The 144,179-nt window shown below is 43.9% G+C and overlaps 2 protein-coding genes across 5 annotated transcripts; both read left to right on the top strand.

Annotated features, from left to right (window-relative positions):
* The first annotated feature begins 25,043 nt into the window (after positions 1-25,043).
* LOC139583755 (kinesin-1 heavy chain-like) lies at positions 25,044-55,943 on the top strand. The gene is made up of 25 exons (XM_071415192.1): positions 25,044-25,485; positions 32,880-32,967; positions 33,092-33,165; positions 33,430-33,534; positions 33,741-33,789; positions 38,117-38,172; positions 38,600-38,687; positions 39,035-39,159; positions 43,135-43,239; positions 43,610-43,755; positions 44,399-44,547; positions 45,417-45,607; positions 45,800-45,868; positions 46,900-47,106; positions 47,246-47,389; positions 47,737-47,925; positions 48,169-48,286; positions 50,642-50,697; positions 50,886-50,995; positions 51,118-51,219; positions 51,398-51,530; positions 52,470-52,574; positions 52,989-53,205; positions 53,455-53,584; positions 53,825-55,943. The coding sequence occupies exons 1-24, from the start codon at positions 25,360-25,362 to the stop codon at positions 53,571-53,573; spliced, it is 2,871 nt and encodes a 956-aa protein (XP_071271293.1). The 5' UTR covers positions 25,044-25,359; the 3' UTR covers positions 53,574-53,584; positions 53,825-55,943.
* A 1,532-nt stretch (positions 55,944-57,475) lies between these two features.
* Positions 57,476-141,188, top strand: LOC139583753 (rho GTPase-activating protein 12-like). 4 transcript variants are annotated; one of them, XM_071415188.1, is made up of 18 exons: positions 57,488-57,762; positions 64,125-64,982; positions 118,343-118,615; positions 120,909-121,052; positions 121,349-121,429; positions 124,428-124,553; positions 125,101-125,178; positions 131,839-131,900; positions 134,357-134,438; positions 134,801-134,929; positions 135,753-135,956; positions 136,254-136,356; positions 136,475-136,594; positions 136,730-136,828; positions 137,019-137,096; positions 137,305-137,439; positions 140,385-140,490; positions 140,828-141,188. In XM_071415188.1, exons 2-18 carry the CDS (start codon positions 64,170-64,172, stop codon positions 141,000-141,002), a joined length of 2,808 nt encoding a protein of 935 aa, XP_071271289.1. In that variant the 5' UTR covers positions 57,488-57,762; positions 64,125-64,169; the 3' UTR covers positions 141,003-141,188. The 4 variants fall into 4 exon arrangements, with proteins under 4 accessions (XP_071271292.1, XP_071271289.1, XP_071271290.1 ...); XM_071415189.1 differs by lacking the exon at positions 125,101-125,178; XM_071415190.1 differs by lacking the exon at positions 134,801-134,929.
* The last annotated feature ends 2,991 nt before the right edge of the window (positions 141,189-144,179 follow it).

Below are 144,179 nucleotides of genomic sequence, written 5' to 3'. Positions count from 1 at the left end.
TTTGTTTTTTTACTGTATTATTTCTTACATTGTTAGCCCAGAAAATCTCAAGTGGTTTTACATACAGCCGGGAAGAACTATTGGATATAAAAGCGACGTCAACTTACCATCATTACAACCAGGAATACGTCTTTCCTGAAGCGGATCCTTTGTTCGGACCTCCACCCTGGACATGGGATCTTATCCCAGAGGCCGACCCTAAACAACGCGGTCGCCGCAGGAGAGGCAAACGGAGCGGCGACTGGTCAGACTCAGAAGGCGAGCACACCATCCACCGCTTCCGAGCATATTACTCGCCAATGTCCAATCTCTAGACAACAAGGTGGACAAAATTAAATTAAGGCACGAGTTGCCTTCCAGAGAGACATCAGAGATTGTAACATTCTCTGTTTCACGGAAACATGGCTCACTTGGGATATGTTGTCAGAGTCGGTACAGCCACCCGGTTTCTTCAGACACAGAAACAAACATCTCTCTGATAAAAAGGAGGGTGGATGTGTGTATGCCTTGGTGTAATTACAACAACATACAGGAACTCAAGTCCTTATGTTCACCTGACCTAGAATTCACTGGACTCTATGTAACCTGGAAACCATACATCCTGAGGCTGCATTTATTGTAGCTGGGATTTTAACAAAGCTAACCTAAGAACCATACTTCCAAAATTCTATCAGCATATCAAATGCACAACAAGAGCTGGTAGCATTCTGGATCATTGCTACTCGAACTTCTGCGATGCATACAAAGCCCTCGCCTGCCCTGCCTTCGGCAAATCTGAGCATGACTCAATTATTTTGCTCCCAGCCTATAAACAGAAATTAAAACAGGAAACGCCGTGCTCAGGTCAATACAACGTTGGTCTGACCAATCGGATTCCACGCTTCAAGATTGCTTTGATCACGTGGACTGGGATATGTTTACATTTACATTACATTTAAGTCATTTAGCTGACGCTCTTATCCAGAGCGACTTACAAATTGGTGCATTCACCTTATGATATCCAGTGGAACAACCACTTTACAATAGTGCATCTAACTCTTTTAAGGGGGGGGGGTTAGAAGGATTACTTTATCCTATCCTAGGTATTCCTTAGAGGTGGGGTTTCAGGTGTCTCCGGAAGGTGGTGATTGACTCCGCTGACCTGGCGTCGTGAGGGAGTTTGTTCCACCATTGGGGTGCCAGAGCAGCGAACAGTTTTGACTGGGCTGAGCGGGAACTGTACTTCCTCAGAGGTAGGGAGGCGAGCAGGCCAGAGGTGGATGAACGCAGTGCCCTTGTTTGGGTGTAGGGCCTGATCAGAGCCTGAAGGTACGGAGGTGCCGTTCCCCTCACAGCTCCGTAGGCAAGCACCATGGTCTTGTAGCGGATGCGAGCTTCAACTGGAAGCCAGTGGAGAGAGCGGAGGAGCGGGGTGACGTGAGAGAACTTGGGAAAGTTGAACACCAGACGGGCTGCGGCGTTCTGGATGAGTTGTAGGGGTTTAATGGCACAGGCAGGGAGCCCAGCCAACAGCGAGTTGCAGTAATCCAGACGGGAGATGACAAGTGCCTGGATTAGGACCTGCGCCGCTTCCTGCGTGAGGCAGGGTCGTACTCTGCGAATGTTGTAGAGCATGAACCTACAGGAACGGGTCACCGCCTTGATGTTAGTTGAGAACGACAGGGTGTTGTCCAGGATCACGCCAAGGTTCTTAGCACTCTGGGAGGAGGACACAATGGAGTTGTCAACCGTGATGGCGAGATCATGGAACGGGCAGTCCTTCCCCGGGAGGAAGAGCAGCTCCGTCTTGCCGAGGTTAAGCTTGAGGTGGTGATCCGTCATCCACACTGATATGTCTGCCAGACATGCAGAGATGCGATTCACCACCTGGTTATCAGAGGGGGGAAAGGAGAAGATTAATTGTGTGTCGTCTATATGTTCCACATAGCCTCAGACAATAACATTGACGTATACGCTGACTCGGTGAGCGAGTTTATTAGCAAGTGCATCGGAGATGTCGTTCCCTCTGTGACCATTAAAACCTTCCCTAACTAGAAACCATGGATTGATGGCAGCATTCGCGTGAAACTGAAAGCGCGAACCACCGCTTTTAATCATGGCAAGGCGACCGGAAACACGACCGAATACAAACAGTGCAACTATTCACTCCGCAAGACAATCAAACAAACAAAGCGTCAGTAAAGAGACAAAGTAGAGTCACAATTCAATGGCTCAAACACGAGACGTATGTGACAGGGTCTACAGTCAATCACGGATTAGAAAAAGGAAACCAGCCCCGTCGCGGACACCGACGTCTTGCTCCCGGACAAATTAAACAACTTCTTTGCTCGCTTTGAGGACAATACAGTGCCACTTACACGGCCCGCTACCAAAGCCTGTGGGCTCTCCTTCTCCGTGGCCAATGTGAGTAAAACATTTAAACGTGTTAACCCTCGCAATGCTGCCGGCCCAGACTGCATTCCTAGCCACGTCCTCAGAGCATGCGCAGACCAGCTGGCTGGTGTGTTTACGGACATATTCAACCAATCCCTATCCCAGTCTGTTGTCCCCACATGCTTCAAGATGGCCACCATTGTTCCTGTTCCCAAGAAAGCTAAGGTAACTGAGCTAAATGACTATCGCACTGTAGCACTTACTTCTGACATCATGAAGTGCTTTGAGAGACTTGTCAAGGATCATATCACCTCCACCCTACCTGACACCCTTGACCAACTCCATTTTGCTTACCGCCCCAATATGTCCACTGACAATGCAATCGCCATCACCCTGCACACTGCCCTATCCCATCTGGACAAGAGGAATACCTATGTAAGAATGCTGTTCATTGACTACAGCTCAGCATTTAACACCATAGTACCCTCCAAACTCGTCATTAAGCTCGAGACCCTGATTCTCGACCCACCCTGTGCAACTAGGTCCTGAACTTTCTGACGGGCCGCCCCCAGGTGGTGAAGGTAGGGAACAACATCTCCACCCCGCTGATCCTCAACACTGGGGCCCCACCAGGGTGCGTTCTCAGCCCTCTCCTGTATTCCCTGTTCACCCATGACTGCGTGGCCATGCGCTACTCCAACTCAATCATCAAGTTTGCAGACGATACTACAGTGGTAGGCCTGATTACCAACAACAACGAGACACCCTACAGGGAGGAGGTGAGGGCCCTCGGAGTGTGGTGTCAGGAAAATAACCTCTAACTCAACGTCAGCAAAACAAAGGAGATGATCGTGGACTTCAGGAAACAGCAGAGGGAGCACCCCCCCCCCCCCCCCCATCCACATTGACGGGACAGTAGCGGAGAAGGTGGAAAGTTTTAAGTTCCTCGGCGTACACAACACAGACAAACTGAAATGGTCCACACACAAAGACAGCGTGGTGAAGAAGGTGCAACAGCGCCTCTTCAACCTCTGGAGGCTGAAGAAATTTGGCTTGTTATCTAAAACACTCACAAACTTTTACAGATGCACAATCGAGAGCATCCTGTTGGGCTGTATCACCACCTGGTACGACAATTGCACCGCCCTCAACCGCAAGGCTCTCCAGAGGGTAGTGCGGTCTGCACAACGCATCACCGAGGGCAAACTACCTGCCCTCCAAGACACCTACAGCACCCGATGTCACAGGAAGGCCAAAAAGATCAAGGACAACAACCACCCGAGCCACTGCCTGTTCACCCCGCTATCATCCAGACGGCGAGGTCAGTACAGGTGCATCAAAGCTGGGACCGAGAAACTGAAAAACAGCTTCTATTTCAAGGCCATCAGACTGTTAAACAGCCATCCCTAACATAGAGAGGCTGCTGCCAACATACAGACTCAAATCTCTGGCCACTTAAATAAACAGACTTAATAAAGGAATCACCAGTCACTTTAAATAACGCCACTTTAATCATGTTTACATATCCTACATTACTCATTTCATATGTATATACTGTATTCTACACCATCTACTGCATCTTGCTTATGCCGCACGCCATCGCTCATCCATATATTTATATGTACATATTCTTAGTCATCCCTTTACATTTGTGTGTATTTGTGTGTATAAGGTAGTTGTTGTGAATTTGTTAGATTACTTGTTAGATTTTACTGCATAGTCATAACTAGAAGCACAAGCATTTCGCTCCACTCGCATTAACATCTGCTAACCGTGTGTATGTGACCAATTTGATTTGATTTGATTTGATAGCACAGTTATGTAAAAACAAAAGTTTTTATTTTGAGTCCATTTTTCCTTTTCCCCGTGCACAAAAAGGGAACAAAAAGAAGAGTGAGATGTGGGAAGGATGTGAGTCTCACTTTAAAACATATCACTTTCCTGCTAGCTACTACCATTGCTTTAGGGCAATTTGGTGGGGAGCATGTCGTAGGAAGCAGAGATTAAATGACCATCCTCAATGAATGGGAGTAATACAGGCACAACACATGTCACATTTATTTCGTGCCAATTCAATTCATGTTTTATCCTGCTTTAGTATATTCCTTCCTTTCTGGTTGCCTTGGATCATTTTTTTTACAACTTTCAAATTGCCTCTTGAATCAATGTGATTGAATGGTTTGTGTGGTTGAGGACTGAGTTCATTCATACTCTCTCTTTCTCTCTAACTCTCCATTCACAAGGACTGTATGAGCACTGGAGTGTGGCCCTCTGTAACCCTTTGACCCTCATCTCTTTGTATCCTATCCATCGTTCTGAGAGTGAATGTGTGTGTGATTTCCAGCCCTGTGTGTAACCATCGCCAAGGAAAGAAGTCAGTGTAATGTCAATGCTCATTAGTGGATACAGTCTCAACATCACCCTGGGTGCTGCGGCGCGACGTGTATGTGGCTCAGAGACTGTGATTAAGGATGGAGAAGAGAAGAGGGTTCAGCGGGTTGGTCGGCTCTGTGCTGGACCAGAAACCACATGCACGCACACAAACATACACAGAAAATCCCCATTTTCTCCATCAAAATGCACACCAAAGGGTCTCACTTTTGTTGCTGCATCGCTTCATCCAGACTGCCTTAGCTCAGAAATGATAGTGTGACAGTATGGCACAGACGTATCAGTAGCCTATTTGTTATTATTGGCCTTTGCAGTTCTTTTGGTTTGCTGTCTCTTTCCTGTTCTTGTTAATTGTATCATTGTAGTTCCCTCCTCCTTGTTGGTCACCATGGCAACCATCACACCTGGGAGCTGCCACACCTGAGCCTGATGAGCTTAACGAGCCTTTGCACCATATAAAAAGGAGCTCCCAGCTCATTTCTGTCTCTCTGGCTTCTAGAGAAGCAACATTGAAAGGAGAGGGGGAACTTGGGGCTGGAGTACGTTAAAAAATGGCGTCCCACGAGAGGGAATGAGATCTATGTCAGGAGACATAGACAATATAGGAGACAATATTATCATAAGGAGACATATACTTGGAATACGGAGGAGGAATGGAGGGTAAAAAGATAGGTGGAGGAGGTCAAAGAGAGTGAGGGAGGTAGACGGTGAGCTTGAATCGGTTCAAGGTGGTAGGGAAAAAGGGAGATGGTTTGTCGAAGAAGAATGGTGGAAAGTGTGAACAGAGTGAGCCGTACGCCCGATCTGGAGGTGAAATGGAAGTGGATGAGGGTGAATTATCTGAGATGGCAGGTGTGGTGAAGTTCTCGGAGTCCGAAGCTAGCACCGATGGTCAGGATAAAGATGAGTCTGTGACAGGGAGTGACACTTTGGGAGAAAGTGGACCCCTGCCTTTTAGCTAATCCATATATGATTTCAGGGTTGGTTAAAACGCCGTTGGGTGCTGTGGGATAGGTGAAGATAAACTGAAGTGGTCTTGTGATAATTGTTTGTTTTTTCTGGTCAGAGGGAGCAGGCGCTCCGCTCCAAAATAATGGAGACAAGGGCTGTGAAGTGTTTTGTTCTCAAGAAAAGGGCGGCATTGAAAAGGAGTGATTACTGGGGTAGCGGAAAATGTGAAAGTGGACCAACTGAATGGGAAGATTCCCTGTGTTTTTGATGCTTGTCGTTTGGTGTGACTCAGACCGGTTGCGTGAGTAGTGAAACAGAAGTCGCTGTCTGTTCTTTTGAGTTTTGATGTTGAGTCTTTGCCCAACAAAGTGACGTTAAGATATTTCAGTTATCCAGTACGAGCTTCTGTGCCACATCCATTGTTACAGGTGTCAAGCTTATGGTCATGTGTGCAGAAGGGCATGAGACAAAGGAATGTGTAGTATTGGGGACAGAAGCGGTATGTGTTAATTGTGGGGGTGCCCATGGGGCTGGGGATCAGAAGTGTCCGGTGCGAGAGGCAGGTTGAGATCACCAGGGTTAGAGTAGTACAGAGGGTGTTGTCTGGTGAGGCAGTGAAGAAAGTAGAGGAAGATGGGTCAGGGGGGAAGGATCCTGAGAGGATTCATGTGAGTAGTAGGTCTGTGCCAGGACAGAGGGACAGGCCAACGAGTGATATATGCTTCAGTGAGATTGGCTTTTTAGCGTTCATAGCAATGGTTATTAACTGTACCGCAGGGATGGAATATAAGTCGCAGAAAATAAAGGTTGTGGTGACAGCTGCAGAGAAGTATTTGGGTGTGCGAGAGTTGACGGCAGAAGAGTTACATGGTGTGTTGAGAGGTGGTGTCCCGTCTTCCCAGGCTGTGAGTGGCAGGGTATTTTTATTTGTTTTCAAGAAAAGTATAAGGGATTTATACCCCGGTCTAGTTGATGGCGCTAATGTAACATTTATTGGATCACAACCGCAATTAAACCTCATCGAAGAAGACACTGCTGCTGGTGAGAACATCGACCACAACTTGGTGTGAGGTCGCCATGCTATCGTCGCCGACTCTGCAACCAAACCATGCTGCCGCCTGGAGGGGGATGGAGGACAGGGCCGAACGATGAGTGCTACGATGCACAACACCTGCTATTGACCAGATAAGAGACGGACAATTTCCTGGACTGAGAGACTGCGTGTTTCTGAGATTGCGCCCCCCTGACCCCTGATGTTCTTTCCCCCGGTGACAGTGGCGAGGCAGCATGTGCCGACGGTGACCCAAAAAGCAGCCGGATGGGCAACCTACTGGCGGCAGCCATCTTCACCTCACCAGCACCTGGGACTTAATCTTGGGACTGAGTTGTATGTTTGGATTTTTTTCGTGTTTGTAACTTGCCCAAGTCTTACAAGTAAAAATGGTTGCCTTTCAAAAACTCTCTGTGGTGGCCTGGGATCCGTAGAACCTGTTGTGACATAAAACAGTTCTAAATTGGCTGGTAATTACTGTAGACCCAGGCAGAGCAGGTGGGTTAAAGAATGAGATGGCTCTAGTCAGAGGTAAAACATTTCAGCCAAATTGACTTTTTAAAGGTTTGGCAGAAGACATTTTCTCAGAACCTGATTTCAAGGCATGAGAATGAGTCATAGTTCCACTGATAATATTGTTTCTAGACTTCAATGATAAATTCAGTGTAAATCAATAGAAAGAGCTTGCTTGTTCACAAAAAACACAAATGGTACAATTGTACCTGCTACTAATTGAGATTCTACATAATACTGTAGGGTCTGGGTCAAACATTGTTAACCTTACAGAAAGGGTTACACAGAATTGTAAGCCTACCCAGCATCCTCAGACTAGAGCTCCATCTGCCATCTAGTGGCCAAAAGGAATACGTTGTACTATTCAAGAAGGGATGATTAAAAAATGAATACTTTTCTGACACAATGTTTGCCGCTGCCTATGCTTAATACTCAGTCAGTCTTTTATTTCAGATGTCTCCAATCATAATATTCTTTGACTGACATTTTGATTTGTATTTTAACATCCATTGATTGAAAAGCATTAACTAAGCAAATGCTAATTATTTGAGAGGTGAAAAGATTGCAATGTGTTCTTCACGATTCCAATTGACACCAGGCAGTCCCAGACTGACAAGTGTAGTGGCATAGTGGCTGTCAGTCGTGCTGCTGTGTGTCTGATGATACCCTTTAGGTCAAGTAATTAACCTACAACAAATTGGAAGCAACAGTAGAATTCCAAGAACACCACAGCCACCATTACCACAGAAACTTTAGATGAATTCAATGGCTTCTGATGCTGTATGGTACGTGGTGCCCACATATTCACGTTTTCTGCATGTGTGGGTGGTGGGTTGTTCCTTGCGAATGTACAAAACTAAAAATACATTAGGCATACACAAGTCTCAAGTAAATTCCACTGTACATATAGAATATTATGCAATAAAGTACAACACAATTCAGGTGACAAACTCCCTCTTGTAGACAATCATCTTGTAGTTAGCTGGAAGCTCGTAGAGTGGTGGGGATGGATTCTGTGAGAACTCGAAGTGAACCGTTAAAAATGACAGTGACCAGCAGAGCCTACCCCATCGTTCGGGTTCTGAGATGTACAGTATGTTCTCTGAACCTGTAAAACCAGAATGACTCATCTCTCAGACAGATACCCTTTTAGTTCTCTAACCGTGATGACAAGCCTCTTTAGATGAAAGTCTAGAACATTCTCAATGCCATCTTTTACTTTATGAATAGCTCATATGAATAGCAAGGTGACTGTCTACCATACCTCTTTGAATCATCCATTTCAATCATCAGCACATTCTGTTTTCATCCTTTGAAATATTGTGAATTAAAGAATAAGAATCTGCTCTGTTTAACAGCAATTGTGTATAACATGTTGTTTAGCATTGTATACATGCACAGTGACGATGAATGAATAGAGAATGTGTTTGTGTGCAGCCAGTGTAATGACAGCGTGGTTTGTGTTGTAGTCATTATCAGTGTAGTTTGTATAATTAAGACCATTGGGACTGCTACACTAATTGGCTGCCGCAGAGGCCCCCCATAATTAAGAGGCTGTTCTGCTAGGAGACGGACAGGACGGCATTCTCACAGACAGGGAGTGTGTGTGTTTTGGAAGAAGCTGGGCTGAAGCGCATTTGGGTATGTTTTCAATCTAGTGTGTGTGTGTGTGTGTGTGTGTGTGTGTGTGTGTGTGTGTGTGTGTGTGTGTGTGTGTGTAAGTTAAACAATCAACATAAGAATGTCATAATTTCATACCAGGTTTAGGTTTCAACTGGGTAGCCGGGGTGGCCCTCGATCTCATTACCATACCTCAGTGAAGGACTGATCCTAACCACAAGGAGGCAGTGTTTGATAGTCCTGGTTTGTGTGTTGACAATATATTTTCCATGGGGTTTACCTGGATTCTATATCAGTTCATCTCCAGAACAGACAGTCTAAAAACCCATTTCACCTTCCCAAAGTGATGCCAAAAAATCTCCTATAATCCCCATGTAACCCTCTCCATTGCAGCAGGAAGCAGCTCTCTCCAAGAAAGCCATGGGATGCATCCCAAATGGCACCCTATTACCTACATAGTGCCCTACTTTCACCCAGATCCCATAGGATTTATATAGGGAATAGGATGCCATTTAGGACAGAAACATGGTTGACATGAGTATCTATCTGGGGATGGGGACCACCTGTTCAGTTGGGCTGGTGCCCAAACCCCTGTCAACATAGGGCTGGGCACACACTTCAGAGGTGTCAGATGAGAGGGATGCTAATCTAGCTCTCAGATAACAACTGGCTCCATTGATCTTTTCTTAGACTCTCGTTTGTTACCTAAACATTAACATGCACCTCGGGAGGTTGTCTTTGGACAGCCGCACTGTGTGTGTAAAGGTGTACTGGACAAATCTGGGGTGTACAGAGACAGTGTACAGCACATGGCTTGATGTGTAGAATGTCTTTTGGCAGTACATTCTTCCATTACCTTCAAAGAGCCGGCCCAGGGCCAGGTTTGTATGTCAGTCCTCTCTGTCTAAGGTACTGTGTACAACTCAATCTCTGCAGAAAGAACCAAACGAGAGGCTACAGTGTAGGTAACATGCCTATGCTTTTATATCACCAAGTAAAGCTACTGGAATGGATATTTTAGATGTGTAGCTGGTATATTACTTGAGAAATAGACACACAAACACAGGCACAAATGCATTTACTGTCACTTCCTGACCATAGAGAGGGTGTGACTGGGGGGTTAGTCTAGTTTATATTTTCTATGTGGGGTTCTAGTTTTGTTTTCTATGTTGGTGTTTGGTATGATTCCCAATTAGAGGCAGCTGGCTATCGTTGTCTCTAATTGGGGATCATATTTAAGTAGCATTTTTCCACCTGTGTTTTGTGGGATATTGTTTATGCGTAGTTGAATGTCAGCACGCCATTGTCGTCACGTTTCGTTATTGTTTTGTGGTTCACTTACTTTAAATAAATGAATAAAGATGTGGAACCCAGATCACGCTGCAGCTTGGTCCGATATTTATTCCAGCAAACCTGACATTTACACACGCATCAAGCGCACACATCACATACACACAGGCGTGCTCACACTCACAACACAAGCATGCCCGCGCATTAGGCAGAATTAGGCAGGCAGATTGACGAGGGCTGTAGTTTCTGAGCTGAATTGACCAAGACGCACCAACAGCAAACTTCACATAATCCTGCCCCAAAATAATGGCAATTTCTCTCAACCAGTGGCATGTGGGCTTTCTAGATGAGCGCTGATGCCACCCTGTGATATTAAACCTTTATTTAACTAGGCAAGTCAGTTAAGAACAAATTCTTATTTACAATGACGGTTTACCCCGGCCAAACCCGGACGACACTGGGCCAATTGTGCGCCGCCCTGTGGGACTGCCAATCACGGCCGGATGTGAAACAGCCTGATAAGCAGTGCCCACTTTGTCAAAGGCAGGGAAGGGTGCTGTTGGAGAGACGCATCTCTGCAGCGCTCCAACAATGTTCCGTGTAACAAAAAAAATCACCTAACATAAATCATGTAGCAGATATAAGATATGGTAGAAAGAATTTGTGGCATTTTCTGTAGCCTTCAGGCTGGGGATCAAATGTATGACAATGTAATGAGAAGGACACTTTTTACATCATGCAGGTTTCTCCGATCAAATAGTCTAATCCAATACAAAATGCGCTGTCATGTTAACAACAACATATCCTAAAATCTTGACAGGTCAAAGTAAAATGGACAATATGGAATGGACAATCACAGCTGTTGTCCAGGAGTTTCATCCCATTGTCATGATCAGTGGTTTCAAGTTTGTATCCTCAATATTTGACAAGCTGATCATGGCGAAACATATAACACTAGTGCATTTCCTGCTGTGTAAACACATTGCAAATAGGCTCACGATAACTCCTGATCAAGTTGGGTAGCTGATGTAGAGAGCTTAAATAGCAAAATTGATTAGTCAGGAATCAGGACAAATAAAGCCAATGCAATGGCCTATTTTACAAATGGTGGGCCTACCACATGGATGGGCATTCATAAAATTCCATTGCAGGCCACATGGTAGGCTACACCCCAGTAAGCACGAGCCAACGTCTTTTGGGCGTCTTTTTTGGTCCTGGACATGACGTCTTTTTTTGTGTTTTACAAACGGTAGGCTTACCACATAGTTGGGCATTCATAAAATTCAATTTCAGGCAACACAGTAGGCTACACCTCAGTAAGCACGGACCAACATCGACGCCTTTTGGACGTTCTGGACCGGCCTTGATTTCCACATCCACAGACATTGGTTTTTGGTCTGGTCCAGACCAAATCTAAACCAATCATAGACGTCTATGTTTGGTTCAGATTTTGTCCGGTCTGGATCAGCCTTGATTTGGCCCAAACATAGACATCTGTAAATTACTTATTTTCAACTTTCATTCAGAACCAAAAACGAGCCTGATTTCAACATCTGGAAAATATATATTTTGAAGGTCTGGAAAATACGCATTTTAAACATCGGGGAAAAAAGTATTATCAATTTTTATTCAGAACTGAAAATTAACCTGATTTCAATGTCCAGAAAATACAGAAAAAGTTTGGACACAACTACTCATTCAAGGGTTTTTCTTAATTTTTTTTACTATTTTCTACATTGTGGAATAGTGAAGACATCAAAACTGTGAAATAGCACATATGTAATCATGTAGTAACCAAAAAAGTGTTAAAAAAAACACACAATATATTTGATATTTGAGATTCTTCAAAGTAGCCAACCTTTGCCTTGATGACATCTTTGCAGACTCTTGGCATTCTCTCAACCAGCTTCACCTGGAATGCTTTTCCAACAGTCTTGGAGGAGTTCCCACATATGCTGAGCACTTGTTGGCTGCTTTTCCTTCCCTCTGTGGTCCAACTCATCCCAAACCATCTCAATTGGGTTGAGGTCGGATGATTGTGGAGGCCAGGTCATCTGATGCAGCACTCCATCACTCTCCTTCTTGGTCAAATAGCCCTTACACATGCTGGAGGTGTGTTGGGTCATTGTCCTGTTGAAAAACAAATGATAGTCCCACTAAGTGCAAACCAGATGGGATGGCGTATTGCTGCAGAATGCTGTGGTAGCCACGCTGGTTAAGTGTGCCTTGAATGCTAAATGAATCACTGACAGTGTCACCAGCAAAGCACCATCACACCTCCTCCTCCATGCTTCACAGTGGGAACCACACATGCGGAGATCCGTTCACCTGCTCTGTGTCTCACAAAGACAGCGGTTGGAACCAAAAATCTCACATTTGGACTCAAAGGACAGATTTCCACTGGTCTAATGTCCATTGCTTGTGTTTCTTGGCCCAAGCAAGTCTCTTCTTCTTATTGGTGTCATTTAGTAGTTGTTTCTTTGCAGCAATTTGACCATGAAGGCCTGATTCACGCAGTCTCCTCTGAACAGTTGATGTTTGTATTTGAATTTATTATGGATCCCCATTAACTGTGGCCAAGACAGCAGCTACTCTTTCTGAGATGTGTCTGTTACTTGAACTCTGTGAAGCATTTATTTGGGCTGCAATCTGAGGTGCAGTTAACTCTAATGAACTTATCCTCTGCAGCAGAGGTAACTCTGGGTCTTCCTTTCCTGTGGCGGTCCTCATGAGAGCCAGTTTCATCTTTGCACTTGATGGTTTTTGCGACTGCACTTGAAGAAACGCTCAAAGTTCTTGAAATGTTCCGCATTGACTGACCTTCAGTTCTTAAAGTAATGATGGACTGTCATTTCTCCTTGTTTATTTGAGCTGTTCTTGCCATTATGTGGACTTGGTCTTTTACCAAATAGGGATATCTTTTGTATACCACCCATACCTTGTCACAACACAACTGATTGGCTCAAATGCATTAAGAAGGAAAGAAATACCACAAATTAACTTTTAACAAGGCACATGTGTTAATTGAAATGCATTCCAGGTGACTACCTCATGAAGCTGGTTGAGGATGCCAAGAGTGTACAAAGCTGGCATAGCAGTCAGACGTCCTTTTGTCCTCGTCTTTTCGTGTCCCATATATATACAGTGGGGAGAACAAGTATTTGATACACTGATGATTTTGCAGGTTTTCCTACTTACAAAGCATGTAGAGGTCTGTAATTTTTATCATAGGTACACTTCAACTGTGAGAGACGGAATCTAAAACAAAAATCCAGAAAATCACATTGTATGATTTTTAAGTAATTAATTAGCATTTTATTGCATGACATAAGTATTTGATACATCAGAAAAGCAGAACTTAATATTTGGTACAGAATCCTTTGTTTGCAATTACAGAGATCATACGTTTCCTGTAGTTCTTGACCAGGTTTGCACACACTGCAGCAGGGATTTTGGCCCACTCCTCCATACAGACCTTCTCCAGATCCTTCAGGTTTCGGGGCTGTCGCTGGGCAATACGGACTTTCGGCTCCCTCCAAAGATTTTCTATTGGGTTCAGGTCTGGAGACTGGCTAGGCCACTCCAGGACCTTGAGATGCTTCTTACGGAGCCACTCCTTAGTTGCCCTGGCTGTGTGTTTCGGGTCGTTGTCATGCTGGAAGACCCAGCCACGACCCATCTTCAATGCTCTTACTGAGGGAAGGAGGTTGTTGGTGTAGATCTCGCGATACATGGCCCCATCCATCCTCCCCTCAATACGGTGCAGTCGTCCTGTCCCCTTTGCAGAAAAGCATCCCCAAAGAATGATGTTTCCACCTCCATGCTTCACGGTTGGGATGGTGTTCTTGGGGTTGTACTCATCCTTCTATTCCTCCAAACACGGCGAGTGGAGTTTAGAGCAAAAAGCTCTATTTTTGTCTCATCAGACCACATGACCTTCTCCCATTCTTCCTCTGGATCATCCAGATGGTCATTGGCAAACTTCAGACGGGCCTGGACATGCGCTGGCTTGAGCAGGGGGACCTTGCGTGCGCTGCAGGATTTTAATCCATGACGGCGTAGTGTGTTACGAATGGTTTTCTTTGAGACTGTGGTCCCAGCTCTCTTCAGGTCATTGACCAGGTCCTGCCGTGTAGTTCTGGGCTGATCCCTCACCTTCCTCATGATCATTGATGCCCCACGAGGTGAGATCTTGCATGGAGCCCCAGACCGAGGGTGATTGACCGTCATCTTGAACTTCTTCCATTTTCTAATAATTGTGCCAACAGTTGTTGCCTTCTCATCAAGCTGCTTGCCTATTGTCCTGTAGCCCATCCCAGCCTTGTACAGGTCTACAATTTATCCCTGATGTCCTTACACAGCTCTCTGGTCTTGGCCATTGTGGAGAGGTTGGAGTCTGTTTGATTGAGTGTGTGGACAGGTGTCTTTTATACAGGTAACGAGTTCAAACAGGTGCAGTTAATACAGGTAATGAGTGGAGAACAGGAGGGCTTCTTAAAGAAAAACTAACAGGTCTGTGAGAGCCGGAATTCTTACTGGTTGGTAGGTGATCAAATACTTATGTCATGCAATAAAATGCAAATTAATTACTTAAAAATCATACAATGTGATTTTCTGGACTTTTGTTTTAGATTCCGTCTCTCACAGTTGAAGTGTACCTATGATAAAAATGACAGACCTCTACATGCTTTGTAAGTAGGAAAACCTGCAAAATCGGCAGTGTATCAAATACTTGTTCTCCCCACTGTATATATATACAGTGGGGAGAACAAGTATTTGATACACTGCCGATTTTGCAGGTTTTCCTACTTACAAAGCATGTAGAGGTCTGTCATTTTTATCATAGGTACACTTCAACTGTGAGAGACGGAATCTAAAACAAAAATCCAGAAAATCACATTGTATGATTTTTAAGTAATTAATTTGCATTTTATTGCATGACATAAGTATTTGATCACCTACCAACCAGTAAGAATTCCGGCTCTCACAGACCTGTTAGTTTTTCTTTAAGAAGCCCTCCTGTTCTCCACTCATTACCTGTATTAACTGCACCTGTTTGAACTCGTTACCTGTATAAAAGACACCTGTCCACACACTCAATCAAACAGACTCCAACCTCTCCACAATGGCCAAGACCAGAGAGCTGTGTAAGGACATCAGGGATAAATTGTAGACCTGTACAAGGCTGGGATGGGCTACAGGACAATAGGCAAGCAGCTTGGTGAGAAGGCAACAACTGTTGGCACAATTATTAGAAAATGGAAGAAGTTCAAGATGACGGTCAATCACCCTCGGTCTGGGGCTCCATGCAAGATCTCACCTCGTGGGGCATCAATGATCATGAGGAATGTGAGGGATCAGCCCAGAACTACACGGCAGGACCTGGTCAATGACCTGAAGAGAGCTGGGACCACAGTCTCAAAGAAAACCATTAGTAACACACTACGACGTCATGGATTAAAATCCTGCAGCGCACGCAAGGTCCCCCTGCTCAAGCCAGCGCATGTCCAGGCCCGTCTGAAGTTTGCCAATGACCATCTGGATGATCCAGAGGAGGAATGGGAGAAGGTCATGTGGTCTGATGAGACAAAAATAGAGCTTTTTGCTCTAAACTCCACTCGCCGTGTTTGGAGGAAGAAGAAGGATGAGTACAACCCCAAGAACACCATCCCAACCGTGAAGCATGGAGGTGGAAACATCATTCTTTGGAGATGCTTTTCTGCAAAGGGGACAGGACGACTGCACCGTATTGAGGGGAGGATGGATGGGGCCATGTATCGCGAGATCTTGGCCAACAACCTCCTTCCCTCAGTAAGAGCATTGAAGATGGGTCGTGGCTGGGTCTTCCAGCATGACAACGACACGAAGCACACAGCCATGGCAACTAAGGAGTGGCTCCGTAAGAAGCATCTCAAGGTCCTGGAGTGGCCTAGCCAGTCTCCAGACCTGAACCCAATAGAAAATCTTTGGAGGGAGCTGAAAGTCCGTATTGCCCAGCGACAGCCCCGAAACCTGAAGGATCTGGAGAAGATCTGTAGGGAGGAGTGGGCCAAAATCCCTGCTGCAGTGTGTGCAAACCTAGTCAAGAACTACAGGAAACGTATGATCTCTGTAATTGCAAACAAAGGTTTCTGTACCAAATATTAAGTTCTGCTTTTCTGATGTATCAAATACTTATGTCATGCAATAAAATGCAAATTAATTACTTAAAAATCATACAATGTGATTTTCTGGATTTTTGTTTTAGATTCCGTCTCTCATAGTTGAAGTGTACCTATGATAAAAATTACAGACCTCTACATGCTTTGTAAGTAGGAAAACCTGCAAAATCGTCAGTGTATCAAATACTTGTTCTCCCCACTGTATATATATATATATTTACCTTTATTTTCATATTTTTTATATATTTTATTTTCCAAAAACTCAACTTCAAAACGCAACCCGCCTCACCAATTAGAAAAAAAGTATTAATTACCTCAAATCTGAAAATCCACAATCGAAGCTAGCCAGAAGCTAACCAGAAGCTAACCTGAAGCTAGCCAGAAGCTAACCTGAAGCTAGCCAGAAGCTAACCTGAAGCTAGCCAGTTTACTGGCTAACGTTAGTATTTCAGCTAACCACGGTTTGTGGTCATCAGCTATTCCTTTAGCTCGTTAATCTATCGCCACTTTTTGTACAACGCGACTCAGACCAGAACATACCGGACCTATTTTTCTCCATATCCCCGGATTTCAACCTGCAATATCTGGACATTTACACCTTGATTTCGCAGCTAGATAGCTGCTACCCGTGTGTCTATTTCCTGCTACCCGTGTGTCTATTGTCGATCTCGGAGAAAACATAAATTATTCCGGAGCTAGCCAGCTGAAGAGTTCCATCAGCCACTCCTGGAATACAATCACCTATCCGGACCCGTTTTACTGCCAATGCGGAGCCCCACCGGGCCTTCATGACTGACTACCGACGTTATCTGCCCAAGGGAGTTATCCAACTGGCACCTCCGTCGCGACGTTACCTGAACGCTCATCTGGGGCCCGCTAATCGTTAGCTGTCTTATCGGCTGCTATCTGAATAAGTCTATCGGACAATTTTTTCTTGGGTCACTATAACTATATCTATTTTGCCAATTGGATTGATCCCCTCTACCACACGGAACCCCACTAATCTACCGACGGAAACGCACGAGGCGGCTAAAAACAGACCTCCATCCGATGCTAGTTTGCTACCGATAGCCCGGCTAGCTGTCTGAATCGCCGTGACCCCAACCAACCTCTACTCACTGGACCCTTACGATCACTCTGTAACGGCAGATTTCCTCCTCTTCGTCTGAAGAGGAGGTGTAGCAGGGATCGGACCAAAGCGCAGCATGGTTTGTGTTCATCATGTTTAATAACGACGAAAACCGTGAACACTACAAAATACAAAAACAACAAATGTGAAAAAAAACGAAACAGTCCTATCTGGTGCATAGACACAAAGACAGAAGACAACCACCCACAAAACAGGCTACCTAAATATCGTTCCTAATCAGAGACAATGACAAACACCTGCCTCTGATTGAGAACCATATCAGGCCAAACAACAAACCCAACATAGAAACACAACACATAGATAACCCACCCAAATCACGCCCTGACCACACTAAAACACAGAAAATACAAAAGAACTATGGTCAGAACGTGACACACTCGACTAAACATGCCTCTCCTTAATGTCAATATGCCTTGTCCATTGCTGTTCTGGTTAGTGTTTATTGGCTTATTTCACTGTAGAGTCTCTAGCCCTGCTCACTATACCTTATCCAACCTTTCAGTTCCACCACCCACATATGCGATGACATCACCTGGTTTCAATGATGTTTCTAGAGACAATATCTCTCTCATCATCACTCAATACCTAGGGTTACCTCCACTGTATTCACATCCTACCATACCTTTGTCTGTACATTATTCCTTGAACCTATTTTATCGCCCCTAGAAACTTCCTTTTACTCTCTGTTCTAAATGTTCTAGACAACCAATTCCTATAGCTTTTAGCCGTACCCTTATCCTACTCCTCCTCTGTTCCTCTGGTGATGTAGAGGTGAATCCAGGCCCTGCAGTGCCTAGCTCCACTCCTATTCCCCAGGCGCTCTCTTTTGATGACTTCTGTAACCATAATAGCCTTGGTTTCATGCATGTTAACATTAGAAGCCTACTCCCTAAGTTTGTTTTACTCACTGCTTTAGCACACTCTGCCAACCTGGATGTCCTAGCCGTGTCTGAATCCTGGCTTAGGAAGACCACCAAAAATTCTGACATTTTCATCCCTAACTACAACATTTTCAGACAAGATAGAACGGCCAAAGGGGGCGGTGTTGCAATCTACTGCAGAGATAGCCTGCAGAGTGCTGTCCTACTATCCAGGGCTGTTCCCAAATTATTTGAACTTCTACTTTTAAAAATCCACCTCTCTAAGAACAAGTCTCTCACCGTTGCCGCCTGCTATAGACCACCCTCTGCCCCCAGCTGTGCTCTGGACACCATATGTGAACTGATTGCCCCCCATCTATCTTCAGAGCTCGTGCTGCTAGGCGACCTAAACTGGAACATGCTTAACACCCCAGCCATCCTACAATCTAAGCTTGATGCCCTCAATTTCACACAAATTATCAATGAACCTACCAGGTACCACCCCAAAGCCGTAAACACGGGCACCCTCATAGATATCATCCTAACCAACTTGCCCTCTAAATACACCTCTGCGTTTTTCAACCAAGATCTCAGCGATCACTGCCTCATTGCCTGCACCCGTAATGGGTCAGCGGTCAAACGACCTCCACTCATCACTGTCAGACGCTCCCTGAAACACTTCAGCGAGCAGGCCTTTCTAATCGACCTGGCCGGGGTATCCTGGAAGGATATTGATCTCATCCCGTCAGTAGAGGATGCCTGGTTATTTTTTTTAAATGCCTTCCTCACCATCTTAAATAAGCATGCCCCATTCAAGAAATTTAGAACCAGGAACAGATATAGCCCTTGGTTCTCTCCAGACCTGACTGCCCTTAACCAACACAAAAACATCCTATGGCGTTCTGCATTAGCATCGAACAGCCCCCGTGATATGCAACTTTTCAGGGAAGCTAGAAACCAATATACACAGGCAGTTAGAAAAGCCAAGGCTAGCTTTTTCAAGCAGAAATTTGCTTCCTGCAACACATACCCCAAAAAGTTCTGGGACACTGTAAAGTCCATGGAGAATAAGAACATCTCCTCCCAGCTGCCCACTGCACTGAAGATAGGAAACACTGTCACCACCGACAAATCCACTATAATTGAGAATTTCAATAAGCATTTTTCTACGGCTGGCCATGCTTTCCACCTGGCTACCCCTACCCCGGTCAACAGCACTGCACCCCCCACAGCTACTCGCCCAAGCCTTCCCCATTTCTCCTTCTCCCAAATCCAGTCAGCTGATGTTCTGAAAGAGCTGCAAAATCTGGACCCTTACAAATCAGCCGGGCTAGATAATCTGGACCCTTTCTTTCTAAAATGATCTGCTGAAATTGTTGCCACCCCTATTACTAGCCTGTTCAACCTCTCTTTCGTGTCGTCTGAGATTCCCAAAGATAGGAAAGCAGCTGCGGTCATCCCCCTCTTCAAAGGGGGGGGACACTCTTGACCCAAACTGCTACAGACCTATATCTATCCTACCCTGCCTTTCTAAGGTCTTCGAAAGCCAAGTCAACAAACAGATTACCGACCATTTCGAATCCCACCATACCTTCTCCGCTATGCAATCTGGTTTCAGAGCTGGTCATGGGTGCACCTCAGCCACGCTCAAGGTCCTAAACGATATCTTAACCGCCATCGATAAGAAACAATACTGTGCAGCCGTATTCATTGACGTGGCCAAGGCTCTGTCAATCACCACATCCTCATCGGCAGACTCGACAGCCTTGGTTTCTCAAATGATTGCAACGCCTGGTTCACCAACTACTTCTCTGATAGAGTTCCTGTAGGTTCATGCTGCATGCATAATTCATGTCTGAGACCCGTTCCTGTAGGTTCATGCTCTACAACATTCGCAGAGTACGACCCTGCCTCACGCAGGAAGCGGCGCAGGTCCTAATCCAGGCACTTGTCATCTCCCGTCTGGATTACTGCAACTCGCTGTTGGCTGGGCTCCCTGCCTGTGCCATTAAACCCCTACAACTCATCCAGAACGCCGCAGCCCGTCTGGTGTTCAACTTTCCCAAGTTCTCTCACGTCACCCCGCTCCTCCGCTCTCTCCACTGGCTTCCAGTTGAAGCTCGCATCCGCTACAAGACCATGGTGCTTGCCTACGGAGCTGTGAGGGGAACGGCACCTCCGTACCTTCAGGCTCTGATCAGGCCCTACACCCAAACAAGGGCACTGCGTTCATCCACCTCTGGCCTGCTCGCCTCCCTACCTCTGAGGAAGTACAGTTCCCGCTCAGCCCAGTCAAAACTGTTCGCTGCTCTGGCACCCCAATGGTGGAACAAACTCCCTCACGACGCCAGGTCAGCGGAGTCAATCACCACCTTCCGGAGACACCTGAAACCCCACCTCTTTAAGGAATACCTAGGATAGGATAAAGTAATCCTTCTAACCCCCCCCCTTAAAAGAGTTAGATGCACTATTGTAAAGTGGTTGTTCCACTGGATATCATAAGGTGAATGCACCAATTTGTAAGTCGCTTTGGATAAGAGCGTCTGCTAAATGACTTAAATGTAAATGTAATGTAAATGTAGTTCAGTGTGTCAAATCGGAGGGTCTGTTGTCCGGGCCTCTGGCAGTCTCTATGGGGGTGCCACAGGGTTCAATTCTTGGACCAACTCTCTTCTCTGTATACATCAATGATGTCGCTCTTGCTGTTGGTGAGTCTCTGATCCACCTCTACGCAGACGACACCATTCTGTATACTTCTGGCCCTTCTTTGGACACTGTGTTAACTAACCTCCAGACGAGCTTCAATGCCATACAACTCTCCTTCCGTGGCCTCCAATTGCTCTTAAATACAAGTAAAACTAAATGCATGCTCTTCAACCGATCGCTGCTTGCACCTGCCCGCCTGTCCAACATCACTACTCTGGACGGCTCTGACTTAGAATATGTGGACAACTACAAATACCTAGGTGTCTGGTTAGACTGTAAACTCTCCTTCCAGACTCACATCAAACATCTCCAATCCAAAGTTAAATCTAGAATTGGCTTCCTATTCCGCAACAAAGCATCCTTCACTCATGCTGCCAAACATACCCTTGTAAAACTGACCATCCTACCAATCCTCGACTTCGGTGATGTCATTTACAAAATAGCCTCCAATACCCTACTCAATAAATTGGATGCAGTCTATCACAGTGCCATCCGTTTTGTCACCAAAGCCCCATATACTACCCACCACTGCGACCTGTACACTCTCGTTGGCTGGCCCTCGCTTCATACTCGTCGCCAAGCCCACTGGCTCCAGGTCATCTACAAGACCCTGCTAGGACAAGACCCTTATCTCAGCTCGCTGGTCACCATAGCAGCACCCACCTGTAGCACGCGCTCCAGCAGGTATATCTCTCTGGTCACCCCCAAAACCAATTCTTCCTTTGGCCGCCTCTCCTTCCAGTTCTCTGCTGCCAATGACTGGAACGAACTACAAAAATCTCTGAAACTGGAAACACTTATCTCCCTCACTAGCTTTAAGCACCAGCTGTCAGAGCAGCTCATAGATTACTGCACCTGTACATAGCCCATCTATAATTTAGCCCAAACAACTACCTCTTTCCCTACTGTATTTATTTATTTATTTTGCTCCTTTGCACCCCATTATATCTATCTCTACTTTGCACATTCTTCCACTGCAAATCAACCATTCCAATGTTTTACTTGCTATATTGTATTTACTTTGCCACCATGGCCTTTTTTTGCCTTTACCTCCCTTATCTCACCTCACTTGCTCACATTGTATATAGACTTATTTTTCTACTGTATTATTGACAGTATGTTTGTTTTACTCCATGTGTAACTCTGTGTTGTTGTATGTGTCGAACTGCTTTGCTTTATCTTGGCCAGGTCGCAATTGTAAATGAGAACATGTTCTCAACTTGCCTACCTGGTTAAATAAAGGTGAAATAAATAAAATAAATAAATAAATAAAAGGCAAAGGGTAGCTACTTTGAAGAATCTCAAATCTCAATTTGTTTAACACTTTTTGATTGCTAAATGATTCCATATGTGTTATTTAATAGTTTTGATGTCGTCACTATTACTCTACAATGTAGAAAATAGTAGGTGTGTTCAAACTTTTGAATGGTACGGTATTTTTCAACGCCATTTTATTTATGAGGACTATTCTGCCTAGGGCAGTATAACTAACCTTGTGGGGACACACAATTCAGTCGCATTCAAAATCCTATTTTCCCTAACACTAACACTAACCCTTGCCCTAACCCTAAATATAACCCCAGAAAACTGACCTTAACCCTAACCCTAGGTCCTAACCCTAGCTTCTAACCCTGAACCTAATTCTAACCCCAACACTAATTCTAACCTTAACCGTAAACCTCCTAGAAATAGCATTTGAACTTGTGGGGACTAACAAAATGTCCCCAGTTTGTCAAATTTTTGTTTATTTACTTTTCTTGTGGGTACTTCTGGTGCCCACAAGTAGTTAAACACGTCCACACACACCTAGTGAGTAATACAGGTTTTTGGTTTCATTAGTCCTAGAGATGTTTGCTTTTCTCTGTGCTTTGTCAAGGGCCACACTGATAATCAGTGGTGTAAAAAGTACTCAATTGCCATACTTGAGTAAAAGTAAAGATACCTTAATATAAAATGACTCAAGTAAAAGTGGCAGTCACCCAGTAAAATACTACTTGAGTAAAAGTCTAAAAGTATTTGTTTTTAAATATACTTAAGTATCAAAAGTAAATGGAATTGCTCAAATGTAAAAAGTAAAAGTATAAACCATTTCAAATTCCTTGTATTAAGCAAACCAGAAAGCACAATTTTCTTGTATTTTTTTTATTGATAGATAGCCAGGGGCACACTGCAATACTCCTTTACAAACAAAGCATTTGTGTTTGGTGAGTCTGCCAGATCAGACGCAGTAGGGATGACCAGGGATGTTTTCTTGATAAGTACTTTTGGTTGTCAGGGAAAACGTATGGAGTAAAAAGTACATAATTTTCTTTAGGAATGTATTGAAGTAAAAGTTGGCAAAAATATAAATAGTAAAGATACCCCCAAAAACGAGTGAATTAGTACTTTAAAGTACTTTAATTTAAGTACTTTACACCACTGCTGATAATTAGGACATCCCAGAAAAAGAAGGGTGTATTCTCAGCAGGTAGGTAGCCTAGTGGTTAGAGCATTTGGCTAGTAATTGAAAGGTTGCTAGATTGAATCCCGGAGTTGACAAGTTAAAAATATGTTGTTCTGCTCCTGAACAAGGCAGTTAAACCACTGTTCCTAGGCTGTCATTGTAAATAATAATTTGTTCTTAACTGACTTGCCTAGTTAAATGAAGGTTAAATAAAAAAAGGTAATTCTCAAATTAAAATATAGTAGTTTTTTGTGTGTGATGTCATATGAATTAGTATTTGCACACCACTTAGGCAAATCCCATTGAAATTTGATTATATATCCTACCCTAGTGGATTGGAGTTAGGCCCCTCTGAAGTTTGGCCTGCCTAAAGCACATGCAACAGTTGTGATAAGCATTCCTACATCATGAAATATGTTCAGTGTGACCACTTGTCTGAGTGTGGTAGTAGCCTACAGTCTAATAGAACACGAATAGATTGCATGTGAAGAAAATAATCCAGTATAGTCAGTGACACTGTCCAGATTAGTAATGTCAATTAATTAAAGGTGGCGTGTTCTACAAACTGATCCTGACAAAACCCATTGGTTGTAGTTTGTTAATAATTTATGCCTTGTTCATGTGCTATTCGGAACTAGGAAAATAGGAAATTCCGACTTGCTAAATGTAGTTCTACAGTGTTGCGTTCAATAAAGCAGAAAGTCGGAAATATCCGAGCATGTGAACGCGGCAGTAGGCTTTAATGCCACGTTCAAGTGCTAGTCGGAACAAGGAATCTCGTAAATGTCCCACTTGCTAACTGTTTGAAGTTACACACGTGCCGCATTCAACGAATCAGCAAATTGGACATTCCAGAGTTTCCTAGTTCCGACTAGTATATCAACTCCGCATAACTGCAGAGGTGACGTCACCGGGTTATTCAGACCACAGGTAATCCGTTACATTGACCAGATACTCTAGCGGCCGCTCTAACAAGGAAAATAAATGTATCCAAAAATGAAATGCAGTCTGGAGGAGACAAGATCAGGTGGGACCATTTTAGCCAATGAGAGTGTAGATACGTGAACAACAGGCACAACAGTTTCCAGTCAAAATTGGTTATATTGTAATAATTACAAACACTTGCTTGTTGGTTTTATTTAGGCGTAAGGTTAGCAGTGTGGTTAGGGGTAGGTTTAAAATCACACTTTAAGAAGATACATTTAGAAATAGGCGGGGTTTATAACTGTGGCTGAGGTAATAATGACGACCAGGCATTACTCCGATATAAAGTGTTTTTTCTCAAAGTTTCCGGGATGTCACGTGTCCTACTTATATTAGTACACTGGTAATAACCGAATCCTTACGAAACTGCTATTCGATCAAATAAGATACACGTAGCAAATAAGCAATTTATGTTTTTGTTAACCAAATTAGACACTCTCTCGTTGACCTCCACGCAAAAACTCATCGCTTGGTGAGCGAAAAAAACGCCATCTGCTGGTTAAGACATATTTGGGTCTAGTTATACCTCTCGCTTCGCTTCTTCCTCTCTGTTCAGACCCGCATACACAGAGGGGTCCCTCCTGACTCGAAGAGCAAGTCAGAGTACAGTACTTTACAGCCGGGTCGTCAACATGACTTCCATCTTTTGAATGGATGTCCTTTTAAAATAATATGTCTGATGAATAGTCGACTTGCTACATTTTACGAGGAGGGAAGAGATTGACCAAACTAAACAAGCATTCACTGGGTGCGGCATCTCTTTGCCTCCCAAAGGGGTGATCGATCGGGCGCTTCTTCTGTGGTAGCAGGTAGCAGCCGCAGGAGCTTGTCTGGTGTGACTCCATTCATTCACAGCGGCGGCGAAGATGGTGGACCCGGCGGAATGCACCATCAAAGTGATGTGCCGTTTCAGACCATTGAACAAGTCAGAGGTGGAGAGAGGGGATAAATACATACCCAAGTTTACAGGGGAGGATCAAGTGTCTATCTCGGTAAGTTGGCGTTCAAACACGGCAAACATTGGCCTACGAAAACAGTCCCCCGGCCTTTGTAATGCTAGCTAGGCTAACGTTAGCTAGCTAAGCACTAACTAGCTAGCTAACGTTAGCCTGCAAAGCCACACCAGCCAAGGGCACTTTGTTTACCCCTTCTCATAATACCTAGCCATATTGATGTATTACTGTATCACATTCAAATAGCTACAATTTCGCATGAATCTCGAATCGATTCAGAACACATGACGCCCGCAACACCCTTGCGCGCCAGCTAACGTTAACTCCGCTAGCTAGCTATCTACTGTTTGTTTTGCTGTCTAATTTGAACTAGCAGCTAACTAGTTAGCTAAAGTAAGTTATTTCCGCGGCCTACTTTTATTCATTGACTAGAATTTAAAGAAGTGTAATTATCTTGGGAGGGGATGGCCGTACAACTGATTTGGCTATCAATCCTGTATCTTAACTCTCAGCCCTATTTTCGAAGTTGGCTACCTACTTATGATCGCAGAAATGTGGCTAGGTATCTAACTATCCGTCCCTTGTGCGGTATTGAAATAGTAGCTTGTTACTAACGTTAGCTACCTCGGGATAGCCACGTCGCAGATGCCATCGTCTCATTGACAGCTGTCATTTTTTGGGCGTATTGAATGGGGAATGGTTTAACTAACTAGGCCCGACAATTTACTGCAATTAAAATTTTCCCATAACGGACTTCAGATACGGTGGTATAGAGCCGGTGCTTTGTTCTGGAATAACAATTTGGGGTGCAATACTAGGATAGAAAACTTGCAGTCAGGTGATCTCACCTGCTCAGTACACTACCCCACCCCTTCCATTGCCTTGTAAAAAGGAAAATGACAACGACCATAACTGCTGGGACAAAATGTATGGACTTCTAAGTTACAAGAACTTACCACAATAAAAGCACAAACACTTCCCTCAATTCTGTAGCCTAATGATGTTCATTTCATGAATGAAAAACAGTTTTTTAACAATTCCCAAAGAGATGTGGGTGAATAGAGGTTGAAAACTGGAGAAAGAAGTCCCAACAACAGTGTCAACTGTACTGTAGAAGCCAAGGGTGTGGCATCTGGTCATAGTGACTGAATACACGTTTGTTATGTCATGTGCTTAGGAACAAAACTTTTGGCCCCAAGCATAACATATGATCCACAGCAGCTTAACTTTCTTCATCTTTGAAAGATAAATTGTCAGGCTTATTTATACTAAACTAAGAAATAATATTTTCCTTGTCTTTCCTATCTCTCTGGAGCGGAAACCATGTGTCCTAATGACACCCTATTCCCTATATAGTGCACTACTTTTGACTGGGGCCATACCCAATATAGAGCATGGGGTGCTGGGTGCAGTGTGTCCCACAACATTCCTCCATATGAGAGAGACAGAAAGAGACTTATGTTGTCATTGGCACATTCTATTTTACAATGTAACTGGGAACAGTTGAATGGATGGATGAGGGGTGTGGTGTTTTTATGGGGGAGGGATGTCATGTCATTTGAGTAGGCAGTGACTACTGGAAACATTTCTTTGTCCAGATTTCTTTTAATAGAAGCTCACTATGCTTAGTCTACTTCCTAGTACGTCCACCCAGACCTCAGGGTATGAGGCCCAAATGGCGCACTCTTCCCTACTTTTGACTGGGGCTCTGGTCAATAGTAGGGTTGGACTCACTAGTAGTATTAGCAAGGGTGGGCATCCCTGGGAAGGATACATATTTTGTTGGTGTTGACCAGTCTCTGCCTTTGCATTCATTTGAATAACGTTGACCTTTGGTGAGATGTCCAGCTACTGCCACAGGGTAACCTATAATCCCATTGGCAACCCTAGTGTTACCCATGGCAAGACTACCCAAATACTGTACATCAGTCATGGCCCAGAGACTGACCCTGATGTGCTGGAAGATTGGGGTGTGTGTGTGGGGCTTGCCTAAAACCTGACATTCCAGCTGTTTCTACCAGTCAGCATCATGCTCATTCTAGTTCAACAACCCTACTCTTCTCTGCTAGGAGCGATGGATTGTGCTTTTCAGAGAAGCAGGCACACAGAGACAAATTGGCCAGTTTATAGTCCAGTAATGGAGGACAGCAGGGAGACTGTGGTATAGTATTAGATCCACAATCTAAGAGGTTGGCTGGCTGCAGGCACTGGCAGGAATCAAAACGGTGGAATAATCTGTGTCACAAATGGCTCCGTATTCCCTACATAGTGCACTACTTATGACCAGAGCCCGGGGGATAGGGTGCCATTTTTGTCGCAGTATTGAACTACTTATGACCAGAGCAAGAGGAATAGGGTGCCATTTGGGACACTGACATATAAAAGCCTGAGTCAGTCTGATGATGAAGTCATTTCCTTTATGGGTGGTTCCATCTCATTTCAGCAAGCCATGACACTCACCATCTCAGATTATTCTAAAATAATGTTTTGTAGTTAGAAATGGATAAGATTAGCATTCCTGCAACATTATTTTGTTCAGTTAGCTTGGTTTCTCAGAGATCAAATTGTAACTGATTGCATCCAAATTGCCCGTTTTCATGTATAGGATTCATCTAATATTACCTAACAGCTGATTTGGACCACACTTTTTTTCTTTCTAACAAAGAGTAAGACATGAGGAATCCAAAGAAATGGTCAAAAGCCATGTCCCATCCTACATCCTGTTAGTTCCATGTTCTGACCGCTAGATGGTGCTGTTCCTGCTATTAGGTGAACTTTTTTAAAGAATACCCCACCCTCAATGTTATTAAAGGGGTAGATCACCCAAATTACAAAATTACATTTGTTTCCTTAACCTCTAAGCAGTTTATGGACAAAGTATGACAGCAACCCATGATTTGGTTTTGTTTACCCGGCACTGTTTTACAAATCCAATGTGTGGTATCTATATTAGCATTTTCGTGCTTCATATCCACATCCTCTAAGTAATATCATTGAGTTACACAATACATATTTACATACTTTGGATAATTTGGACATGAAGTGTCAAAATGCTAATATAGATACCATTGACTTGCATTGGATTTGTGCCACAAATGCAAAAAAGTTAACATTTGAAATGGTGGACAACAAAACCAAAGCATGGATTGCTGTCATAAGGAAACCAACATGTAATTTGGGTGAACTATCCTTTTGACATGGGGGGGCAAAAAAAAGTACCCAATTATCATACTACTTAATTAAAGATAACTTAATAGAAAACGACCCCAAAAATTGTCAGACTCCAGTCACCCAAGTCATAGACAAGCAGTACCGGAGCGCCAAGTCTAGGACCAAAAGGCTCCTTAACAGCTTCTACCCCCAAGCCATAAGACTACTGAGCAATTAATCAAATGGCCACCCAGACTATTTACATTGACCCCCCCCCCCCCACTGTAGCTCTGCCTGAAGCTCAGTATAATTGATATGCTTTTTGTTCTACTTTAGAAGTAGAAGTACTTCTTCCCCTTTTAGAATGGTTCTGTTTGGTGCCAGCCCAGGAGAATCAAGTCAGTGTCCCAAATGGCATCCTATTCCTTATGTAGTGCACTATGGGCCCTGGTCAAAGTAACACACTACATACAGACTATGCAACATCCGGCGCCGAAACGAGATGGCCGCCTCGCTTCGCGTTCCTTGGAAAATATGCAGTATTTTGTTTTTTTATGTGTTATTTCTTACATCGGTACCCCAGGTAATCTTAGGTTTCATTACATACAGTCGGGAGGAACTACTGAATATACGATTAACGTCAACTCATCATCGTTCCTACCAGGAATATGACTTTCCCGAAACGGATCCAGTGTTTTGCCTTCCACCCAATACAATGGATCTGATCCCAGCCGGCGACCCTGTGCGACGCCGTAAAAGGGGCAAACGAGGCGGTCTCCTGGCCAGGCTTCGGAGACGGGCACATCGCGCTCCACTCCCTAGCATACTACTCGCCAATGTCCAGTCTCTTGACAATAAGGTTGATGAAATCCGAGCACGGGTAGCATTCCAGAGAGACATCAGGGATTGCAACGTGCTCTGCTTCACGGAAACATGGCTAACTCAAGAGACGCTAACGGAGTCGGTGCAGCCAGCTGGTTTCTTCATGCATCGCGCCGACAGAAACAAACATCTTTCTGGTAAGAAGAGGGGCGGGGGGGTATGCCTTATGATTAACGAGACGTGGTGTGATCATCATAACAACACACAGGAACTCAAGTCATTCTGTTCACCTGATCTAGAACTCCTCACAATAAAATGTCGACCGCATTATCTACCAAGGGAATTCTCTTCAATCATAATCACAGCCGTATATATTCCCCCCCAAGCAGACACATCGATGGCCCTGAACGAACTTTATCTGACTCTTTGTAAACTGGAAACCACACACCCTGAGGCTGCATTCATCGTAGCTGGGGATTTTAACAAGGCTAATCTAAAAACAAAACTCCCTAAATTCTATCAGCATATCGATTGTGCTACCAGGGCTGGAAAAACCCTAGATCATTGTTATACTAATTTCCGCGACGCATATAAGGCCCTCCCCCGCCCCCCTTTCGGAAAAGCTGACCACGACTCCATTTTGTTGATTCCAGCCTACAAACAGCCTACGGCCTACAGGGAGGAGGTGAGGGCCCTCGGAGTGTGGTGTCAGGAAAATAACCTCACACTCAACGTCAACAAAACAAAGGAGATGATTGTGGACTTCAGGAAACAGCAGAGGGAGCACCCCCCTATCCACATCGACGGGTCAGTAGTGGAGAAGGTGGAAAGTTTTAAGTTCCTCGGCGTACACATCACGGACAAACTGAATTGGTCCACCCACACAGACAGCGTCGTGAAGAAGGCGCAGCAGCGCCTCTTCAACCTCAGGAGGCTGAAGAAATTCGGCTTGTCACCAAAAGCACTCACAAACTTCTACAGATGCACAATCGAGAGCATCCTGTCGGGCTGTATCACCGCCTGGTACGGCAACTGCTCCGCCCACAACCGTAAGGCTCTCCAGAGGGTAGTGAGGTCTGCAGAACGCATCACCGGGGGCAAACTACCTGCCCTCCAGGACACCTACACCACCCGATGTCACAGGAAGGCCATAAAGATCATCAAGGACAACAACCACCCAAGCCACTGCCTGTTCACCCCGCTATCATCCAGAAGGCGAGGTCAGTACAGGTGCATCAAAGCAGGGACCGAGAGACTGAAAAACAGCTTCTATCTCAAGGCCATCAGACTGTTAAACAGCCACCACTAACATTTAGCGGCCGCTGCCAACATACTGACTCAACTCCAGCCACTTTAAAAATGGGAATTGATGGAAATTATGTAAAAATGTACCACTAGCCACTTTAAACAATGCCACTTAATATAATGTTTACATACCCTACATTACCCATCTCATATGTATATACTGTACTCTATATCATCTACTGCATCTTGCCATCTTTATGTAATACATGTACCACTAGCCACTTTAAACTATGCCACTTTATGTTTACATACCCTACAGTACTCATCTCATATGTATATACCGTACTCTATACCATCTACTGCATCTTGCCTATGCCGTTCTGTACCACCACTCATTCATATATCTTTATGTACATATTATTTATCCCTTTACACTTGTGTGTGTATAAGGTAGTAGTTGTGGAATTGTTAGGTTAGATTACTTGTTGGTTATTACTGCATTGTCGGAACTAGAAGCACAAGCATTTCGCTACACTCGCATTAACATCTGCTAACCATGTGTATGTGACTAATAAAATTTGATTTGATTTGATTTGACTAGACGTAACATAGTAAATGTAAGTCCGGGTCACTCAAATTAGGATGATATGTTACGTTTGGTATGGTTACATAAGACAGAAGGTTACTTAAGGCAAAAACAAAAGTACGGTTGCTGGTTCGGGGTGGGCATATAATGTGAACGTCTAGCAACCCAAAGGTTGCGTGTACGAATCTCATCACATACAACTTTAGCCTTTTATGCTACTTTGCAACTACTTAGCATTTTATTTAACCCTTTAACCTAACGGCTAACCTTAACACCTAGAGCTAGCTAGCGTTAGCCACCTAGCCAATGTTAGCAACAACAAATTGGAATTTGTAACGTATCATACAGTTTGCAAATTTGTGACATTGTACATTTGAGCAAATTCGTAACATATTGTACAAATTGCCATTTGTAACATATGAGCTGGAGTGTCTCGGATTTATACAGAATAATAGGAAATGCTCGGAGACCACGTTGCTGCTCTAACACCATCACTCACACAGAGCGATACAGTATGAATGTCAGCAGCACACAACTTTTCATCAAAATAACCATACAGGTTGTTTCCATTTATGCTGGCAGATAGCCTATGAACATAATGTTACCCACAAGGAAAGCTTCTGTAGCTTTTAATTCCCAAACTGTTTTAGCTACTGCACTGTAGTTTGAGTATTCCATTTTATTTCCCCATACTTTTTAATGACATTCATTTGGCCAAGGAAAGTAGACATTTTCTCTTTCAATGCACCGTTTTTAAAGTAGGCTAACTCAATAAAAACAATTGTTCTCAAAACAAGGTAAAGTATGCTTCTAGAAATCCCGCCTCTACAATGATGGAGGGAACACTGTGTCATCCTAAAGAACTCCCTCTGATGTAAGCTGTAATGATTGATGTTGGCTGCTGCTGTCAAATGAATAGCCTGAAGTGCCCTGCTGATCAGTTGCCAGTCAGTAAAGCCTTTGCATCTTCCAGAGACACAGAGGGAGGATGCTGATGTTTCTGAGCTGTCTCTGGCCCTTAGTCACACTGAGAAGGGAAAGGCCAGGGCTACATCCCAAATGGCACCTTATTCCCTATATAGTGCACTACTTTAGACCAGGTCCCATCAATTGCACTGTATATGGAAGAGGGTGCCATTTGGGACTCAGCCTTGGTCTAGTGTGCAGTGGATCTCTTTACAAAGGAGTCCATTAGTGGACACAAACCTAATGTTGAAAAGGCTGTGTTTGGACTGAGTTGGTCTGGTGGTGAATACCGTATACTGTAGTGTTTCTCATTGACCTGCTGGACGGCTAATGTAATCTCTCTTGTGCCTGTTTTGAATACCTGTCTACCGGTATTTCAATTGTTGGTTGATTTGTTCATTATAGAATAATGGTCATTGGTAAAGTATTAAAATGGAGGTCAAGTGTCTAATATATATATATATATATATGTAGGCCTATACAATATACACACCTTGTATAATGGGTAAGGCTATATCAGTCAACCTATGCTACCACAGAAAATAGGCCTCAAGTAAATGTCAACATTAGAACAAGTTTCTGTTTCACTTTTCTTGTCATTCCTGCTATTCTTGTACTCTAGGTATCCTTTGTTGCTGATTCACTTTTACCTATTGTCCTACAGGGTAAACCGTTCATGTTTGACCGAGTGTTCGGGTCCAATACGACACAGGAGCAGATGTACAAAGCCTCTGCTCAAAAGATTGTTAAAGGTAAGGAAGGATGGATACAGCGTGCCCAGGTAGCTAGCTCTGGTGCTGTGCTAGCAGTGTGAACCTTTTGGCAGTTTAAAATGATGCTTTAATAAGTTCTCCATGTATTTTCCTCTGTACACAGATGTGCTTGATGGCTACAATGGGACTATATTTGCCTTTGGGCAGACATCGTCTGGAAAAACGCACACCATGGAGGTGAGCGAAGGGCCTATACAATACATGCTTAATGTGTTTGGTCAAATGCTTTCAACCAGCGTTTGGGTCAATTCCATTTCAATTCAGTCATATCAGGAAGATAACACATTCCAGTTCCACATTTTTCTCATAGGAAGGCATTAAGTAATATTGGAATTGGAATTTAAGTTTACTTCCTGATATGGCGGAATTGAAACGGAATTGACTCCAACCCTGCTTTCAACTGTTCTATGATTGACGGGAACCTGTCTCTGTCCTGTAAAGGGTAGCCTCCATGACCCGGATGGTATGGGGATCATCCCCAGAATAGTCCAGGACATCTTCAACTACATCTACTCCATGGATGAGAACCTAGAGTTCCATATCAAGGTATGGAGCACTTCAACCACACAGCTGGCCTCAAGTGCTTCTATTGCGAATTGGACATTTTTAATAAACTTATGACCGAGTACATTCTGCCCGTCCGTCCCTCACTGGGCGCTGATCAGCTAGTTATTCCATATCGGCTACATAATACTAATTTAAAAAACACTGCACAGCAGGATTGTTTCTAATCAGAGGTATCTCTGTTGCAGGTTTCATATTTTGAGATTTACCTGGACAGGATCAAGGACCTACTGGATGGTATGTACTGTTTGTTGTGGCACAGCAGGCATCCTCATTTGACCATTCTGGAGATATACAGTGCCTTCAGAAAGTATTCATACCCCTTTGACTTATTCCACATGTTGTTGTCTTACAGCCTGAATTCTAAATGGATTTAAATCGAATTTGAAATACAGAAATGTATTCACACCCATAAGTCAATACTTGTTTATCAGCTTTGCACATCTGGATTTGGGGATTTTCTCCCATTTTTCTTTGCAGATTTCCTGAAGCTCTGTTAAGTTATATGGGAAGCGGTGGTGAATAGAAATCTTCAAGTCTTTCCAACAGATTTTCAATGCGATTCAAGTCTGGGCTTTGGCTGGGCCGTTCAACGACTATCACATTTTTGTTCTGAAGCCGTTTCAGCGTTGCTTTGGTTGTATGCTTGGGGTCATTGTCCTGTTGGAACTTAAATATTCACCCCCAGTCTAAGGTCGTTTGCACTCAGAAGCAGGTTCCCATTAGGGATTTGCCTGTATTTGGCACCGTTCATTGTTTGCTTTATCCTTTACCATTCTTCCCGTCCCTGCCGCTGAAAAGCATCCCCATAGCGTGATGCTGCCATCGCTATGCTTCACGGTAGGAATTGTGTTAGAATGGTGATGAGCTGTGCCTGGATTTCTCATTGGGGCCGAAAAGTAATCGTTTTTCTCATTAGACCACAGAATCCTTTGCCTTATGCTCTCTCACATGCCTTTTTGCAAGCCCCAGACGTGCTGTCTTGCCTTTTTCTCAGGAGTGGCTTCCGTCTGGCCACTCTCCCATAAAGCCCAGATTGGTGAACAGACTCCCATCCAGAGCGACACACAGAAGCAACCAGGGTCAACGCCCTGCTCAAGGGCACGTTGACAGATCCTCCCACAAGGTCAAAAACGGGGACCCGAACCAGCGATCTATCAGACACCGGCCCACGCTTCCAACTGCCAGACCACCAGCCCTCCAGGACCCCCCCCCCCCCCCCCCCCCCCACAGTTCCCGAGAAAAATCTAATATTTCCATTCCCCAAGCCCCTGTCCCCAATGCACTAACAAAATGAACAAAATGAGAGAGACACAGGAAAACAGAAAACAACAATGCAAAAGACATCAAGGACAACAAAAATCATAACACCAAGGCCAACTGAATATGTTTGAGCATGTATGGCACTATTTACGTGTGTGTGTATGTGTGCATTTGAATGAGAGTGTGTGTGTGTACAAACACCTGCACGGCATCAGCCTCAGACATACCAGAATGAAATGTAACGTCACTGCCCCTCGGTGTCATTTAAACTTACTTTTGATGTTTTATTTGTATTTTATTTGTATTTTTTAGAAACTTTAATCTTTGACCGTCATTCTATCCCCCCGCCCAGCAACTCCACTCCCACTTGTCTCCAATTCCACATCCCAACCCTCAGCTTCCCTCAGCCCATCCCAACTATCTCTGCTGGGCACCCTCTTTGGATTTCTATGCACCATATATCTTTCAACTATGCTGCGATGTTTAACATACAATTTCAATCTATCTAATTGAATAGAATCCACAGATTGCGAGTTGAATATAAATACTTTTACTAAGAGTATTAGTAATTGACTGACCCGGTCTCTCCAGATCTCCCAACAGTACTATTTTTTTTTTTTCTTCACCCCCTTTTTTCCCCAATTTGTATCCAATTGGTCTTGTCTCATCGCTGCAACTCCTGTACGGACTTGGGAGAGGCGAAGTTCGAGAGCCGTGTGTCCTCCGAAACCCAACCAAGCCGCACTGCTTCTTGACACAGCACCCATCCAACCCGGAAGCGTAGGAAACACTGTACACCTGGCGACCATGTCGGCGTGCACTGTGCCCGGCCCGCCACAGGAGGCGCTAGTGCGCGATGGGACAAGGACATCCCTGCCGGCCAAACCCTCCCCTAACCATGCTGGGCCAATTGTGCGCCGCCCCGTGGGTCACTGCGACAGAGCTTGGACTCGAACCCAGAATCTCTATTGGCACAGCTAGCACTCCGATGCAGTGCCTTAGACCACTGCACCACTCGCGAGGCCTCAGGTTAGGCAACAGTACTATTTCTAGGGTCAATTTTAGATTGATTTTCTTTTTCTTTTTTTCTTTTTACCCCCTTTTTCTCCCCAATTTCGTGGTATCCAATTGTTAGTAGTTACTGTCTTGTCTCATCGCTACAACTCCCGCACGGACTCGGGAGAGGCGAAGGTCGAGAGCCATGCGTCCTCAAACACAACCCAACCAAGCCGCACTGCTTTTTAACACAGCACCCATCCAACCCGGAAGCCAGCCACACAAGTTTCGGAGGAAACACCGTACACCTAGCCTAGTACCTGGTCAGCGTGCACTGCGCCCGGCCCGCCACAGGAGTCGCTAGTGCGCGATGAGACAAGGATATCCCTGCCGGCCAAACCCATCCTAACCCGGACGACGCTAGGCCAATTGTGCACCATGCCCCATGGGCCTCCCGGTCGCGGCCGGCTGCGTCAGAGCCTGGGCTCAAACCCAGAATCTCTGGTGGCACAGCTAACACTGCGATGCAGTGCCTTAGACCACTGCTCCACATGGGAGGCTGATGTTAAGCATTTTCAGTCATTCCTGAACCTGACACCAGAAACAGGCTACCTGAGGGCAATACCAATATAAATGGTCTATTGATTCTGTATCCTCACAACAAAATCTGCAGAGCTGCGATGATTGTATGCCCCAAATATTCAAAATGTTGTTGTTGGCAAGAATTCTATATAATAATTTTAGCTGAAAAGCATGAATTTTGCGTCATTTTATATATCAACTCATACCATGGAATCGGTACATCAAAAATCTCTTCACAACTATTTTGCAATCGGTATGGCACAGCTGTCAACATCCTGGCCCTCAAATTTAACTGCTACAATTTCCTATTTTTATTCCTCCGCCAGTTTTGATCCTTTTATATTGGGCAGACAGACCAGTTCGCTACCTCCTCCCGCTGCCACCTGCTGCCTCCATTTGTGTGGTAATGCAGTAATCAATTGGTTGTAATTTTTGATTGAGCAGACCTTCCCATACAATTCTGATAACTCCATAAAAGACAAAATACCTATTTCAAACATCTTTCCCATAAATACAGGTATATTATCAACCAGCACATTTGAGGTCAGCCATAATATTTGTTGTAATATAAGTTCCATCTTTTCAGGGAGATGAAATTGAAATGTTAGGCTATTGATGATTTGATAGTCCCTCTGTTCCTTGCCTGAGGCTGCACAGAATGGCCCTGCACAGAATGGGCCATTATTAAATGTGCAGGGGGAAAAAGACATATCTGTATCCACTCTATTAGCAAATAGAGGCGGCACGCAGGTAACCTAGGTTTTAAAGCGTTGGGCCAGTAACCGGAAGGTTGCTGGATCGAATCCCCGAGCTGACAATGTAAAAATCTGTCGTTCTGCCCCCTGAGCAAGGCAGTTCCCCGGGTGTCGAAGACATGTCGATTTAAGGCAGCCCCCCGCACCTCTCTGATTCAGAGGGGTTGGGTTAAATGTGGAAGACACATTTCTGTTGAATACATTCAGTTGGACAACTGACTAGGTATCCCCTTTTCCGCTGGAAAACCGTTATTTCACTCCACACACAAACCACTGTTTGAGGAGCATGCCTACGCTGTGTGACCGGTGATATTCTGCCCAAACTCTTTATGCCCATTATCTACTCCCCCAGAGCCAGATGAACTCGTGGATACCGTTTGTGTGTCTCTGTGTCCAATATGGGGGATGTTAGGTTGTTTTGCGAGCCAATGCTAACTAGCATTAGTACAATAATGGACGTTTATGCTAGGAGATACCCATAGACTTCGTCATTGCGCTAGCTAGCAATTGCTAGCAATTAGTTAGCAACTTCCTCCAAACTGCACGCAGAGACATACAAATGGTATCCATGAGTTCATCGGACTCTGCAGAAGTAGATTTTTTTTTTTTTTTAATTGAACCTTTATTTAACTAAAGTCGGTTAAGAACAAATTCATATTTTACAATGACGGTCTACCACGGCCAAACCTTCCCCTAACACGGACGACACTGGGCCAATGTGCACCGCCCTATGGGACTCCCGATCACGGCCGTTGTGATACAGCCCGGGATCGAACCAGGGTCTGTAGTGATGCCTCTAGCACTGAGATGCAGTGCCTTAGACCGCTGCGCCTTTCGGGAGCAAGTAGATAAAGGGCCTCCGATGCCAAGTATCCCTTTAAATGCAGGCGCTTGCCTGGTGATGATTCCTTGTTACAACGTTGGTCAACAACCTGGAATAACTTTTTTGTTTGTTCCCCTCTCTGCAGTAACAAAGAACAACCTGTCTGTACATGAGGATAAGAACAGGGTGCCCTATGTCAAGGTGAGGCACAGGTTTATTTATGGTCAAGTGAGCCAAACATCTATAATGGTACCATAGATAGATTCATGAACGTTTGGTCAGGGGGATGAATCGATAATACAGTTCAGTAGATGAAGAGAATGATGGATTGCCTATAGATCAATTGGAAGAATGGTTGTGAGTCACATGGCACCCAATTCCCTTCGTAGTGCACTACTTTTGATATATGGTCGCTGGTCAGAAGTAGTGCACTATAGGGAATAGGGTGCTATTTCGGATGAGTTGTTTGGAGAAAGTTAAAGGACTTAAAATACCGATCTAACTTCCGGATTGTCCTCGACTTTAATGCCAATGTTAACAAAAAATGTATCCATAATCGCCTCTTTGTCTATGAACGTCTACTGTGTCAAATGAAATTGTTGTTCCTTGGTTCTCTGTGTGTCCCTAGGGGTGTACCGAGCGCTTTGTGTGCAGCCCCGACGAGGTCATGGATACTATTGACGAGGGCAAATCCAACCGGCACGTTGCCGTCACAAGTGAGTCAGTACAACACAGTCCCTGCTGCTTCTCATGGGTTCATCATCCTCCTCAATGGATCTCCTGATCAACCAAGACAATCTCACACAGCGGTGCCAGGCTACGTCCTAAATGGCACCCTATTCCATTGATTGTGACTACTTTTGACCATGGCCCATAAGGGGATAGGGTACCATTTGGGATGCAAAATATAGGGTGCCATTTGGGATGCAATTACACATCCATTACATAATTATTACCGGGAGTTTTTCTGACCAGGAACCAGGAAAAACTGTAGACCGTAGTTATGAATAAATGTTGCTGTTGGCATTAGATTTGTGTGTTAACGCTTGTGTGTGTGTTCCAGACATGAACGAGCACAGCTCCAGAAGTCATAGTATCTTCCAGATCAACGTGAAGCAGGAAAACACTGCTACAGAGCAGAAACTCAGCGGCAAGCTCTACCTCGTCGATTTGGCCGGGAGCGAAAAAGTACGTCTCCATCTAATTTTTCTCTCTGTGCCTTCCTTCCTCTGTGCCTGTGTTCCGGTCATTCACCCTTTTTCAGAAGTGTTTTTTTTGCATGGATTTTACAATGGCTGTAACTCATTACAGTCTGTGCTTACGTCAGTCCTATGCTTTTAAAATGCATGACGGTGAGATTGCATGGTCACACTTGTGGAAAATCAGGACGTAGCATAAGCCAGGGATCATCAACTATATTCGGCCTTGGGCATTTTTTCTTTTTTTTTTGATGGTTAGGGTTCCGGAACATAATTACAAATTTGTGTACTAAAAATTGACAGCAAGAAGCCCAAACAGATATAGTACTTGACTGAAACATAATCATTTCAAACCTTGCTTACATTTCATATACAGTCTATCTCTTATGTGTGGGAATACTTTGGAACAGATTTCCAAAATTAAAATCACTTGGCTGATTTGCAGGTGTTTATACAGTCCTATGTCCAACAATAAAAATGAAATAGAACTTTTTTACTTGTGGGGCCAACTAAAATCGCCCCGCGGGCTTCCAGTTGGGGAACCCTGGCCATAAACATTTCTTTCTCTCAGTCTACTTTTCCTCTGTTTCCTCCCTTTTCTTATCTCCAATCTTAGTGTTCAAGTTCATCACATTCACTTTTGCACAATGCCTGCTTTCTCCTACTGGCACTGTACTGTACATTTAGCCTAACACGCTGCTATTGATTTGAACATTTGGTCACAATTAACTAACTAGCCTAGAGGTCGACCGATTTATGATTTTTCAACGCCGATACCGATTATTGGAGGACCAAAAAAGCCGATACCGATTAATCGGCCGATTTTATAAAAAAAATATATATATATGTATTTATTTGTAATAATGACAATTACAACAATACTGAATGAACACTTATTTTAACTTAATATAATACTTCAATAAAATAAATTTAGCCTCAAGTAAATAATGAAACATGTTCAATTTGGTTTAAATAATGCAAAAACAAAGTGTTGGAGAAGAAAATAAAAGTGCAATATGTGCTATGTAAGAAAGCTAACGTTTCAGTTCCTAGCTCAGAACATGAGAACATATGAAAGCTGGTGGTTCCTTTTAACATGAGTCTTCAATATTCCCAGGTAAGAAGTTTTAGGTTGTAGTTATTATAGGAATAATAGGACTATTTCCCTCTATACCATTTGTATTTCATTAACCTTTGACTATTGGATGTTCTTATAGGCACTTTAGTATTGCAAGTGTAACCGTATAGCTTCCTCCCTCTCCTCGCTCCTCCCTGGGCTCGAACCAGCAACACAACGACAACAGCCACCATCGAAGCAGCGTTACCCATGCAGAGCAAGGGGAACAACTACTAGAAGGCTCAGAGCGAGTGACGTTTGAAATGCTATTAGCGCACGCTAACTAGCTAGCCATTTCACTTCGGTTACACCAGCCTCATCTCGGGAGTTGATAGGCTTGAAGTCATAAACAGCGCAATGCTTGACGCACAACGAAGAGCTGCTGGCAAAACGCACTAAAGTGCTTTTTGAATGAATGTTTACGCGCCTGCTTCTGCCTACCACCGCTCAGTCAGATACTTAGATGCTTGTATGCTCAGTCAGATTGTATGCAACGCAGGACACGCTAGATAATAAGTAGTAATATCATCAACCATGTGTAGTTAACTAGTGGTTATGATTGATTGTTTTTTATAAGATAAGTTTAATGCTGGCTAGCAACTTACCTTGGCTTACTGCATTCGCGTAACAGGCAGTCTCCTTGTGGAGTGCAACGAGAGAGAGGCAGGTCGTTATTGCGTTGGACTAGTTAACTATAAGGTTGCAAGATTGGATCCCCCGAGCTGACAGGGTAAAAATCTGTCGTTCTGCCCCTGAACAAGGCAGTTAACCCACCGTTCCTAGGCCGTCATTGAAAATAAGAATGTTTTCTTAACTGACTTGCCTAGTTAAATAAAGGTATTAAAAATATTTTAAAAATCGGCAAATCGGCGCCCAAAAATTCAGATTGTTATGAAAACTTGATATCGGCCCTAATTAATCGGCCATTCCGATTAATCGGTCAACCTCTAAACTAGCCTACCACATCGACGGCCATGGATTAGCATCCTGTCCATGGGGTGTACTTGTACGTCAAGCTGCGTCACGCTACAGAAATAGGTGATAGGCTTCTGCCCTATAGGCTGTTCTGGCTTGGACAAGGCCACGTACTTGTACCACCACATCTTGGATCGCCTCGAGTGTTCAGCACATTTGTTACTCATCACTCACACGACAACCGCAGTAATCTGTGTATTATTAATCTGATGATAATCCACAGGATGGCATTAAGATCAAGCAAAGCCATTAACATGCTTTGTGGCCCTCTTTCATAATCAGTTTTTGTTACATCTATGTTTGTTGTGGTCTTCTGTGGTCTCCTGTATCTTCTTTGTTAAGACTAGTGTGTTTTGGCAGCATTATCTGCCTTAATCAGATATGGGCTGCGAACCAAAATGTCACCGTATCCCCTACATAGTGCACATAGCACCCTCAGTGTTTCCCCTAGGATTCGCGGGTTACCTTTTTTAGAAGGACTGTGAGAAGGTCACTTCTGGGGACTTTTTAAAAGCACATTCTACTCAAATGCTTGAAAATGTAATTATGTTGACACCATCTGAAATGTAATTGATGGTCGCTGCTGCACTGTAGGGAGATGAGGAGGAAGTGGTGGCTGTACGCTCGTGGCTCTTATTTGCGCCACTGCTCACTCATTTTGCAACAAATATACTTTTTAATTTGTCACTCTGACCTTAAAGGGATAGTGTGAGATTTTGGCAGTTAAGCCCTTTTTCTGCTTACCCAGAGTCAGATGAACTCATGGATACCATTTATTTTAGGTGGCAGGTAGCGTTGGGCCAGTAAAGGTCGCTGGTTCGAATCCCTGAGACAACTAGTTAAACTCTTGTCTGTGTCCTTGAGCAAGGCACTCATCCCTAATTTGTCCATTAAGTCGCACTGGGTAAGAGCATCTGTTAAATGACTGAAATGCAAATGTCAAAATGTTATGTCTGCATGCAGTTTGAAGGTAGTTTCGGAAGCCATTCATTGCACTTCCGCTAGTTAACAATTGTCCTAACGCTAAGTAGCAACTTTATTCAAACTGCATGCAGACTTACAATTTGTATCCATGAGTTAATCTGACTCGGGTAGAAAAGGGGTTTAATTGCAAAAATCGTGCACTGAAAGCACATCTGGAAGAAATATTTAAAGGGGCCGTGCAGTTAAACCTGACTTCCCGTTTAAAAATAAATACATTTAAATTATGATATTTCCACACAGGTCGAAGTAACACTGAAAATGATAATGCCCTTTTTTGTGTAAAAGCTGTTTGAAAAGAAATACTGGAATTTCAGCTTGTTCAGGTTGAATAAACCTTTTTGGCCCACCTCATGACGTCACAATGTGAACGGATTTATGATACCCAGACGAACAGTCGTTGGTCTAAGGTGGTGGCTCTACACATCCTATTAGCCAATCAGGGCTGTGTATGTAAATATCTTCAAACTTGTTTCCTAACACCCACACGATCAAACGGAGCATTTCAAGGGCCAAAGGAGGCTCAGGGAAATAAATTGTGAAAAATATATTTTGGATTTATTTTCATTAAATAAAAAGTGATTTGTTAGACATAGTGATTTAAACATACAATTATGATGACTGCATGGGGGATTTAATATTTTTATTTATTTTGAGTGACGGCAGGCGCTGCTGCTAAATGAATACAGGGGAAACACTGGCACCCTTTTCCCTATTAATTATATATATATATATATCGTGTACCACTAAATCGGGAATAGGATGCCATTTAGGACGCAGCCATGTTTATCTTAGAATTTTCTGATCTAATATGATCTCAAGTGATACACTCTTGTGCTAGTGTTGTCATGAGGGTGGATTGTGATCTCCTACATTTGTGTGTGTGTGTAGGTGGGTAAAACTGGAGCGGAGGGTGCGGTGCTGGAAGAAGCTAAAAACATCAACAAGTCCCTGTCTGCACTGGGCAACGTCATCTCTGCTCTGGCTGAAGGCTCGGTGAGATGACCGTAACGCTTCACTTGGCTCCCTTGCAACGCAGATGTCAACAAATAGCTGTTTTAGCAGTAGGGGAGGAGATGGAGTACATATTGGATGAGGACATTTTGGAATTATGAATAGGGTGGTGGGGGGGTATGGGTGGTGGGGTAAATATGCATGTGTCTAGCACAAAAGCACCATACCAATCTTACCGTGAGTCAAAGCTGTGGCACTTATAAAATGTATGTTTTTAGTACATGAGACAATGAGTTGGCTAGATGGCACTCACAGATCTGGGACCAGGCTTTAATGTATTACCCTCCAGGACAAAGCGATTAGTATTGAAGAATGACAGGGAAGCTAATGTTGCTCTCCCCCCTCTCTCCAGACCTATGTCCCATACAGAGACAGTAAGATGACCCGTATCCTGCAGGACTCTCTGGGTGGTAACTGTAGGACCACCATGGTCATCTGTGCCTCACCTTCTGCCTACAACGAGGCTGAGACCAAGTCCACACTGATGTTCGGACAGAGGTACGCTCTCAGCCCCTGGACTGTATATTTTTTTGGGTTACTGTACCCCCAATAACATTTTAATCTGCCCGGACTACCCCCTCTATACAACTGATCATTAGGCCTATGTTTTTCGGTCATGGCTAGAAGGCATCCAGCTTTTGTCAAATTAACCCATTACACCTCTTAGTTTAGGATAATTAATGTAGCAGGTTTGGAGAATTAGGTTAGGGTTAGCTAAAATGCAAAAAAATATATATGTTTTACGTTAATATGACAAAAGCTGGATACCATCTTGCCATGACCATGTTCTTCTGAGTCTTCCCAAGCACCCTGGTGTGGATTGGGTAGGTACCCCCATGTCTACTAGTAACTGAGTTGAGAAACAATGCTGTAAATGACTCAGAACCAATAGTGTTAAAGTCAGTCAGTGGACGGAAGTGTTATAAATGTCAATTGAATGAAGGTACCACAGAATTAAATAGAACGGGTGAATTATTGGTTCTCTATGCTTAGTAGGATGTTAGCAATGGCATGAATGCACTGCAGTCAAGTCTATATGCTTTGAGTGGTCGGAAGTGGTTGACTTGTCAAACGCACTCCCACTCTGAAAGGTAACCGTTGTTGTAACTGTTTTGTTGTTGTTGCTGTTGTGTTACCTCAGAGCAAAGACCATTAAGAACACAGTGTCTCTGAACGTGGAGCTGACGGCAGAACAGTGGAAGAAGAAGTATGAAAGAGAAAAGGCGAAGAACACGACCTTGAGGAGCACCGTGACCTGGCTGGAGAACGAACTCAACCGCTGGAGAAACGGTGAGAGAAAAAAATAAGTAGATATTCAGTTGGTGTTCTAGGATAATTGATTATATCATGAATAACGCTTGTGTCCTATTAGGATTGAACAGGGTTGTGTTCATTAGTGCCCTGCACACCGTAGCTAAACGTTTTGCAACGGAAATCACGTTTAGAGTAAACCGTTTCCGTTGCAATAATACATAGGACACAGAAAATGGTCTGCCTGTTGAGTAGATACTACAGAAGCTGTCTTCTCTAACCAGGGCCTACAATGTACTTTAAGGTCCACCAGCCACTGTGGCAAGTAGATTTAAAAAAAAATCTACCAGCCACTCAGATTCTTTTAACAGCCAAAATATTTTCTTGCCATAATTACATAAAAACAAAAATACAATTAAAATAAACAGATGACTATGCTCTGTAATGTTTCTAAAACATGACATGTATTTTTAAGAAGTAATGTGGTATATTGCTACATTTTATTACCTTTTTCGGAACCTAAGGCTTTTAACCAAAATATCAGATGAGAGAAAATGTTCAACTGCCCCTTTAAGGGGGGGGGGGTTACTGTGGTAACAGGGCCACTTGAGTCCTAAAGTTGAAAAACAACTGAACTTGTGAACAAAACGATTCGCACATGTGCTCATTATTAACTTTGTACTTTTTACTTGCGAATGTAATGCTTGTATTGTAGAGTACTGCAAATTCACCACCCGCGAACATGGCTGGTAAAATAGATATTCTTACGCACCAATACCTAAATCTACCCGCATTTGGCGGGTGTTAATTTTACGCCATGTCTCTAACCCTGTGTTGTCTCCCTCTCCATGGCTGCATCCCTCCCCCCCTCCCTTCATCCCTCCATCCCTCTGTGCTGCGTCCTGTAGGTGAGAGTGTGCCGGTGGAGGAGCAGTTTGACAAGGAGAAGGCTAATGCTGAGGTCCAGGCTCTAGACAACGTGGTGAATAATGAAAAGATGACCCCCTCGCCCAGCATCCCAGGGGTTAAGCTGACTGACGCAGAGAAAGAGAAGTGCGAGGCTGAGCTGTCTAAACTCTACAAGCAGCTGGATGATAAGGTAAGGGAGCAGAGCAGAGCATCACACTGCAACCCTAGTGTGCCATACAGATTTCAATCACGTAGTCATTTAAAATATGTTTTACTGACGATATAGGTTTCCTTGACAACACTGGTCTCAAAAACACCCTTACTATCTCTCTCTCTCCCCCCTCCTTTCTCTCTCCCTCTTCTCTCTCTCTCCCTCCAACAGGATGATGAGATCAACCAGCAGAGCCAGCTGGCAGAGAAACTGAAGCAGCAGATGCTGGACCAGGAGGAGGTGAACCCCCCACCCCCCCTATTTTGCACCCCCCCTGCCGTGCATCTACTGCCCCCCTGCCGGGCCATTCTGTTAACTATGCCATCAATCTGCCTGTATAGGCTCATCGGGGCCCAGAGAGGGGGTCAAGCTGTTAGCTGACTGTTAACCCAGACACAGCTAAGTTAAAGAGGCACATCTCAGCCTGCTGCTCAGCCTGGGGAGAATCTGACATCCTAAAGCATGAAACATAATGAGAATCTCACTACCGATAGACTGCCGATATGTACTAATCACAGTGGGAGGCCCTCCCTTCTCTTGCTAGAACAGAAGTGGTACCTGCTGCATGCTGACCCGGTAGCGATGAACCTACCGATTCTACTTGTAGAACCGCAATGCTTGTCAGTTGCCAACATCTTGTCTTTGACCAAATCAAAGAGCACAAACCCCCATATAGCAAAGTACACAGATGCAATGCACAAAACACTAAATACTTCCTCCAAACTAGCTAACCACTGTAGCTAGTATTGACATAATTAAATCACAATGGATTAGCTAGTTTCCATGAAACAGCTGCCTGTTAGTGCAGTGTCCTTAGCTAGCTAGCTTTGTACAAAGTAGCAACATTAGCGCAGATAGCTTGGAATCCAGACCAATGTGCACGGATAACGCTACTGCCACCTTCTGGTTTGGAGTATTTTAACAAGGCTGAGTGGCTGACGACTTCCAAGGTCTTTGCGGTGTGAACACAAAAGAGGTTGACTTCCGACACTCAAACGTTTGACAATCCTACGATGTAGCTGAGCTTTAACACTCTCAACTCAGCCTTCAGTACACTGGATTTTAATTACAGATGAATGTTCAGGGTCTTATTAATGGTTACTCCCAGGCCTGGGTTGTGTTCAGTAGGGCACATAGTATAATGTTCTGCAACAGAAAGCATACATCCATCTTATTGGCCAAGTTAATACGTATTGGACAAGGTAATACCTCCCACCTACCTGTTTCAAAACGTTTTCTCCCTACTGAACAAAACTCTGTTCCTTCTCCAGCTGCTGGCCTCGTCACGTCGCGACCACGACAACCTGCAGGTGGAGCTGAACCGTCTGCAGTCTGAGAATGAGGCGTCCAAGGAGGAGGTGAAGGAGGTGCTTCAGGCCCTGGAGGAGCTGGCTGTTAACTATGACCAGAAGAGTCAGGAGGTGGAAAACAAGACCAAGGAGTTTGAGGCTCTCAGTGAGGAGCTCAACCAGAAATCGGTTGGTTTTATTTTAAGTTACATGTTACACAATGTTACATGTTGGGAATTTGATAACTTTTATTTAAAAAAGGAGAAAGAACAACGTCATTCACAAATATAACTCACCTTTGTTGATCACTATGTGCCAACTATCGCAGAGTATCCTGGTGTCCATTGACTCTGAGCTGCAGAAGCTGAAGGAGATGACCAACCATCAGAAGAAGAGGGTAACTGAGATGATGTCATCGCTGCTCAAAGACCTGGTAGAGATAGGCATCGCCGTGGGCAGCAACGACATCAAGGTACACCTCATTCAGTGCCACACCAGCCAGTCATGGAAGGGAAGCCCAGGATTGGGATACTTTTGTGGAATTCCAGGGAAGAGGGGGAGCCTGTGTGGCTCTTATATGTACCATTTAACCTCATCCCAAACCATACCTCACCTCATCCCAAACCATACCTCACCTCACCTCATCCCAAACCATACCTCACCTCATCCCAAATATACGTAACCTCCTCCTAAACCTTGCATTAGTTAAACTGTCTGATGCATTAGTTAAACTGTCTGGTGTATGTCTTTTGCACGGTGACATTTGAGTCTAACATTTGTGCCTTTACCTCGTCTCCTCCCCCTTTCTCCCCCTCCCAGCAACACGAGGGCAGTGGTCTGATAGACGAGGAGTTTACGGTGGCTCGTCTGTACATCAGTAAGATGAAGTCGGAGGTGAAGACCATGGTGAAACGCAGCAAACAGCTGGAGAGCACCCAGGCCGAGAGCAACCAGAAGATGGACGAGAACGAGAAGGAGCTGGCCGCCTGTCAGCTACGCATCTCCCAGGTAACCATCGTTGACGTCACCTGGAACAGAGGGCTCGGGGAGGGTGTCACAGGGTGGCTGTCACTCAAATTAAATTCTAATCACGTCTATTTCAATTAATTGAATGAAAAGCAATGAGGAAAATTTGGATTGGGAATGTGATTACAGTTTACCTCCTGAATTCACTGAATTAAATGGAATGGATTCAATCCTGGTTCCATTTATTGCACCCTTTTCACTTTCTCTCGCTGTCTCCTCCTCAAGCACGAGGCTAAGATCAAGTCCCTGACAGAGTACCTTCAGAATGTGGAGCAGAAGAAGAGACAGCTGGAGGAGAACGTAGACTCTCTGAATGAGGAGCTGGTCAAGATCAGCACTCAGGGTGACTACAACTTTACATTTTTTTAAATAATTTATTCGTCCTTTATTCAAATAGGAAGATCCCTCTTAACCGAGGAAGACCTGTCCCCAAGATGGCACATCACACATTCGTTATTGAAATGTGTATTTTTAAATATTATTTTTACAAACCGGACACATTTGGCTACAGGTTGACACCCAGCTTTTCAACAGCAGGGCTTGACATTCAGGTAAATTTGCTAGTGGCACACCGGGTCAGTGCCAACTGAAAGCTACTGGCCCGATAAAAAAAATAAAAAATAATAATAATACCGGGTCAAGATCTGACAGGAAAGCGAATGATGTGTTCATAATTTCAATAGCAGGTGATTTTATCTTTCATTTGTGGGCTGAGCAAGGAGCCTATACAGGGTTCATACAGACATTAAGTCAAATTCAAGGACTTCATTGTAATTTTCAACGACCTACATTTTATTTGTTATTGTTGTAATAGCCTATAGAAAAAAAGAAAATGATGCAGAAAAAAGTATGCGTTACCACTAAGAATAATACTTTCTTTAATAGGCCTATCCAATGGCATTATGTATTGAGATTCACATTATTTTTACATGCTAAAATATGTCAATGTGGGCATTGCCTTACTAAATAGACAGCATGCTCCCGACACAAACGTTCTAATGAAGCCTGTCCATGTGGTAGCTAGTCACTCGCCATTTGAGATGTTATTGCATCATGTTTTAAAATGAAGCGACCAAAAAAGGTGTTCCTTTGTAATAGAACGCTTTGTATGGAAAACCAAGTCGAATGTTGGCTTCAAAGTCATATTGCTCATAATAAGCGCAACAGGTCAGCGCAACACCCTTCAATAGAAATGACAGGAAACAAAGTAAAGCTGCTACATCTTGCTGTTTCGAGCCCTGAAATGAAATTACAGAATAATTATACTGAACAAAAATATAAACGCAACATGCAACAATTTCAACGGTTTTCCTGAGTTACAGTTAATTTAAGGAAATCAGTACATGTAAAAAAAAAAAAAAAAAAAAAAAAATGTTTTTTATTAGTCCCTAATCTATGGTTTCACATGACTGGGCAGAGGCACAGCCATGGGTGGGCCTGGGAGCGCGTAGGCACAAACACTGGGGAGCCAGGCCCGGCCAATCAGAATAGTTTTTTTCCCCACAAAAGGGATTTATTACAGACACAACTACTCCTCAGTTTCATCAACTATCAAGGTGGCTGGTCTCAGCTGATCCCGCAGGTGAAGAAGCCGGCCGTGGAAGTCCTGGCCTGGCGTAGGTACACGTGGTCTGTGGTTTCGAGGCCGGTTGGATGTACTGCCAAATTCTCTAAAACAATGTTGGAGGCGGCTTATGGTAGAGAAATTAACATTTTAAATGATCTGGCAACAGTTCTGTTGGATATTTCTGCAGTCAGCATGCCAATTGCACGCTCCGTCAACACTTGAGGCATCTGTGGCATTGTGCTGTGACAACTGCACATTTTAAAGTGGCCTTTTATTGTCCCCAGTACAAGGTGGACCTGTGTAATGATCATGCTGTTTAATCGTCTTATTGATATGCCACACCTGTCAGGTGGATGGATTACCTTGGCAAAAGAGAAATGCTCGCTAACAGGGATGTAAACAAATTTGAGCACAATTTAAGACAAATAAGCTTTCTGTGCATTTGGAACATTTCTGGGGTCTTTTTTATTTTGGCTCATGAAATATGGGACCAACACTTTACATGTTGCTTTTATATTTTTGTTTAGTATATATTGGAGCTGTAGAACTTCAAAATCGGCTACCATAACTTTTCAATGTCTTTTTCAAGGACCAAATAGCCTAGAGAAAATGTCAAATTTTCAAGGTAGGCTATTCCAAGATGACTAAATTGCGCATCGCAAATATTCAACCAATATTTTGAACTTTTTAAATACCTGGTTTGCGTTCTTGCCTTAGCATTTACTGGTATATATCATAACTTTGAACATCTTTCCTGCCCCTACTGCTGTCGGTCTTCGGTGAGCTGCTCCACACAACAACCAGCTGTTTGAGAGCTGCACACTCTCTGCCCGACAGATTATAGGCTATATGTGTGCAGTGCCCGTGTGATAAATAATCGGAATAACAAACAGCTTCGGGAATCCATCTGTTTTTGAATACATTTTATAGCTTAGATTATAGATGGTATTATTTCAATATTTTTTTCCACTAGCCTGAGCGGACCACGGACAGGGATGATCAACTGGCCCGGGGGGTTTCCCCAAACCTTCCCGGGCCAGCGGGCTGCCCTGTATGTCAAGCCCTGAACAGTATATCACTGTCTAGTGGTGAAATGATTGCTGACACACACCTACTTTTCTCCCCTCACAGAGAAAGTCCAGGCTATGGAGAAGGAGAACGAGGTCCAAACTGCCACTGAAGTAAAGGTATGACCAACAGTGGATTTTTCCTGACAGGCTATTCTTTCCTCACTTGATAACTGGTCATTCAGATTATTCTAACTTTTTGTGTTTGTAATCAGTTGCATTTGTCTACAAGATTCTCCATGATTGTATAATTGATTCCTGTATGGGATATATATACTAAATATATACCAAATGTCTGTTGTTCCTAGGAGGCGGTTGAGCATCAGATCCAGTCTCACCGTGAGGCCCATCAGAAACAGATCAGCAGCCTGAGAGACGAGCTGGACAGCAAGGAGAAACTCATCACTGAGCTGCAGGAGTAAGAGAACACGCGCGCACAATAAATCCTTGAGGCCCATCGGACGCAACGACGACACATGGAACAGCTGTTATTTTGTAGTTAGATTCTGTCTCACTATGTCTGTATCTGTCTCTCTCCAGTCTGAACCAAGAGATCGTGCTGGAGCAGAAGCGTCTGAGGGTGGAACACGAGAAGCTCAAGTCCACCGACCAGGAGAAGAGCCGCAAGCTGCACGAGCTCACGTGCGTAAACACCGATCCAGTTGCCATCGTACACACACAATCAGTATTCACACACTATCATTTGTCCTTAGCTGATTTCTCTGCATAAATGAGAAGAAATAAATGACTGTCTGCAGCCATATGAACAGCGGTGACGTGGCAATGGGGAATCACCGATCTGGTTGTGTGTGTGTTACAGGGTGATGCAGGACAGGAGAGAGCAGGCCAGACAAGACTTGAAGGGACTGGAGGAGACTGTGGCTAAGGAGCTCCAGACCCTACACAACCTCAGAAAGCTGTTTGTTCAGGACCTGGCTACCAGAGTCAAGAAGGTAAAGCACACTGTGTTAGCTTTTTACAAGCGAGAGATGCACCCCCCCCCATATTAGCATTTTAGAAAGACCTAGAAGGAACCATATGAATCAGTTACTTTATCAGCCCTATGTAATGAACAATGTTCACATAATATTGCCCTTACATTGCACAGTACCATCATCACCTGGACAGTGCGGGATCCACGTTCAAATCCAATTTGATGTTGCATGCGCCGAATAGAACAGGTGTAGACTTTTCCGTTAAATAAAACTGTTCCCTTCCAATTCTGGCCTGTTACCCTGTTGAATGTTTAATGAACCTCCGCACCAGACAAAAGAGGGAGGCTTTGGTAACTAGGTCAGCCTGTAGTTCTCTTCTTCAAAGGTAAAGATTTAAATAAGATGCTGTCTGTGTCCCAAATGGCACCCTATTCTCTTTTATAGTGGACTGCTTTTGACCAGGGCTGATAGGCTCCAAGGTAGTGCACTATATAGGGAATAGGGTGCCATTTAGGACGGAGACGCTATGCTGCTGTGATTCAGAGACTATTATGAGGTTCTTCACCAACCCTCGGGCTTCAGGCTCTAGCTGGCTCACATAGATAAGATGGAGAGGAGAGAACGCGTGACCCTGGATCACTTCAATAAGTTAGATTAAAAGTCCTATTTATCAGCTCTGAGTCACAAATGTGATATTTGTGGTATTTTATATTTGTGATGAGCTGGTGGTACCAACATTCTGACCTTGAAAGTCTATGGGTCAGTGAAAGGCATATTAATGTGGTATATTAATTTACTGCTTCCCAGTGCTCATTTCAAACTCTGAACTTGTGGCTTTAATGGTGCCTTTCACAGAAAATGGAGAAGCGTGTGTCTCATAAATGATAAATGGATGGCGAGTGAATGATACATGTGCTGTTAAACGAAATGTTCTGCAATAATGTATGTTTTCTGCAGAGTGCTGAGATGGACTCTGATGATACAGGGGGCAGTGCTGCTCAGAAACAGAAGATCTCCTTTCTGGAGAACAACCTGGAACAGCTTACAAAGGTCCACAAACAGGTAAACAAACGCATACATCTGATGTTATGAGTTCTTCCATGGCAGAGAAGTATCCTGCTATGATCGAATGGTATGGTTCACTGAAGTCAGTAAGCAGGTACAGACCACATAATTAGAATGAGCAGAATGCACGTTCCCATTCATTTCAATGATGCCGTAATGGGCTCTATGCCTGTTCGTTCTGTGGCACAGATCAGAGCCCTTTATTGTAATGGAAGGCTCTGTTACAGACATGCCAAATTACTCCCAAGATACAAGTACTCTTCTGTCAACACAAATGTTCGTCACACATCGAAAAGATACCAAGGACAACTGCAATGTGACTGAAAGAAAGAACAAATTAATTAGTGAGTGAATCCTGTATGATTGGCCTCTGTCCATTTCGCTCGCTCACTATACACCCCCCCCCCCTAGCTGGTGCGTGATAATGCCGACCTGCGCTGTGAGCTTCCTAAACTGGAGAAGCGCCTGCGTGCTACAGCTGAGCGGGTCAAGGCCCTGGAGTCTGCCCTGAAGGAGGCCAAAGAGAACGCTGCACGCGACCGCAAACGTTACCAGCTGGAGGTGGACCGCATCAAGGAGGCCGTCAGGGCTAAGAACATGGCCAGGAGGGGCCACTCTGCTCAGATCGGTGAGGAGCATAAACACGTGTATTCATACACACACAGTCATTCATATTCACACACACTGATTTTAAAAGTTTAACGCTCGTTTTTCCCCCCTGAGAGATCTGTCCTTTGTTCTGCCTGACATCATGTTTTGGTCTATAATACTATAAATACACTTACATTACAGTTTGGTCTTTTCAGACGCTAAATAGTGATGCCATTAGTGTTCCTTTGATGGTATGTAAACTTTGCTGTGCCTCTGTCCTCCCCAGCCAAACCTATCCGGCCTGGCCAGCCCCCTGTGGCATCCCCCACCCACCCCAACGTCAACCGGTCTGGGCTCTTCAACAACCAGCCCACCGCCATCAGAGGAGGAGGGGCCACGCAATGAAGGAGCAAGAAGTAAGTCGAGGCCTCTCAGAAGACTTTACTGAGCCAGTCGGATGTTCGGTTGGGTAGGAAATGTTTTGAAACCGAGAGGCACTACCTGAATTTGTCCAATAAGAACACAGATACTCTTTTTCCGTTGCAAACAGATTTACTACTGAACACGACCCTGTTTTTTTTATAGACCAGCCAAAGCTTAAACAAGTCTTGCTTTACCTCCACTCATTTTGTCTTCTGTCTCTCTTTGTCCTTCAGTTGCTGAAGAAGATAAACATATTCACAGTCAGACTAAGATGCAAAGATCACCCACAGGAGCTGGCATTCCACTACACAGAACTTGTCACATGACATGGGACGATTCATCCAGTATCAACGTTTATAATCTATATATATGTGTAAGAAATAGACACAGGCTGTACAGTTCTTTTTCCTGATCCTTTTTGTTTGAATGAAATTGATTTCCTTACAAGACAAAAGACAAAAATCAAACAATCGAATAAAAGTGCGATCTTGGCGCCTGGCGAAATGAACAACATGTAACTAATAACGCGTACTCGTAGCTCTTCCATTTGATCTGTCGCACAGCAGTTTGTCCATTTAATGTCCTAAAAGGTTTTAGTCTGCACTTTGCCATGTTGAATGTATGCTGTCGCAGGTTCTCCCCAAAAAATATTATAATAATAAAAAATAAAATAAAAAGACAAAGTTTGGAAAATCTGCTGAGAAGCATCCTAGCCTGATTATCCATGTACAGTATATCATCAAATTAACCCTCCTGTCTAGATTAAAATAAGCTTTATCAAAGGTATACAAATACACTACTGTCCTCTATTGTACAATTAGATTGAGCACTGACATTTTTACTTTCTCTTTGACGTTTGTTTCTTACGGGACTAAAATGCTGTAGTAGAACACATCTTCAGGACCATGCACTTGTGATTGACAGAACATGACTCCCAAATGGCATCCTATTCTCTTTCTAACGCACTACAAGAGCTTGGTCAAAAGTAGTGCACTAAATAGGGAGCAATTTGAGATGAATCCTGTTGGATAGGACAACTGTGAGGAGAATGGCAAAAAGTGAGATTTTGTCTCATTAGAAAATGAAGCTGCTTCAGTGTCACGCCTATCTAAGTCCAAGCTATTCACTCCATGTTAATGTACTGTATGATGACATTTTATAATGGTTGAACTGCAATGTTCCCGAATCAATGTATATCAATACCAGCATATGCAAGCGCTGCGTATCCCCTTTGGTAAAATGTAAGAAATGCAACACATCTTGTCCTACTGATGTCAATGTTATCACTGAAGAGAAAAGTAGTTCTCGGACCACAAAAAGATTGTTCTAGATGCTTGACTGTCCTGATGAATTTGTCAAGTTCATGATGTGTCACTATGCCAGCTTATCCCTCTACTCCGCCTATCATAAGGACATGTTAGACAATGCTCTATATAGAAGATGACGTTTAAACAAATGTTCTCCGACAAAATTGTAGAAATGGGTTTTTATTTCACTTTTTTTTAATTTTATTTCCCATTGGTTAGTGTGTAGTAGTTTGTTTGAGAACTCGTATGAGCCCCTCACTTTAGACCAATCATGAGTTTCATAGTGTCTTGTTTCTGTGCCTACTGCCTGTGTAGTTGTGTGGTTTGGGCATACATTTTGAGTGATTCTGTTTTTCTCTCTGTATTCAACTTTTTTTCATCGGTGTCTGAATCTGTCATCAAAATTCTTCAGCGGCCCAACTTTTTCATTTTATGACTCTGCACACCTGTCTCTTGTATGTAGGCTAACGAGGCAGGGGTTTGCTTGGGGGAGTGGTGAACTGGGATCTGCGTCTACAGTCGCATGTCCAAACTAGCCAATGCATTGCTTCATTCTAAGTAACCTTGTCTGCTTCTAATAGTGTCTAGTGAACAAGATTACATTCTAAGTGGGATGCTAATGTGGATGTAGGAACGGCGCCTGTCTTGTCCACGCAGTCACCAGTCTTCATAACACCATCCTCCCCTAGCTACAGTCGATAGATGGCATCTGAGTTATTTATTGGTGTGTAGGCAGGATGAAAGCTTTAGACGCAGCCATTTTTTTAACTACCTAAATTGTTTTTTTGGTTTACCGTTATTGATTTGACTATTTGTGTCCATCTCTCAGAAAATGAAATGATCCAAAACATTGTCCTTCCTTCCCCATACTGTGTGTAAAACTGAAGCATCTGCAAAGACTGTCTGGTATAGCCCAGTGCTGTACAGACCTGACTATAGTGAGTGCAATATGGATCAGTTATTGTGAAGAAGATTTAACTACACAAGGTTTAAGTGAGGGAGTGGGACCTGCATTAAAAAAAAAAGTAAAACAAACTCAAACTAACGAATCAGTCTCCTGACTTTTGGTTTGTCATGTGTGATATTTGAAGTTGAAATGTAGCCTGAAGCACTTTTTGCAATGTATCCTGGATTACAACTGTAAGTGTCGTAACTGTACCTGCCATAAAGGACCGCTCAAATACCGATTCTGCTCCTTTTCTGCAAAAGGAAAAACACAAACAAGCGAAGCATAACCGGAGTTGTTCGGTCTTTGGGTTGTAAACTAATAATAAAAAGATTGTCTGGGAACTCGGTCTGGCCAGGTTACGATGGTCTGCACTGTCTGTGTATGATGCAAATTGTGTGTATATTTTATATATAACCCTAGGGAGATCATTGCAGTGTTCTGCACATCGTTATCCCCAAGTGCTTTCTGTAGCCTTGGTTCCCAAGATTTTACCCTAGAGTTGAAACCAATAAAGTCTCAAAGAGAGAAGTCCGTGCACTGCTTACTCATTTATCGTGGTCAACTTTTTTCATCGGGAATGGGAAGGAAACGCTCTCCAACCTTGCTTTCCAAGGTCAATGAATTGAGAAGCGAAGTGGAGAGGAAATTCAGCAACTCGGAGGCGAGTGGAAGTTGATAAACCTGCTTCTTTGTTAAAAGTGAATGTTGCCTCTTGGTTGGAGTTTTTACTCACAATCATATCCATTCTGTATCACATGGAAAGGATGGGGTCCATATATCATACTGAGTCAAGACTGCTTCTACACCTGCATTGCTTGCTGTTTGGGGTTTTAGGCTGGGTTTCTGTACAGCACTTCGAGATATTAGCTGATGTACGAAGGGCTATATAAAATAAACTTGATTTGATTTGAAGACTACACCCTTATCTGATAGAATAGTACATGTAGTTTAAAAATGCTTGTTTCTCATGGCAACGATTGCCCAGCCCTACCAGTAGATTACCTGCATTCTGTAGCAGGTAATGGGCCGTTGGATGCACTGGCCCATTCATACCAGCAGAGCACGCTATGGTACTGTAACACACGATCAAATAACGGAATCTAATGAGTGAAAAACAATCTATTGTACATTTTGGTGATATGGTTTCAGTAATTGTTTTACTTAGCTTTGCCAGGACTGGCTTTTAGAAAGACTGACTTTTCTTAGAAAGAATACTGATTTATTTTTGGTGCAGATAATTTGGACAAAACCAAATCCTAATTTGGCAACTCCAAATCCCCCGTAATCTATTATTAAATAATTAGATAATTGTGGGGCAGTCTTGAAACGTCTGTCACAGATTTGGCTTGAGATGGTAACCGATGGTGACTCAAGAAACCGAGACGGTAAATTAGGAGCTCTTTCTTTATGGAGCTGTCTTGATGATTGTATTTGAATTGTCAGATCATTGCAACTAAAAGATACCCATATCAACCCCATCACGTTACATATGTGGCATGGGAAATAGTAGCCTATAGGCTAAACCAATAAACCACATTTGTTCAAATTAAACTCTAATTTTGAACAAATAACCTATTTTCAAAATGAAGACTGGTAGAATAGCTTTCAAGGAAAGCCAGTGGTAGCCTATTACCACTAGGTGAGACTATTGACCACCAGATGGCATGCCAGGAGTAGCCTATCGTCCATCAAAGTTGGCTGGCAGGCAGGGTGAGAGAACCGACCAACCCAGCGCTCACAAACGATAGCACCACGGCAGAGTGAAAACGAGGCGGGGGATTGGGAATACAGAGCTAGCGAACTCGAGTCGCATACTGGAGCAGCTAAGATCACTGATATACCTGGAGGAAAAGTTCCGCATAAAACAACCGCATTTGGCCAGTTCTTTGAAGAGAAAGAAGATACCGTTAAAAAGGTGTGTAGGCTTACGTTACATCATTCATCGCAAGACCGCAGATAGTTATTGGTTACTTCCAGAGTTACCTTGTTGTAATGCATAGTTGCAAAACGACTGGCTACTTTTGTTTCTTCGACCTCGAATTCCTTCACAGAGGGGTGCATTGGAACCTACTGTTGTGGTGCAGTAACATAACTATATTTATAAACGTGAGCTCTGTTTTGATATTTAGGCTATAACGCACACAATCATGGCGGGGGTTGTTTTGTCGTTGGGTGATATTGGGGTGCCTGTATTGTTTTGGTTGTACGGGGTTTTTCACGTGACACACTGGCTACATTTTTGTACAACGCATTGCTTTCTTAGCATAGGTGGCCTACAATTGGTAAGCAAATTATTCCTAACAGGTCTAATAGTTTGATATTAATCACATCTGTGTCAAATGTTTCTTAAAGGGATCATTTTTCCTCAGCTTTGTCTGCACCACAACTAACGTTAGTGGCTATTAGTGGCACTAGCCAGACTTTCCTGGTTTGGGAATGAGCGTTTCTGTCTAGTCGGGGTCTTTTGTTGAAATTTAATATGGATTAAACTCCTTTTGTTGTATTTCAATGGTGCTTTTCCATCTAGACTTACCACCACACCAGCGTGTCGCCAGTGTTTTATGTTAATGTTAGCTCTAGTGTTATTGTGTTTCCATCGGAGTTATGGAATAAAAGACTGGCGAGCAGAATCAACAACCTCCATCATTCAAGACTGTTGCTTTGTGAAACGGTGTTAAAGTTCACAGTTAGCCATTGTTGTGTAAATGAAAGCTGAAAAGTACCCAAGACCTTGCCTTGGCTCCAAGTCAGAGCAGGTCTGCTAGAGCCTAGTTACATGCTTTTTGGTGTCCATTACTGGGCGTTACAGGAAAGCCCCATAGAAACCACCGCCATAGATTTATAAACTAACCATTTTTTCTTGGCGATACTTACTTCGTTTTTGATTCGGTTAAATGTCCGTTTCCAGTTGCAGGTGGTTCTACAAAAACACAACCAAAACTCAAAGATATTAAATCCATGTTTTTGCTTTGACAAGTTGTTGAATGCAATGCTTCTTTGCACCATTTACTTATCCCCATCCACACACCAATTTACAACTACAATTGGAAAACATTTGAACAGCAGTAGGCCTATATGCACATGTTGTTGGCTACCGCACAGCCTTGGTGACATCTGTTATTCTGTTTCCAATAGAACCACTGGGATAAAGGCATGTAGAATCTAAGTGTTGTGGTTCTTGTGTGGCCAGCGATGCGCAGATGTGTGAAAATGAAAACATAGTTAATGTTCCTTACAGAATGATAATCAATCCATCATCCTCAGACCGTAGGACAGGTCCCCCAGTTTGACCGATCCATTTAGTGTGTGGCTGTGGATGGATGGAGAGATCGTCACAATAAGCAGATGCTTAAGATCAGGGGTGTCAAACAGATTTTGCCCCTCGGGCCGCATTCAGTCGTCAATGAGTTCCCGGAGGGCTGCACTGATCACGGGTTATATTTCATCCCCTTCAACGTTTGGAAAAAATGGTCTTCTAGCCATCGTTTTTCGATTTTTTTGATGTTCCCTGACTGTCTAGCTTTCATTTCGGTGATTATTAGCGAGCTCTGGACACAGTCAAGAAACTGTATGAATGTATGCCCCATTGGCCATATGTTTGACACCCCTGCTTTAGATCGTATCATGTGGCGCTTATAGATCTTATTGGTGCATAGCCTACAGGTGAACTGAACATCAAGACAAGCATGAATAATACCCTATTATGTGCGGTATAAAAGAGGGTAATCAACAAGTAGCCTAGTATTTTGGAGCTCATTCAATAGGGTGAGACCTCCCAAAGGTGAGCCATTGCCATTTTGAACTGCATTTTTACTTGTCTGCCGTTTTGATGTTAATCAATAACAGAGCAACTAGTTGGCTTATATTGCTTAAGGACTGACTGTATTTTGTTCTTCTTAGAGCAGAGAATTTATCTGAGATGGATTGCAATTCCCTGTTTCCTGTTTCACAGCCTGCCACAGAAATTAACGACACATCAGTCGGATTTTGCGTCCCAAATAGCACCCTATTCCCTGTATACTGGACTACTTTTGACCAGGGCCCATAGGGGAAATAGGGTTCTATTTGGGATGCAGACAGAGAGACGGGGAGTCAGCCTTCAAAAACACTGTTACTCAAGCTGTCAGTTTCATTGTTTCCCAGAAGTCAGCTGTATTTACAGTTAGCTGTAGTTTAGACTGGGTTGATTTATGTGTCGGAAGTAATGCTTCGGCTCCATCACCGTTTGTGTGGAGCCGAAGCAGTTTTCTTATCTGGGTTTTGAGGTTTGTTGTGGGTTTGATTGACACCTCTTCCATAAAAGTCATCCATTGGTTCAATTAAGTTGCCATGGAAATCTCAGACCAGGAATATTACGGAGAACAACATTTTTGCAACTTTTTGTTAGAACTATGGATTAGTTCTAAGCATAATATTAACAGTCATAAGGTCTTTAGATATAATGACACTGCCTCCTTGGGGAAAAGGAGCCTAATGTATAACTCGTACAAACATAATGCCTTGTCCCATTCTCTGTCTACTTTAGCCAACACTTACTGTATATCACTAATGTATATCATGCAATACATTACAAGGAACAATATACCATTTGGTTACAATGTGTACAGTATGGGATGAGGCTACAGAGTGCCCAAACAAAATGAATCATCCATCTTAGGAGATGGTGGCATGAGGAAAGGGTGGCATGAGGAAAGGGTATGTGAGCCTGTTAGGGAGTGATTGCTGTGGGTATGCAGCACCACTCGTGTTGCAGTTATCGGTATTAATGGCAGTCGCCAGTCTCCAGTCCCACCTCTTTACACCATGTGTGTCTGTCAGTAAGTAAGTCAGTCTCCCCTCTTCACACCCCTAGATGTGCTGGGGAGTGTAAGCTGAAGAGAGAGAGCTCTGGTTCCTGTGTGTGACACGAGAGGACGTGTGACAGAAGTACACATAAGGCGTCCACATGCTTCCCAGGCGGAACAGTTTGGACGTTTTGGACTTCGGGCACACAATTGTTTTCTCTGGGCCAACTGATGTTTGGGAGCAAAAGTCTACACCCCTTCTTCCATGATAAGGCAACTGTAGGGATTCTTCAATAAAGTATTTTTGTTGTCATTCAACGAGAGCTTGTTTTCATGCACATTTTTTCATTGAGAAATACTGCACCAAACATGTTAGTTAGATGTAAAATTGCGCGTCGAAGATATACTCTGCAAAAACCTCAAAATGAATAACCAATTTTTGATTCCGGGATGCTGGCCTTCATAGCAGAGTTCCTGTGTCTGTGTTCTTTTGCCCATCTTAATCTTTTATCTTTATTGGCCAGTCTGAGATATGGCTTTTTCTTTGCAACTCTGCCTAGAAGGCCAGCATCCCGGAGTCGCCTTTTTACTGTTGACGTTGAGACTGGTGTTTTGCGGGTGCTATTTAATGAAGCTGCCAGTTGAGGACTTGTGAGGTGTCTGTTTCTCAAACTAGACACTAATGTACTTGTCCTCTTGCTCAGTTGTGCACCGGGGCCTCCCACTCCTCTTCTTATTCTGGTTAGAGCCAGTTTGCGCTGTTCTGTGAAGGGACTAGTACACAGCGTTGTACCAGATCTTCAGTTTCTTGGCAATTTCTCACATGGAATAGCCTTCATTTCTCAGAACAAGAATAGACTGATGAGTTTCAGAAGAAAGTTCTTTGTTTCTGGCCATTTTGAGCCTGTAATCGAACCCACAAATGCTGATGCTTCAGATACTCAGCTAGTCTAAAGAAGGCCAGTTTTATTGCTTCTTTAATCAGGACAACAGTTTTCAGCTGTGCTAACATAATTGCAAAATGTTTTTCTAATGATCAATTATCCTTTTAAAATGATAAACTTGGATTAGCTAACACAACGTGCCATTGGAACACAGGAGTGATGGTTGCTGATAATGGGCCTCTGTACGCCTATGTAGATATTCCATACAAAATCAGCCGTTTCCAGCTACAATATTCATTTACAACATTAACAATGTTTACACTGTATTTCTGATCAATTTGATGTGATTTTAATGTGCAAAAAAATGTGCTTTTCTTTCAAAACAAGGACAATTCTAAGTGACCCCAAACTTTTGAACGATAGTGTATACACACTGTCAGAAGTTTACATACACTTAGGTTGGAGTCATTAAAACTCGTTTTTCAACCACTCCACAAATTTCTTGTTAACAAACTATTGTTTTGGCAAGTCGGTTAGGACATCTACTTTGTGCATGACACAAGTAATTTTTCCCACAGTTGTTTACAGACAGATTATTTCACTTATAATTCACTGTATCACAATTCCAGTGGGTCAGAAGTTTACATACACTAAGTTGACTGTGCATTTAAACAGCTTGGAAATTTCCCAAAAATTATGTCATGGCTTTAGAAGCTTCTGATAGGCTAATTGACATCATTTGAGTCAATTGGAGGTGTACCTGTGGATGTATTTCAAGGCCTACCTTCAAACTCAGTGCCTCTTTGCTTGACATCGTGGGAAAATCAAAAGAAATCATCCAAGACCCCCATTTGGCTAAGGTGTATGTAAACATCCGACTTCAACTGTACATGGCCATTAAGGCCAGATCATTCTTCAAGATGTTCAAACGTTCATAGATGACCAGCAGGGTCAAATAATAATCACAGTGGTTGTTGAGGGTGCAAAAGGTCAGCACCTCAGGAGTACATGTCAGTTGGCTTTTCATAGCCGAGCATTCAGAGGTCAAAACAACAGGTGCGGTAGAGAGAGGCTGGAAAACAGCAGGTCCGGGACAAGATATCACGTCTGGAGAATAGGTCAGGGTTCCATAGCCGCAGCCTGTTGCTCAGGTGGCTGAGGTCCTGTGCATAGTTATATGGATTGTTAAACTTAGAAATCAATGGTTTTTGTTTGGCATGCATTTTAAAGTGAAAAAATACTTCTGTTAAGTTTTTCCGTTAATGTGGAATTGCTCTGTAGTAGATCATCCTGATTGGTGTACAGTCGCCGCTCTGTGATAGCCTATTCTCTGTCACTCACACTCTTTCCCAGACCACTGTAACTACCAGATATCTATTCCTGGTGGGAGGCTGTTGTGTGTGTCCTCTGCCACCGTGGCTAAATGTGTGCGTTCATATCCCTTTACATACGAGGGACCATCCTCTATATAGATACAGCATAGACTCACGCCTCAGAAAAGCACCTGCTTTTTCCTGCCTCTTCGGGATGTCAGACAGACTGCAGCGGATGCTATTTAAGGGAGCATAAAGATAATCTGACACGAGGGAGTTATGGATGGAAGCTACTCTGGCAGGGGAGCCCCTGAACCGTGCGTTGATGTTGATGGGTATTTCTAGGTGATATGTCAGGGGATTTTCAATGTCAGATACTGTAGATCACTGACAGTGCTTCCAAACCAGAGGAAGACCCAGTTCCCAGTCAAAAAAACAAGGGGAGGAGGGTCTTGGCTGTCACTAGATGCAGTAAAATGTGAATGAAGTAAGGGATTTTGTGTCATCTGAGAAACCGAAGGAAATAGCTAGCTCCAGTCAGAGCCTTAAATATTCCAAATAAGGCTGTGGTGCCAGCAGGCTACTGTTTTTGCTATATTTATAGTAGACTTATATTAGTAATACTATATGCAACTCTGGCCATTTTAGGCTTTATTTAGGACAAGTGTTTCTCTCTGCCATTGTCATCTGATCACAAGAAGGCTCTGTATGTCTGTGGGTTCAGGTGATTGGGGTCAGGCTGGCCTCACCTGTGTTCCTTTGAGGTTAGTTGAGGTTTCCACTGTGGATTTCCTATCCAGTCATATCTGTAACCGCAACCATCTCTTTCTGTTTCTGATCCTGTGGGTTTAAAGCTGGTTTTGAAAATGAGTGAATTGGCACCTGTATGATCTTCACTTACTGAAAATAGCTTGTGACATCATGCTAGTGTTGTCTGAGAGAGACTTGTGGGAAGCTGTCCGTAATAAAGTAGGATTTAAAGGCGATTGTTGTTGTGGTGAGTAGTAGTGTCTGTTTGTGATGGATTGCATTAAAGGTTAAATCCCATTCAGACAGAGGGCTGTAAAGTACCGTCTTTATGCAGGGTCAGGGTGATCGGTAGGGGGTAGAAATGAAGTCCTTAGCCTGTGATGAAAGAAGGTACCAACCTTGGGGAACAATAAGTCTTTGGCAGGTTCAAGTTTTAACTTGATTTTTCCCAGAGGTCAATTGGCTTTGGTTTAGCATAAAACCGCTAAATAATGCCGTCAAAAATGAAACCTAAACTGAAACATTCCTATTTTCTTCTCCCTGCAGTCTAGCTGATCCCCAGTGAGAGATGTGGATCCCCCCAGTCCTCCAATGCTGAGCACCAATAGAGGTCAAAGGTCGACAAGGTTAGAAGGGGTCAACACCACCATGGCTGACAGAGATGGGCATGGCGGCGGGGTGGATGTGCCCACCATCGCACCAGGCCAGGTGTACGTGGAGGTGGAGTACGACTATGAGTACACGGCCAAGGACAAGCTGATCTCCATCAGGCAGGGGGAGTGCTACATGCTGGTCAGGAAGACCAACGAGGACTGGTGGCAGGTGAGGAAGGAGGAGGGGATGAAAGCCTTCTATGTCCCAGCACAGTACGTCAGGGAAGTGCGCCGGGCGCTCATGCCCCCTCAGAAGCCTCTCGTGTCGTGCGGGATTGGTGGGATGAGTGGGGCGGTCCGTGTGAAGCCTACAGTTCTGGATATATGCAGAGCGTCCAATGAGAACCTCAACAACAGGCCGCCTCAGGAGATGTCTAGTTTTGGGCGTCCGTCGCCCTCCTCCACGCCGTCGCTCTTTCCGGTGCACGTCACCCCGCCCGCTCTGCCCAAGGACGCCAACCAGAACCCGGGTAGCCCGCGCCACAGCAAGCCCCCTGGTGTAGCCGAGCTGGTGCTCCTACACAACAACAATAACCATCACCACAGCAACAACTCGACATTACCACGGATGCGGGCAGACTCTCCGCCCCCCAGGGCCCCTTACAACGACCATAAAAACCACCAGGGAAGTGATGATACAGACCAGACCCCCTCCTCTTCTGGCGACTCCCCGGGGGAGGGGTCGGAGACGCTCCGGAACGACTCGGAGTCTGGAGACGACCTAAGTAGCAGCTCTGCTGAACACATGCAGGTAAGAGACAGTATGATGAACATGCTGTTGTTAAATGGGAACCGACACACCCATGATTATTACAGCCCTTCCAGCATCCTCTTTTCTCCCTTGCTCTCTTTTTCATCCATGCCCCTGGCTAGCTTGCTCCTCTCTCCTCTCTCTCTCAGATTTTGATTGATTGAGGGTCTCTCCTCCACTGTCTCCTGCGGAGCTGCCTTCATTCATCATCCCCCATGGACAATGCTGTTTTATTCCACCCCATTGCCTTGAATACTCTTGGCCTCCTTTGCCAGATCTGACAAGAGCAGCAACAGTTGCTGCAGGTGCTTATTAATAAAGGTGGAGGGTAGATGCTCCTCTGTACGTGTTGGGCCATTTAAAGACTAAATGGGGTGTTCACAGCACCACTGTTAAATCTGAAGGTCCTGTAATTGAGTGTGGTTGTCGGACCTACACGGGACACACACTGGAGTGATATGCTGAACCATGAAGCAGGTGTCTGGTTTTGGATGTAGTTGCTGATGAGGGCAACTTCAACAGTGGAATATAGTGCTGATGAGTTTGGAGCCGAAACTTTCCTTTGTACCAACAGGTCTCTCTCAGCAAGAGGGTAGAATGGCTCTGGGAGCCTCCAAGTCTAGAGCAGAGGGCCATGGGAGTCTCAGTTGAGTGTCCACCTCAGCAACAGCATGTGTATAACTCACAGACCTCACCAAGGTTGATCATGTAGGACTCCTCCTCCCACCTCCATTATGACTCATTATCATCATCAGACGTCATCAGGAGAGGCCCGGATCATCCGGTCTGTCTCTGTCTGAGGTGTAAATTAATGAACCTGTGAATAAAATGACAAGAGGAGTCCCTCCTGTGAAGGAGGTGGTGGTCTATAGAAGGAGCAGATGGATTTGGGAGCATTTGGTGGGTTCTTTATAAATTCAGGCTGTGGGTAGATTATGTGAAGGTTCTTTGTCGAGGAGGAGGCAGAAGGCGGCTGAGGAACAAAGAGAGGGTCTGGGCTTGAATAGAAACTAGGTCATATCAGCTGAGGATCAGTCTTCTCTGCTCTGTCGCCCCACTGTGTGTGTGTGTGTGTGCGAAAAGAGTGAAAGCCATGTGCTAGGGGTTAGAGGAGAGAGAATGGAACCAATGGTTTGCAGACCATGACAACAAGATTTGAATGTTTTTTGTTGTTGTAAAACAATGATGAAATCCCAACCAGCTGCATGCAAAATTATGTTCTGTCTAATTCACCAGAATTAATTTCATGCTTGTCAAATTGGTGACCATAATCATACACATTTTCCCCGGTCATTTACATGTTACTTGTGCATCAAGGGGTTTTTGTCATAATTCTTTTGACAGCTTGTAGTGGGTAGTGGCAACTGAGCGTATGCCTAGCCCATGGCAAATTGGCTCTGCCAGTGAACCGCAGACCTCGCTCACTGTCTGGTCAGGTGAAACCCGCTCCATGTCATTTCGTGGCCAGTTGCCATGCAGGTAATTGGCCCTGCAGTGCAACCAACCAACACTTTCAATTCCTGTGTCATTGCAGGGTTACAGCAAAGAAGTGTGTATGCGAAGCAAAGCACTTTGAGCTGAGACATTTACTAGAAGCCTCTTTTCCTGTTTTCCTCTTTTTCTATCCACCCCTTCCTTCCCTCTAGTCCCTTGCCAGTATCCCCTCTTTCCCGCTCCTCTCCTCCCTTGCCTGTATCCCCTCCTTCCCTCTCCTCCCTTGCCTGTATCCCCTCCTTCCCTCTCCTCCCTTGCCTGTATCCCTTCCTTCCCTCTACCCCCCTTGCCTTTATCCTTCTCCCTCCATAGGACAGAGAATCAGGGAATGTGTGTGAGGATTTGTCAGTGACAAGCTAGCCTGAGCCTGTGTTAGTGCCAGCTCGTCTCCCTAGCCTAAATTGATTTGATCAGATCAGTGAAGGATAGTAAACCTCTGTGTGTTACCATATTCTCCCTACCCTAATTCCCTTCTCTGTAGGGCTCTGTTAGGCCAGTAGTAGCTATAGGATCAGGTGGCCCACATTTCTCTGGTTGATACACAGCTTTGGTCCGATGGGTTCGTTGGCAATGTCACCCCTGAATCCCATTTAGATTCCGCAAACAACCCCCCCCCCCCCCCCACCCCTTCCTTGCTCTTCTAAAAGCACAGCTCCTATGCTCTTAAAGGATTGTCAAAATAAACCTCTTTCCTTACTGCTCAAGACCCTGACTGGCATCCGTAAGGAGTGGTATTTCAGTTCTTTAAAGGACATGATGTGGGCCACCCTGTACTGCGGCCAAGCTGTACCATTTTTAAAGCTTGTTATTATTCACTTGTCCATACTAGGTTATTTTTGTAGCACATTGTGTGTCATGTGTATCATATACGAGACCCAATAAACATCATATATCACTATCTGTAGACAGCCTAGTGGTTAAGAGCGTTGGGCCAGTAACGAAAGATCGCTGGTTCAAATTCCCGAGCCGGCAAAACTGCCTTTCTGCCCTTGAGTAAGGCAGTTGGCAGAGGGGTTGGTGTTGGTTCAGAGGGGTTGGTGTTGGTTCAGAGGGGTTGGGGTTGGTTCAGAGGGGTTGAGTTAAATGTTAAATTAGGTTGAAAGCATTTAGTTGTGCAACTGACTAGATATCTCCTTTCTGTTCTCTCTAGGTATGTGAGGGTTGTCATTCTCGCTCTTCCTTCCCCTCCCCCCCAATGTGTCATTGAGTAGAGAGAGAATGAGGTAGACATTGCTTCATGGCGCTGTTGTTTGTCTGTGGCTTTGCCTTCTGGTGCCAGCCAGGCAGTGGAACTTGTTGGCTGCTTGCCTTGCTCTGCCTGAGACAACCCCCACGCTTTTCTGCCCGTCAGACAAAACAATCTCTGAGAGGTGTAAGCGTATGTACGCCGTACGATGGCGAAATGTGACCCTTATTTTACTCTGTAGCCCAGCATTCTTGATTGGAATATTCTGCAAGATGCTCTTTGGTTCCCAAATTTGTGATTGTATAAATCTAATTATAACAACGCATAACTCTGCGATGCTTTAGGTTACAAACAAGTGGTCAAATGCCAGAGGAAGACTCGACTCTGCACATGGGGATATCTTTGACCTTCTAATGTCGAGGAGTCTTAACTTTTTTTTTTTACTGTAATAAAAAAAGGGGTGGGTGTGAATGGGAAAAGGGGGGCCCTGGGAATTGTTTTTGGGGCACCATCACTTTGTTGTCTATCGTATATCCTCGACATCCAGGCTTTGCTCAGCAACACAAATGGTGTATATGACATAACTTGAATGAAACTGTATACAGGAGTAAGTCTGTGGAAAAGGAACAACTGGTCTGAGTTGTCCCAAGGTCAGATCTATGAATTTCCACCTGCCTTTTACGTATGCTGTGTTAATCTGCTAGCGGCACTCTCATCTGATCTGGGTGCTTCCCAAGTGGCACACCATTCCCAGGGATCCCAGGGATGCACCCAGATCAGATCAGATGAACACAGCATATATACTGTATGTAGTGCACTGCGTTTGACCAGAACACTATGTGTGCACTACATAGGGAATAGGGTGCATTTCTGAGACCGAAGGCCAGACAGACATGGTTGTTTCAAGTAATCAATATCAGTAGTACTATAAAAAACGAAATGTAGAACAAAAACACACAAATTAGAAATAAGAACAACACGAGATTGTAATTTAGCTATATACAGTGCGTTTGGAAAGTATTCAGACCCCTCGACTTTTTCCACATTTTGTTATGTTACAGCCTTATTCTAAAATGTATAAAATATTTTTTCCCCCTCATCAATCTACACACAATACCTCATAATGACAAAGCGAAGACAGGATTTTATACATTTTTGTAAATTTATTGCAATAAAAACTGAAATACCTTTTATTTACATAAGTATTCAGTCCTTTTTCTATGAGACTTGAAATTGAGGTCAGGTGCATCCGGTTTCCATTGACCATCCTTGAGAGAATGACAAGAGTGTGCAAAGCCGTCAAGGCAAAGGGTAACTACTTTGAAGAATCTGAAATATAAAATATATTTTGTTTTAGCACTTTTTTTGGTTACTACATGATTCCGTATGTGTTATTTCATAGTTTTGATGTCTTCACTATTATTCTACAATGTAGAAAATAGTAAAACATAAAGAAAAACCCTTGAATGAGTAGGTGTGTCCAAACTTTTGACTGGTACTGTATATATCATTATTTTTTGAGGGGACGCACAAAACAATTTAGGCAACTGGGATCTTGATCCAGGAGGGGATTGAATGTCTCTGCTGTAACCCAGAAGCTTGATGTTGACATATAGCCACTTAGCTAGCAAGTTAGCAAACCAAATGCATAGCTGGAGACCTGAGCTGGATATCATTTATTGGACACATCTTAGATTTCTTATAGTTATACTTAACTTCTAGTTATAAGCAGTGGCATAGCACGCACCCAGGCAGCCCCAACAAGGTATTGAAAATAATTTTGAAATACCCCGGTATACGGCATAAACGGTGTCTCGTCCAAGCCTTGTCTTAGTGGTCTGGGATGATGGAGTTGTGTGCCATAACCAGCCTTTCAAAGCACTTCATGATTTACAGATGTGAGTCCTACAGGGTGGTAGTCATTGTGGCAGGTAGCCTTCGAGTTCTTGTGAACAAGTATGATGGTGGTCAGCTTGAGACATGTGGGGAATACAGACTGGGAGAGAAAATGACCGTGAATATACCTGCCAGCTGTTCTGCCCATTCTCTGAGAACTCGCCCTTGAATACCGTCTGGCCCTGTGGCCTTGCGAGTGTTGACCTGATTTAAAAACCTTACTCACGTCAACCTCGGAGAGCGAGATCACCCAGTCCCCTGGGTCGGCGGGAGTCCTCATGCATGACTCTGTTGTTTTTGTCGAACTGTGCATAAAATGCATTGAGTTCGTACTTCTTGTACTTGTTTGTAGCCGTAGCATCGGGGTTGGCTGCGATATCCCTGTGTGCTGTAGCCCTGTCCTTTAGTTTAGTGCCAACATTGGTGTTAATCCAGGGCTTTTGATTGGGGAAGCAGCAAACCTTCACTAATGACGCCGGTGACGGAGGTGGTTAGCTCGACGACGCTATCGACGGAGTCCCAAAACACATTCCAGTTGTCTCTAGCAAAGCAGTCCTGTAGCATAGCCTACGGAGGACGCTAGAGCTCGCACACCATTTGCTGTACCACTCTCTCGATTTACCTGAATTCAATGTCCTGTCCGCTCGGTGAATGGAGACTCCATAGAGTTAGATAGCCATGTGGAGTATCTTGTCCGAAAGCCATGTTTCAGAAAGGCAGGGAATATTGAAATTACGAGAGTCCCATTGATAGCAATTATCAAGTGACTTTACCTTCAATAAACGAACATTGGCCAATAGAATGAAGGGAAGAGATGGCTGGTTTTCCCTTCGACATTCATCTTGCAAGGACTCCCCTTCTCCTGCCACTTTTTCGCTGGTGTTTCCTCTTGGGGACCCTGAAACTTGGGTCGGAATTAACTTTGGTCAACTCGGCATAACCGCTCATACAAAAGGGACTCACCTTTCAGCCAGGTAAATGTCTATGGCAACGAATTTTTCAGAACTAACCTACTACGGGGCAAGCTAACTCACGGTTAACTCCACTTACCCTGAATGAAATTACTCAGCCGTGAGTTGAGGACCAATGAAATCAGATTCCCTCCCTCTCGCAAAGATTACATCATTATCCCCTTCATTTGAGGAAGACGACTGATTCAGTATTTCATTGTATTAATCAAATCAAAATGTTTATGTTAAAATGTGTCACATTACACATTTAGTAATGAAAGAATGCATTTTAAACTTTACGCAATAAGACAATTCTGTATGAATAATATCAACAGGAGTGAGAGAAAAAGGTGCCTGTGCATTGATAAACACATCAAAGCATACCAAAGATGGCATTAACGATAAGTAATAAAATAAAGATGGCACTTCTAAAAGCCTATTTCACTTCATAGCCTGCTTTCATTATGATTTTAAATCTAATTGTATTGGTCATGTACACATATTTTGCAGATGTTATCGTGGGTGTAGCGAAATGCATATGTTTCTATCTCCAACAGTGCAGTAATACCTAACTATACAAAACAATACACACAAATCCCCCCCAAAAAAGGAATTAAGAAATATATACATTTTAGAATGAGCAATGTCACCCGAGTCCGGAATATATATGTATATGATGATGTGTATAGACATTATGGACAGTATAGAAAAGGTGTGTACAGTAGTAGTTATATAGGATGAGCCTTTACTAGAATACAGTATATACACTGAGTTTACAAAACATTTGGAACACCTTCCTAATATTGAGTTGTACCCCCCTTTGCCCTCAGAATGGACTACAAGGTGTCAAAAGCGTTCCACAGGGATGCCGGCCCATGTTGACTTCAATGCTTCCAACAGTTGTGTCAAGTTGGCTGGAAGTCCTTTGGGTGGTGGACCATTCTTGATACACATGGGAAACTTTTGAGTATGTGAAACCCAGCAGCGTTGCAGTTCTTGACACACTCAAACTGGTGCGCCTGGAACCTACTACCATACCCCGTTCAATGGCACTTAAATCTTTTGTCTTGCCCGTTCACCCTCTGAATGGCACACATACACAATCCATGTCTCAATTGTCTTGAGGCTTTAAAAATCCTCCCTGTCATCTACACTGATTTGAAATGGATTTAACAGGTGACATCAATAAGGGATCATAGACTGACCAGGTGAATCCAGGGAAAAGATATGTCATGGAAAGAGCAGTTCTTCCTAATGTTTCGTACACTCGGAGTACATCTGATCTGGGTAAAACAGTATGTACATAGGGCAGGAGTCTTGAAGGTGCAGGGTTGAGTACCGGATGAAACTGGCTAGTAACTGTGATAAAGTTCAGAGCAGGGTACAGGGCTTAAGCCAGTTAGTGGTGACTATTTAACAGTCTGATGGTCTGGAAGAAGCTGTTTTTCAGTCTCTCGGTCCCTACTTTGATGCACCTGTACTGTGTCCGCCTTCTAGATGGGAACGGGGTGAACAGGCCATGGATCGGGTAGCTGAGGTCCTTGATGATCTTTACATTTACATTTAGCAGACGCTCTTATCCAGAGCGACTTACAAATTGGTGCATTCACCTTATGATATCCAGTGGAACAACCACTTTACAACAGTGCATCTAACTCTTTTAAGGGGGGGGGGGGGGGTTAGAAGGATTACTTTATCCTATCCTAGGTATTCCTTAAAGAGGTGGGGTTTCAGGTGTCTCCGGAAGGTGGTGATTGACTCCGCCGACCTGGCGTCGTGAGGGAGTCTGTTCCACCATTGGGGTGCCAGAGCAGCGAACAGCCTTGACTGGGCTGAGCGGGAACTGTACTTCCTCAGAGGTAGGGAGGCGAGCAGGCCAGAGGTGGATGAACGCAGTGCCCTTGTTTGGGTGTAGGGCCTGATCAGAGCCTGAAGGTACGGAGGTGCCGTTCCCCTCACAGCTCCGTAGGCAAGCACCATGGTCTTGTAGCGGATGCGAGCTTCAACTGGAAGCCAGTGGAGAGAGCGGAGGAGCGGGGTGACGTGAGAGAACTTGGGAAAGTTGAACACCAGACGGGCTGCGGCGTTCTGGATGAGTTGTAGGGGTTTAATGGCACAGGCAGGGAGCCCAGCCAACAGCGAGTTGCAGTAATCCAGACGGGAGATGACAAGTGCCTGGATTAGGACCTGCGCCGCTTCCTGCGTGAGGCAGGGTCGTACTCTGCGAATGTTGTAGAGCATGAACCTACAGGAACGGGTCACCGCCTTGATGTTAGTTGAGAACGACAGGGTGTTGTCCAGGATCACGCCAAGGTTCTTAGCACTCTGGGAGGAGGACACAATGGAGTTGTCAACCGTGATGGCGAGATCATGGAACGGGCAGTCCTTCCCCGGGAGGAAGAGCAGCTCCGTCTTGCCGAGGTTCAGCTTGAGGTGGTGATCCGTCATCCACACTGATATGTCTGCCAGACATGCAGAGATGCGATTCACCACCTGGTTATCAGAGGGGGGAAAGGAGAAGATTAATTGTGTGTCGTCTGCATAGCAATGATAGGAGAGACCATGTGAGGATATGACAGAGCCAAGTGACTTGGTGTATAGCGAGAATAGGAGAGGGCCTAGAACAGAGCCCTGGGGGACACCAGTGGTGAGAGCACGTGGTGCGGAGACAGATTCTCGCCACGCCACCTGGTAGGCGCGACCTGTCAGGTAGGACGCAATCCAAGCGTGGGCCGCGCCGGAGATGCCCAGCTCGGAGAGGGTGGAGAGGAGGATCTGATGGTTCACAGTATCAAAGGCAGCCGATAGGTCTAGAAGGATGAGAGCAGAGGAGAGAGAGTTAGCTTTAGCAGTGCGGAGCGCCTCCGTGACACAGAGAAGAGCAGTCTCAGTTGAATGACTAGTCTTGAAACCTGACTGATTTGGATCAAGAAGGTCATTCTGAGAGAGATAGCAGGAGAGCTGGCCAAGGACGGCACGTTCAAGAGTTTTGGAGAGAAAAGAAAGAAGGGATACTGGTCTGTAGTTGTTGACATCGGAGGGATCGAGTGTAGGTTTTTTCAGAAGGGGTGCAACTCTCGCTCTCTTGAAGACGGAAGGGACGTAGCCAGCGGTCAAGGATGAGTTGATGAGCGAGGTGAGGTAAGGGAGAAGGTCTCCGGAAATGGTCTGGAGAAGAGAGGAGGGGATAGGGTCAAGCGGGCAGGTTGTTGGGCGGCCGGCCGTCACAAGACGCGAGATTTCATCTGGAGAGAGAGGGGAGAAAGAGGTCAAAGCACAGGGTAGGGCAGTGTGAGCAGAACCAGCGGTGTCGTTTGACTTAGCAAACGAGGATCGGATGTCGTCGACCTTCTTTTCAAAATGGTTGACGAAGTCATCAGCAGAGAGGGAGGAGGGGGGAGGAGGGGGAGGAGGATTCAGGAGGGAGGAGAAGGTGGCAAAGAGCTTCCTAGGGTTAGAGGCAGATGCTTGGAATTTAGAGTGGTAGAAATTGGCTTTAGCAGCAGAGACAGAAGAGGAGAATGTAGAGAGGAGGGAGTGAAAGGATGCCAGGTCCGCAGGGAGGCGAGTTTTCCTCCATTTCCGCTCGGCTGCCCGGAGCCCTGTTCTGTGAGCTCGCAATGAGTCGTCGAGCCACGGAGCAGGAGGGGATGACCGAGCCGGCCTGGAGGATAGGGGACATAGAGAGTCAAAGGATGCAGAAAGGGAGGAGAGGAGGGTTGAGGAGGCAGAATCAGGAGATAGGTTGGAGAAGGTTTGAGCAGAGGGAAGAGATGATAGGATGGAAGAGGAGAGAGTAGCGGGGGAGAGAGAGCGAAGGTTGGGACGGCGCGATACCATCCGAGTAGGGGCAGTGTGGGAAGTGTTGGATGAGAGCGAGAGGGAAAAGGATACAAGGTAGTGGTCGGAGACTTGGAGGGGAGTTGCAATGAGATTAGTGGAAGAACAGCATCTAGTAAAGATGAGGTCAAGCGTATTGCCTGCCTTATGAGTAGGGGGGGAAGGTGAGAGGGTGAGGTCAAAAGAGGAGAGGAGTGGAAAGAAGGAGGCAGAGAGGAATGAGTCAAAGGTAGACGTGGGGAGGTTAAAGTCACCCAGAACTGTGAGAGGTGAGCCATCCTCAGGAAAGGAACTTATCAGGGCGTCAAGCTCATTGATGAACTCTCCAAGGGAACCTGGAGGGCGATAAATGATAAGGATGTTAAGCTTGAAAGGGCTGGTAACTGTGACAGCATGGAATTCAAAGGAGGCGATAGACAGATGGGTCAGGGGAGAAAGAGAGAATGTCCACTTGGGAGAGATGAGGATCCCAGTGCCACCACCCCGCTGACCAGAAGCTCTCGGGGTGTGCGAGAACACGTGGGCAGACGAGGAGAGAGCAGTAGGAGTAGCAGTGTTATCAGTGGTAATCCATGTTTCCGTCAGTGCCAAGAAGTCGAGGGACTGGAGGGAAGCATAGGCTGAGATGAACTCTGCCTTGTTGGCCGCAGATCGGCAGTTCCAGAGGCTGCCTGAGACCTGGAACTCCACGTGGGTCGTGCGCGCTGGGACCACCAGGTCCAAATCTTCTTTGCCTCCCTCTGACAACAGGTGCTGTAGATGTCCTGGAGGTTAGATAGTGTTCCCCCGTTGATGCGTTTGGCTGACCACACCACCCTCTGTAGAGCCCTGCGGTTGCGGACGGTGCACAACAGGCCTACTGTTGTGTCTTCTGCAAACCATATGATTGAGTTAGAGACCTGCATGGCCACGCAGTCATGGGTGAACAGGGAGTACAGGCGGGGGCTGAGCACGCGCCCTTGTGGGGCCCCCGTGTTGAGGATCAGCATAGCAGAGGTGCTGTTGCCTACCTTGACCACCTGGGGTCGGCCCGTCAGGAAGTCCAAGACCCAGTTGCACAGGGCAGGTTCAGACCAAGGGCCCCAAGCTTGGAGGGCACATTGGTGTTCAAGGCTGAGCTGTAGTTGATGTACAGCATTCTTACATAGGTATTCCTCTAGTCCAGATGGGATAGGGCAGTGTGCAGTGCGATGGCAATTGTGAATCCTTGAATGACTGGATAGAGAAACGTTACAACAATGTCATGTCATTAAAGGTGCAGAAGAAGCATCTTGTGAGGGGATGGAAGTCTGCTAGCTAGTGTTGTGCTGTCTCTCTCTCTGTGTCTCCTCTTTTTCTCACGTGACTTATTTGGGTTTACACATTTGGGTTTACACATTTATCTCAGTTAGGCGCTTGTTTACAAACTTGTGCAAGGGGAGGCAGGAGAGCAAAGGTTGTGAATGTGTAACAGGTTACTGACTGACAGCTCACAATGTTGTGTGTGGCTATGGGTAACAGACAGTTCTTCATATTTCACCTTTGAAAAAATATAACCTCAAAAATATGAATTGCTGTTGTGATAAAGTTTCTGGATACTTCTAGAAACCAGGTTGATTTGTCTGTTAAAATTTGCCCACTGTTCTGTTTGAGCTGGGCTGCCTGTCTTAGCTACTTCCCAGGCGCTGGCTGAAAAGGAGGCCCTTGCTTGTTTTCTAGTGCATACTTGTCATTCCTGCCCCCCCCCCCCCCCACACACACACACACTTGTAACCTACTGTACAGACCTGGCTGTGGGTCTAGTGCATGAGTAGTGCCCTCTCTCCCTCTGGTTCTCTTTGTCTCTCCTTCTGGGTCTCTTTGTCGCTCCTCTCTCTGTGGTTCTCTCTCTTCTATTTCTCTCTCTTTCTCCATCTCTTTCAATATATATTTTTTACATTTTCTCCCATCTCTCTCTCTCGTGATGATGATGAGTGCTGTTGATAGGTTGTCAGAGGTACTATATGTGAAGGACATGATGCTACTCATAGTAACTGAAAACACCTCCGGCTCCAGGCAGCCTTTACGGTAGGTAGCTAACCTGTTTGAACTTTACTTCATCCTCTCCCAGAGATTTGTGGTTCTGTGCTGAGACGACGGGATTATAGTCTACAGCGTCCTGGGGAGGTTGAGCATCTCCTCTCCTTTTGCATGTGTGCGCCTCCTAGAAGTGGAGCTAATGTATAGATCCCCTGGTTAGCAAGAATCCTGTCTGTTTCGTAACCTGGGATTTCTGGTAATCCTTCGATAAGGTAGGGGAAAGGTTGGAGAGGAGGAGAAACGCTCACTGTGGGACATTTCTTCACCTTTGAACGATTGCAGCGATGAATCTCTTCTACTCATTCTCTCTCTCCTACACTCCCTCACTTTCTCTTATTCGGTTATTCACTCCCCTGTCATTCACTCCCTCTGACTCCCTTTGCTTGCTCTCTCTCTCTGTCTCTCTGTCTGTCTCTCTGTGTGTGTGGGGAGCTGTGCTGGACTGACTGGGACAGCATGTACCCAGAGGACAAGGTAAGTGCCAGAAGGATTGAATGAGTGAACAAGAGTCATTCCTGATTATTATTTTTTTATTTTTTATTTTTTTATAAATATTTTTTTATTTTTAATGCTTTTTCCTCACCTCTTTCCTTCCCGCCTTCCTCCCCACCTTGCCTTCCATCCCACCTTCCCTTCCTCTGTTTCAGCCACACACCTGATTTTAAACTAGCTTAGACTAGTGTGTCAACTAGCTAGCGTTCCAAAATCAACGCACTGCCTTGCCTTGGTACCACTGCTGAAATCCTGCTTGCTACTAGCGTTGTTATTTTGGTTGTTGTGTTGTTAGGAAGACTAGAGTGTCCCTCATCTGTGCAGATTGACAGCCACCAGTGCCTTTGAGTGTGTGTTTACTGTTTAGTGATGGTGTAAGAAACTGACCCGTGCTTTGGCAACTGATAGGAGCGGAGGGTAGCCTGTGTGTAACCGAGCTGTGTTGAAGAGGATGCTTCAGACTCGTCTCGTCTCTCAGGACCCTGTTATATAACCTAGACTGTGTCTGGAACAGCTGGTAGTAGATTCTCGGAGGCCCACCGTACTGGATCAGTGGACAGGATACAGGTTGATTCAAGATGCTGCCTGGAGGAGGCTCTACGTTAAAGGGATAGTGGTCCCAACAAATATGACACATTTCTGTTGCGATAGACAGTATAGCTAGTTGTATGTACAATTGAAGTCGGAAGTTTACGTACACCTTAGCCAAATACATTTAAACTCAGTTTTTCTCAATTCCTGACATTTAATCCTAGTACAAATTCTCTCTCTTAGGTCAGTTAGGATCACCACTTTATTTTAAGAAATTGAAATGTCAGAATAATAGAGTGATTTATTTCAGGTTTATTTCTTTCATCACATTCCCAGTGGGTCAGAAGTTTACATACACTCAATTAGTATTTGGTAGCATTTCCTTTAAATTGTTTAACTTGGGTCAAACATTTCGGTAGGCTTCCACAAGCTTCCCACAATAAGTTGGGTGAATTTTGGCCCATTCCTCCCTACAGAGCTGGTGTAACTGAGTCAGGTTTGTAGGCCTCCTTGCTTGCACATGTTTTGTCAGTTCTGCCCATAAATTTTCTATAGGATTGAGGTCAGGGCTTTGTGATGGCCACTCTAATACCTTGACTTTGTTGTCCTTAATCCATTTTGCCACAACTTTGGAAGTATGCTTGGGGTCATTGTCCATTTGGAAGACCCATTTGCGACCAAGCTTTAACTTCCTGACTGATGTCTTGAGACATGTCTTGCTTCAAATATATCCACATAATTTCCCCTCCTTCATGATGCCATCTATTTTGTGAAGAGCACCAGTCCCTCCTGCAGCAAAGCATCCCCACAACATGATGCTACCACCCCCGTGCTTCACGGTTGGGATGGTGTTCTTCGGCTTGCAAGCCTCCTCCTTTTTCCTCCAAACATAACGATGGTCATTATGGCCAAACAGTTCTATTTTTGTTTCATCAGACCAGAGGACATTTCTCCAAAATGTACGATCTTTGTCCCCATGTGCAGTTGCAAACCGTAGTCTGGCTTTTTTATGGAGGTTTTGGAGCAGTGGCTTCTTCCTTGCTGAGTGACCTTTCAGGTTATGTTGATATAGGACTCGTTTTACTGTGGATATAAATACTTTTGTACCTGTTTCCTCCAGCATCTTCACAGGGTCCTTTGCTGTTGTTCTGGGAATGATTTGCACTTTTTGCACCAAAGTACGTTCATCTCTAGGAGACAGAACCCATCTCCTTCCTGAGCGGTATGATGGCTGTGGGGTGCCATAGTGTTAATACTGGTGTACTATTGCTTGTACAGATGAACGTGGTACCTTCAGGCGTTTGGAAATTGCTCCCAAGGATGAACCAGACTTGTGGAGGTCTACATTTTTTTCTGAGATCTTGGCAGATTATTATAATTTTTTCTTCCATGATGTCAAGCAAATAGGCACTGAGTTTGAAGGTAGGCCTTGAAATACATCCACAGGTACACCTCCAATTGACTCAAATGATGTCAATTAGCCTATCAGAAGCTTCTAAAGCCATGACATCATTTTCTGGAATTTTCCAAGCTGTTTAAAGGCGCAGTCAACTTATGTAAACTTGTATGTAAACTTCTGACCCACTGGAATTGTGATAGTGAAATAATCTGTCTGTAAACAATTGTTGGGAAAATTACTTGTGTCATGCACAAAGTAGATGTCCTAACCAACTTGCCAAAACAATAGTTTATTAACAAGACATTTGTGGAGTGGTTGAAAAACAAGTTTTAATGACGCCAACCTAAGTGTATGTAAACTTCCGACTTCAACTGTATGTATTATTTTTATGGGGTGCACCAGATATTATCTCGATGTAAGGATTCAGGAGACTCCTGTCCGGGCAGAGTTAAAAAGGTCTTTTGGCTCAGCCATAGTGTGGCAAGCGAACGGTGCTGTGGTATCGTAGCTACGTCTTCTGATTCCTCACATTACAGCTGATTTGTACCTGGATGAAGCAGAGCGTTCAACAGGAACACTGTCTGTCACTCCTCACAGATACAGTCTTTGTGTTTCTCTCAATGATATCACAACTCCAGGTTTCAGAATGGGTGAAGGTTTCCCCCACGAATTATCTTCTTGCCTGACACAATATCTGGCACTAAAATCTTGGACTGCCTATCCCATCATTTTTAATTAATCTCAGCCCAGGGCATGAATAATATCTGGTGATTTTACTATAGATGTGTCTCAAATGGCAACCTATTCCCAATGAGCCCTACATAGGGAATATAGTGCCATTTGGGACACGACCTATATTACATGCAAAGTCATGTTCCTTCCTAATCTGCCTTGTTCGTCCTCTGTCTCAGGAGTCAGTCTCCTGTGGGTGGAACTATTTGTCATTTTGTTTTTTATGTCTGAGCTCTGTTCAGTCCAGGGGTGGATGCTGTTTAAAAAAGAAGAGTATAGTTCGGGTGTCCAACCATGTTTTATGATGAGTGTTTTTAATTTCTTATATGAACACACAGTGGTGTGTGTCAGTGTTTTATCTTTTTTGATAGGGTTGTTTTAGCCAGATTGCTCTTGTGTAGGCAACATTTAAACATTCAATAGAATTGACACTTCATTGCCAATCAACAACAACATACATTTTCCCTGAGCAACACAACACGGTGTAACAGTACTGTTAGGCCCTGAGGTATCCATGCTTTAGGCTGCCTGCCAATATTGTAGATATGTGCGTGGGCACTGGAGTGTGGGCGTCTAGCGTCAAGGGCACATTGTCACTGTCATATGCCAGCTCTAATGCTTATTACTGAACATGGCTGCCAAGGAGACGCCTCATCATCAACCTATCACACAGCAGAGAGAGCAGGGAGCCAGCCAGAGGGTAAAATTGCTATTTTGTTCTGTATGTGGATGGAAATGAGTTGGTGTTGGATTTGTTCTGGCATTGAGATGGCTGTTGATTTTAATGCCCTGAACTTGAAATGTATTGTGTTACTATACAGTAAAAAAATAAATAACAGAAATGGATGTATAGATGTATAGATGTGTTTTCCAAAAGAGACTGATAATTCAGGAGGTGTATCAAGGTCTTTCATGTACAAACACACACAGACATGTTATGAGGTTAGCCAACTCTTCTACCATGCCATACATGTATGCATATCCAGTGTGGGACCAGGCTATATGTTAGGAGGTGTGGATCAGCTGCTCAGCGGTTCTGTGGTCCGGCTGGTCCCGTGACAGACCAGGCAGCATTATGCTCTGCTGGTCAATCAATGGACTTTCCAGAGAGACTCAGCTCTTTGTCCTTAGAACTTTCCACAACAAGCCACTGTTACTGTTGCTGAAGAGAGAGAGACATGTTGCATGGCATGGACACAATGTTCAGAGAGGGTCACTGTCGAATGTTCCAGCACCTTCTGCTAGTTTTAGTTGCTCTGTGTCTAAACAAACTTTCAAACCGCACCTAGCTACAACAATCCACATTTAGGTTAACACAACAGTACAGTGCCTAAATAATTGTTACCCGAGTGAGGCTGGCTTCCTGCGCAGCAGGGGGTCCCAACACAAACTTGCACAGACTACCCTCACATACACCTCTGTGCCTTCTGGGAATGCCCTGTCAATAAACCTTGGGGAGGCTTCAGAGTAACTCCAAGAATAACTTGTCAGCACAGGGGAAGGAAGGTGGAAGCTGGGGTGGTTTTCTGTCCAAAGTGTGTCCCAAATGGCACCCTATTCCATATGTAGTGGACTTCTTTTGACCATGGCCCATAGTACACTATATAGGGACTAGGGTGCCATTTGGGGAGCAGCCCAGCTTTCCCCCTGGCAGCAGAGAGGAGTAAAGCAAGGCCAAAGGCTGCAAGTGTCCTTGCCTCTTGATTGGAGAAGAGCCATTAACTAGTGTCCATTCACGAAATGGATGTTCCCGTGGTAACAGATGTCTCGATGTTCTGTTCATGCACCGCTGGGCCCTGGAACGCCATTGGCTGTTTGATCACCTTGTTGCTGCAGTGATTGACGTGTTGTTGACTACCTCTGTCAGACTGATTTAGAGTTTCCATCTTAATGGCTAGACCATCGGCCTTCTACACGTGCACTTCTAGTAGTAGCATCCTTCTTCTTATGCACTACTCGTAATATTAGGAGCATCCTTATGCACTACTAGCACTGTTACTATAGTATGTTGATGAAACCATTATGGATGGATGTCCTCGGTGTCTCTAAAAGACAATTTATGCTTGATCCTAAAATGTGGTCGAGGGCTCCGTATGGAGGGTGTGACGCAATTGCCGAGCCCCCGGAGGCATGCAGGGGCCAAATTGAGATCGGTCCCGCATCGCCGTGCGCCGCCCAATTTCTTTAACAATGTGGAGGGCTCCGTATAGCTTCTCATTGACACGATTGGTTGAAGGTATGTGGGGGTGGGAGGTCCCGTATAAACACAAACTCACTTCCTTGACAACTTTCTTCACAACAGCTCTACCCAACAGCGTGGAGCTGCTCCACGAAGCTCAAAAAGTATGAATGCCCTGACTTCTTCAGAGGCCGTATCACCGTAAATGCTGCACGGCCAATGCTGACGTCGGATTGACCATGCAGCGTCTTTAACACAAACAGATAGCGGACATGCTCCAGAGAAAGTCATACGCAGAGTAAAGTTGAATGGTGTTTTCTTTATCTTAATTTGCTTGAACCGTCTGACTGAGTTGTGGGGTTTGGCAAGACTTCGGTCTTGTGAGTGGAGACGTGACCCTTAATGACCCAAGCTCCACCCTGTCTCTTAGCTGGCTGCTCCATTTCTGATGGAACTGTGTGAGCTGATGGGAGGGTGTAGCTTGGGTCATTCCTCGTGCGTGTGTCTTTGCAGATGAAGTCAGTGAAAAATGTAAACGATGGAAAGGCGACCTTGTGGTGTTCTTTGTACTGGGAGCCCTGTGCCAGCCACTTCTCCTGCAGACTTTAGGGCAGTTTCTCACCGATGGGTCAGACACCTCTCTCGGGTATCCAAGTAGCCGAGTCCAGGCAGGTAGCCCTCTTTCTTTGCAGACTCTCGTTCACCTGCTGGTGTGGGCCTCCCAGGTGGCTGTGCCTTCTGGTCTTCTTCGCACATTGTGTGTGAAGCTTTTGTATCAGGGGATTGCTCTTGACCAGTGGAAGAGCTGGGATGTTGCGGCCTATCAGGTGTGGGATCTCTGTCGAGATTGCAGAGAGGCTATAGAGGTGGTGTGTAAGACTCGAGACCTGAAGGTGACTGAGTGCTGTTGGGATTGATGTTCTAAACTCAGCAAAAAAAGAAACGTCCTCTCACTGTCAACTGCGTTTATTTTCAGCGAACTTAACATGTGTAAATATTTGTATGAACATAAGATTCAACAACTGAGATATAAACTGAACAAGTCCCACAGACATCTCCTCCTCATGGACTGCGCCAGATTCGCCAGTTCTTGCTGTGAGATGTTACCCCACTCTTCCACCAAGGCACCTGGTGGCATCTTACTGGCAGCAATATCCTTGCCTGTGAAGCACTTTTTGTGCAAAGCAATGATGACGGCACGTGTTTCCTTGCAGGTAACCATGATTGACAGAGGAAGAACAATGATTTCAAGCACCACCCTCCTTTTGAAGCTTCCAGTCTGTTATTCGAACTCAATCAGCATGACAGAGTGATCTCCAGCCTTGTCCTCGTCAACACTCACACCTGTGTTAATAAGAGAATCACTGACATGATGTCAGCTGGTCCTTTTGTGGTAGGGCTGAAATGCAGTGGATATGGTTTTTGGGGATTCAGTTCATTTGTATGGCAAAGAGGGACTTTGCAATTCATTGGAATTCGTTTGCTCACTCTTCATAACATTCTGGAGTATATGCAAATTGCCATCATACAAACTGAGGCAGCAGACTTTGTGAAAAATAATATTTGTGTCATTCTCAAAACTTTTGGCCACGACTGTAGATAGCCAGTGTGAATTTACGAATGCACCTTTAGTTTGAGATTCGAGTCTAGCAACTTTTGATAGACTGGTTTAGTCTGGACAAACAAAATGGTTGCTTAGCAACCGGATACCAAACGTTTAAAAAAAGTGAGTAATCGTTGTGATTGGAGGATGGCTGTGAGGGTTATCGAATCAGGATCAGCTCTTGTGTTCTCACTCATTAATGATATAATATTCCTATTTGAAGATTTCAGAAAGGCTAGTCTCTTTGGTAATGACAAGGAATGGAATGTTAGCTAAAGAGACTGGTACTCAGGCTATAATGTGTCTGCTGTAACCCAGAAGCTTGATGTTGACATATAGCCACTTAGCTAGCAAGTTAGCAAACCAAATGCATAGCTGGAGCCCTGAGCTGGATATCATTTATTGGACACATCTTAGATTTCTTAGTTATACTACTAGTTATAAGCAGTGGCGTAGCATGCAGCCGCCAACGGTATTTTGAAATACCTCGGTATACTGCCTAATGAGCAGTAAACAATCCAAGATCTTTCCTTTAGGCACTTTCTTTTGCGTGGGTCTTGCACAAGGCCAATATTGGGCAGGTCAGCTTGGTCTGTGCTGAAGTACAGAGGAAACATATGGGGCACACTGTGTGTGGGTGCGTGCACATATTGTTGTGTGTGTGCGCTTCCTCTAGCCATGACCTGACTGGCACTAAAATGCTTATTAGAAAAGTAAACTTCTCACAACCATTGAAGTCCAAGGGATGAATAGTTTACCGTCCTTTCAACCGTTCGCTGCCTGCACCCGCACGCCCGACTAGCATCACCACCCTGGACGGTTCCGACCTAGAATATGTGGACATCTATAAGTACCTAGGTGTCTGGCTAGACTGCAAACTCTCCTTCCAGACTCATATCAAACATCTCCAATCCAAAATCAAAGCAAGAATCGGCTTTCTATTCCGCAACAAAGCCTCCTTCACTCACGCCGCCAAACTTACCCTGGTAAAACTGACTATCCTACCGATCCTCGACTTCGGCGATGTCATCTACAAAATAGCTTCCAATACTCTACTCAGCAAACTGGATGCAGTTTATCACAGTGCCATTCGTTTTGTTACTAAAGCACCTTATACGACCCACCACTGCGACCTGTATGCCCTAGTCGGCTGGCCCTCGCTACATGTTCGTCGTCAGACCCACTGGCTCCAGGTCATCTACAAGGCTATGCTAGGTAAAGTGCCGCCTTATCTCAGTTCACTGGTCACGATGGCTACACCCACCCGCAACACGCGCTCCAGCAGGTGTATCTCACTGATCATCCCTAAAGCCAAAACCTCATTTGGACGCCTTTCCTTCCAGTTCTCTGCTGCCTGCGACTGGAACGAATTGCAAAAATCTCTGAAGTTGGAGACTTTTATCTCCCTCAACAACTTTAAAAATCTGCTATCCGAGCAGCTAACCGATCGCTGCAGCTGTACATAGTCCATCTGTAAACTACCCACCCAATTTACCTACCTCACCCCCCATACTGCTTTTATTTATTTACTTTTCTGCTCTTTTGCACACCAGTATCTCTTCTTGCACATGATCATCTGATGATTTATCACTCCAGTGTTAATCTGCTAAATTGTAATTATTCGATTTATTGCCTACCTCATGCCTTTTGCACACATTGTATATAGATTCTCTTTTTTTCTACCATGTTATTGACTTGTTTATTGTTTACTCCATGTGTAACTCTGTGTTGTCTGTTCACACTGCTATGCTTTATCTTGGCCAGGTCGCAGTTGCAAATGAGAACTTGTTCTCAACTAGCCTACCTGGTTAAATAAAGGTGAAATAAAAATAAAAAACATTCTACAACAGTAGGGTTATGATTTATGAAGAAGAGTGGTTAGCTGCTGGAAATATGAATGTGTCCCAAATGGAACCCTAATATAGTACACCACTTTTTACATGGGCCCTGGTCAAAACAAAGGTAGTGCTATAAAGGGAATAGGGTGACATTTAGAACCCGTAATAGATGGAGCATGGTTATCCACCAGACACAGCCTTTACAATCACATATAGACTTGATAAACTGGCCAGGTTCGGCCTAACACATGTAGCAGTCTTAAACGGATCATTGCTACTGTCACTGACCGGCTACAGGGAAGGGGGGGATAACTAGTTAGTTGCACAACTGAATGCATTCAACCGAAATGTGTTTTCCGCATTTAACCCAACCCCTCTTTATCAGAGAGGTCATGTCGTGTGTATTGGTGTGATAACAGAATCAGAGCTACGATGGAGTGTCAGGCAGTGTATGGCACGAATGCTGTGATTGCTTTGTGTGTGTGTGTGTGTAGTGAGACGTGTGTGTGTGTGTGTGATGTTGACAGGCACCCAACTGTCGCATTGATAGTCACCCCACTAGCAGAGCCACCGTCTATACACCCAGCGGTGACAAGATTTGAAGGTTGGGTTACACAAAAAATTGTCCATATCTATTTTCAATATGCAGTATATGCTCCAGCTAATGTTGTAGAAATTAGACAATATGGTAGTTATAGTAGGATAATGTTTTAGGAAAGGGATGTGATTCCCCAAATTAATTTGACCTAATTAATTAATGGCATGATTAAAACATAATTGCCTCAGTCTGTCACTGTTCCCGTAGGCTGTTGCTCGTCTCTCTCTCGCTCTCTCTCTCTCTCTCTCTCTGATTTCTTTGGTAATGTCGTTTTTCTCATCACAAGCAATACATATTTGAAGGAAAGTGGGGTTTGTTTTTTGGGGTCTGATCTCAATATTGCAGGAGCCTACATTTTTTAGGGATTACACCCTCCTCACTGTTCACTGTTTGACTTGATTGATTCTAGGAGCTCTTTTTAAGAGCAGTTATCTCTGTGTGTGTGTGTTACTGGTTGGGGACTTTGTTTGTGTTCATTAGGGCTGGTAAGAATAGGGAGGGAGTGGTCTAATCTACTGGGTGGTGAGGTTCAGGGTAAGCCACTCTGGCGGTCAGTCAGTGTAGGACAGGGGCTTACAGGTCTGCTGCTATGTGCTGGGGGCTAGCTCAGACACCCCAACCCCCACACCCCTCTCTGCCCCTTGCACTCTGGATCCAATCTTCTTACATCGCTGACAGTGGGTACATAGATAAACCAGAACTGGATTAATGGTTAGGGCTGTGTAGCTCCCTGCCCCCCCCAAATCCCACCCCCCACCTCTCTTTGTCTCCTCCAGCCCATTCCCTTTGAGTTTGTTGTTTTACTATTCTTCATCTCATAAGACAATAGCTGTGTTCGAAAGTCATACTATCCGCACTAACCGTACTATTTGAGACGTACAGTTGAAGTCGGAAGTTTACATACACTTAGGTTGGAGTCATTAAAACTCCTTTTTCAACCACTCCACATACTTCTTGTTAGCAAAGTATAGTTTTTCCAAGTCGGTTAGGACATCTACTTTGTGCATGACACAAGTCATTTTTCCAAAGATTGTTTACAGACAGATTATTTCACTTATAATTCACTGTATCACAATTCCAGTGGGTCAGAAGTTTACATACATATGTACCTGTGGATGTATTTCAAAGCCTACCTTTCAGCTCAGTGCCTCTTTGCTTGACATCATGGGAAAATCAAAAGAAATCACCCCAGACCTCAGAAAACAATTTGTAGACCTCCACAAGTCTGGTTCATCCTTGGGAGCAATTTCCAAACGCCTGAAGGTACCACGTTCATCTGTACAAACAATAGTACGCAAGTATAAACATCATGGGACCACGCAGCCGTCATACCGCTCAGGAAGGAGACGCGTTCTGTCTCCTAGAGATGAACGTACTTTGGTGCAAAAAGTGCAAATCAATCCCAGAACAACAGCAAAGGCCCTTGTGAAGATGCTGGAGGAAACATGTACAAAAGTATCTACAGTGGGGAGAACAAGTATTTGATACACTGCCGATTTTGCAGGTTTTCCTACTTACAAAGCATGTAGAGGTCTGTCATTTTTATCATAGGTACACTTCAACTGTGAGAGACGGAATCTAAAACAAAAATCCAGAAAATCACATTGTATGATTTTTAAGTAATTAATTTGCATTTTATTGCATGACATAAGTATTTGATCACCTACCAACCAGTAAGAATTCCGGCTCTCACAGACCTGTTAGTTTTTCTTTAAGAAGCCCTCCTGTTCTCCACTCATTACCTGTATTAACTGCACCTGTTTGAACTCGTTACCTGTATAAAAGACACCTGTCCACACACTCAATCAAACAGACTCCAACCTCTCCACAATGGCCAAGACCAGAGAGCTGTGTAAGGACATCAGGGATAAATTGTAGACCTGTACAAGGCTGGGATGGGCTACAGGACAATAGCCAAGCAGCTTGGTGAGAAGGCAACAACTGTTGGCACAATTATTAGAAAATGGAAGAAGTTCAAGATGACGGTCAATCACCCTCGGTCTGGGGCTCCATGCAAGATCTCACCTCGTGGGGCATCAATGATCATGAGGAATGTGAGGGATCAGCCCAGAACTACACGGCAGGACCTGGTCAATGACCTGAAGAGAGCTGGGACCACAGTCTCAAAGAAAACCATTAGTAACACACTACGCCGTCATGGATTAAAATCCTGCAGCGCACGCAAGGTCCCCCTGCTCAAGCCAGCGCATGTCCAGGCCCGTCTGAAGTTTGCCAATGACCATCTGGATGATCCAGAGGAGGAATGGGAGAAGGTCATGTGGTCTGATGAGACAAAAATAGAGCTTTTTGCTCTAAACTCCACTCGCCGTGTTTGGAGGAATAGAAGGATGAGTACAACCCCAAGAACACCATCCCAACCGTGAAGCATGGAGGTGGAAACATCATTCTTTGGGGATGCTTTTCTGCAAAGGGGACAGGACGACTGCACCGTATTGAGGGGAGGATGGATGGGGCCATGTATCGCGAGATCTTGACCAACAACCTCCTTCCCTCAGTAAGAGCATTGAAGATGGGTCGTGGCTGGGTCTTCCAGCATGACAACGACCCGAAACACACAGCCAGGGCAACTAAGGAGTGGCTCCGTAAGAAGCATCTCAAGGTCCTGGAGTGGCCTAGCCAGTCTCCAGACCTGAACCCAATAGAAAATCTTTGGAGGGAGCCGAAAGTCCGTATTGCCCAGCGACAGCCCCGAAACCTGAAGGATCTGGAGAAGGTCTGTATAGAGGAGTGGGCCAAAATCCCTGCTGCAGTGTGTGCAAACCTGGTCAAGAACTACAGGAAACGTATGATCTCTGTAATTGCAAACTAAGGTTTCTGTACCAAATATTCAGTTCTGCTTTTCTGATGTATCAAATACTTATGTCATGCAATAAAATGCAAATTAATTACTTAAAAATCATACAATGTGATTTTCTGGATTTTTGTTTTAGATTCCGTCTCTCACAGTTGAAGTGTACCTATGATAAAAATTACAGACCTCTACATGCTTTGTAAGTAGGAAAACCTGCAAAATTGTCAGTGTATCAAATACTTGTTCTCCCCACTGTATATCCACAGTAAAACGAGTCCTATATCGACTCAACTTGAAATGCCGCTCAGCAAGGAAGAAGCCACTGCTCCAAAACCGCAATAAAAAGCTAGACTACGGTCTGCAACAGCACATGGGGACACAGATCGTACCTTTTGGAGAAATGTTCTCTGGTCTGATGAAAAAAAATATATATAACTGTTTGGCCATAATGACCATCGTTATGTTTGGAGGAAAAAGGGGGAGGCTTGCAAGCCGAAGAACACCATCCCACCGTGAAGCACGGGGGGGGGGGCAGCATCATGTTGTGGGGGTGCTTTGCTGCAGGAGGGACTGGTGCACTTCACAAAATAGATGGCATCATGAGCCAGGACAATTATGTGGATATGTTGAAGCAACATCTCAAGACATCAGTCAGGAAGTTAAAAATTGGTCGCAAATGGGTCTTCCAAATGGACAATGACCCCAAGCATACTTCCAAAGTTGTGGCAAAATGGTTTTAGGACAACCAAGTCAAGGTATTGGAGTGGCCATCACAAGCCCTGACCTCAATCCTATAGAACATTTGTGGGCAGAACTGAAAAAGCGTGTGTGAGCAAGGAGGCCTACAAACCTGACTCAGTTACACCAGCTCTGTCAGGAGGAATGGGCCAAAATTCACCCAACTTATTGTGGGAAGCTAGTGGAAGGCTACACAAAACGTTTGACCCAAGTTCAACAATTTAAAGGCAATGCTACCTAATACGAATTGAGTGTATGTGAACTTCTGACCCACTGGGAATGTGATGAAAGAAATAATAGCTGAAATAAATCATTCTCTCTACTATTATTCTGACATTTCAATTTTTAAAAATAAGTGGTGATCCTAACTGATCTAAGACGGGGAATTTTTAGTCAGATTACATGTCAGGAATTGTGAGAAACTTTGTTTAAATGTATTTGGCTAAGGTGTATGTAAACTTCCTACTTCAACTGTAAATTGAGTATGTAGTATGCTTTTTGGTCATAGTATGGATATAGTTAGTATGCCAAAAGTTCCCGGATGTCGTACTAAATTCGACAAATTACGAATTATACAAGCAGTGGACACTATTTCTGTGCTTTTAGGACCCATAATGCAATTCTTCAGAAAATGTACTTGGGTTCACAACATTTTCAGATTTTAAGAAAATAGCAGAATATATGAAGCCTAAGTATACTTAAGCCTAAGTAATAAAGTGATGACTTCTCAAATATGTTACATTACACGTTATGTTGGTTGACAATTTGTAGTTTGTAGTCAATTTGTAGTTCTTATTAACCTCATAGAATTACAGCAGTATGTACCGGTATGTTGGCTACTGATACATCGAACTTGCCAGGCAGTATATTAACTATAATCGAACAAACCACCCAATGTTTATTGACTTGATTAGTCATGTAATTTTTAGCTTAGTGATATAGTTGTTGTGCGTTCCTAATGGACATTGTTAAATCTACTCCGATTTCAGAGCACTCTCATCTGTGTGCCAGAGCCAGAATAACTGAGGAATTTACGAATGCTCAACGCCTGTTGAATATATGGCCGGTGTCAATAAAAGTTGCAAAACAACGCGTAATTAAATTGTTGCCAGCAGCACAGTTAGTCACCAATGCTCAGGATAACATGAAAACAGCCTAACCAGCTCTGCTAGGGCGAATACATGGCCAGAGTGAGGTGTTCTCTCATTTGTGTCTGGAAATAGCTAGCAAGCTAGCCAACGTTAGCTTGAGTGTTTGACTGCTGTTGTGAGGTCAGAACACAGGATCAATCCTACTTCTCGGCCAAAACGTCCAGTGACGCGCTCCGGGAGCGTAACGCTCTGAATTTACGAATGGACAATCTGAAAACGCTCTGGATTTACGAAGCCCAGAGCGCGCTCTGGCACTCACATTGAATTTACGAACACCAGTACTCGTAAAATGTCTAGCTAGTCATTTGTTATGCTAACAAGCTAGCAAGTGGTTGCATAGCAACAGCATCAACTTCCGGTAGACAAGCGAAGCGCTAGTACACTCAAAAGAAAGGATTCCTTTCGTTTACAGTATACTAAAATTAACTAATACTATGTAGTAAACTCAGCAAAAAAAGAAACGTCCCCTCACTGTCAACTGCGTTTTTTTTTTCTGTTTTATTTTGTAAATATTTGTAAGAACATAAGATTCAACAACTGAGAGACAAACTGAACAAGTTCCACAGACATGTGATTAACAGAAATTGAAAAATATGTCCCTGAACAAAGGGGGGGTCAAAATCAAAAGTAACAGTAACAGTCAGTATCTGGTGTGGCCACCAGCTGCATTAAAACTACTTCGGGATTGGTGTCCCTTCCACTGGACGGTTGAGCTAACGTAGTCTAATGCGATTAGCATGAGGTTGTAAGTAGCAAGAAAATTTCCCAGGACATAGACATATCTGATATGGGCAGAAAGCTTAAAGTCTTGTTCATCTAACTGCACTGTCCAATTTACAGTAGCTATTACAGTGAAAGAATACCATGCTATTGTTTGAGTATAGTGCACCATTTTGAGAGAATAGCACTTTTTGCCAGTCCTGTCTGTTCCAGCGACGTTGGGTTTGTGCCCATAGGCAAAGTTGTTGCCGGAGATGTCTGGTGAGGACCTGCGTTACAACAGGCCTACAAGCCCTCAGTCCAGCTACTCTCAGCCACTTACCAGTCTGTAAATGTTTATTTTAGTCAGAGTGCAAGAGGGCATTGGAGGTGTTCTGGCTGCATATCAGTCTTCCTGTCTTCATTGAATTACTGCACTCACAGCACCCTTTTTTTCATTCTCTTCCCTCCTTCCTCTCCTTCCTCTCTTGTGTCTCTTCACTCAAACCCCTTACGGTAATTGAAAGGGGGATAATCTTTATCTCGGCTGGCAGGGCCAGAACCCCTCATGATGGCCATTGGAAGAGCTTGTTGTTGGCCAGGACCCCTCCTGGTTGCAAATAGGGAAGCTTGTAGTTGTAGCCGGCCAGTGAATCCCCAGGGTCTTATTGATGGGAATGCGGGAAGCAGAACCATGACAGCGAGTGTGTTTAACCACCATTTCTCTCTGTAGAGGCAACATAACCAACTGAAATCAGCTACCTACAGTTGATAACAGTGGAACTCCAACAAACTTTGGCTGGTGGCATTCCACCCACCCAGCATGCCCTTGTCCTTTGCCATCCCCTCCCTACAGTGGATATGCAGTAGAACCCAAACTGCTGCTAATGCTACCTAGCAAAAAAAATAAAACATTCCCCCCCCCCCCCCCCCCAAATCAATACGTGGAATCAAAGTATCGATACTATATAGTCCAAAAATGATATTGCGATATGCAACGTTATTGATCCCCCATCACGAGTGCTTGGCCCAAAAATGTGGATATGTCTATACATGCCGCTGTGTTGGGCCGTTCAGGACAAAGGTCTAGCTGATGTGGCAGGACGTCCCCACCTGGCCGGTGGAAATGGAATTGTTTCGTACAGAAAGGCTGCCTGTGTCGATCAGTTATCTACCCAGGACTGCTCACACGCAGGTCACTTAAAGGACGGGGGAGGGAGAGAGAGAGAGTAGAGAAGGGTGCAAGGGAAAAGTGTGTTTGGGAGTTGGATAATGTGTGGGTACTGTATGTCATATAGTTGGAGAATGATGTGTGTTTTGTGTATCTAACTGTTTAGAAAACGGCAAAGAAATAGCCTTGTATCTTTTTTATATGGTCCTGGCTATCCTTCTACAGCTAAATGTTTTGATGTCCAAAATGTTATATCACTGGATTGGTCTGAGCTTGAGCTTTGTGTCAAACAGTACAGCGTCTTATCAAGGCTACGGGGTTCAGCTTGTGGTCATGTTATTGTGTGTTTTCTGTGTGACAGGCATGGCAGCTGTGTGTGTGTGTGGCAGGCAGGCAGGCAGGCATGCCTTAAAGCTGGTTATGTCGTTCCCTTTTGAACAAGCCTCCCATGCGAATGCAGCAGCACAGTATGGATGACAGGACAACACTGCTCTGGCCCTAGACTGGGACTGGACACAGCAGAACAATGACCTTTTCTCTCTCTGTTCTCGCTTTCTCTCTGTTCTGCGTGGAGGGATGGATGGAGGGAGTGCTGGTGGCGGCTGGGCCATGGGACGACTGGATGACCTATGGCCCAGATGAGCAGGACACTGTGCCTTCCTCCATCAGCACAATGCACCTCTGTCACACACACACCCTGAGTCATGCTAGGGGGTAACGTTGTAGCTGCCAAGGACAGACTGAAGTAGGCGGAGACAGGACAGGGGGTCCATTCTTCCTCAAGAAGGCTTTATCTTGTCGGATGCCTAGAACTATAAGCTACAATGTTTCATAAGGCATCATGTTTCAGTTGAGAATCCATTATTAAGGAACATCCATCAGTTTTGAGATAGAAGATCTAATATACATCATGTCGTGTTAGAGCGCAAGGCACTACAGTGGGTAGTGCGAATGGCTCAGTACATCACTGGGGCCAAGCTTCCTGCCATCCAGGACCACTGGGCCAAGCTTCCTGCCATCCAGGACCTCTATACCAGGCGGTGTCAGAGGAAGGCCCTAAAAATTGTCAAAGACTCCAGCCACCCTAGTCATAGACTGTTCTCTCTGCTACCGCACGGCAAGCGGTACCGGAGCGCCAAGTCTAGGACCAAGAGGCTTCTAAACAGCTTCTACCGCCAAGCCGTAAGACTCCTGAACATCTAGTCAAATGGCTAACCAGACTATTTGCATTTCCCCCCTACTCTCTCCACACCATTGCCACTCTCTGTTGTCATCTATTCATAGTCACTTTAATTAACTCTACCTACATGAACATACTACCTCAACTAACCGGTGTCCCTGCACATTGACTCTGTACCGGCAAACCCCTGTATATATTGTTATTTTTTACTGCTGCTCTTTTATTACTTGTTACTTTTATCTCTTATTCTTATCCGTATTTTTTTAAACTGCACTGTTGGTTAGGGGCTCGTAAGTAAGCATTTCACTGTAAGGTCTACATCTGTTGTATTCGGCCCATGTGACTAATAAAATTGGATTTGATTTGAGTAGGCAATTTTAACTCTCCCATTATACCAATTTGACAAAATATGGCAAGATGGAATTGGGTTGTATTGTACAAGGTTGAAAATCAAATTTCCCCAGCATGTCCTAAACCGTGTGTCCTGGATTCACACTGGCTCCCTCCCTCTGTCCATCCCTCCACCGTGATAATAAAATGTTCTGTCTGTAAAGGGCAGAGCTGAATGTGTGTGTTGGCTCTGCGACGGGTCTCTGCTATCTGCCTGCGCCAAAAACAGATGTTGCTTTGGTCTTCAGTCTACTACTATACTATCTGTCTCTGTTCTATACCAACCCATGCTTTGTCTATCCATCTTCTCCTCCATTCTCATTCCCTCCTCTCTGCCTCAGGCCTCCTACATCTATCTCTCCATCCTTTCCCAGTCACAGACGGCCGTGACATCTAGTCTAAATGGCATTGCCCAAGCTTGGGAATGTTCAAAGAAAACCTTTTATGGCAGTTGTTATCCAAATTTTCCTGATTAGCTTTTTAATAGTATGTTCATGTCAAGGTTGAACTGTTAAAGCGAAAGGACAGAGCTTTTTAACATCCTATTGATTAGTCTTTTTTTTTTATCATTTCAAACATCACTTATCAGAATAAGGTTGCTTTTGCCATTCCTCTTGAAACCCTTCCTGTTTTGCTTGCTGAAGGCTGTCTTCTGTTTTTCCTATACTACTAGTGTCTACTAAATATGCTAAGTAACCAATGCAACAGGAAATCGCTGCAACCAGTCTCTCGCCCCGCCTCTACTCAAGACATCAGATGCTGTACTGACATCAGATCATGATACTGATGTACTGATGCTGTACTGATGCTGACATCAGATCACGTCCTTTCTGTGCTAAAAATGACTGCCACAGTGGCAGTTTGGGGTTTAGTCTTGCCAGATGTTGCCATTTCCCTTTGGGGTGTCTCTCTCATGTTCAAAGTAGCCCAGACCTAGCCTAGTCCCAATACTGTCAGCAAAACAATGAGAGAAGAGATAGTTACAACAGATAGCGTATGGAACCGGGCTAACCCAGGTCTTACTGGCCACCTTATGTGCCCACCATCTCCGTTGTCTGTCAACGTATGAGCCTCAGGGAAATCATTGGCTCAGTCAGGTTTTCCAGGTATGAAACCTCTGTGTGGCCGACCCCTCACTTTAGTGGGGAAGTACTCAGAGAGGGTTAATACCAACCAGAGAGCTGTGAATAATTCAGTCAGTTTGGAGGAGCTGTTGCCACACATACCCTTACTGAGGGATCCTATAGCACTATGCAAAGGGTGAAGAGGGCCTCTCTCTGTTTGTGTGTGTGTGAAAAATGTGCCACTTCAACCTCACACAGGCACCAGGGTGGCAGGTATCTGGGTCACACTGGAAGAGGATCATTAAAATGTCTCTTCAGAATCCACACACATAATTCACTCAATCTGTGGCGTGCCATCCTCTCAGGTATTTCCTGCCTGTGCTTAAAACAGAAATTAAATTGTAAGAGATGAAAGCACAATTTTCTCAGTGTTTGTGTTTGCGGCCGCTCCTAGGCTCTTCTGAGGTAATGACTTGTGTGTTTCTATGCTGCGGAGAGGGAGAGACTGTTAGTTAGTACTGCATTTGTCTCTGGCATTGAGGACATTATGAAAGATTTAACTGGTTGAATGTAGGCCTACTCTCTCCTACTCCAACACTTTGCTTAATGTTGACCAGTATTGAGAGATCCTCAGCCCAAGGCTCCCTACGACTGGGTAAACATAGAGTTGAGGTGTGCTAGTACTGACAGAAAGACACCCTCCCTAGCCGGTAAGGAGAGCAGGAGAACAACCATTTTGTGGCTAAAGCCTTGTCCTGCCCCGTTCAACAGAGAGGTGGTGAGGTCAGCATCGATCTGGACTGCATTCCACACATCTACTGAGGGGAGAGACGTCTTTTAATAGGACCTCTCCCTATCTGAATCAGACAGAATTACCATATTACCTTTTTAGCACTCTTATAATTGCCTTCCTTTTCGCTGCTCAGTATTCATGTGTCAATAGCTTTGAAGGAGTCATGAATCCTAAATGAATCCACCACTCTACTGAAACACTGTGCTGTACGTTCAACATGGGCTACTCTAGCTGACAGATCCACATTATGTGCTGGTTAAACTGCCGACTGGTTGTTTGGTGTATTCTATTACATACTTCCTCTTTTGTATGTTGACAGGCTAGAGGGAGGGTGTTGTGGGAGTGAAACAGTGGTCTCAATGTCTTTTCGGGGTCTTCGGAATTTCTGGTTTCCCACCTCCGGAATGTGACCACCATTCCAAAGATGGACAGGGATAGAACCTGGGAATGGCAAGTGTCGCAGTCGGGATGTTTAGATGTCATTTTCCTGAGTGGACATTGTTTGATAGACACAGCCTGGTTAGTCAATCTGTCAGATAAGCTTAACTGTTTAGTAAATGTTGATAATGCATGTAGTCTATCGTCACAGTTCTCAGTGTGTAGGTCTTTTTTCCTGGACAGATGATCCATTTAAATGGGTGCCAAGCTCAGCCACAAGGCTGGTTCACTGTTGACAGTGGTATTACACAAATGCCAATGCTAATCTTGATAAGCTTCTCCAACAAACCGCTAGATTTCGGCCCAATTTGATTGCTGTTTCTGGATGTTATTTGTTAGAAAGGGAGTGAAATGAATAACTTGTTTTTATGACTACTGTTCTTTTGTATGATTGTGGAAACACCTTTAGAGGATTTATGAGAGCGCTATTCTTGTTTATCAAAGTTGTTCATCAAAAGTTCAATTGACAACATTATAAGACATATATTCCTAGAGTAACATTAGCAGCATGTACGACCACACCCTTAGATTATGCCTTTTGCTCTATTTCTATTTTGTTGAATTTGAAGAAATAACAATCAATAATTGAACAGATTATTCCCAGTTACATTAGGAGGAGCATCTAGATGTGTGCAAGTGATCAAATGTCCTTCTGTATACCTAGAGCATGTGAACCAGTAACTTCTACCACCCAGGGGTCATAACTTCTGACCTTTTGTGGCCTGCTGGCTGACCACACAGTATGACTACCCGTTTAGCTTCTCTCTGTCTCTCTCTGTCTCTGTTGCTCTCTCTCGCTGACGCTCTCTGTCGCTCTCTCTCTCTATCACTCTCTGTCGCTCTCTCTATCGTTCTCTCTCTCTCTCTCTCTCTCTCTGTCGCGCTCTCTCTCTCTCTGTCGCGCGCTCTATCGCTCTCTCTCTTTCTCTGTCGCTCTCTCTCTTTCTGTCGCTCTCTCTCTGTCTTTGTCTCTCTCTTTTCAATGGGCTTTATTGGCATGGGAAACATATGTTTACATTGCCAAAGCAAGTGAAATAAACAATTAACAGTAAACATTACACTGACAAAAGTTCCAAAACTGTCATATTAAGTCTATGTGATGGCATTGCATGGAACTTCCTTCCATCATTTGCAAACAATGCAATTTGTTTGGGTAGCCATTTGATTAGCTGTTCAGAAGTCTTATGGCTTGGGAGTAGAAGCTGTTTAGAAGCCTCTTGGACCTAGACTTGGTGCTCCGGTACCGCTTGCTGTGCGGTAGCAGAGAGAGCAGTCTATGACTAGGGTGGCTGGAGTCTTTGACAATTTTTAGGGCCTTCCTCTGACACCACCATGAAGGGCAATGGGTTCTATAACTGATTCAAGTATTTTTAGCCAGATCCTAATTGGTATGTCGAATTTTATGTTGCTTTTGATGGCACATAAGCCCCTTCTTGCCTTGTCTCTCGGATCATTCACCGCTTTGTGGAAGTTACCTGTGGCGCTGATGTTTAGGCCGAGGTATGTATCTCTCTCTCACCCTCCCTCTCCACCCCTCTTTCTCTCTCAGCCCCTCTCTGTCATCCCTCTCACTCTCTCTCACCGTCACTCTCTCTCTCACCCCCTCGCTTTCTACACCTCTCTAACCCCCTCGCTCTCTCCCTCTCTCACCCACTCTTTCTCTCTCTCATCCCCCCCGTCTGTCTCTCATCCCCCACTTCTCTCTCTCACCCCCCCCCCCCCCCCCCCGTCTCACACTCGCTCTCACCCTCCCTCTCTCGCTCACCTCTCTCTCTCACCTCCTCTCTGTTTCTTAAACAAACCCCTGTGGTGACTGAGGTAATTTTGCTAATGAGAACTCCTATTTAAAGAGAACACAGTGGCTGTAAATAGAAATCGTAAGATCCTTTAATCAGTGGCCGACAGAGGCCCCTTCAGTCTCTGAAACAGTACGACACGCTGGTCTCATGCAGGACTGGAGTACTGTTATTGGACTGTGCGAAAAAGAGCTGCTGCCTTGGACCCAAATAAGTCTGTTTCTATGTTCGAAACCATGTTCTCCTACCTTAGGACTCCACACTACATAGTAAGTACATACTATATGCTGTCAGCTGTACCTCTGTCGGCAATGTACAATCTGTTGGAGCTTAGTTGGTGGAGGGGAACAAGAGTGAATGACTCGCTATAGGGCTGGCCATTGCATTGCAAGCCTATAGGGCTATTTTGTGTGTTGACAGTGTAAGGTATAGGATCTTTCCAATGATATTTGGATACTTTTTGAATCCTTTTCTGACGATATGATATTTCTTGTTCTGGTATGCGCATGATGAATAAGACTGAGTCATGCCGCGGCTGTTATTTCACCAGACGAGGGCTATCTGAGGTGAGACTTTATTGTCAGAATCCTTCTCAACTTCCAAAGGAATCCATGTATGATACAAAGAGAGTGGGAGAGAAGAATGACCTTCACTTTACCTGGGGGCACAATGCACTTCAACCTCCAGTAGCTCACTGACATTTATAGGTTTTGTCAGTGGGCAGAGTTGCTGTGTGACTTGACTGTGCCTCAAGGTGGTGAAATGTGTGTGTGTGTATGTGTGTTTATTCAGAAGACTCGTCTTGAATAAGTATGTATTCCCTTTCTATCCATATCCCCCCCCCACCCCCCCACCACAGTATTCTCCATTTCCTTTCCTCCACACTGACACACCTGCCATGTGAATACGGTTTGAGGAGAGAGTCTATAAATGTGTGCGACCAAAGATGTCTCTAGATGTATCTACATAGTATAATGTCCCCTGGTCCTAGCAGCTGTCAATGAAAACTAGCAGCGTACCCACTGAGGCTTGATAATACCCCCCACACACACACTATTCTCTCCAATTAGGAACAAAGTGACTGAATGAATGCGTGACACTTTCTCCTGACCCCTCTCCTCCCTCCATCTCTCTTCTCTCCCTTGTCATTGTCATGCTTTCTCCCTCTCCTCTGTCATGGGCAGCTGTTCCTCTAGGCAGTCAGGGCTGAATGGCCATTGTTTCCTCTGTACCAAGAGCCCTTGTTCTCCGGAATGTAGTTGATGTGCCATACAATCAATAGACCTCTGACCCTATTGCCATAATGCCACCATTGCCTCATCACTCCCCGAGTGTCTACTCGGACTGCACCCCTGGTCCCCTGCCGACCCAGCTCCACAGTCCGCTTTTGGATCTATCAAAACGCCCAGCATTTTGTGAATAATACTCTTAGGAACTGTAACTCAAATCAACAGACGTCTCCGACAAGCTCAATGAAGATATCAATTATTTAGCAGCAACTAGTAGGCACACCAGAGTCTCAGTGAGAAAACCGTTGTTTTACTCTGCATTTACCGTTTTGCCACTTTCAATGTTTGTTTACATGGTACGAAATGTGGCAGGATGTCGACCTGTAATAACGGGTGGAGGTTCGGTTAGCAGATACCACAACCCTGGTCTGGTGATTCACCACACTGCTGGTGGAAGCTGTTTTACTAACCTGGCGTCTGTTTGTGGTGAAGCCACATCTGACACTGATGTAGGGAGAGTCATTCAGTTAGGCGTCAATGTCAGGCTACACATCCTCAGGGTACCAGTTAGGCTGCTGCCTCAACCAACCCAACAACTATAAACAGCCAGAGTCACGGAGGGGAGTATTGCCAAGCCTCACTATTGTGCTACACAGACGCAAATCTCCTTGTTCAGAGAGTTTAGTGTATAAGACACAGGCACAACCACATTCCTGCCATTTTGTGGAGACTTGTTTGATGTTTAAAGTGGAACTGACAGCGTTTTAGCAACATGAAATCGTGTTAAAATCTGTTCATATACACCCCCAGGAAGAATATGATGCCTTTGTTTTACATTTTCTGACAAGCGACCACATGGATATGTTCATGTTCACGTTGTCATATTCTCATTGGATGTTTGGGAATGACGTAGAGTAAGGCATTTGTGATGATTCTATAGCAGTATAGAGTGGGGAAAGCGGCCATGCATTTGGACAAGTAATCGACACTGCAGTAAATAAAGCCGAATAAAAAAAACTTGTCCAGGCCCCGACTACACACACCGGTGCTCCATAGCCAATCAGAGCTACAATAGACCTATTTGCAAATAAGCCATTTGCCACAAGGGCCTGCCATCATTCACTTTGAACTGGACATTGTTTTACAAACAGCAACAGTGCGACTTTAGATCATTAAAACGCATTCTCCAAAAGACACAAAATACACCTGAATGGATTTCTGTAAATAACCTGACCAAACAACCAAGAGCAGGTAGGCTCAGTTCTGCACATCAACAAGATCAACAACTAATGTTAGCCACAGCGAGATTAGCTCAAATCTAACGAGGCAACAGTGGTTAAAACTCTCAAACTTTTTGCTTGTAGTTGTGCCGGTAAAAATCGCAACTGATAAACGATGGGGGAATAGTAGCCTGCTCGCCCTTCTGCAGCTTGCCTGCCTACAAATGCATGCATTCCCCAACCCACGTTTTGACAACTGAATGAGAACTTGCCTGCCTGCCCATTTGATCGATGCCATATACATTTGATTGACAACTAAGAGATATGTCGTTCAAGTTCAGCGTAGCTAGCTATAGTAGCAAAGTGATTGACAGTTCTTGCCAGCTAACCAAATGACACCCGCATCTCTAGCTGTAGCCACCGAAAAACAATATGGGGGGGGGGAAGTCAGTCAGTCACCCATTCATCCAATGACATCCAACAGAAAGTTGGTTTTGTAGCATAAACTGAGAATTTGGTATTTTTGACTAATATTATGATTGTCTGTTAGTTTCATCTCGGTACCATGTGAAGGAAGTCATGATATGAGTGCATGTTTACTTCTAAGCTCTTGGATCGCTGTTTGGCTCGGGTCGATGCCAACTATTCTGTTGTAGCATTGTCATGTGCTTGTGTAGGTTTCATACTTGATAAGGCTTCCACCAGAGGTTTGAACATTCAAACAGAGAAGATGAGAGGCATCAGTCCACCACGCTCGTTCTTGGTCTTGAAGAGATACGCTGGTACTTTTTATCTACTTTCCCAGATGAACTTGTGGATAACATTTATTATGTCTCTGTCCAGTATGAAGGACGTTAGAGGTAGTTTCGCAAGCCAATGCTAACTAGCGTTAGTGCATTGAATGGAAGTGAATGGCATACTAGTAGATACCCATCGACTGCCAGTCGTTGAGCTAACGCTAGTTAGCAGTGGCTCGCATAACATCCTTCATACTGGACAAAAAATGGTATCCACGGGTTCATCTGACTCTGGGAAAGTAGATAAAGGGCCTCATTGCCAAAATACCAAGTATCCCTTTAACGCTGATGGATTATAGGAGCTAAGAGTTTCAGCATAGGGAATCATCACACTGTTGACTGTAGTCAAATATCTGAATGACCATAAGATGAATGCACTAAATGTAAGTCGCTCAGGATCTGCTAAATCACAAGTGTAAAAATGTATGGACAAGGAGGTATATAGACACCTTCACAAGTAGACACACATAAATAGAGATGTGTATGTGGTGTGTTTGTGTGTGTGTTTGGAGGATGTGCGGACATGCCTGGATTCTTCCATCCGTTCTGAGCCAAAGGGGTTCTGGGAAATCTTTTTGATGTATGTACAGAGCAGACTGAGGTCACAGGACCGATTTTAGGATTAAACCGATCGGTAGCACATTGTTACAATAAAGACTTTTTGAACTGTGCTAGAAAATGGAAAGGATTGCTTGTGTGTTAGGGGGCTGTGGTTAGCTTCTAGATTAGGCTATGGTTATGGGATATTCGGAAGGGCAATTCCACGGTAACAGAATTATGCTTTGACTCAGTTATTTCACTTAAAAATGTACAAGTTTAACAAACCATACAACTCTATCACAAGGACTACTTTTACCAATTTCCACTGAATAATTAACAAAAACGAATTTAGTGGAAGAACTGTGCAGATGCAAACGTTGGCAACTATGGTCAAATCTCCCTCAGGTTTTTATGTGTCCAAGTTTTCCAAAAACTCTGTTAAATATCTGCTGTGAATTAAGATTCAAAGATTTCTGCAGAAAGAATGGAGTGTCAGCTATAACATGACACCTTGAGTTTGAAAAAAAGTAAGTGAAGTGGATGAAATTACTGTAATGGACTTACATCATGGGTCCCTGATCACAACGCAGCCCAGCAAAGCACAGTAGAGTGCAGTACAATACAGCAGAGTAGGATAGAGTTCAGTACAGTAAAGTAGTGTATAGGACAGTACAATATACTCCACTCTACTTTTCTTTACTATACTGTATTGTGCTGGACTGTACTATATTTTACTGTACTCAACTCACTATACTGCACTGTACTGTCCAAACTTGTAAAACAGGTTTATGATATACACCTTTCAAGCCAAGGCGTTTTTCCGCCAACTTCCTCATCCCTCCAACTTTTTGCCGTCTTTATATATGAAAGGTTTTGCCGGCGACAAAGCCTCTACTTTTTATTTCCGCCAACCGAGTCATGATTGCGATAAAGTTCTGCCTACAGCTTAGTATGAAATGTAGCCGTAATGCATTGGCACGCACTACGCTCTTCAGCTCTTGATGGTTGCTAGGCAGCGCCCGTTACTACTATCCTCCTGGCACTTCTACACTTTGCAAGGAATGTCACTTCACCCATCTCTTCGCGTAGCCCACCACATGCACTGTTTTCTAAAGCACAACTGGATGGATAAATAAAGAATTACTGTGGGAATAAATATCACTGAATTATGAAAATATTGGAATAAAGTAGTACGCAATTGAATGCACAAGTTGTTGCTTACTGAAACTCCCAAAGTTATCCAATTATTATAATACATTTGAAGCAATAGCCTACAAGTGTGTGGTCAACTACACTGAACTAAAATATAAATGCAACATGCAATAATGTTGTCCCACTCCTCTTCAATGGCTGTGCGAAGCTGATGGATATAAGCGGGGACTGAAACACACTGTCGTACATGTTGATCCAGAGCATCCCAAACATGTTCAATGGATGACATGTCTGGTGAATATGCAGGCTATGGAAGAACTGGGACATTTTCAGCTTCCAGGAATTGTCTACAGATCTTTGCGACATGGGGCCGTGCATTATCATGCTGAAACATGAGGTTATGGCGGTGGATGAATGGCACGACAATGGGCCTCAGGATCTCGTCACGGTATCTCTGTGCATTCAAATTGCCATCGATAAAATCCATTGTGTTCTTTGTCAGTAGTTTATGCCCGCCCATACCATAACCCCACAATCACCATGGGGCACTCTGTTCACAACATTGACATCAGCAAACCGCTCGCCCACACGACGCCATACACGCTGTCTGCCATCTGCCCGGTACAGTTGAAACCGGAATTCATTCTTGAAGAGCACACTTCTCCAGCGTGCCAGTGGCTATCTAAGGTGAGCGTTTTCCAACTGCAGTCAGGTCAAGACCCTGGTGAGGACGACGACACGCAGTTGAGCTTCCCTGAGACCGTTTCTGACAGTTTGTGCAGAACGTCTTCGGTTGTGTAAACCCACAGTTTCATCAGCTGTCTGGGTGGCTGGTCTGACGATCCCGCAGGTGAAGAAGCTGGATGTGGAGGTCCTGGGCTGGCGTGGTTACACGTGGTCTGCGGTTGTGAGACCATTTGGACGTACTGCCAAATTCTCTAAAATTAACATTAAATTATCTGGCAACAGCTCTGGTGGACATTTGTGCAGTCAGCATTCCAATTACACGCTCACTCAAAACTTGAGACATCTGTGGATTTGTGTTGTGTGACAAAACTGCATATTTTAGAGTGGCCTTTTATTTTCCCCAGCACAAGGTGCACCTGTGTAATGATCATGCTGTTTAATCAGCTTCTTGATATGCCACACCTGTGAGGTGGATGGATTATCTTGGCAAAGGAGAAATGCTCACTAACAGGGATAGAAACAAATTTGTGAACAAGGTGTTAGAGAAATAAGCTTTTTGTGCATATGGAACATTTCTGGGATATTTTATTTCAGCTCATGAAACGTGGGACCAACACATTACATGTTGCGTTTAAAATATTAAGCATGCAATACAGTCTAGATACAGTGTAGTCCAATTATTTTTGCTTGACCGCGTAAAGGCAGCCTTAAAAGCCAACAGAGGTTGTGAAATATGAACACGAGACTCACATGCTTCTGAAAATATAGATTGCTATTTTTTTTCTGTCGGTGTCATGATGAAGATACTCTCAACGTAAGATCCTAGGCCGGCTCCCTAACAAAGCGGTGTGAGGGTAGGAAAGAGTTTAAATGTGGATCTAAAAAGCATGGGCTTGTCTTGGGCTGTTTCAAAATATCAAACATTTTGAATGACAGTTGCCGTGAAAAAATATTATTTGTGTTTTATATTTCATTATATTCTATAGGCTATTATAAACTGGGTGGTTCGAACCGTGAATGCTGATTTGGCTGAAAGCCGTGGTATTTACAGTACCAGTCAAAAGTTTGGGCACACAGGGTTTTTCTTTATTTTTTATTATTTTCTACATTGTAGAATAATAGTGAAGACATCAAAACTATGAAATAACACATTTGGAATCATGTAGCAACCAAAAAAGTGTTAAACAAATCAAAATATATTTGAGATTCTTCAAAGAAGCCACCCTTTGCCTTGATAACAGCTTTGAAAACAGTGGTTGGTCAACAATAGGGATTCGTCAATTGCGTTTAAAAAAAAATCAGAACAATGTTTTCATTGTCTCTGTCTGTATTTTTTGGGGGGGAGGAAGCTGGCCAGCTAACTGTTGTTGGCAGTTTGGAACTCGCTTTTGTTATTGGTCTATTAATCAATTTACTGGCTGCGAAACTCCCGCCCATGCAAACCTCCTGATGAGAAGATTGTGTGTAAATTGTATCATGAACTAACACCGATCAAAAATGTTCACACTTTTCATCAGCAGTTGTACAATATGAAGGAAAACTGAATTTTTACTGCACTGGGCCTTTAAGCTAACTTCAAAGACAGGAAGTGTTTTTCTAGAGTACATCACCATGTTCTATCCCGCTGGGCACAGGCGGCAATTCATTGTTGAAATGACGTGGAAACCACATTGATTCAACTAGTGTGTGCCCAGTGGGATGTTCCATTATTACCACTGAGAAATATTATCAGAGACATTAAAGGGGCTTTGGTGGTGTGTTCTCGGAGAAGAGTTGGAAGTTGGGGCTCTGCCTCACTCTTCTCTCTCAAACCCCTTCGGAGTGTCGTTACTCTCTGTGGGTCTTCATAAACATGCTAGATTACCATAGAAGACTGTGTGTGTGTATGCTGTGGCTGTCCATAAACAGGCTAGATCAGTGAGGATGTTCATAACAGAGTTAAACCAGGGCCAGATGCCACCAGCAGATATCTATCATAATAATATTATACAGGCAGGCTGGAACTGTGCCTTCATATAGGCTAGGTCCCAAATGTCAGAAAATGTCCTATATAGTGCACTATTTTAGACTAGTTGAGTATCTGGAGCATCAGCCTTTGTTGGTTTGATTACAGGCTCAAAATGGCCAGAAACAAACAACTGTTTTCTGAAACTCGTCAGTCTATTCTTGTTCTGAGAAATGATGGCTATTCCATGCGAGAAATTGCCAAGAAACTGAAGATCTCGTACAACGCTGTGTACTACTCCCTTCACAGAACAGCACAAACTGGATCTAACCAGAATAGAAAGATGAGTGGGAGGCCCCGGTGCACAACTGAACAAGAGGACAAGAACATTAGAGTGTCTAGTTTGAGAAACAGAAAGGTCTTTGTTTCTGGCCATTTTGAGCCTGTAATCGAACCCACAAATGCTGATGCTCCAGATACTCAACTAGTCCAAAGAAACACAGTTTTATTGCTTCTTTAATCAGGACAACAGTTTTCAGCTGTGCTAACATAATCGCAAAAGGGTTTTCTATTGATCAATTAGCCTTTTTAAAATGATAAACTTGGATTAGCTAACACAACATGTCGTTGGAACACAGAAGTGATGGTTGCTGATAATGGGCCTCTGTACACCTACGTAGATATTCCATTAAAAATCAGCCGTTTCCAGCTACAATAGTCATTTAAAACATTAACAATGTCTACACTGTATTTCTGATCAATTTGATGTTATTTTAAAATGGACACAAAGGTGCTTTTCTTTCAAAAACAAGGACATTTTTAAGTGACCCCAAACTTCTGAGACGGTAGTGTATATACAGTACACACCTGCAGTGCAGACTACAGAACACATGGAGAACACATGCACAAAGCATGAACAGCTACTAAGGCTGCGCCCCAAATGGCACCTTATTTCCTATAGCGCATTACTTTTGACCCGAGCCATATGGGCCCTCCAGCTACAATAGACATTTACAACATTAACAATGTCTACACTGTATTTCTGATGAATTAGTTGTTATAATGTTATTTTAATGGACAAAAAACAGCTTTTCTTTCAAAAACAAGGACATTTCTATGTGACCCCAAACTTGGGAAAGGTAGTGTATATGCATTGTATAACCTCAATTTATGAAGATTTGAATTGAGTTCATCTACTGATTTAATGCAAAATGTCGCAAAAACTTACTAGTTAAATTACTTGTAGTGGGACTGTTGGTCACCATGCTGACCCCTGACCCCTGGTTGATCATTGGGGGACCTGGGCCGGTAATCATGAAGTGTCTGAGAGTAGGAGTGATGATCTGTGACCAGATCCTTCCTCTCCATATAATCTTATTCATAATGATCTAAAAGGCAAAACTGATGCTAGATCAGCACTCCTACTCTGAGACCCTTTGTCAATACAGGCCCTGATATCTTTACATAAACCTGATCCGCCATGTCACCAAATAACCACCACGCCCTTCGACGGAAGCCCCAGATTGGCCTGGCTGAAACAGTGTAATTAGCCTGAACCAATCACAGCAAGGGCATTAAGAGCGGATTACCCATTAGCTAGCAGCTTAGCTGTCAGCTGTCAGCCTGCCCTGACTGGGAGGAATGTTGGTAATTCCAGCTGAAGGCTTTCCTCCTCATGTTGTTAGAGAAAAAATATGCGCGACCGGGAGACATATCCAGGCTTAAAGAATTTAGTGGCACTAGCTATATCCGGACTGGGTGGATACGATTACTGTGTTCTGTTGGCACATATAGGCGGCATCCCAAATGGTATCATATTCCCTACATAGTGCACAACTTTTTACCAGATAGTGCACTACTTTTTACCAGAGCCCTATGGGCCATGGTCAAACGTAGTGCACTATATATGGAATAGGGTGCCATTCAGGACGTCGACTTAATAAAGGCTATCATGAGCCGTCCAGATCTCTCAGTTCTGAATGTGTCCATGTGTTGTGTGGCCTACAGATGTAAATTCCTCAGTGTTAGCTTCTCCAATCTGGTTCTGTGTGTGGTGTGCAGACTGAACCGCAGACCTAGGCCTGACGGTTGTGTGGTTTAATGGTCTGTACTTTCCACATGGGAACTTGAGGTGGGGAGAGAGAGAGAGCTTTGGCTATATGCTGAATCCATTAAAGAAATTGGATTATTTGTCCCTGTACCATCAGTTCTCAATGTTCTCTCCTCTTGTAAGAAAAAAGAAGAAGCCAATGTCACGAGCTGGAATTGCAAAAGCAAAACTAATTGATCTTGTCATGGTTTTGGCAGGTCATCTGACTCCTTGAGCCAGTAGCCATTTATTAGCCCCTGTCCTTTCTGTCCCTTTTAAGGAATTCAACCTTAATCCATCACATATTCCTGATAGTTCAGTACGTGTGTGAGTAACTGATACTGGCATGTGTATCTCTGTACTCTCTGTACCTGTCCGTCTGTCTGATGGGCATTATGAGTTATGGTCAGACGATGCAGGGTAGATCACTGAGGCTAGTGCCTGGGTCGTGTTCATTAGACACAAAAGAAAAGGAAGCTTGTCCATTTAGGAAATTCTCATTTTAGTTTTGCTACGTTGTGCCCAAATAACTGTGCCCTAAAAAACTGCCCAAAGTGCAGTGGATGGATGGGACCTATGGGTCCTGGTATCGTGACAAGCACTATAGGCTTGTCACGATACCAACATTTGACAAACGATATGTTACCAGGCCAAGTATCGCAATATCGCGATGGGGGGAAAAAATCTGTGGCCTAGGATCCTGTTCACCCCATCTCCCTGATGCTTGTTCACGTTTTCTATACATCCTCCAAAAACCTGTCACTGAAATTCACACTTTTCTACGCAATACAACACATTTAATTCAACTTCACGCTGTGTATAATGTAGTACTGGATAGAATGGTTGATTTGCTCATATTTGCAAAGGCCTATCTGTGATTTGGCTGGAGGAATATACATAAGAGGAGGCTGCTGAAGGGAGGACGGCTCATAATAATGTCTAGAACGGTGCATATGGAATGGAATCGGACACATAAAAAACGTTTGTTTGATACCATTCTACGCATTCCGCAACAGCCATTACCACGAGCCCGTCCTCCCAACTGTAGGTGCCACCTAATTATCTGCATGTCATTGTGTCAGTGAGGGGAAAACACTGCGTGAAACCTTCTTTACTCTTCGGGTTAACACTGACACTCACACTCTCCCTTCCTCACACACTCTCTCTGTTCCCCTCACTCTCATATACACACACACCACTCTCTCTACCACAAACACACATACACACACTGCTCCCAATTTTTAAAAACATTAGGCACCGAACAGATTTTAAGGAGTATTTTATATAGTTTAGGCGTACATTAGGCCCATATGAATCCTACCTTTTTTTAAAGCACATCTCATGAGTAGCAGACCTTTTTCCTTTCTTCCTGTGCCAATCAAATTATCTTAAACCTACTGTTACCAGGTTGTTAGCTAGCTAGGTAACATGACTGAACAACGTTGTTTGTTATCAAACCAATAATTAGCTACCGGGATCAGTTTCGAACGGCCCGCGACACGGTTTGTACAATTTATATCAAATGCACGCAAATCCCGATAGAAAGAAAATAAGGCATCTCTGGTAATATGGGTCATACTTTTTTAAGCTCGAGACAAGCCATTTTTTCTTTGCTGCAAATCTGCAAGCATGCCTGTCACCAAGCGATGCTCCATTTTCCCTCTGACACTCAGAGGCGGCATGACAGTGAACTTGCAAAGTCTACTCAGACTGGTCTGTACTCTTGGTTATAACAGACGATGAAATGATGCAATGCATTAACATTTCTCCAATGTAACAAATGTACAAATCTAACAGAAGTCTCATCAGGGTCTGGAGCTGCATCCCCGCTCGCCACCACGGCTAAATTATATATATATTTTTTAAATGACGGAGGTAGTATCATATCAAAGGGTACTTACTACTTGTTCTAAAATGTTGGTGTAATAAGTTTCATGATGTTCTGGTACCGTGATATTACCGTGGTACCGGTATACCGTGCAACACTAGTGCACTATATAGGGAATAGGGTGCCATCGCTGAAGGACCCATCTGTCTGGAAGGCAGACTCTCTGGCCTGCAGCGAGTTGGGTACCATACAACACACAATACGCATGAGGACTTTTTGGGGAGCAACAATTGATTCCCATTCAAAATACTATTTTACCTAAACGCAACTGTGTTCTAACCATAAACCTAAGCCTAAAATAGCATTTTTCCTTATTAGGACTGGCCAAATGTCCTCACTTGTCCAAATTCTCCTTGGTTTACTATTCTTGTGACGACTTCAGATCCTCACAGGTATAGTAGAACAAAAAAACACACACATTCCTCTAGACTCCAAACATGCCTCTCTTTGTTTTGTCATTTTGAGAGAGAAAGATTTTAATTTCTCTCTCTGCTCATCCATCCAGTGTTTGCTTTCACGGTTCACACTCCGATTCTAAAATCCAAACCAAATATAAACTAATCCATTTAGTGAGCTATTTCTGTGTATAAAGTAGCATGGATGTGTTGTCCCAGATATTAATGGAATGCAGTTTGATCTTCTTTCTCTAGTTAAGCCTGTGCACTACTGGAGCACACACACACACCACAAGGCTCTCGTTAGCAGCCTAGTAACAGGGACTGGTTTGGTTTTTGGAAGGCACCACTGTTCCCAATGCACACAAGCACATATGAGCCCAGACAGAATGGGGGAATTTCGCTCCAGGCGTTCCTCCATACCTCCCTCGTCCTCTCTCCCTTCCACACCAGACGTTGGTTCTCTCCATCCCTCAAACCATCCTTCATTAATGTTTCACTACGTGGCTTTTGAGAAGTGAAGTGAAAAGTCCAATGATCAGACAGAGTGTGGTTTGATCCAATGGTTAAATGGATCATTGTTCCTCATGTCGTGTTGAGAAAGCATTACTCGGGGGTCTCTTAAAGCAACACAACGACATATAGCACCCTATTCCCTATGTAGTGCACTACATTAGACCTGGGCCCATAGGTATATTCACTACGTAGGTTATAGGGTGCCATTTGGGATGTGACCAGTGTGATGAGAGAGCGCTGCTCTTTTTAACGATAGCTCGTCGAATTCAGTTGTTGGAATTATTACCATTATGTTGTCCAGTTCAGACAGCCGAGGCTTACACGCTTTCATTTCAAACCTCAAACAGCCAAGGCTGAAATGAATTGACTGTGCCACATTGTCTGTTTGTGTTCCAGACTGGTCAGTATGGTTATCTTGGCTTCAGTCTCTCTAAAACTAGTCTCTGGCCGACAGACATTGTGTACGGATGCATTGTATGGAGCACCCTATTCCCTATATAGTACACTACTTTTGACTAGGCTCTGGGTATACAGGGAGAAGGGAACCATTTGGGACGGAACCTTCTCTACTAGCAGCAGTTATGAGAGGGGTTGGGGGAGACGTTTGTGTAGTTAGTATTTCTGCAGACAGACAGTCCTCACAGGAAATGTAATCACTATCAGCTCAGGTTTGAAAGGTTAATTGGCTGCTTCTCTGTCAGGACGTGAGACTAGCTAGATTCCATGATCTATGAAATGGAAAGAAATGAATGTCCCAACATGGAAAAACACCGACTCACTTTCATCCTCAGATGGGTTCCTCAGAACTTTCCCTTTTAAAATCCCACCAACCTTGTTACATTAGGTCAAATATTCTCGCTCTCTCGCACTCCTCGCTCTAGCCCGCTCTATCTCTATCGCGCTCTCTCTCTTGCGCTCTCACACTCACTCTCTCTAGCCCGCTGTCTCTGTGTCACTGATTAATTAATACCATTTAACATGGTGCCCTTTTTTAAAAATACTTTCCATGTTTTATACTTCCCAAGCTGGACAAGTTGCATGGTTTATTACAGGGTTCCCCAACTGACAGGCGGCCCACGTGAAATTTTATTTGGCCCCCCTCAGTTTTTTTTTGTTAGGATTTTGCTTTGGTTTGAAATCTGTTCCCAAGTATTCCCACACATAATAGAGATATATGTGAATCCAGACAAATGTAATCAAGGTTTGAATTGATTATGTTTTAGTCAAATATTAAATCTGTTTAGGCTTCTTGCGGTCAATTTGCAGTTTACAAATGATTTGTAATTTTGATCCGGCCTCCTAACCATTGCTGCGTGTCTAGTTGATGATCCATGGTGTATTATATACTGTAGTCAGTTTTCTGTCTCACACCTCCTATAGGTGAGATGACTGAAGTACATACAAAAATGAGAGGGAGGGAGTCGTGGGCTTAAACTGTCGCTATGGGAAAAAGGGGAGGTTGGGGTGTGTGTGTGAGATTCAGAGAGAGGGAGAGCGTGAGCAATAGAGAGAGGTAAAGAGGAGGTGGGTGGGGGTGTGTGTGAGATTCAGAGAGAGGGAGAGCGTGAGCAATTGAGAGGGGTAAAGAGGAGGTGGGTGGGGGTGTTATGTGAAATGTCACAGATGTGATGATGGGGGAAATGAGTGAAGTGGTCTGATTGATACCCAGTGAGGTGGAAATGTAGGTTAATCTGGTCATATTGCACCATACCTCCCTCCAGACCTCTGTACAGTCCTGTGTTTGTGTCCAGTAGCATGGGAAAATGAGCAGAACAGAGGGGCGTTGGCTGAGCATTTGAAGGAGGGAGTGAATGATGGGGGGAAAGATGATGGAGAGGAGGAAGAATGAATGAGCAAGCTGAGAGATGGAGAGGAGTAGAAGAGATTTGGAGAGAGGGAGTGGATGGATGTGCAATCAGCAGAGAGAAGATTGGATCAATGTAAAGGAGGTGTGGAGGGAGACTGGGAGGGAGGGACCCTGTACATCATCCATCGCTACTACTCTACTCATGTGATTTAATACTAGGTGTGTGCGTGTATGCATTCGACGAGTGTGTGTGTGTGTGTGCTTGCTTGCTTGTGTGTGTTTGTGTTGTCATGGCCACCGAGCGAGAAGCAAATCAGCAGCCCTCTCCTCTGTCCCCTCAGTCCCCCCTCTCCCCTCAGTCCCCTCTCTCCCCTCAGTCCCCCCTCTCCACTCTGTCGCCTCCTCTACTTCAGTGACTTTAATTATCCTGCTCGACTCTAATTGAATGACCTAGTGTATCTCATGTAACTTGCGTCACAAAGACATACGGCAACGTACTGATCTATCCCCGTTTTACATTAGCTGTCCCTGTGGGACTGACCACAATACACACTGAAGTTCAATATGAGTGATGCCACACCCCCATTTTGCACCAGTGACATTATATGATCCACTCCATCCCTGAGAAAGAGTGTCTGGGTAATGGAATGGACTCACTTCTTGTTCATCTGTGCGTGTGTGTCTTCCCTCGTGTGGCCAGTCCACGTCTGTCTCTGTGAGTGGACATAAATGGGGGTGACAGGAGCGTTATGTTGAGGTGCGGGTGGATGATGTGCAACAGAGAGGAAAGAATGTGCTGGAGTGGGTTGCCATGTGTTCAGCCAGTGATAGACCCCTCCCCCTTCCCCTCAAGCTGCCTTCCTCATGGTCCTAGCTCTGATTGACAGATAGCCCCCCTCCCCACAACCCACCCAGGGCTCCTCTGTAGCCTGAGGGAGACACCAAGTGGGCACAGTGGAGAACTGCAAGAGGGTCTCTCACTGGTCTCTGTCCTTACTTTAACCTGCACGGCATGTCAGTGAGATTGATGACTTCATTTATTTTACTACTTTATTTTACTACTACTACTATGCAACGTGATTGGAACAGCACATAGTACAGTGTCCCTGCTGTAAAGGTTGGGGAGAGAGATGGAGCGAGACACCTAACTGTAAGTCCCTCTGGATAAGAACTGCTAAATGACTACAGTGGAGATGAGAAAAAGATACATGGATGGAGATGAGCGGGAGGAAGAGTGAAAGGAAATGTAGTCTGACATCATGCTGTACCTCATTGAAAACCACAGTGGTCTTTATTAGGCAGATATTGCCCCTATCTCCATATAGGCTGCCATATTGCAACATAGGGATTGACTCTGTTCAACTTCTACCAAATTCTCAATTAACCTCCGACCTCAGAATGAATTAATCATCCCATATCTCCTCCCAGGTGCCCCTTGCTACAGCTTGCATCCCAAAAGGGCACCCTATCCCCGACATAGTGCACTATAAAGGGAATAGGGTGCCATTTGGAACGGAACTGCCGTCTGCTACAGTTACAGAGCTGCATAATGCATTCTAATCTGCCTTGCTGGGCCAGTACTGTTACTCACCCTGACTGGAGAAGAACTCATTTATCAGGGTCTGGGCTGGCATATGGAGAGACAAGCCAAGATCACTCTGCATAAACAGCAGAACTCTGTCAACTTTGTCCCCCCAGTCATGAGAGTTAGAGGTCCTATAGAGGTCCACACCCTCGGTCCCTCTAGCAGCCAAGGACCCCTTATGCAGATTACCCACTCACTCTGTCTGTCACATCTGTTTTAATTTCGTATTCATCTAGCTTGGAGGAATCAGAGTCTGCGACAAGCTGTTAGAGAAGTGAACTCTGAATATGTACAGACAGAACAGTGAGACCTGGGTTACAGAGTGTAGTGCGTATGACCCAATACATCACTGGGGCCAAGCTTCCTGCCATCCAGGACCCATATACTAGGCGGTGTCAGAGGAAGGCCCAGAAAATTGTTAGACTCCAGTCAGCCAAGTCATACACTGTTCTCTCTGTTACCGCATGGCAAGCAGTCCACCATAGTCACTTTACCCCTACTTACATGTACAAATTACCTTGACTAACCTGTACCCCGGCACATTGACTCGGTACCGGTACCCCCTGTATATAACCTTGTTATTGTTATGTGCATTTATTGTGTAACTTTTTATTTTATTTTTTACTTTAGTGTATTTAGTCAATATTTCTCTATTTCTTGAGCTGCATTGTTGGTTAAGGGCTTGTAAGTAAACATTTCACGGTAAGGTCTACACATGTTGAATTCGGCGCGTGTGACAAATATCATTTGATTTGACTCCCTTCAATGTGGTTCAAAAGAAAATGAGTGGCTTGTCTTCCTCACAGAGGATAGAGATTCTAAATGATATGCGGCGGTGCTCATCAATGATTGTAGTTGCCTTGATCCTATCACTTGGGGCCACAATCTTACTATGCACCAGGGCTGGAACAGTAAGGCTACTTCAGGTTAACTGACTGCACTCTGCAGATGCATCAGGTCTCTCAATCTACCCATTAATTGTCTGAAAAGGTGAATATCTGACCTCTCTCTCTCTCTCTCTCTCTCTCTGACCCACTTCATAGAGGAGCTATGGCAGACTGGCTGACTTGCTGGGCAATAGCAGCTCAATGGATGGTGATCAGGGTCTTTATCTCCCCTCTGCACATGTTGTTTCCCTCACCCTGTTGTGAATGTAGAGAGCAGGATAAATATAGTATCTATAGTCCCTCCAGAACAACTAGTTCATCTGTCAACAGTCTACACTGTGACCTCTCTGGACTCATTGTGACCCAACGTCAGGGCATAGAGAGCCAGTTTAACTGCCCGCACACACACGCTGTCTGTCAGGAAAGGGAACTCTCACCACCACTTCCTTTTGTGGTCGTGTGTGCGCGAGCAGTCATGTGTGTCTGTCTGGCAGAGGGAGAGATCTTATTTCCTCTGGCATTCTGACCCTGCCAGTATCTCAAGTACCCCTCTACCTTTCGGGATGGACTGATAGAGCGAGCGAGTGAGATAGCAAGCGGGATAGACTGATAGACGGACAGGAAGAGAGGGGTAACCAAGGGGGTCAGTGTATTTGGGGGGTTGCAACCGTCAGCCATGGTCCCTTTCAGTACATTTAAAGCCTACAGCCGGACAGAAGAGGAGGATGACGAGGTGTTTCTCCGCACCCCAGGATATAAGGTGACAGACTGAATCCGATATATCTGCAAAGGTCTTTTAGTTTGTCGTAGTTGTGATCTAGTAGGTCATACTTGATATATAGTTTCAGCTTTTACTTCAACATGTGAGATGAAAATGTTTGCATGCTAAACAATATACTACGTAGGCTATTGTCTATTGCTTCTTGAAGTATCTTCTTTCATGTGGCTTAAATTGCTTTAAATTGCCTATTTCACCACTGTGTGGCAAACCTTCCAAGAGCTAAAAACTTGACTGAACGTTAATTAACTCTGACTTCATCCAGTCCATCCCATTTAGCAAACGAGGCCACCTCGATTCTCTTGGCCTTCTCTTGGCCTAGTAGTCAGTCTATTTCTGAGTTTGCTTGCTATAGAGAGAGACCTCTTATTTTCCTTCTCAACAGAAAAGGGAGAGACGGGTAAATAGAATGCAAAACAACTTGTTAGGGGTGTTTGTGTGTTAAGTACCTGTCTGGAGTCCTTCCCTGCGGATGTGGAGCTCTCAAAATGTTGAGGAGAGCAATACTCTCCTTTTAGAAATCACAATGATGTGGTACATGTATGCCTGGTGAGCACTCTCCAAAAATGGTATTGATTTCTTCCATCCATGGACAAAACGCTGTCTGCATGCTCAAGTCTCCTCCTTCCCTCACTAAAACCTTCCTTCTCAGGAAAACACCACTAGTTTGTATTGCCAATCATTTTACATGTGTCACTTAGCAGAGGCGCTCTCATCCAGAGCGACATACAGTTAGCGCAATGATCTTAAGAGGCCGAGGTGAGACAACCACATATCTCAGTCGTAGTAAGTACAATTTCCTTCAATGAAGTCATTATCAGCAAAGTCAGTGCTAGTAGGAGAAGACCGGTAAACGGTCCATGGAGTTTATCTAAGATGCATTTTGACCCCCTAACCTTTCCTTGGGGTACTTCATATCATTCATATTGATTTCTATAGATTCTTATCATTCAGTTCTCATTCTCAGTTCCCCTACTGAGTTTGGCCTTTGACAGCTGAGTTTCAATGTAGAATTAGCCGTGCTATTATTTGTGCTTGGCCCTCTTTGACTGACACCCAGCTGCAGGAAATATAGTAGGTCCCCACACAAAAAGATGTAGCAAAGAACTTTTATTTTTGTATTTTTTTTTACTGTACTTCACTAGAATCATACACAGACGTTTCGGTTAAGAGCCTTCTTCATTGTGTCTTTACTCCCAGCTGCCGACGTCTTCTACCAATGCTACAGTCAGAACACTGAATGGACAAACAACGGGGCATCTCCCGGTGCAAACTTCACTCTGTTCCAGCGCAGCTCTACAGGATATTAAATAATTATTTTGGATTATATTCCTATTATTCCAGGCCCAGCAGGAAGCCCCATCTGTTTCCATTCTAGGGAATGTCTGTCTGGCTGTGCTGTCCGGTGTTTTTACTCAAACTACCTCCCTCCCTAATCTCTGTCGCATTTCCTCTTGCATTCCTCACCTGCACTTTTGGGACGATTCTATTGGTTCCATTGTAAAGTACACACAAAATCAACTATTTGACATACTGACAGTATGTGTTTGACCCATGGGGTCTAATCAGGTGCTTTTCTATCGAGGTCTATCTACGTGATGACTATGGCCACTTTACACAATGTTGGTTTGACCCTTGGCCCACACCAGAGACGGCAGTCTGGCTACCACGACTGTACCTCAACCTCGCTATCTTATTCCGAACCCAAAATATTATTCTGCAGTAATACATTTGATTCTCAGTAGTCATGGAAATCCTGTCTGTGTTGTTGTATGGGCCAGACTGACTGGCATATAAAACTGTTGACAGAGCCAACTTTCAGTTTCCCCCTAACCTTAAATATACTAGCGTTTTGCACATTTCCTCAAAATACAGGTTCAACAGCACTATGGCACCACTATTATGCAACATGCCGTCTTTCGTGTCTTGTCTCGACAATATCATAAACGACAGCTCAGCCAAAAGCCTCTCTTGTGTGTCCAGTGTTTAGTCTGAAGGTAGTATTTAGAGCTTTTGTAGCCTGGAATCCAAATGGAATATCACTCTTTTTAACTATTGTTTCAACATTCCGTTTAAATTCCAGCCTGAGAGGTTTGTTTATTGTCTCCTCTCCATTGTCAGTGAGTACTTTGGTTTCGAGATTGACGGTGGATATCCCTGCAGACGCTTCGCTATTTAAGTGATGAGAGACGCACAGCACTAGAAGGAGGGTTTCCTATCTGCCTACACTTCCTCTTTCAAACACCCCTTAATTCCTTCATAAGGGTATGGACCCTCTGCTCTTCTTGAAATCATTCTCTCGATCTCCTAATGTGGGCATTGTATTTAAGCCAATTATGGCCAATCAATGTCCAGTAATGCTAAATCTTGAATTGTGTTGTAATGCACAGTAGTTCTTATTTATGCGAAGTGTATGGATTTTGCATCAAAGGAAGGAATTTGACTGGCCTAACAATGAATAGCTTTGACTACAGTTGGAAGTATGTAGAATAGAAATTGGATACCATGCAGCATTGTTTTGACACTGGGCTAGGAACAGATGGCTAGAGTATGTTGCAACGTCCATCCGTACCACATGTTTCTGATTTGCCAAAGCTGCCCATGCATCCTCTTTCTACTTCCTGCTTTGCCGTGGAGATTATATCACTGTATCTGTGGTCTGAAACGACCCTCTCCCCTCCTTCTCCGCTCTGTAATGCACCTCCATAGTTCTCCATTAACGGAACCTCTCCAGCCAGTGCGTGCTGGCCATGTTACTCTGTTAGAGAGGAAAGGTTAGTCGCTTGTGAAAAACTCTTATCTCTTCCCCCCTTCCAGACGACGTCTCCGGCGGGGCAGGGCCGGCCTGAGTCCCCTGTCTACACCAACCTCCAGGAGCTGAAGATCTCCCAGTCCAGCCTGCCCCCCCTTCCTTCAAGCTCCCCACTGCATGTCCTCGGGGACTGGGAGACCCACAAGGACCTCACCGGCAGACACTTCTACTATAACAGAGCCAGCGGCGAGCGCACGTGGAAACCGCCCCGCGTACGGGATGCTAGTTGCAGTACCAGTAGTAGTCGGGGAGACCCCCATGGCACGGGAGAGATGGAGGTAGGTAACACACCCCTTGTGTGCCCCATCAAAACAGACCCTCATTCCATTGGCTGTCTTGCTGTAGCATACTGTCGATACAGTCTGAGCTGAAGTTGAGCTGTAAAGAGAGGGAGAAAAGAGTTTTGGTTTGGATCAAACTGAGGAAGTTTAACCCATCATGTTGACCCCTGCCGCTGATCTACAGTCTACCTAATCTATCTGTCCCCCTAACGTATCAACAACTGCTCTGAAAGGTGGCCCTGGGGCCTATTGATTATATTTTAGACATTTAGCAGACATTTTCCCTCAGCAAAGTAGTTATCAGTAGGAAAAGACAAGTGCATTTCTTAGTTTTTTTGGGGGGGGGGTTTACTCCTTGAAGAGGTAGGATTTCAGATGTTTTCGGAAGATGGGCAGGGACTCTGCAGTCCTGACGTTAGGGGGAAGCTTGTTTCGCCATTGGTGTTCCAGGACAGAGAAGAGCTTTGACTGGGCTGAGCGGGAGCTGGTGTAGGGTTTGAGCATAGCCTGATTTAGTGAGGGGCAGTTCCCCTTGCTGCTTCGTAGGCAAGCACCAGGGTCTTGGAAGCGGATGCCAGTGGAGTGTGTGGTGGAGCGGGGTGACATGGGAGAACTTGGAAAGGTTGAACACCAGGCGGCTGCGGCGTTCTGGATAAGTTGCAGGGGTGGACAAGCGGGGGACCCCAGCCAACAGAGTTGCAGTAGTCTAGACGGGATATGACAAGTGCCTGGATTAGGACCTGTGTCGCTTCCTGTGTGAGGTAGGGTCTTACTCTACGGATGTTGTAGAGCATTAACCTGCAGGATCGAGTCACTGCTTTGATGTTGTCAGAGAACAAAAGGGTGTTGTTCAGGCCAAGCTTGTTTGTGCTCTGGGAGGGGGGACACCATGGAGTTGTCTACCGTGATGGAGAGGTCTTTGAGCGAGCAGGCCTTCCCTGTGAGGAAGAGCAGCTCCGTCTTGTTCGAGGTTGTGCTTGAGATGCTGGGCCGTCATCCAAGCTGAGATGTGTGACGCCACCTGGGTTTCTGAAGGGGGAAGGAGTTCAGGTGTTGAGGCTTAAGGGAGCGGTCTCGTGACTGGTCTGGTCGGGCCAGTGGTAGTCCCCGTCCTATTGCAGCTCTCCCTGGGTTTTTGAAACGGGGCGAGTGTGACTCTGTGTTGAATGAAACCAGGTCAGGACTGAAGTAGGTTTCAGGCCGACGAGGCCGTACTATATTTAAGTACCGCTGGAGTACTATATTTAAGTACCAGTTAGAGTGATGCTCTCCAAATATTTATGATTCATCTGATGTAATGCCATAACTGACTGAAGCGCAGATGGGGTGCATCCCAAATGCCACCCTATTCCCAATCTAGTGCTATACATTTGACCAACGTCTATAGGGCTCTGGTTAAAATTAGTGCACTAAATATGGAATAGGGTGCCATTTGGGATACTGTCTGTGTCTACTCGCATGTTACTTTCATATGTTACTACCGTTGGAAACATGAGGGAGAATGTACGGAGAGAAATAGATGATTTCCAACAACTGTAGAAGTTATATTGTGTTAACTGTGAGCAGTGAAACAAGCTGTTGCTATTTTGATGAGGGCTAGGTAGTAAAATAAACTGCGTATCCTCAGTTTAGATTTCATGTAGTGTTAGTGGTACAACACTGCCCCCATGAGGTGGTTGAGTGTATTGTAATCAGGCAGGAACTATTAGAGTGAGTACTCCGTTTGCAACATGCCAAATTAAATGCTGGTAAATAAACACGTATTTCCGTAGTTGATCAAGGTCTCCTTTTCCTGGGGATTTAAGCCTTTATGGTGGTGGGATGCATGAATGCATTGTTGGGTGTCTTCGTTTTTCAAAAAATGTTCTTATTATGGGTACTCTACAGCTGCGTCATTGATCATTCACTAATAAATTAAATCAATTGGTTCCGCACAATATTTTGTCAATCTATTGATCTAAGGCACTGTATCTCAGTGCTAGAGGCATCACTACAGACCCTGGTTCGATTCCAGGCTGTATCACAACCAGCCGTGATTGGGAGTCCCATAGGGCGGCGCACAATTGGCCCAGCGTCATCCGGGTTAGGGTTTGGCCGGGATAGGCCATCATTGTAAATAAGAATTTGTTCTTCACTGACTTGCCTAGTTAAATAAAATAAATATGACTCTGGTAAAAAAAAACTCTGTTCTCCCCGAATCACAGTGGTCTCTTTCTCTCCCTTTCCCAATCACGGCCCTTCTTTTGTTCCGCCGCCTCCTCTCCTCCTCTTCCCTGCTGCCCCCATGCAGCCCCTGTCTTCCGAGGAGAACTGTCACAGCAGCACCTACTCCAGTCAGTCGGACAGTCAGTACGGCTCGCCCCCTAGAGGCTGGTCAGAGGAACTGGACGAACACGGGCACACCCTCTATGTCTGTGAATATACTCATGAGAAGGTACTGGGGCTCTCCTCTCCTCCTTTGGTTTCACTCTCTCTGTTTCTCTGTCGCTTCTCCCAGGGCTCAGGGTATTGTCCCGGGTTCATAGGGGATGGGTCTTAAATCAATAAATAATGCATGTCTATGTTCATGTACCCATGGCAGGACTGGCTTTGGGAATTTTGGTTGAGAGAAGTTGTTTTTGTTCAAGTTTCTTTGCCTTTATTGTTGAACATTTTACCCTGCTGTTATCTGTGACAAGCAGTGTATTTATGAAACTGTGATCAGTGCTGATTTAGTATATGTGTTTGTAGTGGATAAAGCACGTGGACGAGCAGGGAAGGCCGTACTACTACAGCGCTGATGGCTCCAGGTCAGAATGGGAGCTACCCAAAGTAAGTAAACATATCAATATATTGTGTTACGTTGTGCTGTGTTGTTGTGCTGGTTCTGGTTTTACCTCCTATGCAGTGTTTTCCGTACATGGAGTAGGCAGCCAAAAAGAAAAAGTTGCCAGCAAGGGAGTTCCGGGTTGGGAGGGTCCGGGTGGCATGCCCCCCGCAAATTTGTTTTGCAGAATGAGCTCTATTTTGATTCCACCCGAAATACACAGCTAAATTATTGAATACTTTAACGACTTTACCTCCCAGATTGGTCAAATTTGTTGTGGTATTGAGTAGAAAGGCATGACTTTACAATTAAAATGACTGAAAATGTATAAATTCAGTGTGTTGTTGTTTTGGATATCATGTAGGCCTATATGATCAGAACTATTTTCTAAGTAAGAACATCTGTTTTTAACATTAAACCCATATTCTCTTGAGATTAAAGTCATGTTTTCAGTTTTACTGAAATATATTATTTTTGTTCTTCAAATTATGCATTTGATTAGCTCTGCTGCTGTGGACACTTGGGGTAAGAAAACAAACCTGTCAATCAGTCACTGTGGGTGGGACTTTGAGGGAAGGCGGTAGATTAGTAATGTAGTCAGAAAAACTAGTTTAGTCTACTCTTTCAATTTAATTTATTGTGGAAAAAACTAAATCTAGTCTACTCTTTCTATTTAGTTTATTGTGGTAAAAGCCTATGAAAAAAGTTTGTGTTCTGTCAAGTAAACATGAATTCCCTGTTGAGAAACAATATAGAATTGTAGGAAAATGGTTTTAAAATGCAAAATGTTCAGTGGGAGGATGGTTCTCACCGATTCGGTTCCGTTCAGCTAAAAGATTCTCTCCAAAATAACCGTTAGTTCACAAACTACCTATCACTAGGCTACACTGACAAGTCACTTTAGCAGCACTGGTAAGTCTGGACATGGGCCTCGAATCCTAGGAAAATACAAACTAGATTTTTGGCTTACTTGCCCCGATGCGATACCATGGGCATGTAGACTGAATGTACAAAACATTAGGAACACCTGCTCTTTCTATGACAGACTGACCAGGTGAAAGCTATGATCCCTTATTGATGTTACTTGTTAAATCCACTTCAATCAGTGTAGGTGAAGGGGAGGAGACCGGTTAAAGAAGGATTGTTAGGCCTTGAGACAATTGAGACATGGATTGTGTATGTGTGTCATTCAGAGGGTGAATGGGCCAGACAAAACATTTACATGCCTTTGAACGGGGTATGGTAGTAGGTGCCAGGGGTACCGGTTTGAGTGTGTCAACAACTGCAACGCTGCTGGGGTTTTCATGCTCAACAGTTTCCTGTGTGTATCAAGAATGGACTACCACCCAAAGGACAACCAGCCAACTTGACACAACTGTTGGAAGCATTGGCGTCAACATGGGCCACCATCTCTGTGGAACGCTTTTGACCCCTTGTAGAGTCCATGCCCCGACGAATTGAGGCTGTTCTGAGGGCAAAAGGGGGTGCAACACAAAATTAGGAGCGTTTTCCTAATGTTTTGTACACTCAGTGTAACTACGTTGTATGATTTATGAATAGCAAAGGGATATAGGTGATCGACTTTATTCAGTCAGTTCGACACCTTTTTATAAACTATTCAACACTTGCTGTTCGGTCGTCAATCAAAGCACAGTAGCCTAAATAGCCTATACTCCTGACTCTGTGGCTCGGCAGGAAGCATGGCGGGTAGGAGCTGACAAGGTAAAAATCTGTCGTTCTGCCCCTGAGCAAGGCAGTTAACCCATTGTTCCCCCGGGCGCCGAAGACGTGGATGTCGATTAAGGCAGCCCTCCGCACCTCTCTGATCCAAAGGGGTTGGGTTAAATGTTGAACGCATTCAATTGTACAACTGACTAGGTATATCCCCCCTTTCCCTTTATAGACCTATGAAACACGCAAAATAAAATAAATGAATTTTCCACAAAACAATAATTAAGTGAATTTCAACTCATCGTTACCACTTACATTGCTTGGGACGTGTAAATTCGCTCACACGGAGATGATGAAGAAGCATCATGCTCTCCCTCCTCCGTGAAAATACATTTGACTGCAGCCAACCACAGCGCACAAAAATAACACAGCTACTGAGAGGCGGGACAGACAGCAGACTGGCAAACCAGCAGTGTCCCTGTCATCGCTCGCTTTGTTGACTGTCAGGGACCTGTCCTAGGAATAGATCACTAGAAGATGCATGTCGTTCGTTTTAGCGGGAGAATGCTATACGAAGGCTTTTCTGACTAGCGAATTGAAACTTTCAAATGAAGAGAAGCCTAGTTAATTTATGAAGTGGAAAAAGTAGCCGGCGCACAATGAGTCTTATCAGCTTTTTAGCCGGTGGCCGGTGCTTATGGAAAACACTGCTCTGACACTACGACCAGGTAGCACACTCCCTACTGCCTCAGTCTATTTCCTCCCCGGTGATCTACAGTAGTCTTCGGTCTCCGCCACCTGTGGTCCATTGATGGCGTGGAGGTTGTGGCCTAATGTACTTGACAGGGACTATTAGTGGCTAGTGACTCTCCTGTAATCTTGTTGGTTTAGCAGGGATCAGAGAGGTAAAGAATAGGCATTAGCTTTCATTTGGCTGGCCAACCGGCGGATACAGGGATACAGACACACACACACATACTGTAGATACAGATAAGCTGGGTGCAATGGTATCCTTTAGCAATCTTGGATGAATACACATGCGGGGAGCTCCTTCTCTCTGAGAGGGTGCCTTCTGATGGGTGACTGATGATGCGCTGGGCCATGAGAGGAGAGGTATGAAGAGGAGATACTGGATACATGCCAAGCCATAGTTCTTCTAGGACCTTTACTTTGTCATCTGATCAGTAGAGGATAATGAGTTAACCCTGGACCTCTATTTCTCTCACCCTCACCCACCCTGTCTCGCTACTCTCTTCTCTCCCTCTCTCTTTCTGTCTCCTCTGACTTTCTCCACCGTCTCGCTCTCCTGTCTCCCTCTCTCCCTCCCCCCAGTACAACTTGTCTCCTCCCCAGCCAGGCGATCCCCCCAAGAGTCGTAGTCTGGAGCGGAAACATCCAGACCCCATCGTCCTGACCAAGTGGAGACACAGCACCTACGTACTAGACCTCAACGACAAGGTAAGACCACATGCTCTCTGTCTATGTGTAACCTTCTTTCAGAAACTCCATGTTTACTGTTGTCAATTCCATTGAAATTGTCAAATCCGGGACTAAACTGAAATTACAATACCAATTTTCCTCACAGATTTTTTATTAATTTAAAGAATTGAATGGAACGGCCCCCAACCCTGGTTGTCACCAGCCACCACTTTTTTTAATGCTGTAAATACGTTTGACGCTGCTCTGTAAGAGTGTTCTTGAACCCTATCGAAGTTGTCTGGTCAGTAGTTTGTCTGGTCAGTACCACAGGTGGTCAGTCTGTCCAGCATGTGGTCACTTCACATCCTCTTGGCTTTGTTTGGGTCTCAGTGAGTTTTTATCCCTGAATACCTCATTGACAAATCCCAGTCACATGCGATGTAGGCTAAGCCATGCTCTCCAAACATTCTCCTTGGGACTAGTCCATTGGTTCCATTGTACCTGGACAAGTTAATCAGGTGCAGCCTTAGTATTTCAACATATTTGACGGATGTATTTGACCCAGGTCTTTGTGGTTCTGTTCCAGTTCTCTGTCAAAAAACTCAGGCGCTTTGAATCAAGCCATCACATGGGGAGAGCTGGTCGCTCTCTTTTCCGTGGTAAAGTTAGTATCTCCCGCTCTCTCACCTCCCCTCTTACTCTGCCTCCACCAATCCAGAGTGGAAATGATCAGATACCTACCTATTGCCGATTTAAGCCAGAAATGCGACGGATGAGGCTGCCTCGCAAAACCTTAACTCGATCTTGATCCTGAATCAATTCCTTTACTCAATCAAATATGCTATGTTGATCTCTGTCTGTCTGTGAGTCAAACCAAATCATTTAGAGAATACCTTTGACTATACCCTGACAGTGAAACAAAGCCTTTAAGCTAACTAACATTTTTCCTTTTTAGTTGACACAACCACGTCACAATAACCTAGTTGTATGTTGGCGTAACATGTTCAAATCCATTGGCAGTTTGACGTCAGGTAATCTGCCCTAAGTACCCTAGGGTGCGGTGCATCACTCTAGCTCACAGGTGTCAAACTCATTCCACGGAGGGACGAGTGTCTGCGGGTTTTCGCTACTCCCTTATACTTGATTGATGAATTAAGGTCACTAATTAGTCAGGAACTCCCCACACCTGGTTGTCTAGGGCTTAATTGATCGTAAAAACAAAAACCTGCAAACAATCAGCCCTCCATGGAAGGAGTTTGACACTCCTGCACTAGCTATTATGGAAGATTTCTGCTCCAGATTCTTGATACATTTTCTCTTCCTCACCAACTAACCCTAATCTGACCATTCTCTTCATCCTACCTTCTCTAGTCTCCATCATCATCATGTTGACCTTGTTCTTTATCACTCTGTCTCTGTCATTGTGTAGGAGTGTGGCCCTACAGCCCCAAAGCACAGTTCTCCTGACTTTGACTCCACAACATGCAACATCCATCTAACATGTTATATCTCCTCTCTCTTGACACAATTGGTGCGTTCGTAAATTCCCTCTGGCTATCTACTAGAGTGCTCTCGTCTGAGTGTGCCAGAGTGCAGAATAATTGATGAATTTACGAACGCTCAACACCCATTGAATATATGGCCGGTGTTGGTAAACGTCGGCAAAAAAGCGTAATTAAATTGTTGCCAGCAGCACAGTTAGAGTCACCAAAGCTCTGGTTAACATGAACAGCCTAACCAGCTCTGCTAGGGAGAGTAAAATGGTCAGAGTGAGGAGTTCTCATTTGTGTCTGGAAGTAGCTAGCAAGCTAGCCAACATTAGCCAATTAGCTTGGGGGCTTGACTGCCGTTGTGAGGTCAGAACACTCGGATCAACCCTACTCCTCGGCCAGAGCGTCCAGTGTGCACTCTGAACGTTCCGAGAGGGAAACGCTCTGAATCTACAAATGGGCAATCTGACAACGCTCTGAATTTACAAACACCCAGAGTGCACTCTGACTCCCGATTGAATTTACAAACACACCCAATGTCTCACCAATGTGACATCACCATCTAACTGAACAACAGCAGTTTAGGGAGAGCTCCTCCTAAAATGTGCTTCATGTCGTGAAATGAATTAGTTTTTAGTGAACAGTTTGGTTGTTTCAATGCAGTGCTGTGTTCTCCACATCTGTTTTTCCTTTGAGAAGATTGATTGTTTTTGATAAAGATTTTGAGATTGATCAACATGGATCTGAAAGCCAACTAGTCTACTAAAGCCTTGTTCACATTGGCAGTTTGAAGTGACTCAACTCCTATTTATTTGCATATCTGATTCAAATCTGTTGTTTTTCCTGCATTCTGAACAGCCAAAAGGACATGGAATCAGATATTTCAAGCCACATTTCATACCGCCTTCGTAGGTGGTTTGAAATCAGATACAAATATGATTCCTGGTCATGTGACTTGTGTCTGAATGGTGAAATCTGATTTATTTGCCCTCAAGTGGTTTTTAGACTGTTATTCAGCATATCTTGTTGCTCGCTAGCTACTCTTCTGACAGCTTGACAAGAACATGTGGTAGCTAACTAATGTTAGCTTGTTAACTGTTTACAAACAAATGAGTGGATGTTCTAGAAAGCTGAACAGCTACCTAGCTAGCTAGTTGATTGCTGCGGCTAGCCAAAAAGGACTTGTTTTGAAAGTTGGATAATGTTATCTTTTGAGGCTTTAAAGCGTTCTTACCCTATGATTTTGAACATTCAAAGCAACTGGGAAACGTCCATGGCAGGCATTGTTGTCAGCTTAGCTTGTTACATCACTTCTGAGTGATAGGAAGCACAAGCACCACCACCGACAGTCAGTAGAACAAATTGGATTTGAAACACAAAACTGATTGGAGAATTAAGGCCTGCAGTGTGAACAATCCTTAAGTTGTCTTGATCATCTAGCAAGAAGCAACAAGAGCAGGATTGAGGGTCTAGGACACAAGGACAATGAGAAGGAGGGAAAATAAAGGATAAAACCAACAGAAAATAAATTGATATGGAGGATTTCTAAAGGAAAGACAGGCATTGAAAAGGAAACGAACCAACATTAACAAACAAAAAAGCAAATAAAGGTGAGAGAGGATTGTTCTGGACATTTATAATTTGTGTGTACAAAAAAAAAGTGCATTATTTAAAATGTGTTTAATTATTTAAAATGTTTCAGCGCTCAAATTCGAAAGATAACAATGGCAACAGTAGGAGGAGCTTGGCCCATTCCATTTGATCCACCAGCAGAACAGAACTCTGAACATTCTAAACAGCATTACAAGAAAAAGCTGCTGAGGGAAAATCCAGAGACATTGTTTGCTGATTATACCCTAATTGGAGACAAGAATACAATCTCTGACCTTCTCTTCTATAGAGAGCATGCTGCTGCTTGGTGTTCTGCCTCATGTAGGCACTTTTGCCATGTCAGAAAGAGAGAATCACTAATGGTCAACATATCTTGGTATTTGATGTACAGGACTAGTAATTGACTCTTCACCTACAACAATGACACCGTAATGATTCAAGGCTTAGAAGCTGCACTTGTCCTCCATACAGTGCCTTGCAAAAGTATTCATCCCCCTTGGTGTTTTTCTTATTTTGTTGCATTACAACCTGTAATTTAAATGGATATTTATTTGGATTTCATGTAATGGACCTACACAAAATATTCCAAATTGGTGAAGTGAAAAAAATAAATATCTTGTTTCAAAAAATTCTCCAAAATAGAAAACGGAAAAGTGCTGCGTGCATATGTATTCACCCTCTTTGCTATGAAGTCCCTAAATAAGATCTGGTGCAACCAATTACCTTCAGAAGTCACATAATTAGTTAAATAAAGTCCACCTGTGTGTAATGTTAGTGTCACATGATCTCAGTATATATACACCTGTTCTGAAAGGCCCTAGAGTCTGCAACACTACTAAGCAAGGGGCACCACCAAGCAAGCAGCACCATGAAGACCAAGGAGCTCTCCAAACAGGTCAGGTACAAAGTTGTGGAGAAGTACAGATCAGGGTTGAGTTATAAAAAAAAATCTGAAACGTTGAACATCCCACAGAGCACCATTAAATCCCTTATTACATTTTTTTAAAGAATATGGCACCACAACAAACCTGCCAAGAGAGGGCCGCCCACCAAAACTCATGGACCAGGCAAGGAGGGCATTAATCAGAGAGGCAACAAAGAAACCAAAGATGACCCTGAAGGAGCTGCAAAGCTCCACAGCGGAGATTAGAGTATCTGTCCATAGGGGAAAAAAATAGGACAAAAAATTATCCCCAAACATATGGAAGAAGGTACTCTGGTAAAATGAGACTAAAATGTAGCTTTTTGACCATCAAGGAAAACGCTATGTCTGGCACAAACCCAACACCTCTCATCACCCCGAGAACACCATCCCCACAGTGAAGCATGGTGGTGGAAGCATCATGCTGTGGGGATGTTTTTCATCGGCAGGGACAGGGAAACTGGTCAGAATTGAAGGAATGATGGATGGCGCTAAATACAGGGAAATTCTTGAGGGAAACCTGTTTCAGTCTTCCAGAGATTTGAGACTGGGACGGAGGTTCACCTTCCAGCAGGACAATGACCCTAAATCCCAGTGGCTAGATGTGCAAAGGTTATGGAGACATTCCCCAAGAGACTTGCAGCTGTAATTGCTGCAAAAGGTGGCTCTACAAAGTATTGACTTGGGTGGGTGAATAGTTATGCACAGTCAAGTTTATTTCTTGTTTGTTTAACAATAAAAAAAAGATTTAGCATCTTCAAAGTGGTAGGCATGTTGTGTAGATCAAATGATACAAACCCCCCAAAAATCTATTTTAATTCCAAGATGTAAGGCATCAAAATAGGAAAAATGCCACGGGGGTAAATACTTTCACAAGCCACTGTATACATGAGTTTACACCACAGCCCAGAACAGCAGCACACAGGCAGAGCATCACATGGCCTTCATTTTATGTCACTCCAATGGGACATTTCTCAGAGTGAAACTGCTGGCATGTCAGTCAGAACGCTATGGTGCCCAACAACAGCAAGTGCCTTGAAAAGTCTGTCTGGCAACAAATTAAATGTGGCCAAACATATTATAATTCCCACGGGTACTAATAATTGGATGGCAATGAAAGGACATTTACAGTTGAAGTCGGAAGTTTACATACACTTAGGTTGGAGTCATTAAAACTAGTTTTTCAACCACTCCATACATTTCTTGTTAACAAACTATATTTTTGGCAAGTTGGTTAGGACATCTACTTTGTGCATGACACAAGTAATTTTTCCCACAGTTGTTTACAGACAGATTATTTCACTTATAATTCACTGTATCACAATTCTAGTGGGTCAGAAGTTTACATACACTAAGTTGACTGTGCCTGTAAACAGCTTGGAAATTTCCCAAAAATGATGTCATGGCTTTCGAAGCTTCTGATAATCTAATTGACATCATTTGAGTCAATTGGAGGTGTACCTGTGGATATATTTCAAGGCCTACCTTCAAACTTAGTGCCTTTTTGCTTGACATCATGGGAAAATCAAAAGAAATCAGCCAAGACCTCAGAAAAAAGTTTGTAAACAAGTTTGGTTCATCCTTGGGACCAATTTCCAAATGCCTGAAGGTACCACGTTCATCTGTACAAACAATAGTTTGCAAGTATAAACACTATGGGATGACGCAGCCGTCATACCGCTCAGGAAGGAGACGCGTTCTGTCTCCTAGAGATGAACGTACTTTGGTGCGCAAAGTGCAAATCAATCCCAGAACACCAGCAAAGGACCTTGTGAAGATGCTGGAGGAAATGTGTGCAAAAGTATCTATATCTACAGTAAAACGAGTCCTATATTGACATAACCTGAAAGGCCACTCAGCAAGGAAGAAGCCACTGCTCCAAAACCGCAATAAATAAGCCAGACTACGGTTTGCAACTGCACATGGGGACAAAGATCACACTTTTTGGAGAAATGTCCTCTGGTCTGATGAAACAAAAATAGAACTGTTTGGCCATAATGAACATCGTTATTCTTGGAGGAAGAAGGGTTATGCTTGCAAGCCGAAGAACACCATCCCAACCATGAAGCACGGGTGGCAGCATCATGTTGTGGGCATGCTTTGCTGCAGGAGGGACTGGTGCACTTCACACAATAGATGGCTTCATGAGGCAGGAAAATTATGTGGATATATTGAAGCAACATCTCAAGACATCAGTCAGGAAGTTAAAGCTTGGTTGCAAATGGGTCTTCCAAATGGACAATGACCCTAAACATACTTCCAAAATTGTGACAAAATGGCTTAAGGACAACAAAGTCAAGGTATTGGAGTGGCCATCACAAAGCCCTGATCTCAATCCTATAGAACATTTGTGGGCAGAACTGAAAAAGCGTGTGTGAGCAAGGAGGCCTACAAACCTGACTCAGTTGCACCAGCTCTGTCAGGAGGAATGGGCCAAAATTCACCCAACTTATTGTGGAATGCTACCAAATACTAATTGAGTATATGTAAACTTCTGACCCACTGGGAATTTTATTAAATAAATAAAAGCTGAAATAAATCATTCTCTCTACTATTATTCTGACATTTCACAATCTAAAAATAAAGTGGTGATCCTAACTGACCTAAGACAGGGAATTTTTCCAAGGATTATATGTCAGGAATTGTGAGAAACTGAGTTTAAATGTATTTGGCTAAGTGTATGTAAACTTCCAACAACACTGTACATTTGACGGTATTAAATCATATCGTCGGTAATTTGAAATACCCCGGTATAAACAGTATATCGCCCAAACCTCTCTCTTTCTCTCCTGCATGTCTTCTTTCTGTCTCTATCTGCTACTGTGGCCAACGTCCTTTTCTACTGTCCAATCTCCTTTTAAGTTTATGTTGTGTTTCTCTGTTACGGTATTGTCTTTCACCTTGTGGGACCATTGATAACGAATCGTTTGAATCAATAGATTGTGTGTCTGTGTCGTAGCACAGCCTTTTGGTGGTACAATGAAAGATGTCTGTTTGCATGGGCATCACTCCCTTTACTGCCCCGTTTCTTCTTTGTGTGTGTGTGTGTGTGTCTGTCATTGTGTGTGTACATCATTACATGTGTGCGTTAGTGTGTGCTCAAGGCATGAGCCTCATTATGTTCTTATCTTTTTTCTGTATGTCACGGCCACTGGCTGTGTTTTCCTTTTCCCCTGCTGTGTGGGTGGGTGTGTGTGTGTGTGTGTGTGTGTGAACTTCTTGGGTCTTTTTTTCTTTTTTCTATTTAACTAGGCATGTCAGTCTGACTGTGTTAATGTCTCCTGTCTGTCTCCCTCCACAGCCCTCTGAGAAGTGTGGAGTCCTCAATGTCACCAAAATCACTGAGAATGGCAAGAAAGTCAGGTAAACCATACTGTACAAAGATCATATAGATTAGAAAACATTGTCATTATCTTATGTGGAAGTAAGAGGACAATACAGCATCATACAGACAAACAAAACAATGCCATTGATTCTTTGTTGATATAATGGACAGACTGATGGTTGATAAATGCTTGTGTTGGAGCTAGGGTTGCAAAGGGAGGGTATCTCACTGAAAACGTTTTAAGTTTGCCGGTAAACTACCAGAATTTTGGTATCTTTCAAAGATAAATTACATTCAATCACAAGACATCTAGTGGCTGTTTTGGGTAATTTAGATTATCACAGCCCAACGCTCCAACCACTAGGCTACCTGCCGCCCCTAAGGTCCATAGGTTATTGACTAACTGTTAAATGTGCCTGGCTTCATAAATCACCCATATACAGTGCATTCGGAAAGTATTCAGACCCCTAGACTTTTTCCACATTTTGCTACAGCCTTATTCTAAATTGGATTAAATTAATATATTTCCTCATCAAGCTACACACAATACCCCATAATGACAAAGCGAAAACATGTTTTTAGAAATGTTTGCAAATGTATTAATACTAAAAAAACAGCAATACATTATCTACATAAGTATTCAGACACTGCTATGAGACTCGAAATTGAGCTAAGGTGCATCCTGTTTCCATTGTTCATCCTTGAGATGTTTCTACAACTTGATTGGAGTCCACCTGTGGTAAATTCAATTGATTGGACATGATTTGGAAAGGCACACACCTGTCTATATAAGGTCCCACAGTTGACAGGTGCATGTCAGAGCAAAAACCAAGCCATGAGGTCGAAGGAATTGTCCGTAGAGCTCCGAGACAGGATTGTGTCGAGGCACAGATCTGGGGAAGGGTACCAAAAAACTTGTGCAGCATTGAAGGTCCCCAAGAACACAGTGGCCTCCGTCATTCTTAAATGGAAGAAGCATACATGTCACGTAAAGAGAGCAAGGTTTGAGGGAATAGGGAATGTTTTTCCTAAACAAATTAAGGATTTTGGTAACATAACTATTCCATCAGAAATGGCTGTAATTATGTTGCAGCTTCAGCAACACAGACAGCACTATACACACTGATGTTCTGTGGTGGTCCCTGCAGCCGGGAGGAGAGAGAGACAACAGGTGCTAGTCACACAGTCACTCAATTTTATTTATTTTTTTAAACAGTACAGCAAGTCTGAGCCAGGCCTGGCACAATCAATTGCGGTCGGACTCCCTCTCGCCATTTATGTGTCTTAATTATTTAATCAAACAGTTCGCTTAAAGTATCAGACAAGCTGAGTGCATATAGTTGATTTGATTAGAACATATAGGATGTGTCTATATATGGAAAAATACACTAAATCAAGAACAGACGACTCTTGATCAAAACATTTTTTTAGTTGGACAGCCCTAGTAAATATACACCATTAACTTAGTGAATATCATTGGTGTTTAATATGAGGGTTTCAGCATGAAATATGCTTTATTTATTTTTTACACAGTATGTATTTGTTGTCAATATTTTAGCGTCAAACTAGTGGCAGTTGTGAAAACAATCTATAGTTGGGATTGTTGCAGAGTTCATTGAAAATAATGCCATTGTTGATTGATGCTTTTTCCATTAATTAGGCTATTTTCTCATGAACCATATCGCAGGGTTTCCCAAACTAGGGGTCGTGACCCAATTAAGGGTCGCCTGCTTTGAAAATGGGGTTGCGAGAGAGAGTTTGTGCTTAGTTCATATAACCGGGGTTATGTCAGTAGACTGTCATAGCCCAAATTTAAAAAGTAAACATTTGCCGTCCCGTGTTGCCTAGTTGGTAAAGCATGGCTCTTGCAACGCCAGGGTTGTGGGTTCGATTTGCACGGTGCGCCAGCATGGGGGGGAAAAGTACAAAAATGTATCCACTCACTACTGTAAGTCGCTCTGGATAAGAGCCTCTGCCAAATGACTAAAATAACATTTTAAATCTTTCTTTACATGGTGGGGAATGTTTTTATCTCAGTTGGGTCGCGGGCCAAAACGTTTTGGGAAGCCCTGGTCTATCTACTAGAAACTCATGGACAATATGTTCAGGTATAAAAACTGAAGACTATATATTCATCATTTTAAAAATATATATATATATTTTTATTTTTTATACAAGTTGTTCAAGTAAACATGACCAAAGTTAACGATAGATTATCATATATTTTCTGTTAATTACCAAAATGATTGAAGATTCCGGTAGCTTTGCAACACTAGTTGGGACTGGTTGATAAATGGTTGTGTTGTGACGTGGTTGATGGTTTTTATAAAGGGTTGTGTTGTGATGGTTGATAAATAGATGTGATATGGTTGATAAATGGTTTTGTTCTGACATGGTTGATGGTTTTATAAAGGGTTGTGTTGTGATGGTTGATAAATAGATGTGACGTGGTTTATGGTTGATAAATGGTTGTGTTGTGACGTGGTTATAACAGGAAGAACTGGACATCTTCGTGGACAGTACTCCAGGGCTCCTCACTGCTCTTCGCTAAAGGACAGGGGAGTGGCACCAGCTGGGTACGTACCCCATCAGCCGCCTTGTTAGGAACCATCTTGGGTTAAAACAAATGTGGCAGAGTTTGTACAGTGGACTTCAGTTAATTAATAAAAAATGTTTAGAGCTGAATACCTCCCCTACTTTTCCAATAACCTGCAGGAGTTTTTCACCTCAAAAAGAGGGTGGGAGTTTTAGTGCCTAAGAACTACCTGGTTGGCTGTCTATCTCCATTTAGTAGTAGTGCTAGTGCACCATTTGTCTTTCTATCTGTTCTTTAGTTTCCCTTGTCCCTTCTTCTTTCATCTGTCTGTGACTCTATATTTCTCATTTGCCATCCTTCTCCTCTCCTCTTACTCTATTATTTTCCTCTCCTCATCCAAAGCCTCACTACCGTAGTGGCTCCATCCCTGAGCTGCTGCTCACTCTGCTGGCCAACTGGAAGCGTTCGGTCAAGCCCTGCCCAGCTGTCTCCTATGTCCACTCTGTCAATGGGCGTGCCCCAGCTGCCACTGTATGTCTCCTCTGTCCCTGTGCATGTGTTCCATTTGTCCCCCTGCCTGTCCGTCATGCTCACACGATCCCCTCGCCCTATCCCCTGCCTGCTGCTCATAACCTAGCCTGATTGGTTGACCAAGGGATGTAGAGGGATGTGTTTCCTCTGGGTCCCCCGCCCCCCTATTTCTATGGGCACCATCACTGTTCATGACACAAACTGTTCACACCCCTCTTGTTGGCGGAGATCATTTTGCAGGTTTAAAGCTTCTTTTTTTTTGTTGCAATTCTATACATTTTGCCATGTCTAATGTGTATTCATATGATATTTGAGTGATTAAAAAAAAAAAAAAAAAATATCTATGGTCTAAAATAAATAAATAATAATAAATAAACTTAACCTGACATGGGCTAGTTAATCTGAACATTTCTGACAAGTTATAAATAGCTCTCTAAGGTACGCCCCCTCCTTTGTGCCCCACAGTTTGGGAACCACTGGCCTAGATAAAGGTGTTGTTGATATGCATACAATACTAACCTACTGAGTACAAAAGAAATTGATAACAGTTGAACTTCCCCGTACAGTACTAAATGTCCAGCTTGCAACACAGTGGTGTGAATATGATCACCCGTGGTTTATCTTCAAGTCAACGTAGCGGTTAATAACTATGTGTAACTATAACACAGTAACTTGTAACAACACTGCTTTGGTTGTTTTTAATGCAACTTGAAATAACAACTGTGTGAAAAATACTCATGAAAGATTTACCACTATTACTATCCTTGAGTTGGAAACCAAGCTCTCAACTGATTTGTCTGAATGTTGAATTATTCCCTTCTAGAAGTTTGTGGGTAACCAGTCGAAGCCGGAGTTCACTGTGGATCTCAGAGGGGGATCAGTTGATTGGGCATCCAAGGATAAGTCCAGCAAGAAGCACGTCATTGAACTGAAGACCCGTCAGGGGACGGAGCTGCTGATCCAATCAGAGATTGACAGCGTCATCAACGACTGGTACCGAGCCCTGACAGACACCATCAGCACACATGTGAGTGGACCTCTCTCTTCAGTCCAGAGCTTAGTAACTACCACACCTATAACATACTATTTCCCAAGTCATAATCAGATCCTGCACTAACTTGCTCTGTTTAGATGTCCGTCAGAGGGACTAGTAAAGTACAGTACATGCCAATGACGCTCTAGAATCTCTGTAATGAGGGTCTTCTGAATATTCATTTATTTTTATCTGTTCAGTTCCGCATCCCTCCATTAGAGGGTAGAACTGGTCCAGGTTGACTTCCCTAACGGAAGTTGTGTGTGTGTGTGTGTGTGTGTGTGTGGACAGGCATGGGAGTCAGATGAGGCCATAGAGGAGGACATGCCTGAGTCCCCCGGGGCAGAGAAACAAGACAAGGAGAAGGACCACCGAGACTCCAAGAAGAACAGAGGTGCCTTGACTAAATACGCTGTGAGAGGGTGTGCGTGTGTTTTAGTGATCTTAGAAGGTATTGTCACCAAATGCCCTCTTGGCACCTGTTTAGACATTTTCCTTCCATATGGTTTCAGCGATGAAGACGTCTATCAGTATGGACTCCACTGACCAGAAAAAGACTAGAGTGAAGCTGAAGAAGTTCCTGACCCGCCGACCCACCTACCAGGCCGTCAAGGACAAGGGATACATTAAAGGTATGGATGGAGATTTGGTTATGGGTTCCCGAGAATGGACCTACTGCTGTCCTCAACTAGAGGAAGCTAAACGTAGTGATAAAACCATTGATAACGAAACATTGTAATTTGACGTCTCTCCGTGTTGTTTCTCAGACCAGGTGTTTGGCTGCAGTCTGAGCAGCCTGTGTCAGAGGGAGAACACGTCAGTGCCCAACTTTGTCACCACGTGCATCGATCACGTGGAGACCACAGGTACGAGCCATACATCTCTGTTCCTTTATCTGTTCATTCTCTCTGTCTTTTGAGTTATGATTCTAATTTTTCCAGTGATGAGATGTCAAGATTTTTGTAATGATGATTGTGTGCTGAGTCACAAACACGAGTTCTAATGCTGTTTCTCTCTCTCTCTCTCTGCCTGTCTCGATCTCTCCATCTTCCTCAGGTCTGAGTATAGATGGCATATACAGAGTGAGTGGGAATCTAGCTGTGATACAGAAGCTGCGCTTCGCTGTGAATCACGGTAGGACTTAACTCCCTTCAATTATATAATATGATGTTATAGCTTTCTCCAGTAGCTTTGGTACATGGTTAGTGACGAAGGTACTGGAGGTATAGTCATTTTGTAAAGAGGTTTGGGTGTCAGTCAGTCCAACATTAACTTGTGTTGTGACTCAATTCTTGAACAGACCATGATCTCTTGTCTTAAAAGCTGTGTCTCTATCTCCTAGATGAACAGTTAGAGTTGGAAGACAGTAAGTGGGAGGACATCCACGTCACCACAGGAGCCCTGAAGATGTTCTTCAGAGAGCTGCCTGAACCACTCTTCACCTACGACTCCTTCAACGACTTTATCAACGCCATCAGTGAGTAGTAACACACTTAACTACACTGTAACGCACTTTACTGTGTTGTATAACCCTGTACTTTACTGTATGCTTGTCCTACTGAGCCACCGTTTCTAATAGTTACATTAAGGTTTGATGGTTCACCTAAAGACAATGTCCATTTAAGACATTGACTTCACGCTCAATTTACCACTTGGTTTAAGGGATTCCAAATATTTGCTGTTTGAAATGTGTCCACAAGATGGTGCCCTTATCATTTGAATTCACCCTATTCAATTAGGATAATGTAAATCAAGGTTATTTTTTTATTTGGAGGGGGGAACACAAGAGACTAAAAACACCAGGAAATCAGCTCCAAGTGATTTTAATTTTGGAAATCTGTTCCAAAGTATACCCACGCATAATTAAGCAACAAGAGGCAGTGCTGTATCATGAGTACAGTCACAAGTAAATGCCATTGTTTTATTTACCTGTGACTGTCTGTATTCATGATACAGCACTGCTTTATTGGTTTTACAGAACTGTTACCAACATATTCAAATAACAATGAATTAAACAGTTTCATTAAAATGTTATTTTGACAAGTTAGTTGTTTTGGTCATGTTGCTACAGACATGAACCAGTCCTTAATTATTTTTGCATAGTTGCGATGCAAAAGGACAGGTCGTCCGTTCTAAACAAAATGTTTGCTATGCGGTAACGTTATTGTCACTAGCCAACTTCAGCTAACTGAGTCACGCCAAACATTGAACCTGGAATGACAGTACACTAGCTGCATTTTAGTATGTTTGAATTTTTTATTTTTTTTGCATTTACTTGGATGTGTCCAGGATGATGAAGATGAGTGATTTCGCCTGGCTCAGAAAAAATAGTCTCGTCTGGGCACCGTTCACTCTCTATGGTGGAAATTCCAAAGTGAAACATTGTTTCTGTGGTCGGACAGGGAGACAGCGAGGCACAGCGAGGCCTGATGTACCAACCTAAATGTTAGGTTGGAAGCAAGGGGGAATCATTTGCGAGTTGAGATCAAGAGATGATTCATACAGAAACATGAACATGATATTATTATTATGAGATGCGGTGATAATTGTCAGATGGAACTGTAAGCAGGCCTAGTGTGCCTGTGATGGCCATTACAACACGACTTGGAACGCTGCTTGTCCAATCAGCATCCAGGGTCCAAACAACCAGCTTTATAATGGAGAGATACAGTACCAGTCAAAAGTTTGGACACACCTACTCATTCAAGGGTTTTGCTTTATTTTTTACTATTTTCTACATTGTAGAATAATAGTGAAGACATCAAAACCATGAAATAACACATATGTAATCATGTAGTAACCAACAAAGTGTTAAGCAAATCAAAATATATTTTAGATTCTTCAAAGTAGTCACCCTTTGCCTTGATAACAGCTTTGCACACTCTTGACATTCCGTTAACCAGGTACACCTGGAATGGTTTTCCAACAGTCTTAAAGGAGTTCCCACATATGCTGAGAACTTGCTTTCCTTCACTCTGCGGTCCAACTTATCCCAAACCATCTCAATTGGGTTGAGGTCGGGTAATTGTGGAGGCCAGGTCATCTGATGCAGCACTCCATCACTCTCCTTCTTGGTCAAATAGCCCTTACACATGCTGGAGGTGTGTTGGGTCATTGTCCTGTTGAAAAACAAATGATAGTCCCACTAAGTGCAAACCAGAAGGGATGGCGTATTGCTGCAGAATGCTGTGGTAGCCACGCTGGTTAAGTGTGCCTTGAATTCTAAATAAATCACTGACAGTGTCACCATTAATGCACCGTCACACCTCCTCCATGCTTCACGGTGGGAACCACACATGCGGAGATCATCCGTTCACCTACTCTGCGTCTCACAACGACACGACGGTTGGAACCAAACATCTCACATTTGGACTCATCAGACTAATGGACAGATTTCCACCGGTCTAATGTCCATTGCTCATGTTTCTTGGCCCAAGCAAGTCTCTTTTTATTGTTGTCCTTTAGTAGTGGTTTCTTTGCAGCAATTCGACCATGAAGGCTTGATTTACGCAGTCTCCTCTGAACAGTTGATGTTGAGATGTGTCTGTTACTTTTTATTTATTTGGGCTGCAATCTGAGGTGCAGTTAACTCTAATGAACATATCCTCTGCAGCAGAGGCAACTCTGGGTCTTCCTTTCCTGTGGCAGTCCTCATGAGAGCCAGTTTCATCATAGCGCTTGATGGTTTTTGCGACTGCACTTGAAGAAACTTTCAAAGTTCTTGACATTTTCCGGATTGACTGACCTTCATGTCTTAAAGTAATGATAGACTGTCGTTTCTCTTTTCTTATTTGAGCTGTTCTTGCCATAATATGGACTTGGTGTTTTACCAAATAGGGCTATCTTCTTTATACCACCCCTACCTTGACACAACATAACTGATTGTCTCAAATGCATTAAGAAGGAAATAAATTCCACACATTAACTTTTAACAAGACACACCTGTTAATTGAAATGCATTCCAGGTGACTACCTCATGGTTGAGAATGCCAAGAGTGTGCAAAGCTGTCAAGGCAAAGGGTGGCTACTTTGAAGACTCTCACATATAAAATATATTTTGATTTGTTTTTAATACGTTTTTGGTTACTACATGATTTCTACAATGTAGAAAATAGTAAAAATAAAGAAAGCCCTGGAATGAGTAGATGTGTCCAAACTTTTGACTGGTATTGTAATTGTGATCGTTTACAAATGTAAGCAAGGTTTAAAATGATTGTTTTAGTCAAATGTTATCTGTTTATGATTCTTGCAGTCAATTTGAAGTCTAACAATTATTTGTAATTATGTTCTAGCCCCCTGACCATCCTCTCAAGAAAAAATTGGCCCGTGGTTGAATCTAGTTAATGATCCCTGATGTAAATTATGTGTTTTTCCTTATGCAATGAAACTAATGGTGTAGTTTTACTTTTCCCTCTCTTCCAGAATGCTCGGATTACAAGCAGCGAGTAAACTTAATAAAAGACTTAATCAAGCAGTTGCCAAAACCGAATCACGACACAATGCAATGCCTCTTCAAACATCTCAGAAGGTAAGCAAAAAGCATGCTACGTTTCGGCTAAGCTGCGATATTACCCAAAGTATTTTTTATCGCATTTTGCATATTATGTTTTTCGAATACTAGCATAATACATAATACATGTAAAGTTTTGTCTGTACCTGAAACCTTTGTTGACCAACCAACATAGGCCTATCATTTAGGATACACAATTCATATTTCACCATAATGAATCAAAGGGCAGTTCGGGAAAATGTCAGATGTGCTGGTCCGTCTTTAGCCCAGTGGCCTGTCTAAATTGGGGGGGGGGGATTACTCCTTCTAGTCCGTCCCTGTATCTCACTCTGTCCTCTCCTTCCTGTCTCTCCAGGGTGATTGACCATGGAGAGGCCAACCGAATGACGACCCAGAGCGTAGCGATCGTCTTCGGCCCTACCCTGCTCAGACCTGAGACCGAGACTGGGAACATCGCTGTTCACATGGTATATCAGAACCAGATTGTTGAGCTCATCTTACTGGAGTATGAGAACATCTTCGGCAGGTAGAAAAGAAACACCTGATGAAGAGACCTGTGAGAGAAAGAGGATGGTCTGGTGACTGGTCGGACCCAATACTGCTTATTTTTGTGACTGAAACATTGCTGCTGTGGACCAAGCAATTAAAGAAAGAAAAACAAAAATGTAATTATTGTTCATTTGATAATAAGATTAATAAAGGAAGCTAGTGAACGACTTTGCACTTAACATTTTGAGAGAGCTAAGTATGATGTAAATAAATACAGATTTCATTCACTTTGGTTACAATGCCTGCTGCGAGTAGCAGGGCGGAGCCATTGCTTCAGGAGGAGGGTGTTGATTGGTTGGTTGGTGAGCTGGCTGGATCGTGTCGTCATTGCCGTGACAATGGACGGAGTGCAGTGTGAATGGCGTGGATGGATCTCCCTTGATGTGATGTGATCCAGTGGATTTGAGTATTCAGGGTATAACTGTTTTACACTGGATTCCTATGGCCAGTATTAAGTACAGACAACATACAACAAGAGCTTGGTGAATAAGACTTTCATTGTTTTGGACTGGAGTGGAACTGAAGAAGAGTATTATGGGATACATTCATGTGCCCCGCCGGAGTGACTTCCTCCTTTCTCTGATGACGTCACGACACATCAGCCGGGCACAGCCCACTCCAGATCATTCAAACAGCAACAACTACCCACTGAATGACTGGCTGGGTGGGTGGTCTCTCTGTCAAATCAATGGAAGCCCATATCCTGCTACTACCATGTGTTATAGTAAAGACCAAGCTTGGTTGTGTGTATTAAGACTACTCTCATTGCTTTGTGTTGGAATAATATTACGCTGAACCTCTGAACTGTATATTCTCAGTTTTGTGGAACATTGACCTCTGATAGGGCTGTTGTGGTGACCATATTACTGCCACACCTGCAGTCATGACCGCAGTAAAATTCCACGTGACAATTGAGTCACAGTAATCTCCTTTTATGCACTCTGGACATGCTTTAGTAGTACCCAACTTGCTAACTACCATCTGATCCTAATGGCCTGGTTCTCTGGGCTCTATTGTCCCTCTAACCACTGACATTAATGCAAATTAAATCGAGTATCACATCAAACACTTATCATCAAAACAGCAGGCCTATACAGTGTAAAACTCACCTCACTGTGATGATCAATTTGAAGAAACAAGTTCAACAGCCGGTTGAAACATTGTAAAACATGGTTGGTTTGGATGTTGTTTCAAAGCCTAACACAATGAAATGGCCACCGCTTTCAAAGGTGATGATTCATTCTAAACATCCATATGCATATTAGAGCTTATGCATATTCTTATGAGCCCAAGCCCCCCCCCCCCATTAAAAAATGTTTTACTGAATAAAAAATGATTATTCTGCTGTTATACAATTCATAGCCTACCACATATTACAATGGCAGAAAAACATAAAACAAAAGTGATTTAAGATGTATTTGGTACATAATTGGTCGAGCCTTTTGAGTGTGGACTGTATTATTATGCAGAATAATACAGAATATCTCACCACCATGCATTTCCATCTCCTCTCTCTTCTTTATTATTTTCTCGAGCGCGCAGACAGTTTAGGGAAATATGTTTCGTTGCGATGTTCCCGAACCGATTTCAGTTGGTTTACCAAATTAAGCACTAGGTAGCTGCAGGAACAAGGTTGGAGACCCAATGCCATACAGTGTTTGGGCGGAATGTCACCTATCGGGCAGCGAGAGCATGCTCCTCAAACAGTGGTTGATGCGTGTAGAGGAATAAGTGTTTTTATTTGTTTCTCAGCTGCTCATAGTAAGCACAATTCCGTTATAAAACCGAAGTAGCCTACAAAACGGACCGTCGGGAAAGCGCGCTGCCTCCATTCGCTGTTCAAGTGCAAACAGATTACATGTATTTTTCTCCCTGTTCCTGTTCCTGCCCATTTAATAATGGGCCATTCTAAATCGGAAATAATTTGACATATTAGTCAAGACAAGATTAAACTGAGAATAGTCTGATGGGTGAAAATATGAGCACTTGATGGGAGAGCAGCTGTGCAGTCTGAGGCAAGGAAAAGAGCAAGCTTTTTTTTGGTACTTTCTCCAATCATCAATCATCAATTAGTCGCATCATGCAGCCCATACATGTTTTGATTTCTAAGCCATTCTAAGGTTTGTATCATTCACAGCTAAAGTTGCCAAATAACTCTAAATATAGCATATAGGACCGGTTTCAAATGATCACTTTTATGCTCAACATAGACATTTCATATGCGCACTCGCGCCGTAATGGGAAAAATATCCTTTCTATTTTATTCAGCTAAGTTCAATTATACTCTTACTATAAAATAAAAGAATAGCATGGGACTTATAACCGTATATTGTCAGCTAATTGGACAAGCTTACAGCCTATGTCATAGAGCATAGCCAGATAACTAAAATATATTTTCTACATATATTTCTTTAGAACTGACTAAATTAAATAATGGATTTGTGATGGTGTATTTTACATTGATTTATTAGGCTTATTTTTTTTTAAATGTCGACGTTCCAAAGGCATGCATCAGCCAGCGGCTTGTATGCTGGAGGCCTGGAGATGCTAATTGAGTTTTATGTTAATTACCGGTCAATTACCATGAGACGGGACAGTCTTTTGCTTGATAATAACCGGCTGACAAAATGTCATGACCGCCACAGCCCTACCTCTGACTTCTGTGATGTTATTGTATGTGCCGTATAAAGCCCCAGTGGTGTGGATGAATACAGAATCACTATTAAATATGGGGTCTCTTGGAGGTGACCCCTGGATCAACTGGATGGGACATTACTCATTGCTTATATTTCCCCTACTTTTATAATGACAAAATAATTCACCATAAAATTCATTCCAGGGAAATGAACTGGACCCCCCCCAGCTCTACCCTTTGACCCCAGTGAAATCATCAACAGTGGTCAGTATGTCACATGACTGGCTTTGGGAAACATCAAAACAAACCTGTGTTTGGTGGGATAAAACAGTAAATAAACTGCTTTACGTTATGAGGAACAATGAGCTGAAGCCTGTGTCCCAAATGGCATCCTATTCCCTATGTAGTGCACTACTTTTGACCAGGTCCCATATGGATCTGATCAGATCAAATGTAGTGCACTATAGAGGGAATAGGGAACCATTTAGGATGTAGCCTAAGATCTTCCCTAATGTGTACAGAT

This window comes from Salvelinus alpinus, chromosome 8 (assembly GCF_045679555.1).
Source record: "Salvelinus alpinus chromosome 8, SLU_Salpinus.1, whole genome shotgun sequence".
Classification (NCBI taxonomy): Eukaryota; Metazoa; Chordata; class Actinopteri; order Salmoniformes; family Salmonidae; genus Salvelinus; species Salvelinus alpinus.
Note: the sequence above shows the minus strand (reverse complement) of the source record. Positions and strands in the feature narration are given on the sequence as shown.

Bases quoted from the DNA above. Each gene is read 5' to 3' on its own strand.
- LOC139583753 (XM_071415188.1), top strand. From the start codon at position 64,170: ATGCTGAGCACCAATAGAGGTCAAAGGTCGACAAGGTTAGAAGGGGTC. The intron at 118,616-120,908 runs GTAGGTAACACA...GCCCCCATGCAG, and splicing joins ATGGCACGGGAGAGATGGAG to CCCCTGTCTTCCGAGGAGAA. The intron at 137,097-137,304 runs GTAGGACTTAAC...TCTATCTCCTAG, and splicing joins GCGCTTCGCTGTGAATCACG to ATGAACAGTTAGAGTTGGAA.
- LOC139583755 (XM_071415192.1), top strand. From the start codon at position 25,360: ATGGTGGACCCGGCGGAATGCACCATCAAAGTGATGTGCCGTTTCAGA. The intron at 33,535-33,740 runs GTATGGAGCACT...TCTCTGTTGCAG, and splicing joins ACCTAGAGTTCCATATCAAG to GTTTCATATTTTGAGATTTA. The intron at 53,206-53,454 runs GTGAGGAGCATA...TGTCCTCCCCAG, and splicing joins GGGCCACTCTGCTCAGATCG to CCAAACCTATCCGGCCTGGC.